We start from the raw sequence: 144179 nt of genomic DNA on the forward strand, positions 1-144179 counted from the left end.
ACCTTGAGCCAAAGCGTCTGGAGAGAATCTGATCTTGGCATTGCTATAAATATCGCTATATCCATGTAACTCTTATGAAAAACGGGAGGATATGAAATGAATCTCTTGACTTAAATGCCCTTAAATGTATCTGACTCGTGGTAGCAGCCAGTAGCCACTCATAATATATAATACTGTAATAGTTTTGGTAAAAACTGCAAATTTGGGTTATTGAAAGGTACTATTTCTACCATAAAATACTTTCACATACCAAGTCAACCAAAACTGATCTTTTACTTTTTCACTATGAATGCTGACTATGAGTTTATTTGGAGAGTGTATTATGAATTGATATTTTTATGTATGACAAAAATAGAGATGCCACCTGTGTGAAAATCCCTTGCGATAAGATGTACCTAAAATTGTGCTTAGAAAGAGTGCTGTCAAATGATTAATCGCAATTAATCGCAATTAATCGCATCCAAAGTAAACGTTTCTGTGTAGCTAATATATGTGTACTGTGTATATGTATTTTGTATATAATAAATACAAACACATTCTGTATATAATTTTTTTTTATATTTACATGTATTGACATGTTTATATTTATATTCATATAATTTATATTATATATAAAAATATGTATGTATTGTATGCATTTTTCCGAAATATATACATGCATGTATATATATATATATATATATATATATATATATATATATATATATATATATATATATGCACAGTACACATACCTATATTATGTAAACAAAAAACTTACATTTTGGATGTGATTAATCACGATTAATCATTTGACAGCACTAATTATTACGTAATTAATATACGTAATATTATAATAATAATATACTTGAGAACTACATTAATGTTTTGGATGCTTAATTGCATGTTATTTGCCTTGCAATGCAATAAAAAAAGATTATAAAAAGTTTAATTTTACAATTTAAAAGGCACTTTGAAGTAAAAGCACACTTTTTTTTAATTAAGTCTGTCAAGAAAGAAACACAGTTGTGAAAGTGTCTCTCTTTAAGTCACTTAGGTGGTCTTTTATTTCATTAATGTTATCACCTGCAGGTACAGTTTTAAATATAGCTTTAAGATCTGAATTACACTACAAGTGCACATTCAGTACAATTAAGCACAATTCTTTTTCAGAAGGAAGATCCATGTCAATTATTCACCTTTCAGAGACTGTGCACGTGCACACGCTCACACACATCCCAATAACTGTAGTGTTTTAAAAATAAATGAACTGCTAGTATCAGTTTCACATGGATCTGGCTTTCAGACACACACATGCACACGTCTGCACGCTGATAATGTGTGTGTGTGTGGGTGTGGATGTGAAAGGAGCAGTGGGCGGCAAAAACCACACACACCTTTAAGTGTGCCTCAGGTGCAAGAGGAGATAAAACAGGAGGGTATGACATCATGAATGACGTCATGAAGGAAGCATGTAGGATGCATCGCTAGCCAGAAATATGTGAGTGGCCTTTTCTTCCATTATCCTGTAAATAAGTGACTAAAATGTTCACAAACATGATTTTAAAAGGGAAATTAAACCAAACAGATGATCTGAAATGGTTTGTGTGTGATTATATGACATAAATATTTTATTTTGTTATGTACTGTAGATATGTCTTTAATGTCACAGTCTCATATCTGCCACCTGTTCTCTGTTTGGAAGTATAAAGGTTGACCTGGCTTTGGTTCAAGAATGTGTTTTATACCTCTGAATTTAAAAACAAAGGCATCAGCCGGTCACGTCCACTGCTGCATGACTCCAATGACCACTCTGACCTCTGTATATAGGGCTCTATGATTCCTTTCATGCTATTGTGACATTTCACAATGTACATGATTTCAGTTCATAAGTTCATACTATTATAAAAAAAAAAAAAAAAAAAAAAAAAAAAAACATAATACAGAAATTAATTAATGCAATTTTGTTAAACCTCTAATGCTGTTTCATTTGATGACTTGATGCTTTTCTGATTACAATACTTCAATCCAACTACTGAAACATAATCCTGAGAGGTTAAAAATTTAAATCACTGAATTCTGGAATAATAATAATAATAATAATAATAATAATAATAATAATAATAATGATTTTACTGGACCATAAAAAAGTTACTAGTTATAAAAAAAAAAAAAGTTATAATCCTGAAAAAAGAAAGCATCTACAAAAACAACTCATAAGGCCCAATACATATAAAGACTTCTAAATAATGACACTGATACATCAACACTTAAAGTATATTTGGACTGAGCACGTTCTTTATAAATAATGTACAGCATGGCCATATAAATACTGTATGTTTAAACACATTCTTTCTATAGAGTTTGTAGATAAAGCTATGTAAATGACTGTCATTTTCCACATTCCCAGCTGCGGGATTGTTTAGTCTTGTTGTTGAGTTTCGCCGCTGTGATAAGGAGCAGGGTAAACACGGCGGTTGGGACCCGAGCGGGGTGCGCTCACACTGGGCTGATGGCCGGCCGACAACGCAGGCTGTGGCCCTCTCAACAAACACAGGCAGGTCAGGAAACATCTGGGTGACTGAAAGCAACAGATGCTGTAGCCCGATAAGGGAAGCACTCTCCACCCCACTGAACCGGCCTCTCACACCTCCAGGTGGGTCCTAACCTTGGCTGAGACTCTCTGAAGGACTAAATAATCATATCAAGTCTTTCTTTTCAACAGAAGGGACAAACACCTGGCCAGACTGAGTGATTATGACTTGCAGCTATTGTTTGGTTATTATTGTTCTCTGGCGGGTTTGATCCATTGTCTGATGGGGGTCCCTGGAGGAACCATCTAAAACCGATTAAACCACTCCATGTCTCTGTCTGCGTCATCTCCTGTTTCGCATGGAATAGTTTGAAGTTACAAGAAGTCCAAATTATGAATCAATGGCTAGTCATTTATGCATGTCTCCGGTTGAGGGCGATCGGTTTTGAACTGATTGAATTCACATCAGGCCTTCTTGATTACTCGGTGTGAAGTGCTTCAAGGAAAGGTTCACGCAACTGTTTTTGTCTGTACAATGAAGGTCAATGGGTTCAAATCGACTGCACTCCACTGACTTTCCATTAAATTGACTATTCAATTCAATCCTAAATTATTCTATTTAGGAATTTCATATTTTAAGGGAACTTGAAACTGTGTCTTTAAAGTTGTCATGAAACACTGCATGAGTGAAATGGTTTATTGAGAAAATAAATAAAAAATGTTGGGCATGACCAGATTTTGCTCTTTGGGAAATGACTGGAACATTTAATCTTTGTCGTTTGATGTTGCTGTTGTTTCATGTGTTGACAGGTTGCAGGAGGGAAGAGATAGTAATAAAACAATAATTCAAATAAAAAAAGAAACTTCATTTAAATGTTAATTAATTTTCTTGATAAAAAAAAAAGAAAAAAAAAAAAGAAAAAAAAAAAAAAAGTTTGCTGTGCTTGTTTTTAGGGCTATACAATTTGACCAAAACTGTGTTCATATAAATTAAAATATATATAAATAAATATAAATAAATAAAATATATATATAAATAATAATAAAATATAGACAAAACAGCGCGGCAGCCCCTCGCGGATGACTGCCGCGCACAAACAAAAAACAAATACAACTAAAATCCAGGCCTGGTCCTCTCTCGTCCTTCACTGTCGTCGCTCCTCTTTTATATCCTTCCGATCTCATCTGTGGGACTCAAGACCGGTGGGTGAAGCAGGTGTCGCTAATTTCTCAATCACTCCACCGGCCTCGTTCCATTTCCACGGCTCTCAGCCCAGCCCCACTCATCATAATACTACTACTACTACTAATAATAATAATAATAGAAGAATCAAGAAGAATCAGAATCAGTTTCCTGTGGTCTTGTCCTGGTGGTCGTCTGAGACGAGGTCTTTACAGGGGATCTGTATCTGGGGCTCTAGTTGTCCTGGTCTCCGATGTCTGCCTCCCAAACAATGTTAGGTAGGTTATTCCTGAGTTCAGGCGACAAATAGGAAAAGGATCTGCCACCCGCAGTTGATTTGGACACTCTAGGCACTATCGAAATTGCTTTCATTTTTGAGAGCTCAGCGAATGTGGAGGATTATAATGTAACAGGAGCTCATTCAAATACTGAGGTGCTAAACCATGCAGGGCCTTATAAATAATAAGCAATATTTTAAAATCTATACGATGTTTGATAGGGAGCCAGTGCAGTGTTGACAGGACCAAGCTAATATGGTCATACTTCCTGGTTCTAGTAAAAAACTCTTGCTGCTGCATTTTGGACTAGCTGTAGTTTGTTTACTAAGCGTGCAGAACAACCACCCAATAAAGCATTACAATAATCTAACCTTGAGGTCATAAATGCATGGATTAACATTTCTGCATTTGACATTGAGAGCATAGGCCATATTTGAGATGTATTTTTGAGATGGAAAAATGCAGTTTTACAAATGCTAGAAATGTGGCTTTCTAAGAAAAGATTGCGATCAAGAAGCACACCTAGGTTCCTAACTGATGACGAAGAATTGACAGAGCATCCATCAAGTCTTAGACAATGTTATATGTTAATACATGCAGAATTTTAAGGTCCTATAATTAACACCTCTGTTTTTTCAGAATTTAGCAGTAAGAAATTACTCGTCATCCAGTTTTTATATCGACTATGCATTCCATTAGTTTTTTTTTTTTTAAATTGGTGTGTTTCACCGGGCCACAAAGAAATGTAGAGCTGAGTATCATCAGCATAACAGTGAAAGCTAACACCGTGTTTCCTGATGATATCTCCCAAGGGTAACATGTAAAGCGTGAAAAGTAGCGGCCCTAGTACTGAGCCTTGAGGTACTCCATACTGCACTTGTGATCGATATGATACATCTTCATTTACTTCTATGAACTGATGCCGGTCATATGAGTACGATTTAAACCATGCAAATACACTTACATTAATGTCAACAAAGTGTTCAAGTCTATGCAAAAGAATGTTGTGGTCAATTGTGTCAAATGCAGCACTAAGATCCAATAAAACTAATAGAGAGATACACCCACGATCAGATGATGAGAGCAGATCATTTGTAACTCTAAGGAGAGCAGTCTCAGTACTATGATACGGTCTAAATCCTGACTGGAAATCCTCACATATACCATTTTTCTCTTAAAAGGGATATAATTGTGAGGATACTACCTTTTTTAGTATCTTGGAAGGAAAAGGGAGATTCGAGACTGGTCTATAATTAACTAGTTATTTGGGGTCAAGTTGTAGTTTTTTGATGAGAAGCATGATAACAGCCAGTTTGAAGGTTTTGGGGGGACATATCCTGATGACAATGAATAATTGATAATAGTCAGAAGAGGATCTATGAATTCTGGAAGCACCTCTTTTAGGAGCTAGGGTCTAACATACATGTTGTTGGTATAGATGATTTAACAATTTATACAATTCTTCCTCTCTTATAGTAGAGAATGATTGGAACTGTTCCTCAGGGGGTCTATAGTGCACTGTCTGATGCAAAACTGTAGCTGACGGCTGAATGGTTACAATTTTATGTCTAATAGCATCTATTTTATAAGTAAAGTAGTTCTTAAGTTGATAAGCACTTCTTCTTTCAAGTATGGTAATATGTTTCTGTACGTGTTGCTTTCCAAAATGTATGTTAAAGCGACTCAAACTCAGAGCAGATTCAGAGATGGAGTTTATGTGGAGCAGCATTTACAGAGAATCAAGCCGCTCTGAGATGCTGAGAACACAGGATCATCAGCTTCTCAAGTGTAAAAGGACACAGTGCTGTGCTTTACTCTGAAACACACAGAGCATATATTTATTTCATCAAATCACAGCCTTTTCACGGTGACTTCAGACCATGTAAGCTATTTCAAACTAGTGTGTTAAAGTGGATGAACGAAAGTAGCACATCTGTCAGCCGTGACCAGTGTTAAAACAATACTGAAGAAAATAGACAACATTTGCTATGAGTTTCGGAAACTTTGTTGTGCTCTCAGACATCGCTGGTCTCATGGGACCAACTGCATCTGTTCCTCCTCGGCTCTAAGAAAACCCTCATGGGATCCAGTCATCAAACACATTTCTCTTCTCGGCCTGTTATTCCTTTTCAAATCATACATGAAGTCTTTCGATGAGAGAAGTTCTGTTTAGCTTCTATGTTTTTGCAAATGAGAAACAACCATAAAATGAAAATTTTCCACTTCAGTTTTAGCATCTTACGCCAAGTGTGACTGATAAACGAGGAGGTGGATATGGACTGGGATTTGAAATAGCTTCAAAAATTAAACTAGAAAATTTTGATGAACAACCTAAACAAACTCTCCTGACCATATTATTTGCCGACTCACATAATCTGCCTCCATCCTCATCACTATCTGCTGTAACTAGCCACATGAGCATCCACACGACTCCCGGAGGGGTGCAGGGTCTGTGCTGGGTGGGACGTCTCACAAACAGGAAGTGGAGGAAACAGCAGTGAATGTAAGAGGAAATGAGGACGTAGGGAGAGGTGTATGGCCACAATGCTGATGGAGGAAAAGGACGATTATAAATAGCCGAATGGCCTTCCCCACGCTGAGTGCCGGGTCACGGCTGAAACCTCAGACAATAGAGAAACCGTCCTTGAGGTCAGGGCTGAGAGTGGGGCTGGGAAAGGTTTGGCTCTGTAAGCCAGTGACTAGAACATGTACATGATTGACTGACTCATTAGCTTTAGTTTTAGTTACATTCCTAGTCAACCTCAAAATATCAGCAAGTATGAGATTTTTGAACTAGCAGAAGAGAGGAAAACAGTGAGCGAGGAATACGAGTTACTGTATGTAGATGAAACAATTCATGTTTCTGTGTAATTTTATGAGCTATCACACAAAATATTATGGTATTATGATGGTGTCAAACAAAACAATCAAGCTCGCTAATAGATAGAAATATTTAACTTGTACTCATTGGAAAAAAATGTGCCTGTGGTGACATTTCTGCAAAATAATTTTATGAGGCAGTGGAATTTCCAGGTGAAATATATTAATGTTTATCACACTGGTTGTCATTCCTATTACAAAAGAAATGTCCAGTGAGTGCTCTAATGGGCTTGAAAAGAAAATACTGCCTATACTTTACTTAACCGATAATATCAACAAACGCAAGAGTGAGGTAAAAATGCATTTGCTGAAGCGACTGTGCCATTTTAGCTTGCTCAAACAAGTCTTTGATCTCAGGGGGGGTGAAATGCTATTTCATGCATACTGAGTTTTTTACACTGTTGAAGAGTTGGATTCCCATGCTAAACATGGACAAAGTTTAAAAAATTAAGTTGCACGTTTGAAGGAGTATTTTTGATCCAAAAATACTCCTTCCGGTTTGTCACAAGTTTCGGAAAGTTTTTTCCGAGTATGGCTCTGTGTGACGTTAGATGGAGTGGAATTTCCTTATATGGGTCCTAAGGCACTTCTGCCGGAAGAGCACGCGCTCCCATATAGCACAGCACTGAGAGCACAACAGACTTCACTGATCAGAGCGAGAGCGTCGCGAAATGTCACAAAAGAAGTGTGTTTTTGGTAGCCAGGGCAAGACAACCCTGCACAGATTACCAAAAGAGAAACAGCATTAAGGGACCAGTGGATGGAGTTTATTTTTTACAGAGAATCAACGGAGTTGCAAGTGTTTGTGTTTGTTCCCTGCATTTCGAAGATGCTTGTTTTACAAACAAGGCCCAGTTTGACGCCGGATTTGCGTATCATTTATTTCTTAAGGATAATGCAGTCCCAACGAAAAAGGGTCACGATCGTGTGTTGGAAACACAGGCGGTGAGTAAAACTGCTTCAAATATCTCTGTGTTGTTAACTGAGCTATCGGCGCGTAAGCACATCAAGTAAACAACATGCGACGTTGTCATCAAACTGCACTTTCTACATGTACACCTTAAAAAAAAAAAAAAAAAGACAACATAAAGTGTAACTTAGTCATTTTTCAAAACCGCTAAGCAAATATATACAGTTTCAGTACATACCACAAAGAAACGTCGTTGTTGATGCTGCTCTTGTTAAATTTCAGCCTCTGGATCTGATTCTGGATCTTAAATATACGCTGAATCTGACTGTAAGCCATGGTTTGTTTTGGATGATGGTTTTTGTCCTCATGGTAATGTCACAGCTTCCAAACGCTCTCAACGCAAAAGCCTACTCGCGCTCGTGATTCTTTAGCTCCGCCCACACGTCACGCCTCCAGCCGGTCAAGTTTTTCCGGGAAAAATCGGTACAGACTATCTTTCTCTTATGAATATAATTAAACTAAAGACTTTTTGGAGTTATGAAGGATGCAGTACTACTCTATAGGTACTCAAGATTAACAGGATATTGAGTGAAAACGAGCATTTCACCCCCCCTTTGATCTCTTTTATGATGTATCCAAGTTCTCAGAGTAATGCTGTACCGGGTGTGCTACTGAGCAAGCCTACTATGTCAAAAGCCATATATACGGAGCTTATTAAGTGATGCAAGCATCAACATATATTAATTAACAAGTCATGCACTATGGTAAATTTACTGCATCTAGTGTTAATTTCATTTGGAAACTGTAATTAATTGTATGTATAGGTCCAAAGATTTTCATCCACACAAAACCAATTGATAAAATACTGAAGACTCATTTTGCACTACACATACTTTTGTCCAATTAAATGCTCTTAAGAACAACAAGGTCCCTTCCCTTGAAACCAATTGAATTTGACTAATAATAGAAGAGTTATTAATAAAGTTTCATGTATGTGATAAAACTATTGCCTACTGGTGATTGTGAAAGAGGCAAGCCCTTAGCTATCATGCCATTTTTACAGGAAATAAATCTCTCAGGTAATAATACTGCACTTTTTATCTTATTTTTTTCACAGTCTTTTAAGAGTTTGTAAGAAAAGATGAACTGAAAATACTATGGCATATCACATACAAAAATAGTACCAAAATATACCAATGTAATACCACATCTGCTTCTGAAAGCACGCACTTAATAAAATAAAGTTTACATGCAAACAAACAAAGACAGTGCAGGATTTATAATAACCAATTTCTCAGAAAATGCTAGTAGATTTCACTAATTATTACAAATAAACAACAAGTAAAAACCAAAACAAAATTTGAAATAGAATGACTGAAATAGTTTTGTAAAGCATAATTACTTGTTTTATTTACATTTTTAAATAATTTAGGTTAAGAACATATCAACTGTTAATATAAAAAGTTATTTAATGCTTTCATGTGTGCATAAACAACAACAACAACAAATAACAGACATGCTATATCTGCCATGTTGGCACTGTCATGTGACCTTCAACCTCTCATGGTTCCCTGCCATTTAGGAATATGATGTCACCTCACTCAAGGCCTCATGGGATAGTGAATGTCCGGATACATCAGAGTGGAAGCAGTAGGTCATCCACATATTTTTTTGCAACCTTTGGAATCTGTTGTGCTACCGTATAAAGTCACAGATTTAATATAGTACCATGGTATATTTATCAGAGCATCACTTGTACCGTGATACCGCAACAATATGCTATAAAGGTGTACAAACCACACACCTGATTTGAATATACGATGGCTAATTTGGGCAAGTCAGAACTAAAAGTTATTCATTTCAGTATCTACATCCTCTTTAGTGAAGGAAGTGAATCCTGCTAGATTGACTATGCAAAAATCTGCAATGTGTCTTGTTCTTCTCGAGGGATTTCAGCAGAGACTGTCACATGATGCATAGAGAGGCTGTGGGAACTTCAATGGGGGCCTTTGTTACTTACACAATAAAAACATAAAGCTTTCAATCACGTTTAAAGAAGTGTGAAGGCCTGAAGTCAGTTCACCCAATGGTCACCCAGTGAACCCACAACAGCCAAAGGCTTCCGCCACTTCCTTCTGTGGTGAAATTATTAAATTTCTTGTTTCGAAGGACTGTGAACTGTGTCTTGAGAGCCGTAACTACATGCGATGTTCCCAGAGCAATTTCAGTCCGTTCTATCAAGTGGCGGTTTCACAGATGCATTTTGACAGGTGTGATTCTCGCAGGGTCTCAGAGTCGGTCTCAAATCAGCCGTCAATTATTGTCTCTCTATTGTCTCTGACAAGTGGAGGCTGAGGACAGGAGCATGTTTGGCAGATCGTGTACCTTTCTCTATGAGTGGCGTGTATCTTCACACTGTCACTTTGATGAATGGCCAGGTCATATTATATGTTGATCTTGGATTAGAAGTGCAAGCAACTTCCACAAAGACTGTCACAGTATGAAATGCTTCCAGAATTGTTTACCTTCTAACCTTGATTTTATTAAGCTAATACAGTGAGTTTTATGACATTGTCTTATAGGAGGATCCATGCCGGAGCGAAATACTCATTGGAAATTCTTATTTATTTATAAGTTCAGAAATTAGCATTACTACATAAAGTGAATTGAAGAGATTCTACCTGAATAAACTTGACTCACTGGACAGCTCTTTTTTCACTATTTAAACATGTATACATTTGACACTAGACACTTTTAGGACCATTTACACCTTACAATGCATTCAAGGAATACATAACAGATTTGATCCCATGCATCTGGCATTGCTACCACAATATCATTGAATGACCTTAAAATGCAGATAATAACACTATTGTTTTAGTATCAGTACAGTAACGTTCATTTAATTTATTTTGCCAATGCTTTTGACATTTTGTTGTACATATATATGTATTTTTTTATGTATCTATATAGTTTTATTGATTTTCTGTTCATTTATTATTAAGAATTTATTTTGTTTCAGTTAATGTTTATTTGATGTTAAGTAACTTTATTTATTTATTATGGTTTAAAGTGTTAACCCTTCATAACAGTACCATGCTGTAGTTCACAAAGTACATTTAAATAAATAATCATCCCTAATCTGAGTGTTGGGGTTTGTGGTAAACATTATCTCATATATAATGTTTCCCCCCACCAGCCCAAACCTTTATCATGCAGCTTTTTCTTCTTCTTCTTCTTCTTCTTTTTTTTTAGCACTCTTGCAGTGTGATTATTAAAGTAGCTAAACAAATGTTCAGCTGAGGAAGAAATGCAGAAGTCTGTCAATTTCCAACATCCCCAACTGATTCTATGCCATCTGGCCTGAAATCTCATCTCATTATTTTCCAGAAAAAGCAGGACCAGGCCTCCAGCTTATCGAGATTTGGGAAAAAAATTACAAGAAAGAGTGGACAGTCTTAGCCTAGTAGCTCTTTACAGCCAAGGTCGTGATCCCTGGGCCTGTTAAAGACCCCCTTGGGGTTGAGGCTGCAACCGGATATTTAAAATAACAGTGTGAGGGTCCTGGTGGAGCCCCGTGCTGCGTGAGGAGGGAGCAGGAGAGGTTAGAGGTCAAGACACTGGCCAGCATACATCAACCAGTGCCAGCGCAGAGCCAACGACTCTATCAGTGATAAACAAAGAGAAGAAATCCAGAACAAATTAGTGCAAGAACAATAAAACAAGCTGTTTAAAATACAACTAGAGTCCAGATTTGGAAAGAGTGTGTGCTGTGCCCTTCTCCATTCACTCTCCTCCTCCTCCTCCTCCATACACAGACCTGACACCCAGACTCTAACTCATGTGTGCAGCTTGGGGCTCATACTCCCCGAGCGAGAAACAGGGGTGACGGGGAGTTACTATCCACCTTAAGGTGAAAGCCATATGTGCTGATCTGAACAATCTGAGGTCATCTCTCACAGGGCAGTAAGTTACAGTTACCCTCATGTAACTCGGGAAGCACTTGGGAAGACACTACTGCACCGCTGCAAAGATGCAGTGATAAACCTGATCAGGATTTCCACATCAGTATTATTATTTTTTTGTTTAAACGTGATCATGTTTACATTTAAATGTTGCCAATTCATCCACATTGTAAATTTGTGTGTCTAGCTGAACTAAAAAAAAAAAAAATACATATTAATACCCACATAGCAATGATATGTAGCCAGGCCACTCACACAACCAAAAGGATCATAACACTTCTGGCCAAAATATGAATCCATGATTCTCCAGTGGAAATGTTGTCTCATCTGAATCAGGAGAGAAATCTGCACGGAAAAAGCACCATTTACGTGGCAAAATAGTCCAGAACAGCTCTAAACAAATATTTTGACGTGAGAGACAACAGGAAATTGACTTTTTCCTTGGACAAAGTGTGATAATCTTTATTTCTATTAAATCTAAACATAAGAATGGATTTGATTTATTAACAAGCGTGCATCTTTTCTGTTCTCCAGATGTTACCTGATGGACTGGAGTGCTGTGGATTATTGTGATGTTTTCATCAGATGTTTAGACTCTCATTCTGACGGCACCCATTCACTGCAGAGCATCTATTAATGAGACATTGATATATTGCTACATAAAAAAATATCACCTGAGAGTGATTACATTTTCATTTTTGGTTAAACTTTTCCTTTAAGCTTTTTCTTTATATATATATATATATATATATATATATATATATATATATATATATATATATATATATATATATATATATATATATATATATATATATGACATATATTTATGTACAGAGGTTATATACATAATAAATCTGTCTGACCAAGCTAGGAGACTTTTTTTTTTTTTTTAAGTCAAAAGGTTTTAAGTTCATAAGAAACACAAAGTTAATTGAGTCTAAGTGTTTGACTTTGCACCTCAGCAAAGGTAGTCTTTAACCTTTAATCTTACGTGTTATGTAATATTCTCTTTCATACGATTTGAGCTCTTCAACATCTCGAAAACTAGATTGATCTGAGGCCAATAGTGGTTAGTGCAAAACAGCCTGTATGTGCTGTCTGCAGTGGAAACTAAAAGGTCAGGACGGGCGGCAGTTTGCTGACTGCTCGCGATTCGAAAACAGACAATGTGTGGAAACGAACGTCGAGAGGAGAGACCGCGTTAAGCAGGGAGGTACAAGTGTGACTATACGCATGTGTTATCAATGTTTGTGATGAATAAAATGTGCACGAGTGAGACACGGCAAAGACGAGGTTGAAGGAAAATGACATTTTTTGTGGAAGATCAGAAAGAAGAACAATGTAAGCTCACACCTTCACAGAAAGTGATAAACAAATCCACAGATCCCCAGGGTGTGTGAAGCAAGGGGAACCGCACGGTCCTCATGTTCTCCCTCTGCACATTAGCATATTTATAGACCCTTTGAAAACCCAAAGGCACCAAAAGCACCACATCAGTGGCCTACAGCACACATGCGCATATTCACACCACACACACGCACACGCATACGCAGAGACATGCAAACATACACACACAAAAGAAAGAAAAGGCACCTGTTGTGCAAACCACAATGTTTACTGAAGGCCAAATTAGAGCGTCTCTGTGGCAACAACAGCAGATTGAATCACCACCCACGGCTCTGGCCTAGAAAAAAAAATTACCTGCTTAAAAAAATAGATAAAAAAAATTGTGGGCATGAAAGGTGAACAAACCAAAATCCCAGATCAGTAGATAAACACCGCAGTGCATTGTTACAATGCAGACTAAAACAATGGGTGCACTGTAATCCCATATGGATTTATGACATTCTGCAGTTTCTACACGATCTAAGACAAGTGCAATCGACTTTTATAGTCATGCTAAATTAAGTTTGACAATGCATACTAAAAGGCTGAACCAGGCTATATTTGCTTTACTTAATTTAGCAACAAAGCTCACAAGAGCCCCTTTCCTGAAGTCTGCATCTGTTCTGACTGTGTTCATGTGTGAAGAGCTCCTCTAGTGGTGCTTTGTGAAATTACACCATGCACACGGTGCATGACGTTACTGACTTGTCAGGCATCTGAGTGCATCATAAGTATAATGGTATGCAATTTTCTCAGTTACAAATCAAACTAGCATGCATAGTACAAGCACATTGGCTTTTTATTAGTACTTACAGTATAAAGCACATATTAATGCTTTATTCTGCATAAGCATAACTACTTAACAACTATCTTAATAATGAATAATAAGCAGCTAAATAGAAGGGTTATTGAGGAAAAAGTCGTAGTTAATGGTTAGTTAACAGTGAGAATTAGTTTGACCTAAATTGTATGTTTGCTATTATTTTAATAAAGCCCTAGAACTATCTACTTTTATTTTTTTATTTTATGCTTATTATTCAGTACCTGGATCCAAATCGTTACTTCTTAATTTCTAACGTTGTATTTATTAAGTGCTGTGTGTGTATGGAGAGTTTTGGGACCCTCTGTTCTTCTGTAATGAAACTATGATTGGAAGCATATGTGTGTGTGTGTGTGTGTGTGTGTGTGCCATGCTGGGGGTGGAGAAATACTCGCATTGTGAATGAGTGTAAGACTTATGAGAAAAAGAGACAAAAAGGGGTAAAGAGTTTGTTTTTCATGCACTGTGTGTGTGTGTGTGTGTGTGTGTTGGGGCATGAGAACATAAACCCCCACATAAACAATCAGATTGTGAAAGAGCCGGGAAGCTGGGAACCATCGTGGGGGTGTTAGACAACATGGGAGTGGGGTTGCGTTTTTAGCCCAAGGCTGAGAAAATAAAAGGTCTGGTTGCATCATGCATTATTAATATTTTATAAACATATTAAACTTTTATACTACCTATTTATTCACAGCTGGATCTGCGATGACCCTGTACTGTTCCCTCATCTACTGTCCATCATTTCATGTCATCTCTACACTATCAAATCAATAGTATCAAACCTTACCTACCACTTCATAAACTTTGACTGGCTTTCATTACATAATGACTTTTCATTTTAATATTCTCCTCCCAAAAACGTTGCGTCTGAATGGGAAATATTCAACAAGGTCAGGCACTAAAATAACTGTCCATGCCTTTTCAGTGCTAATTCTTCCCTGCACATCTCTTGTAAATCCTGACCGTACTATTTAAACACCAAAAGAGGTTTTGTGTTGGTGCAAACTGTTAATATACATCTGGCCCATAAACTCATACAGTTGCACAGTTCTGAGAAAAAAATTAAAATAAAAAATAAAAATGACTTTCTTACAATTGCAAGATAGAAAGTTGGAATTATGATGAATATCTTAATTCTGACTTAGCGTGTTTATATCTCACACTTCTGGCTTTAAAACTGGCAATTGTGAGTTTATATAACTTAATTCTGAGAAAAAAAAGAAAAATGTAATTACATCAAAAGTACTAAGAGTAAAATTAAGAGTAATCCCCTACTTTTTCAAGGGGAAAGTAATTAAATGATAGAAATTGATTAGATTTGAGCACTGTGTACATTATTGAAAGAACGTTTTTGTTGGTTTGTTTCTTTATTTCAAAAAAACAAAACAAAATGACTGCTCATTCAAACATAGAAATAGAGGTCAAAGGTCACTACTGTGTCTTTTCTATGTCTCTCTCCTGTCCTCACGCTCTAATTTGTTCTGTCTCTATCCACGCTGATTTACAGAGTTTCATAAACCGGCCCAAACTGTTTAGAGAAGCCAAATCTCCTATTTTCATCACTGGCTCAGTGCCAGGAAAGTAATGCTTACAGCTCTAGGAAAAGAAAGAGCAGCTTTCATTTATGGGGATAAATTACAACAGGAGAGAGAGGTAGTGAATGAAGAAAAAGTAGCGCAATAAAAGACGTGAGCGATATAAATAGTGAGGGTAGGCAGAGGGAAAATGAGACGGGGTTTACACCCTCCCCTGCACCTTCACTTTACTCACACGCACCTGAACCCTGCGTCTCATCAGCGCTACCTGGCAGGGCTTAAGCTCCGGCCGAGCTCTGGCTCGTATCACACACACGATGGCTCAGTAATGGAGAACAGCTGCGGGAACGCAGAGACAGCCTCATTCATAACCCACAAAGCCTTCATCCTAATGAAGGCAGGGAGAGAGAAACATCTAGAAAAGGAGGAATTAAACTTGGTACATCCTCTGAAATTATTAGAGCGTATCAACCTGTTCGCTGGAGAGGAACGGGAATTTGTTGTGTCTCCTGTTGAACTCCTTTGGGTCTGTTTGGCATTCGAGTCAAAAAAAAAAAAAAGAGCTGGTTAAACAAACAGACGGGTTTTAGGCTCGAGACCCACATTTTCACACTCGGTTTGCACGTTTGGGATGAACTCAAGTCTGATTGCTAAGTTTGGATTCATTTCGTATTTTACTTTAATTAATTTACCACCGAAACTTTATACACACACAGAATGACACAATTGTATTACCCTTTACAAAAAAAAAAAAAGTTATAAAAATAATAATAATTAAAAGAAAAGAAGTGTGCTTAATTGTATTGAATGTGCACTTGTATTGCACTCCAAATGTAAAAAGTTTTTTTTTTTTTTTTTTTTTTTTTTACTTGCAGGTTATGCAATATTAATGAAATCAGATGACTTAAGAGTACTTAAACGAATAGTTTCTCCTAAAAATTTAAATTTGCACAAAATAGGCTATCAGAGATGTAAGTACATCCCTTGCTCACAAACGGATGCTCTGCAGTGAATGGGTGCCGTCAGAATGAGAGTCCAAACAGCTGATGAAAACAACATAATAATCCACACCTCTCCAGTCCATCAGTGAACATCTGGAGAAGAAAACAGAACTTTAAACCATAACTTTTGGCCAAAAGTGACCATAATCCATAATATTGCTTCCTCCTGTGAAAAAAAAAAAAGTAGTTTAATCTGAATCAGGAGAGAAATATTCACAGATTAAGGAGTGTTTACAAGCCAAAACAAGTCTAAACAAATAAGTAATTACTCTCAATAAAATATTCTCATTCTGAACAACCATTGGTGAGCAAGCGATGCAAGTGAAACTTATTATTTTTAAAAGTATGCTAATGCACAATTATTTTTTTCACAAGGGTAGACTCACGTGAGTTTGGCAAACCACAAAACACTGACCACAAATGGGCTAGATCTGCACCAGAAGCTTTGAAAGCACCCTCAGACTGACCTCACAGTTCATCATGACATTTAAACACACCGTTTTTAATGGCTGGACTCATATTCTTTCTGCTTATATCTGAAGAACACATCCTAGCTTCAATCAGCCTAATAAAATCAGTTTCTACAGTTGTTCTGCAGAATCTGCCGCTTGTCTGGAAATGATTACAGTAGAACAACCAATGAGGTTTAGTTGTTGTTCAGTCTGAACACAGATCATTCCAGCCAGATCTGTTTGTGTGGCTTCAGGTCCTCTATCATCTATCAGCTATCACCTTCATCAGCCAGCAAAATGACAAAAAGTTTAATGACGTCATGTAGAGAGATGGTAATAGATGCCATGTGGTTGTAAATGATGCTCAGATATGAACACAATTAAAAGTTTCCATAACTTTTCACTGTTTTCAATATTATTAATGATAATATAGTATTAATAATAATAATGATGATGATAAACGTTTACTGAGTGGAAACTCAGCTTATTAGTTTCATAGTCACTTCACATTGAACATGTCACGAAAAGTACATGTGTTTCGCGAAGGATCATGTGAGACTGGAAATCCACCTTTGATCACCGCTAGAAATGACATTTTACAATGCATCCACATAGAAAGCAGTTCTTTAAAATAGTAATAATATTTCTAAATATTGCTGATTTTACTGTATTTGTAATCAAATGAATGCAGGCGTGTTGAGCATAAAGTTTTCTTTTTAAATTCAAAAATATTTTTAGCCAGTAGTGTATAAACATTATGCTAAATCCTAATCTTGTGGCTGTAATGACTGACAGCCAGTAGTCAGTTTGAACCCTCGTATCTGCTGAATCTGACCGCCTGTTAGACAGGAACTGGCCAGTGTTTCTGCTTCACTGTGCACCCATCAGCTCCTGCCGTGTCCGTCTTTATTTTTGGAAGGAGGGATCACGTTACGGCCATGAGAAGACCCCTCTGACAGGAAGTGTCCCGGCGGGACACCCTCGGGGTGAATCATATACACAGAGATGCTGTGGAAACACTGGTTAAACTCCAGCTGAACTTCACATCAGTATCCTCACGGCCTCGCCATGCTAATAAGAGCAGCGCTCTGCTTGTGGTCAGTTCTCATGGGCAGCTGTGGGTATGTTAAACATCACCACATGAACACGTACTGATTTCAGAACGCTGTCACAGATGGCTTTTCAGATTTCAGATGGGAATTTAATGCTGTGTGACATCACAGGTATCTAACGCCTGAAACAGAAGTGATGCCTTTCTGTTACTTATGACAACACTTACAGTAAGGTTTCATTTGTTAACATAACATGAACTAACAAAGAAAACACATATTTTATAAAGCATTTATTATGTATGCTATTTAGATGTTTCATGTTAATTTCAACATTAAGAATTACACAATTTAAATCAAAAGATGTACTGTCCCTGTCGGTATCATTTAATGGGCCTGAGCTAACATTTCATAATGTATATCATTGCAATTTGAAATAACTGTTTTCAGTGTGAATATATATTTTTTTGATCTTTCTATTCATCAAATAATCCTGAAAAAGAAAGGATTATTAATAACTGAGCACCTATGATAATTCATAATAATTCCGCTCCAAATCGGCATATTAAAATGATTTCTGAAGGATTGTGTGATACCGAAGATTGGAGTAATGATGCAAAAAAAAAAAAAAATCAGCTTCGATCACAGGCTTAATTAACATTTTAGTATGTAATCTACTCAAAAAAATAAATAAAATAATATAAATAAATAAGTAATATATATATATATATATATATATATATATATATATATATATATATATATATATCAATTTTACAGTGATTAAATGAATGCAGCCCTGGTGAGCATAAGTAGTGTGTTAAAAAAAATACCCAACAAAATCCATTATTCCGGACACTACTGGTAGTGTATATGAATGCACTGTAAATATGAAAACTTTTTTTCCATGAATATTTTGGCAGAGCTCATGAGGACGTCACAAGCGAGGTTTTTGAGTGCTGTTTTATTTTTAGGGACAATTGCTCAAATCATTGTTCCACAAATGTACTGGGCCAAAATCAAATGCTCGATTAAATTCTGTGTTGCAGCTCAGTTTTCTTCTGATCCTTCAGTAGAAATGCAATCAATGTGCAATGTATAAGATGAAGTTACAAGAACAGCATAATTACAGTTCACATCTGGACAGCAGAGCCTTCAGCACAACAAACCTTAGTAGTCTTCTTCATATTATCATGCATGCTCTTACTCGACCAAACTCCATTTGGACTAAATCTTACCCTCTCGTCCAACGCAATTTATCACACGCGCCTCGAGGCGATCATTACCAAAGACACTCTTTCATCAATCTCTCCGGCTTTGATAAAGAAATGAAATCTGGTTCTCAGAAGAGGTTCGAGAGGCTGTGTTCGGAAGGGTGTGGTAGATTCACTGTTTGAATGATAAGCCGTGTTTCAAATCTAAGGCTTTTAATAGGGTGGGTGTTTCCATCGTCCCCCGTCTGGTCAAGCAGAGAGGCATATTTGTGCAGGATGGCCGTTGTTGTTTTAGGGCCGTGGAGCTACACAGATTACAGCCGCTGTTCCGGGTCATTGAGGAGTCAGACGAGTGTGGACACTTTTTTTCCCATGGCTCTTAAAACCACTGAACAAAGATACCAAGAAGGTGGAGCACTAAAACTGATAGAGGCCATCAGATGTGATGTGATTTCAGACCGGAAACTAACGAGGATGAGAAAGCGAAACAAAGAAGTGTTAAAGAGACAGTGACCCAAAAATCCAGACTTGTGTTCATCTTCAAGACAAGATGACAAAATGTTTGTCTCGTCAATGTGTGTCAGTGAGATTTGTTCTTGCATGCCAACTAAGTCTAATGTGTGTACATTGATTAATATTTACAGCATAGGCAATACAAATTGAATTTAACTGCTCCATCCATATGGATTACATTCACACCGCCTTCAGTTAGAAGTTTGAACACTGATAATTACCACGAGTTACAATGGGAGATAAAACATAAATAAATGGCTGAATATCTTCATTTGTGTCTCAAAGATGAACGGAAGTCTTATTTGGGCTGACATGAGCAACTGATGACCAGCTGCACACTGCGCTATTTTCTGTATAAATGTATTTTAGCGATGCACATGAATCCTGGAAATATTTGGTGAAAACAGCAAAACGATTAAATCATTAATTAATTTTAATAACTTAAATAATTTGAAATAAAAGTTAATTTAAATGCAATTTCAAAAAGTGTATACACAAGTTTTTTTTTTTTTTTTTGAGAGTTGGTAATTAAATAAATTTCATTAAGTAAATTACTTTTTTGTATAAATGAAAAAAAAAAATACATTTTGGATTTACTGTTAATGCATTTTTATTTATTTATTTTATTTATTTATTTTTAATGGTGCATATATCTATCTATCTTTTTTTTCTGGCTCTATAGGCAGAACCCAGGTTACTCTGGAGTCACAGACATGGATCTTAATAAAAATCACAGAGAGATACTCAGCATCAAACAAGATCAGTGACATTAATGGTAATCATTTCCTCCACTTTTAATTACGATTTGTCCACATTCAAATCTAAATTTCCTCTTATGAGGACTGTCACCATCGGCAGGTTCAGAGTAAATGAAAACAATCTAAAATGTTGATTTCAAACCTAAATTCAAGAGAGATCAACATCTGACTTCTCTAATCAGTTTGTTTGCACATCCCGACCAGCCAAATGCAACACCACCGAACCTTTTTCACCAATGGCCAAACAAAGTACCATTTAGTTACTAACATGTGCACTTTATCTACTAATGTGCACCTTTAAGGAACTAAAATGCACTCTCTACGGGGAAGTGAGGTACAAAGATGCAGCTTTTTCAAAGGTAGCACCCCAGGTTTTGTACCTTTCTTTCTGAGAGCGTACTGTATTGCCCACTTCTCAGTATATGTCTCATTAAACCTTCAGGAGTTACTATTCACCGTTACTCTATGTGCTGTAAATAAATGTGAAAACAAGCAACAACATGTCACCCTTAAACCCAGTGAAGTTCACTCTGCTTTCATAACGGGAAAGAACATTCTATCATGTCAGGAGCATCTTGAGCGCAAACTTTTATTGCTCAGTGAACGCTTCATTCTGAAGTGACAAATAGCTCTACTCCGGGAAGAGAAGCGTCTGAAAGCGGCTGGCAGAGACTCAGAAATGTGCAGACACGCAGCAGGGAGAACGTGTGTGGTTTGGGTTTTTTGTTGTGAAGTGCTCTCATGTTCTCAGAATCTGAAAGCGCTACATGGAAGACACAAAGGGAAAGTGTGAAGCGTCTAGCCGCCGACCGAGAGCACCGATCACGGCTCACTATCGCCTCCACCCGACCGAACGCAGCACTGCCGGCTGAATTAACCATTTACACTCTCTAGAACCTATATTCGACTTTACAAGACAAACCATCAATTTTCAGAGCATTTACGCAGACTTAGTCGTAACCTCAGGCATTCCAGCGTTCAGCACAAAAATACGGTCGCAGTGAGTGCCGGAGGAATAACACTTTACCCTCTTCGCTCTCACCAGCTCACATAAAACAAACGAAAATCAGTTTACAACCGCAGCTATGCACACGGCAGCTCCAGCAGCCGCAGCTCCAGAACTGCAGTGTCCGTCTGACTAATGACATTGATTTCCATCTGGAGTTTTGTCACTCCAAGTCTGTGTTTTTTTTTTTGCTTCTCTGCGCGAGCTGGTTGCTTTCCATGGGCACAAGTGCAGACGCTGCAGTTCTGGGGTACAATGTGCCTTTCATTTGGCCTGTTACTCCCAAACTCGGAGCACATGTAGTCCAAATATGCAGCTAACAGCTCCAACACAAACATGCTGCTCTCCATCCAGTCTGCTGCTGCCCGAGCACACGTCTTTCTCTCTCTCTCTCTCTTTCTATTTCTTGCCTTGTAGTGTGTCTGACACATACACACACACATGCACACTTTCACATAAGCCACCCACAAAGCTACATCTAAAAGACACATCTCTCTCTTTCATGCACGGAAATGATGCAGAATTACATTCAAAAGTCACATTATTTAAGATAAAATTAGACATGTTTAGGGAAACAGATTACTACAAAATTATCATGATACAGTTGAGTCAGCATTCTTCTGTTACTCAATTTTTTTTTTTTTTTCTTTTTTTTTTTTACAGAACATAAAAAAAAGAAAAACGATTAAAACATCCACAGTTTCATATTTAGCTTCCAGATGTCCGTACACACTTAACATGACTTTTTCACAAAAATGAAATAAGAATAATCAAGTGAACCAAAGTTGTGTCAGTCCAGTAGGCTTTACTAACAATATCAGATATTACTAACAGTATTAAAATTATCCTTATGTTTACTTTTCACAGCAAAAAAAATAAAAAATAAATAAAGAAAAAAAGAAAAAAAAGGCACGTGCATCACAAACTACTTTCAATTATACTAAAATGCTTTACTTGCTAAAAAAGATATTAACTATTTATCAAATGACAGAAGGCATGTAGTACATTGTGCATAACAGATTTGTCTGAAACTTCTGAAAAAAAAAACCCTTTGTTTTAAGGAAAGTAATAAAAAACAGTCTATTTTTTTTTTTTTTTTTAAGACGGCATGTGCAACCTAATTTATGTGCCAATGGCATCACAAAACAGAACTGCAAAAATAAAGGTCAGTTATCTTTAAAAACATGTTTCTTGAACAACCCAACTTCCATGAGTTGGACAAACACAATGTCCTGTTCAAAACTCACGTCACTGCTGGAGCCAAGTTTGTGGAAGAAAGCATTTTCATTTCAAAACAACACACACACACCGCCTTTAAAACGTGTTTTTAATGAAATAGGAAGCTCAAACTAGACAATAGCGTGTCACGTATGCAGGAACGGAGTGCACTGCAACATCTCTGGCCAGTTACTGTGAAAAGACTTGGATCTGTTTCCTAAATGTGCTGCCATGTTCAAACCTCCACATTCAGCCACCGTGCAAAGGCCACATGATTGTGATGAATTAGTGACATAAAGCAGCCCTGAAAATAGCTGTCTCTTTAAAATAATCCTTTCCAACTGGGACTAAAGTATATCTGAAATACAACTCAACACAAAACCCATTTATCACACTTTGAATGCTTGAAAAATAGGAGCAAATCAATATATCTATATATATATATAAAAAAGCAGATAACTAGAGTTTTTGGTGACTGTGTAACTAAACTCTCATATTATGTAAGAAAATTGTGTTATAACTGTATAATTATCCTGTAATAACATTGTTATGGCATACACATTCATTATGCTTGCTGCACACGTCAACATAATGCTCAACACAAACAAACATCCCCAGTTTTTTTTTAGTTTTGGAGATTGACAGTGTACTATTAAAGAAAATAAGCATCACTGAATGCACTTTTGGCAGGAGTTATTTCTGATTTGGCCATAGCCACTGTCTGTAATGACTCAAAAAAAAAAAAAAAAAAAGTCTTTAAACAACAATTGCTCTGGCCAGATTACTCCCAGACCTTCTGATTGTAAGCCAAGCCATAAAACTTCCACTCCACGTTCATTGAAAAGTAGCCTTTTTCAGGTTCATGAGAGTGGGCTGAAAGACTGTGGGAGAATAACAGATCGAGAGCGAGAGAAATAGGTAAAGAGGGAAAGAAAGAGACAGACAGACTGTTTCCAAGAGCGGGTGGGACGGCAGCCAGCGGAGCTCACAGCGGCCAGCTGCTTGACAGAAACAATCACATTTCATATCATTCTATAAATACTCCAACCAGATGGTTTTCATACATATCAGAGCGTTATTAAGCTGTGCCACAGATTATGCCCTGCTTATCAACCGGTTGGCAATGAATAACCTTTCAGGGGACAGGCCAGGCATTAGAAACAGAAGATCGAGGCTGGGAGAGTCCAGCGCTAACGTATGTTCAGCTTTAGTGTCTGTGACGCTCTGAGCTATTTCATTGCTCTGACTGAAGAGCTCCTCGGGGGAAACTGCTGTTTTTCTTTGGTGAACTTGTCTATTGGAGGTATGTGTGCAGACTCACGCACGCATGATCGACATTAGCTGTAAAGGTTCTCCAAGCTCTGTAAGCCGTGAGAGACTGAGGTCATGAGCGTTGGGTTACAGAGTAAAACCTAAAACTCTCCATGGTTTTTGTCCTCCTAAATCAAGAGCTCTGACCATCAATATGTTGTCAGGGCTGCACAGTTAATCACAATTATTTTGCTCAAAAATCGAATCACGATTATTAATTCTTTTAACATTTATTCTGAATGATTGCACTTTCACATCAGCCCAAATCAAATCAACTCGTATGGTTTGCTCGCAGATTTAGCCGTTTAGCACACAACACATACGAACATACGAAAGAAAACACTTTTATTATTAGTGGAATATCTTTATAGACGTCACTGACCTCTCACTGAAAATTTCCATGGGTGCTGGTGTTTCTGACTCATCAGTGTTTTCAGAATGTAGACAGAGGTCACATGGTTGCCAGGTTGGGAAGTTAACGTAAACCATTGGGCAGAAAGTGTATCGATTTGAGAGGAAACCTTGATTTAAGGTGAAAAAAACTGCAATTTCAGATGATTATGCTAAATTAAAATAAACAAATAAATAAATAAATAATATTGTAGTCATATATATATATATATATATATATATATATATATATATATATATATATATATATAATCCATTTCCATTTTCCATCAAATGTTTATTCTTCCAAAAGAAAATAATAATAATAATAAAAATAATAAAATACAACTTTTTAAAGGTGAAACATTAATTAATTTTGATGCATAAAAAACAACTAAATGCTTATTCAAAAAGATGCAGTTAAATATGAATTGTACTTTTTTATTATATATAAATTTTTATTGTAAATTAATATATATAAATGTATAAACTTATAAATAAACGCATACATATATACATACATACTACGTCATTGTACCAGATCACAGTTTCAGTGTTATTAATTCTCTAAAACTAAAAATAGCTTATGTATATTTATCTGGGTTGTTTTGAGTTGATCCTGCATTGTGCTTAGCAACAAAAAGCCTTGGCCTTCTTTCCATAGTGAGAGAATTTACCCAAACTGTCACAGCATCCTCTCTCTCTCTCTCTCTCTCTCTCTCAGTCCAGCTGTTTCCTGAAGCAGTAGCGGCTGCATCCCAGACCTGTCTAACATTCCCCGTTCAACATGCTACTGGTCACCTCACAGCACTTCCTGTTGTGTTTAGTCATTTCCTGTTCGCTCCTTGCAGGGGAGTCTGTTGGTTTTAGCAAAATCCTTGGTGAGGCTTGAGAACAGAGGGAAAAAACCCCACATGTTTCCTCTCTTGCTGTCTCTCTCTCTCTTACACAATACTGTCTGGGATCTGTAAGCGCACAGCACTGTTACTGTACATGCTCTGGAGAAAGCACATGTTGCTTCATTCATGAAACTCCAGAACTCACCAAACACCGCATGAAGCTCTCATAAACCCGAGGCGCTGATTTAATGAACGGGAGAAATCAGAGCTAATTATAGAACACGACTGGTTTACACCACTTGTTTTTTTTTTTTTTTTTTTTTTTTAATGTTTTTTTATTATTATTATTATTATTATCTTGTTTCATAAAGCCAGCTGCACAAGAATGCAATGAGGACAACGACTCACTTTGGCAGCAAATCAATGTATAACTTGCTAAATAATAGGAATTGTTAATCTATAAATGGGAACTCTGCCATTATTATTATTATAATTATTATTATTATTATTATTTTTATTTTTTTTTCAAAGGCCAGAGATTTTCTGGAGAATCTTGTAGCTCTTTTCCATAGAACAGTTTGGAAAAAAAATTCTGTTCAACTAAAATAAAATAAAATAAAATAAAATAAAATAAAATAAAATAAAATAAAATAAAATAAAATAAAATAAAATAAAATAAAATAAAATAAAATAAAACAGAATATGGTTTCGTAAACAGTGTTTAAACAACATTATAAAAGTCTTGACTGGAACTTTAGATCAGTTTGATGAATTAATGATCGCTCCATCCAGGGATGACAAACCAGCAAACAATTCCAACGAAGCCTTGGTCCTCGGACCTCCAAATACAACTTGTTCTACATTATCTCCAGACTGTAAGAATAACTGTTTATACTGAGGCTGGCAGAGACTTCAAAGTGCCTTAAATGAGATGGTTATAAACAGATCGGCCCTGAAGTACGCACTACACAGGCCGGGACGCAGGGGGTGGGCCAGAGTAAACCCGTCTGTCAAACGGAGCATGTTTGCAACGATTAGGCCGATGCCAGATAGCGCACTATCACTGCTCCACATCAAGCTCTCGATTTATCTTTAATTGCAATTTGGAAAGAACTTTGGTACAATTAGATTTGGGAGTGGCTCTACATACCCAGCCCTAAACAAGAGCGCTGTGTTTGGCCATCTTTGCACGATGAAGGACCTTTTCAGAGAGAGATAGTGCCACTTTTTCAACACACACACACACACACACACTTTGAAAATCACAATAAAAAAAAATAAAAAATCTGATAACAACAGTTTTAGAGTCAAGGTTCACATTTATTGCAAGTATTAGGTTTACATTTCATCTTTTGGTACATGATTTTGAAAAAGTTCAACTCAATAAACACCCTTAATGAAAAATTTTATATTTTCTCTTATAGCCTTATATATATATATATATATATGTATATATATATATATATATATATATATATATATATATATATATATATATATATATATATATATATATATATATATATATATATAAAATGATGTAAAATACACTTCACAGAAATTGTTACACATTTCTTAAATAATGGCAAAGGTTCTTTAGTAATTTAAATTTATATTTATTTATTTATTTATTTTCTTTTTAAATTTGTGCAACGTACTCAGATAATATTAATTTTAATTTCAGCTCCATTATAATACATTTTTTTTTATAGTGTATTTTCTGTTATAGTTTTTTTTTTTTGTTAAAAAAATTGTCTTTCCAAAAATGAATTTACGCTGGGGCCAAATTGACCTAAAAAAGAAAAAAACAAAAAAAAAACAATGGACAAGTCAATTTTTGGTCAATATTTTGCTAAATAGTATCTGATATATCTACATGCGTAGTTTCCCCACAACACATACCTTTGTGAAAGTAACATTATTTTGAAATTTTTGCCATTTGAGTCTCCGAGACCCCAAATCCAGTCAGTCTCAGCAGAGCATGAGGGTTCAGAGAATCAGCAGAACAAACTGAACTACGGGACTAAACTCAGATATTCCACCCACTCACAGCAGGAGCATCAGGAGAAAAGCAGGTGTCTTGTGTGAGCTGCTGATGTGATTAAAAGCCCCACGAGGGGTCATCAACCCAAAAGGCCTTATCCGATCACACTAGAGGAGAATCTGTGGCCAGAAACAAATGCCAATCGGTCTTTTATTTGTCCGTGAGAGGGATTTGCAGATAGCTCACACAGAAACACATCTGGTAGAATCATTGGCGGCCGGTGCATTTAAGATATTCCTGCTGTGGGGGTTCATCTATTAAATCCACACTGGGTGAACCCAGGTCATCTCGAGAACTTTAGTGAACTTCTGAAGAAACGACACTGACGGAACAGTAAAGCCTAATTCCTGATAACCATTATTCAGACTGGGGTTAAGTGCCACGCAGTGTCTGGACAGAAGAAGAAGAACAACACTGGATGTTTGAGAGAGCTTTGGCTGCCATCTGCTGGCCATTATATGAAAATACAGTATGTTACCACATGGGGACAATATCATCATTACAATAATATATATCATATTAAAAAAAACATAAAATTATATATAAAGTTATATCATATAATAATATATAAAATAATATAAATTAATATGAATAACCATTTTATATATATATATATATATATATATATATAATAATAATAATAATAATAATAATAATAATAATAATAAAAAGGAAATTCTATGTATTTGTATATATATATATATATATATATATATATATATATATATATATATATATATATATATATATATACAAATACATAGAATTTACTTTTTATTATTATTATTATTATTATTATTATTATTATTATTATTATTATTATTGTTTTTAAGCAAAAGGTTGACTAACTTTGCTTTAAGATGGCATGTGTAATTTTTATTTTCATTTTTATTTTTTCAGTAAAATGCATTGATATGATATTCAAAAGGAGGCCCGACTTGGGAATAGTTTTGCATTTCCATAAACCTCTTCAGCTTGCCTGCACCCAGATCTTTTGGATCCAGAAATAGCATGTGGAAGGACGCTTTCCTGTACACATAGTCAAGCGAAGGAAGAGAGATGAAAAGAGAGAGAAAGTGAAGAGGAGGAGGAGGAGGAGGAGGAGGAGGAGGAGAGGCAGGGGGAGAAACTAAGAAAGCAAAGGAGATGCTGGCAAGCCTTGGTGCTTTTAATTGATTCCAAGTGTCCCAGATTTTCTGGCATTGGAGAGCTCCTCTGGTCCTCCTCCCTGCAGCTCCTCTCCTCCGTTTGCCCCTGGATTCTTTATTGCTATCAGGACATTTCCCGGGGCCCTTCTGGACGACAGTACGGTGCAGGTAATGGATCAGATTTAGCGGTGACCCCGCTGATGAGGTGGGCCAGACCCTCAAACTCTAAAACACCCACACAACAGCTGCCGCTCACGTCACTTACACTGTTGCTCGCAATAATTCAGGAAAGTCATGAAAATAAAGCACCAAATGTACTGATAACAATGCTTTGAATGAAACGTTCAGCTTCTCTATAAATGGGGTTATCACAAACACTGTCGGATTAAATATGAGGCGGTATGCATAATATACACCCAAGGAAAAAAATAAACCTTCAGTTAAAATAGTAAGTTAGTTTTTTTTTTTTTTCAGTCTCATTTCAGGGCTTACCTTGTACAGTGAGACTCCTGATTGATCTATTTGTAAGAAATCATTGTTATTATTATTTTTTTTTGTCTGTTTGTTCGCTGTACAAAGTGTTTTTCTTTTCTTTTGTGCATATAATCATCAAATGTGTTTGTCAGAGTCATTGTGTTCACTGACACTAAATCTCCTCATGGACAGCCTGCATTTGTCATCCAGCTTTAAAGCTCAAGAACTCAGAGAGCTGCAAATCTCCACAACCTTTATACTTCTCCTGCCAAGCGTCTTCAAGACTGAATCTTCCCCGAAGCCTAGAAGTGAGATCCCTCCGTCATTAAGATCCATCCATCATGGATACAGGAGTTAGAAGAACTCAGTCAGATACAGAAGACCCGATATACACCTGTCAGCTGATAAAGTCAATTCAAAGTTTAAGCCGCAAAGACTGAATACTTGGCAACTTTTTAAAATTCTAGTAACACGTTTTTAGAATTATACTTTTTTTTTTTTATGACTTTAGACTACTTTAAAGATTTTTTTTATTATTATTTTTTTTTTGTAATAAAATAAATAAATAAATAATAAATAAATTTTATTTTTTATTTTATTTATTTTTTATATACATGAAAAATGTCATATAGTGTGACCATTAAGTAAAAAAAATAAAATAAAACACATTCAACATAAAAAAATTATAATATTTATGAATGTTAAAAAAATAAGACTTTTTAAAAAAACTGCTAACTGTTAATTATTAAATGCATTACATACTGTACATAACATAACATTTCACAACCTGAACTGAGCTTGTCGTTTCATGAGAAGGTCAAATTAACTAAAATCTTGAGAGACTTTCTATTTTATCACTTCATTACTTTCTGTAAGTTATGTTTGGACCACATGACTTTAATTTTGAGGAAAACAATTACTTTATAAAATATTAATTAATTATGTATAACCATAAATACATATCTAAAAATACATACAATATATAACATTTACATCTAATAAAACTGAATTCAGAAATTAAAAGCAAACATCATAAGAAAAGTGTATTAAAGTCATTGTGTAAACTGCATTTTTAAGGTAATTTTGAATAAATCTTTAGAGATAAAGCTCAGATTCCCTTTAAAAGTGATCTGACTTGTTTTTCTAAAGCTGAAACTGCAGTTTAAAGACAGGTGCACTGTTAATGTTGAGCTTAAAGCTGAGAAAACAAGCACACAGTCACTGGAAAACCTTGTTATCACAGCCTGACCGCTCACTTTGCTCTCAGGAGTTGTTTTGGCTGGCTCATAATGGAGCGACACAGAGAGAATCCAACAACTAAACAAACCAAACCCAACATCAGTCCCCAGGATTGTCTCATTCATCACCGCGAGGGGCCAGACCTGTGAAAGCACATTCAGAGACCCCCAAACCTCCTGCTGAGAGCGAGCAGACCACCATGCACAAGCCTCCACGTCTCTGGATCTCCACCCATCCTGTTTCCCAACTGCCTGGCCCTGATAAGTCGTCTTGCTCGGGAGGAACAGCGATGGCCTTTGCCTGAGTCAACGGAAGTGGAGGAAACAGAATTCCTTACGCGACAACGAAACACACAATGGAGACAGGAAACAATGATATGGAGAGGACGAGAAAGAATGAGACAAGAACAGATAGAGAGAGGAGCCGTTTGTCTATAATTACATTTCTCCAAGTCTTGAGTGGGGAAGTCAACTCTTTCAGTCCAGCTGTTCTCAGATCAGGTGTTGCTTCAGAATCAGGTTTTACATTGAACATCAAGTAGCAACATAAAACAGTACTTCTTCTTCTTCTTCTTTTAAATCTAAACATTTTATTAAATACAATTACTATTTAAGATTTTAGAATGATATGACATTGTACTTAACTGAAATATCATCAATTATCAAAAACCAGTGAACAGCTATGTGTTAAACGTGTTAAACCCAACCCTAAACCCAACTGATAGTGTTAACAAAAGCCAAAAAATATATATATATATATATAAATAAATAAATAATCAAATAAATAAAAGGAGCAATTTAGCTTGTTTCTGCAAGATTCGAAGCTCTTTTTTCGTCGTTAGTGACACGTATGGAGCACGTTGCATCTTAAGTGCAATGCTGTACCAGGTGTGTTAACAAGCAAGTTTACTACATCAGCAAAGCCAAACATATAGAGCTGGTTATATGACACAAACAGCAAAATATATTAAATCATGCGCTATGGTGAATGTGTTTCGAGGTAATATTGTGCAAAAATAAGTCTTTATTAATTGATAATCTGCCCAGTAATCAAAATTTGGGTAAAACATAAATAAAAGTAGTTAATTTCAGCTGGAATTGATAATTTATATGTATAGGGAAGTGTTTTATTTATTTATTTTTTATTATTTTATATATATATTTTTTGGTAGCACTTTATTTTACAGTCCTGTTCCCCATGTACATACCATGTACTTATTATAGTAATTACAATAACTATGTAATAACTAGGTACTAACCCTGAACCTACCCCTAAACCTAATCCTACCCCATATAGTTACCTTGTGTTACCAGAACTTTCTTAGATAAATACACTGTAAGTACAGTATAAGTACATGTAAGTACACGTACTGTAAAATAAAGTGTAACCAATTTTTTTTTTTTTTTTTCAGTAAACTTGTGTTGTTATTAGCAAGCAATTCTGCTTCAGGTGTCACTTATATAAATAAGCCATTAAAATATCCTAGCTAAAACGTTCTGAGCGCTGAAAGCTTGTACAGTATATCTGTGAGGAACAGGGGTTTTGTACGTGTGGCCATGGAAGAAATCCTCACTGACTGATATTGTACTAAAGTTGTATATGAGCTACACATTTTCTCTGTCTCACAGGGAGCTGCCTGTGGATGCCATCAGAAACCAGGAAACTACTAAAGCCTTAGACGGTTAACACTTGTGCAGTGGAAGCCGAAGAGGGAACATGAATGTGTGTGTGCATGCGTGTGTGTGGCAGTTAGCCTCAGTACCATCTGGTTCTGTGTGAGCTGTACAGCTGCAGTGACTGTGCTGCCACCACTTGGTTCTTTCGTTCCGTTCGCTCTCTGATTTACTGTCTGGATTTTTATCAGCCGGCCGCATGCCGGGGCCTGCGGTACACCTCGCCTCCACCGCGCGGACAGACAGTTAGGCCTCCCCTGAACGCTCAGCCAAACCTCCTCTCACTCCCACACACACTGTGCAGCCATCAGCCCCGCTGCACTACTGCATGCTGGGTATTCAGCCGTTTAGAAAGAGAAATGAATCGCTGTGTGTGCTTTCATGACATCATGACAGCATTTCAGCAGCACAATAATCAAAAATGACCATTTTAAGACAGAACAAATTAAAGCGACAAATAATTCAAGTGTTTACGTTAATTCCAAAACACATTTGCAAATACCTATATGTTTAAATACATAACAATGTACACTTACCCCTCCCCCAGACCTGATTGGTCCATTGTTTTAAAACTCAAAGTGATTTGCAGCGCTTTATATGACAGAAAAAATAACATTTAATAGGGCTGGTTGTAACAGTATTCAGCCGTCGCTCAAGATCTGATTCACAAGCTGCAAATAGATTTGATTCAACTCATAACATTGAATTGTTTCAGCAATCATGCTACATTCATCCCACTGAATAAGAGTAATTTGCACAGGAAGCATGGTATTATTCACGCTGTATGCACATCTATTTATTGCAACATATTTAATAGACTACAAACCTTCAATATAAAAAATAGCAATGGCAGGGAAAATTATTATCATTATGTAAAATGAGTGACAAGACCGCCCCCAAAAAAAGACGATTAAATGAGTAATGGATCATGGAGAAAAATATTTGTTTGATCTGATCAGTTATTTGAAAAATTTATGATTATTGTCTTGATATGGCTTGTTAAAAATGTGGAGTGCATGATGTCAAATGCTTATAAATCATAACGGTTTGTGGTCGGCTAGCTTGTGAAAGTATAACATTTTGCTATACTTCTATTGGATTTTCAGTCGTGTTGATGCGGTGATGCATTCTTTTTGCTCTTTACTGCCCTTCAGCCTAATTTCAGTCTTTTTCTAACTACAGCCTTAAATCTGAATGTCAGAAAGAACATAATGCGTCTACGCCTCTATATTGTGTGATATTTTAAAATAAATGCACCATATGCCTTTGCTGTTCGTGAAAAATGTCACTCACATATAGTTCCGCAATGATAACTATGTGTGTTTGACCTTCCAACCCTGCCAGCTATCAGATTGCTGTGGGATATTATTGCCTCCACCTCCATCTCTTTCACTTGTTCTCTCTCTCTCTCTCTCTCTCTGTCTCTCTCTCTCTCTCTCTTTCTCTGGCTACTCGTGTTCATGAGGTAATGTCTGAATTTGTAATCTGTCTCTGTGTGTCTTTGAGACAGAAATCGTTATTCTCAAAGCATGTCTAAAAACCTAACACCAGACTTTCCTTCAAAATCAACACAGAAAGCCAGCCTTCGAAGCAGAAACTGGATCCTTTATGCATATAACATGCACCAGAAACACAGCTCACATGGAAGTGGATTGGTATTGAGCAAAGACATAAATAACAATTTCAAAGCAAACAAATGACAGAATAGCGTTTTTATAGTGGTCTCTAATCCTGAGTAGAAAAAAAGACCACAGCAATTGTCCTGGTCAGTGCTGTCAGAAAGGAAAGTGAGCCACTAATTTGAGGTTGGTTCGAGAACCACAACATGTAAACACATCATAACTCCTGATTTACTAACCACACCACCAACCGGACAGCCTTGGAAATGTGTTCTGTCTATTTATCAAGTGTTTATTTAAGACAGATGATACACAAGGCCATATAAATGACATATTCATATTTTATAATATAGTATAACTAAGCAAAATGAAATAACTAAGAGAGCTTACACTCCAAATATGGAGCAGGTAATGATAGTGATGATGTTTAACATCCAACAGCACGATTGAGACTTGGCTTTCATGCAACTGTTCAATAAATGAGAAGTTAATGTTGAATAACTCACACGTTAGACACAGTTTTGCCAGGTATTGTGTGCATCCGCCAACAGAAATAGATCCAAACTGAGTCGAGGGACAATCAATCGCTGGCATAAACTCTTGAGGAAAGTGAAATGCTTTTGTTAAATGATGAATTTTTATTCTTGTGTCACATTCGAAAGCAAACAGTGTCTGTTTGGAAGGGAGACAAGTATATTCAGAAATATCACAGCAGAAATATTTCGCTTATGTTTGAAATCTGTTGGTCTCAATGCAGCATCTGTGAAGATCTCAAAAGGTGCTTCCGGCTGAAGTAAGACAAATAGGAAGTTACACTGATTAAAAGTGTGGCTTTGGATGGCTCGTGTCCCAACAAGCATCATCCCACCGCTTCGCTGGGATGCTTTTAACATCAACATATATTTTCCCAAACACTAATGGTGTAATTGCTGAGCATAAGGTGTTTTTTAGTTATTTATTTAAGTATTTTTCCCTCCATCTGTTTGAAGCTGAGATATGTGAAGATGAGATAGATGCTCATATGGACCACTTATAACTGTCTATAAGAAGACCTGAACTCCTGAACTGAAAAACAGATGGGAGTCTATCAAAATTCTTTCAAACAAGCGTTCGTGAATAAACGCGACGCCTTCCACGTCTCAGTATTCTGTCAACAACAGCTTGGTTTGCAGACTTTCTTGTTCAATCTGAACGTTTCAGAACATTTGGAGGTTGAGAGGTGGAGTCATAATCAGCAGAAAACCGTGTAGACAGTGATTCAGACGAACACCTCGCGTCAGTTTCCAAAGTAGAAGTTGAGCATTTAGCCAACAAAGCAAGGGCGAAAGGTTCAGAGATTTCACTGATGGGAAACGCATATTGAATCATTGCTGACGCCTACTGTAAATATTCCTAAAACATGATGACCGTGACTCCTGAAAAATTACTTGACATGAAAATAAAAACTTTGCAAATCAACACCCACACATCCGTCAAAAACAGGTCGTCCAGAACTTATGCAATTTTCCAAACAATCACCCCAGCAGAACTGGATGTACCAAGCGAAACATGACTTTAACCCAAAGAGAATCATTTCCTCATTAATTGCGGATGATAAAGGTAAACATTTTAGTATTTTTTTCCATGCACTGATACTCACTTTACTAGGGTCTGCCAATAAAGTGGTCATTTTGGGGGATTGCTCAAGGCTTTGTTTTCTACCGGCGGTGGCGTGGGAATGTTGTACGGTTGGCAGACTGGATTGATGAGGTCTTCCCTAACTGGCCTCCAGCGAAGTGCCCTGTGCCTGATCTCTGTTGGCTGATGGTCCCTCTTCCTACCAAATAAGTCCTTACAATCCTAAATTTGTCATTATGAGCCATGAAATTATGTAGATGTTCTGAGCCACATATTTAAAATACGATTTTCAAGCTTTTCCCCAATGGGTACACTGGAAAACAGTACACTTAACATACACACAATTTTTTCTTCATAGAACACTTATTACAGAAATAACAAACTTTAAAATAATATACTTAAGTGTGAACCGAATATCTGACACATGATTGTATGTAAATTACAATTAAATGAAAATCTATTATAGTTTAGTTAAAATGTATATGAAATGCAGTTAGTTAAATGTATTACTCAAATATACTGACAAACATATATGGTAAACTAAAATATGCATGGTCATTTTGAAACCATGTATTAAAATATTTTAACTTTAAATGTAATATCAAATATCAGTTAAAATTATATTCAAGTAATTTAAATGTGCTTTAGTATGTATATATATATATATTTTTTTTAATGTACTTTAAAGTAACTTAATTGTAACTTTTTAAAATATTACTTAAGTGTGTTAGAAAGCAATAATGCAAGTTTATCTCCTTTAATGCACTTAAGTGGCAATTTATTTTATTAATTTTATATTACCTGAAATAACACTTTTTGATTTTTTTTTTAAGTATTTATTCATACATTTATCCATCCATACATACATCCATACACACACACACACACACACACACACACACACACACACACACACAGACACACATGTGATGCACTAAAAGTGCACATTAAGTATTATAAGTACACTTCTTTCCACAATGGTATGCACAAAGTTCCAAGCTGTCATAATATGTATATAATGCTAAATATATGTTTAATTAAAGTTGCTTTTTGCACTGCATTGAAATTATCCAGTGTGTTTTTCTGAGTGTGGTGGTACACAACAGGCCCTTGACTCTCTCACTTTTTCTTTCAGGCAAGAGAAACCCTAGCTGACTGTTACAACCACAGCCACTTCATTTGACATCTTTGCACATATTGGAACGGTTAGTAGAGGCCTAACCCCGTGACCTTGTGACCTCTCCTCCTCTAACACATACACACAGTCTGTCTTAGACAGCCTCCAGGGAGCTCATGGAGTAGGCAGGAGCACACTATACAGCATTCCCCCACTCACTGAGCTCAAATCTGGGGTTACGCTCTCTTCTTCCACACCACTGCATGGGTTGCACCTTGGCACTCAAAGCACATAGGGACAGAAGGATACAGTTGTGCATAGCCTTCAGAGGGACTTCAGTGTTAGATAGTGTGTTCGGTTGCATGACTGTGTGTTTATGAGATTCTGGCCACTTTTTGTTTTCCAAGCAGCTTGGAGAAAGATCAGCTTCACTCTCTCTGAGCCAGTGCACACACACACACACACACACACACACACACACACACACACACGCACACACACACACACACACGAAAAAAGCAAAAACAAACATTGAGAGACAGAATTGGAGACTCTGCAATGACTTTGCAAAATAGTGAATTTAAAGGCATAATACATTATATTTTAAATATACATTAAAATAGAAAATATATTTGTAAATAATTTGAATTTTTAAAGTGTAATATTTCACTATATTACCATTTAACTGTATGTGTGATAAAATAAATGAGAGTTAACACAAGTAAAAATAAATAAATTCATAAAATGTAAACCTTGTTAGCTTCACTCCCCATTCCTTGTAATAGCATTAAAAAAGAAAGTCAAGCACTTTCTTTGGAACAATGACCAATTTTTTTCAGTTTTGGGTGACCTGTCCCTTTAAACGTCTTTTTAAACGTATTTATCTTTGTTTTCTCACTCCCTCTTTGCTCCAGTAAGAGCACAATCTCTCTCCTAGCTCCCGCAGTCTAGTCTTTCGTACCTGAGGTTATAATACTTAGACTGTGAAATCATCTAGTCACCGCCGCTCCCCAGCTCCCCAAACCTTGCAGCACTCTCGTATAGCAGATCTTTAATATTTATGGTTGTAGAGGCGAGGGAGCGGAAGGGGGCTGAGGGCTGGGGGTCCACACTGCTGGGGTGGCAGTTTAGCAGCCAGAGCCCAGGCATGAGCCTCCATGTTGAAATGATTAGGACACAGGAAGCTGAACCTGACACTGCTGACACCAGGCCTCACCGCCACATCCTGCCCACAAGACCCTCACTGTGCCGGAGCACCCCTCTCATGACAGCCAGACGCTGATTTACAGCTTCTGATAAGAGGAACTTGGACACTGAGACGGTGGGCGTGGAATATTAAACGCTAGCACAGTCTTCATGTCCATTCGGGACCATTTTGAATGCGAGAAAATGTATCTTTGATCAATAATACATTGCAAATTTATTCAATTGTTGTAGGTAAAAATGGATTTATTAATCAAATGTATAAAATGAAAACTGTGTGCATCTTATATTTAAATAAAAATAAGTTATTTCTAATGTTGGTCATATCTTATTTCTCATCAAGCAAATCTCACAAGCTTCAAAAATTATATGATATTAAGAAAAATTTAACACAAAAAGATTAAATAAAATAAAATCTAAAAACACAACACTAGATTGTTTCATGATTCCTGCTGAATCATGCAAGTGAATATAATACACACATAAACAGTCCACATATTTAATATCCAACCCATTTCTCTTCAGCACACTCATACTTTTCTGCCCTTGGAAAATTTGGGTAAAAAAATAAATAATAATAATAATAATTAAAAAAAATAAATAAATAAAATAAATAAATAATAAAAAAAAAAAAAAAAAAAAAAATATATATATATATATATATATATATATATATATATATATATATATATATATATATATATATATATATATATATATATATATATATTCTTGCCTCCACATTTTCTGATGGTATTTTTTGTAGTGCAGATGTCTAGTGCCACCTTCTGGTGTGGGTGTGTGTAACGGACATTATAAATGTTTTAAAACATTTTTTTTCTTTGCAAATGCTTTGAGAAAAGTGTAGATGGGCTGATGTGATGTTTCCATGACAGCGATCACAAGGACGATGTGAGTGATGCTTGTTTTCTTTAATAACTCCCTGCTTCTGTTGCCATCACGATGGTCGTTGGTTACAGACAGAGCTTTACAGAACCACTACCTCATTAACATTTTTAACAGGCCTGTTTGTTTGTCTTTCCTACCCTCTGGTCATAATTATAGCAGTCAATTAACCCTCAGAAAAAGGGCACAACAGCGAGGGAGCCAAACTATTAAACCCTGATTCACTAACTTTAGTCATGTTCACCTCATCCTGTCTAGATGGGAATTACTGCCGGATAATTTGACCACAACTCTGGAGGATACGATCAATTTACTTCAGAGACTTGTTTTCATAGATTGCATTTTTTTTTTTTTTTTTTTTTAATTATCATTATTTTTATGCATCTTATGCCATGCATGTTAGTACTCAGATACATTTATCTTATTTCAATGATTTTCAGAGATTTTACTTAGATAGATAGATAGATCTAAACACACACACACACACACACATGTTATATGCCTGCTTTTATTTACACAGATAAGTAGAATGTGAATGTGTTTTTTTTTTTTCATACACACTTTGCATTATTCAATCAGTCTGCTCTCATTCTTTGTCCATCCAGTAGTTAGATTTTTATCTTGTGTCATATCTCATGTACATTTCCACTATATTCATACATAAAGTAAAGCTTTTTCTCTCCTAGAACAAATCCCTCAGCCCACAACACACACACACACGCACACACACACACACACACACTGGAAACATTCACGATCCGCTTCGTGGCTTAATTAGCATATTTCTGCATCAAGAGCTTTTCCATCTAACTAATACAAAGGTAAAACCATCTCAACTTTAAGAAAAAACACACACACACACGCCTGCCAACACACCAGAGACCAGGAGAGACATTAAAAGACGACGTGGAGTCTGTATTGCAAACAAACTCAAGTTGGGAAGAGAAAGGAGGACAACCAGTGAAGATGTGTGTGAGAGCGGTGCGACTCTTCTTCTGTTCTCTTCACGTTACACTGAATAAAGTCACTTCTGGCTTTCACACAGGGATCTCATTTAATCTTGCTAACTACGGTAACTACTGCTAAGTCAACGTGCACATTCGACTCTTCAAAATAAAGCTTTTTCTTCTGAGATGAGATGAGATGCAGGTTTAGTAGGAAAGGCAGCTGAGCTTGTTGCTCTGACGGCACTTGAGTAGCTTGAGGAAGGTCTCCATCTTGTGGGCGTCCTTCTTGAAGCAGATGAGCAGGTTGTAGTCCCTGAGGACGGACTCTGGGATCTCTGGGGACGGTTCATCGTCTGGGGTCAGCGAGTGCTCGAAGATGGACGGCATCAGGATCCCTTCATCCAGCATCTGTGGAGACACCGGAGTGAACCGCTGCTCGACTCGGCTGCAGACTCAGACGCTGTTGTTATTGATTTACCTTGCGGATGAGGACCACCACCCCCTGCTCCAGGCTGAGCAGTTTATCAGACACCCACTTGGTCTTGTTGAGCAGAGCGTCCGGGGCGTCATCGTAACGATTAAGAGTGGTTTGCAGATAGACGAGGGGTTCCATCCATGACTGCACCAGCATCAGGACCGAGTGAAGCAGCCATTTATCCTGCATTAAACACACCGGAGACGTGAAAGGGCTCATGGTGCGAGAAATACAACGTGCATTGATTTCTATTCTTTTCTTTCAAAGAAAAGAGTTTGATATACTGGGACAACATACTGTAACTTTCCGAACTTTTTCTCCAGTCTAAAAGGGGCATTTATCACTAAGCTGCAAAACCCATTTGCTTGAACTTTCTGACTTGAGAAACATGAATGCATTAACACATGATCGCCCACATTTACACATCGATGAAGAACCATTGGTGTTCAGAAACCATGCCACCCAGTCACCAAGAGGAGCCGTAATTCCACCAGAAAACTAGATTCATAACTAACACAAGCTGATTATATAAGCCTGAACTTAAAAGTTGTGATGCACGGTGAAGCAGACCGTTATTTGTTAATAACAACTAAAACCATAAAATAACAAACAAACAAACAAACAAACAAACAAACAAACAAACAAACAAACAAATAAATAAATAAATAAATAAATAATATAATATATTTTAGATAATATAATAATACATTTAATAGAACATTTACAGAATATAGAAATATTATAGAATTTAAATGAAATTAAATACAATTTCTCATTTTCATTTAGGTCAACATAACGTACTGAAACAGATAAAACAAACAAACAACAACAAAAAATTATAATATTAAAATAATAACACAATTAATATTTTATATATATATATATATATATATATATATATATATATATATATATATATATATATATATATATATATATATATATATATACATACATACATACATACACACACACACACACATACACACACACACACACACACACACACACACATATACATACATACATATATACATATAATATAATACTAATTATGTTATTATATTATTTCACATGCGAAAATTCATTTAGAAGTAAAGTCACAATTTTTTTTTTTTTTTTTACATTTAATGCTAAAGGTCGTAGCGGATGTTATAAAAAATGAATTATATAATATAATATGCATGATTTAAATGAATCTCAACTATAAACAATTAAACAATTTATCAAATAAATAAATAAACCCTGACTTCATTACAGACTTCGAACTCTAACCGGACTAAACCCTGTGAATACAGCAGCCAAGTCTGCCTCCTTCAGAAATCAGCAAAGCACTCGCTGAAGGAGAGGTAACAGGAGGAAATCCAGTTTCAGTGTTTCTGCTCAACTTTTTTTATGTACAGTAGCTGCAGACGAATGTTCAGAGACTGTGAAATGTCTTAATCAAATGGAAAGACGTGTCTACTTTGGCTGCGTACACTGGTGGCATGTCGAGACTCATTAACAAGTAAGATAATAAAGCACTTTGCAGTGTATATTCAAATCTATTTCAGCAGGCGGAAAATATAATATATATATGGAAAAGAAAACAGCCTTTTGGAGATAGAGGTAATTTAGTTCTAAAGAAAGGTTAGTCTCTCAGTTGAAGAGCGCTGTCACACACTAGTGCGTTAGATGAACAACACTAAAGCTGTTACACAGAGCTCATTTGTTCAGAGCTGGAAACCTCACCTGTACTGAGATGCATGGATGGATGTGAATTACATTGAACTTTAACCTCAATATTTTCATTTACCTGAAGAAACCATCTTTTGCATGCATGTAAAAATAGTATTATTAAATGATGAATTAATTTAACAGCTAACCCATTTAATTAACTTATTCTAAGCAAAATTGTACAAGATATACTGAATCAAGTTTATTTTCGTCATCCAATTGGTTTTAATTAATTGTTTGTTAAAGAAAAATGATTATGTCTTGCTATAAAATGTACACTTCCATACATTTTGTTAAATTTATGCCTAAAAAATTTAATAACAACAACAATAAACAACAACAACAACAACAACAGCAACAATAATAATAATAATAATAATAATAATAATAATAATTTAAGATGTAATCAAATCCAAAAATAAATATTATATAAAACCTAAATTTAATTAAATTTAATACATTTTTTAAACAAGGAAACAATACAGATTAAGACATTATTATTTTATTTATTTTTATTTTTATTTTTTATTTTCGGCAACCCAAAAATTAAAAATAACTTGCAAAATTACGAACTGGCTTTGATTCTTGTCCAACAAGCTAAACCTGCAGTGTGAGGATGAAACCTCTAAAGTTGCTATGCTAGTTTGTATCTTCAATCTAAAATCAATGGAACATCTCCTCACCGAAATCTGCTGAATCTCAGTCTTGGAGCCTGGGATGGGGAAGGGTTTGGTGTGACACATGGTTCCTCCCTGATTCCTCAAAGCATACAGAGGGTACGGGACAAACATATCCTCCTGTACGACACATGAAGATGAAGACCTTTAACAGGAGCCTTGGCTCTTCCTTTATGTGTTGAAGATGATGTCAATCTCTTGACTCTTGACTCATTTAAGGTTTTCAGTGCAGTGCCAGCAGTTCACATGAAATATTACCCACATACGTCTCTTCAGACAACAGAAGAGCCTTCCTTATAAATGTGTGAACGGAGATTAGAAGTGAGGAATTAAATTATACCATCATTCTCTGCATGTTTTCCAACTGCGAGGAGACTATCTACCTAAGAATGGAGAAATAATCTAACAAGACTGATAGGCATCTCACAGTGTTTATAATGAGTCTGATTATTCATTAAGATTAAAAATCTCATTAATTCAAAGTCATGCACACAGCCGGCAATAATGAAGCAAGGTTGATTAAATGAAACAGAATAATGACATTAAATGAAAGAAAACTTGCTATCAGTCTGGCTACTAATAACTCAGCTGATGAGATGAAATTAAATCTGTTATCTGATTCTGTGTTTAATATTTCTTTATAGAAAAAAAAATGCAGAGATTTAGCAAGAGTTTATTTATACAACTTCATATGATGTAATAAATTATTTCACAGCAACAAAGTGATGTTCTTCCTCTGTATTTTTGCCTTGCTTTCCAGTATAAATGTCTAAACATTATTAAATATATTAAATCAAAATACATTTACTTGACATGTAAAATGTAACATATTTTTTTATGAAACATTTATAAAATTAGATAACACATAACCAATAAAAAATATATGTAATTGAAAAATAGTCTTGTTTTCTTTTAATTAATTACCCTATTTTTTTTCTTTTTTTTTTTTATATGACAACACAGTTCAAAAAAAAAAAAAAAAAATGAATAAAAAAAAAAATAAACTTCATTTTGTTGCTTTTTGTTATATCCAGTATGCTGTAGTGATACAGAGTAAAAATGTAAGACACTTCAAAAATACTTTTATTAGTTTGTATTTTTGTCTTATTTTCAAGTACAAATATCAAGAAACATTTTTTTGAAAAGCTAAATCACCTGAAATATTAAAACAAACAAACAATCAAAAAAAATAAAAAAAATAATAATATATATATATATATATATATATATATATATATATATATATATATATATATATATATATATATATATATATACATATATATATATATATAGCAATTAAGTGGGTTTATAGTTAAAACAAAAAAGAAAGAAAGAAAAAAAAACTGCAATAACACTTGTCTTATATTTATTTATTTATTTGAGGATAATGGTTATTGTTATTATTATTATGACTATTATTATTTTCTTCTTGTTTAAGGCTTAAAGTCACATTTTCCATTTTTTATGTGGCGTGAGAAAAAAAAAAAAAGTTTTTCCTTTTAATTAAATTCATTTTCCTTGTCAGGTTCAGATATGTTTTTCTTGTTTTTAGTATTAACTCACTTCACTTTGATGCATGTGTCAGAAAACTAGACTGTCACACTGCTTCTCAAGTAAATGTATCTATATTTAAGACTGTTTAGATATCTGTACTGGAAGACAAGACAGAAATACCGAGTAAGAAAATGATCTCGCAGCTAATAGTGAAGATCAGACAGAGATGGTTCACTCACAAACAGAGTACAGGACTCTTCAGAGACGCGGTAGATGAGCTCTGCGTGTTGGATGACGCGATCTAGAAGTTTCTCTTGAGAGATTGAAGTGCATTGGATGAGGGATCCGGTCTCGTCTTTGCAGTCCAGAGGAACGGCGTGAGAAAGCCAGCACGGCCACAGAGACACACACCACAGCCAGGCCTGCAGAACTGAGGACACACACACACACACACACACACACACACATGACCAGAGAAACACACCATAACTGAGAGACTCACTTCAGAGATTCACTTTAGCCAAGAAAGAAGCTGAACTGTTAAACTTATATCCTTAGAAATATTCTTGCTCTATGTAGAGATCACGTATTTATTAAACGAGTGCTGTTTTCAGTGCATTTCTCCTAGACTTTAGCTCTAGGCTGATCCATAGATTCAAATCTGGAGTCCATGTACCTTTAACCCTGTTCATTTTGCACAGATTTGTGTATGATCAGTTGTCTGCATTCGAGACGAACGCACTGGCTTTATATAGCAGTGTTTGGTGAATATTCTCAGAGATCCATAGATTCATGAACTCACCTGCTGGAGAGTAAGAAGAGCCGTGGCCTTCTCCTCAGACTCCTGCATATGCAGCTCTTTAACCTGAGACGCCGTGACAGATACCTCGGAGAATACCAGAATGAGTACAGTTAATAATAATGCCACCAAAAATAATTCAGGTTTTATTAATGAATGGGAAGTTGCTAAAAATAAAGCAGCTGAAGATGGAAGAAACGTATTTATAGTTGAGCTACAATCAAGATGCCCAGTCAGTACAGTCAGTTTCTCTCTCTCTCTCTGGCTTTACCGTCACAGAAATAAACAAAACAAGTGATATTTAAAAATATATTAAAATAGAAAATATATTTTTAATCAATTTGAAATTGTAAAGTGTTCACATTATTACCATTTAACTTGCATGTATGTTAAAATAAATGAGTGTTAACACTAATGACATAAAAAAATACAATAAAATGGCTTGTTATACAAAAGCTATTATACTTATACTACTTCTAAAATATCTATATTGTAAATATGTCATGCATGTTTGGTTTTTATATATACCATTTATTTGTTTGTTTGATATAACAAAAAAGCAATAAAATCCATTTTAAATATATTAAAATAAAATATATCAAATTTAACTTATAAGTGTAAAATATAATTTTCCAGCATTTTACAATGCCCAAATAAATAAGCGCAAGTGAGGATAAGAAACATAAAAAAAAAAAACATAAAAAGTTACCATACATGTAATATGTGTTATGTTTTTATACAGTATTCTTTTTTTTATTCAATATGTACACACAAAATAACTTTATCTGTATATTGATGAACAGCAGCTGCAATAAACTAAATATTATTGCATCAACTACAAAATGAACAAAATGTTACTGTAAATACTGTATTTCTAAAGAAAGAGAGTTATAGTGTAGCTGTTTTTACTGTATCGCCAAAACTCGTTTCTATATGATGATACTTCAGCATCCCTTCGTGTGTGTGTGTGTGTGTGTGTGTGTGTGTGTGTGTATTTTGAATCGGTCTCTTATTCATTTATTAGATTTTCTGTTGTATAAACTAGTAGTTCTTTTGCATCCTATTATCTTTCGTGCTTTATTTGATTTATTTATTGGACATTTTCTATAATTAAGACTTCTTGCAAGCGTGTTTTCTCTTGCCGTAGGGAGGAAGCTGTCTGTGTTGATGAGATGAGGTGATTTGTCTCCGAGATCTCTGTGTAGAAGCTATAGGCTGTCAGCCAAAGCAATCTCTCTCCGAGCGTAATCCACATCAGGATACTGAAATAATGCCTTCGCAGGTGGGCGGCGGACTTCATTAAGTCCTGAATATTGCAATTCTCTTCACATTATGATGTGTCCTACATATTTGAGTCCCCGAACCACACAAATGTGGCTTAATCCAATTTGAACATTAAAGCGATGGATTGGGTCTGTAAATTTCAGAATTAAGCCCACTTTGTTCGGCTGATTCACATTACGGTGCATACCAACAGACATTGTATTACAGCTCTATTGCCGTGCCTCGTCTATTTATGTAAAGCACAGCGCCCACTCTTTAATAAGTTTGCAATATGCTGCATTTCAGGGAATAGTCAGAATGTTCCAGAAACCTCAAAAAGAGAAACAAATGTTTATATGTTACTATTTGCTAAACTTGTGCAGGGAATCACTAAATGCCCCATATAACCCCAATATATATACTTATATAGAGCAATATAGGAAATATATTTGATTTCTGTATGGGCTCCATTGACAATCTGTCTTGTCCTTTCTTTGTCCTTTGTGATGAGGTGATTTTTAGGGGTCATTTGAGTTTTAAAGGGCCTGTCTCAGTGCCAATGAGAGCGAGGGGCTGAGAAACTGTAGCTGTTCTTGGACTCAAACTTACGCAGGTCAGACGTCAGAGAGCCATTCCTTATTCACACATCTTCATCAGGACACCTGCAGCTCAAGGTCCGCCCGGCCGCCACACACCCAAAACATCCCAACACCCTGATCTCTTAATCTCAGTCCTAATCTCACTTCACGTGTCTGCTTTCATTGCATTCAAACGCAGCCTTCTGAGTCCAGAAAGAGGAAACGGTGATGTTTCTCATGAAAAAATATACAGCAATCACATACACTCTTTACATATGCATTTAAAAAGAAGGATAATTAATCAATTTACAGCAAATACATATTATAGATTAATAAATACTGTAGTTTTTGGTCTTTTTTTGTAATTTGACAAATATTGTTTTTGTCAGGCAGTGAAGGAAGTCAATTTCTAGGTCACAAAATATGCAATAATTCATAGATCAACGTGTTTTATTGATAGCCAGTTGCTGTTCATTTATTTGACCATCTGCCTTGTTGTTTTCGTTTAGAAAATAATCATATTCATAAAATCAGTTCATGCTGTGATCAAGTTTTGCCACATATTTATTTTTCCTGTAAGACCTCTTTGGAAATTAATATTTATATATAAAATAGGATGCAAATCAGTAAATACTAATGCAATCAAGTGGAACAAATTGTGCAATTATTTCATTAGCATCAGCAAAAAAAAAAAAAAAAAAAAAAATCAACAAAATATACTTCAATATTCACAAGGTCAAAGTGACCTGCATTGACTATATTCAAAGAAAGAGTTGAAGGAAGAGAGAAGTGGATCTTCAAGACCCCTGGGTGAGCTTATCTGCATCACCTCAAACAATACACTCTCACTCCCAACTCGTCACAAACCGAAGCTTGGTCAGGACCCTTTGGTGTCTCTTTTTGATGCTCAGGATACCTTTAATTAAGAAACCTTTGGCACCAATATGCTGAGACAAAAGGTGCTGGGAATTTTATCATTGTGATTAAATTATATATTTGGTAATAATATTGCCCATACATGTAGGGGTGTGATTCTTCAGTGTAAACAGTCACAACGGTTTTAAATTACACTATTTACACATTTATGAGCACGTAAACCAACCCTGCCCCTAAACCTACCATTTTTCAATAACACACACAATATCACAGGCAGATACAACTACAGTTATAGTTTACTGAAAAAGTAGAAGCTGAAGTTACCTTGGCAAAAGACCACAATGCTGTTTATATCGCAAAACACAGACTTTTAACTTGGTAACTTCAGCCTAAAATACTGTATGTTTACCAAGGATTGCTGATCACATTAATCCTCAAATATTAGCCGATTTTATCTATTAAAAGCAAACGCATATATAACTACATATACATGCTACATATATGTGTCGATGTATTTTTTAAATATTGTAAGTAAATACATTTTTTGTCTACTAATTACCAAAAATCACAATTATGTCTCTATGACTCAATGTATTACAATTTCCCACTATATGAACTTCCTGGAACTATTAGATGTCTATGTACATGAATTACTTGATGATCGAGCGTTTCGAACTTCTGTTGGCAGCTCTCTCTCTCTCTGCAGCTCTGTCTTGTTAAAAAGCAACACCAAGGGGTCCTGACCAGGCATCAGAGTGAAAACTTGTTGCCCCAAGACTGCCAGTGTGAAAGTGTTACACTTGAGTGGGTGAGAAGGAGGTTATCAAATCAGCCTTTTTAAGCACTCCCAACAGATGAAGTCTGGCCCAGGCTAATTCATATTAAGGAATGGGCAACATGCCCTCTCCAGATGTGAAGGGGGCAACGAAACTCAAGTGCGGAGCCACTTTAACCCAAAAGAGAGCCGCAATTTCAGAACACACATGAATATTTATTATTCCCCGAGGTTGATGGCCAATTACCGCACAGCTTCCTCCTTTTTCCTTTCTATGTTTGATTGACACGCTGACTAATCAATCTGAGTGCTATCAACTTTATAATTAAGCTTCATTGGGGGTTGAATGTGGTGTTGTAAATGAGTGTGTGTGTGTTGATAGTAATTTACATTAATTCAGGCTAGCACATTTTAAGCACAGCCCTCCAAAAAAAAAAAAAAAAAAAAATATATATATATATATATATATATATATATATATATATATGTATAAAAAGACAAGACATTTAAAGGAATATTGCAATAGTCTCACAAGAGTCAAACGTGGGATAAACAAACATAATATAACATTTCAAAGCATTTTCTTATTTCAAATGATGCAAAAATAAATAAATAAATACAAACAAACAAATAAATAAATAAACAAACTAAGCAGTTTTCCACCTAAAATAATGTCACTTTGCTGAGGTTTGAAGTGAGGAAACACTCCGGCTCGGGCTTACAGTCAAACTTGTTTCTGTATTTTACGGTTGTCTCAGCTCGGAGTCATATGGAGCGTAAATCTTGACAAATGTTCTCGGTGCAATGGCGCTTTCTCTTCCTTTATATATAATGACTTCTTGCGTCCACTTGCTCCAAGCTCAGTTATTGTGAAATGCGGTGTCCTGATTTATGATAATTGTTATCACTTAAAGCTCACTTAAGCAAACTTAATAAATGTCTGTGTGTGTGTAGGAGGACAGCTTTAGTGCGGTGAAGCCTGCAATGCTCAGTACATCAGCTCACTGGAGATTGTGACAAATACATTAGCTGAAAGCAGCCAATGCATTGTTTTCTAATGAGGATTTGCTGATACAAAGGGACAATGTGTGTGTTTTACAATGTACTATCAATTATCCTTGGACGAATACAAGAATGAAGGGTGAGAAGGAAATTATGTATCTTTATGACGGCCGCAATTAGGTCATTCTACTTCCATCTTCTTGTCTGCCAACAGAACAAAATGTGGATAAAATAAATTCTTAATGTATTGGAGAAGTGGGTTGTTTTGATATATATATATATATATATATATATATATATATATATATATATATATATATATAGCTTTCTAATGCTCTAATTAGCATTAGTGCCTTAAGAAGCTTAGCAACTCAACTCGAATTAATTATTGACATGCCTTAAAAATGTCTATTTTGCTCAAAGCCCCATTTTAATTAAAATGTAGCATGAATATATTGAGTTACTGAGGATGTGTTTTTTTTTTTTCCAATGTCCAATATTCTAGTTTAGTGCACAAATGAATCCTATAATGCACATGCAACACAAATTCCATTTGAACAAAGAAGACTGAAGCTCAGTTGTTGCTGGTTCGGTCTGTTTATTGACTTTCCAAATGATGACAAGGTTTTGAACAAACCTCCTATTTGTCAGTATCTCCTTCAGTTTGCTTTCACTTTTCTAAGCAATCAGTTTTACAATTTTCCCAATAAAAATCCTTTATACTTACACTGATCGAGGGACTGAAACTGCATCTTGAAACCAAACTGTTTCGACTGTGAAGAGTAAGAAACCACATATAACCGACCCAGAACATCTGTGTTTTGGTTGAGAATAAAAAAAAAAAAATCAGGTCTTCGTCAGTATTTGACGCCTATTTGACTTAAAGCTGAATTTTGGTTACACAACCTAAAACAACATCAGGTGACATCGATATTGGACATCAAATTAACATGGATATGACCTGATACAGAATTTTGGTCACCCAATGCTGCAACTATCATTTAACCAAATATCAACTTCTTATGACGTTGCATGTCTGCTGGGAGATGTCAATTTACTTTTATGATAACTAAAAAAATATATATATATATAATAATTGAAATGTTGAATTCAGAACAACCCATTTAATTGCATGAACACTGTCTGTATTTCATCTCGGCAAACAAGGAAATCATGGGGATTCAGACTAATTTTACGGTAGGACATTGGTGCTCATGTAAACAGACCCATCGAGTACATTAAGGCACTGTAAAATACAAAAATACAGCCAACAGGCAATTATTCAGACCCGAGGCTCACAGTTAAGGTCTAAATGATGAAGTTCTAGGCAGCAACATCTGGCTGAGCGTGTGCGCATGCAAGCGTCCAAACAACAAAGCCATCAATCAATCAACCAACCAGCACACAACGCGGTGCTATGAATAAATATGGAACTGGAGCGCTCTGTTGCATGAGCTGTTATGTGTGTGGTGTGTGAGGGGTGGGGTTATGGAGAGATTAGGTAGATGACAGTTCTGGGCTAAAGATGCATTACCGCTTCGCTCCGAGCGTAATTAGGCCCTCTATGTTAAAACCAACCACCTACTCCTCGTCTCGCAACTTCCATCTCGCCCTTGTCCTCCTGTCACCCTCCGGCTAAACTCCTGAATCCTAATCTGCAATATTTTCCTCTCCAAAGGTAGATGTAGCCCACACTGCAATACAGAAGCGATGATCTGAAGAAAAAGGCTGTAAATAAGATCAGTCACACCGATATCCTTTCCATATGCTGCAAAGATATGCAGCCACACAACCAGGACGAACCAATCAGGTTTGGAGCCAGAGCGCAGCTGGAGACGCGTAAACGCCGTTCGTTTAGTGCTGCTCACTTTTCCCTGTACCTCCTTTCATCCACACAAAGTACATCTGAGTCTCAGCCTGACGCTTGGAAGTCGCCGAGCCCAGATTATATTTTCTTCAAAGCAGGACCTGAGAAAGTGGCACAAATAAAACACGCCGTCTGCCTTCCAGGACTTCGGTTCTTCAGAGACTCGTAAATCTAAGGTGTTTTGTCTGTGAGGATAAAACTAAGTTGGTTTCTTTCATTTTTTAAGCCACTGGCTATGCCTCTCTCATGTCCGCCCATCCTCGCGGGTTATCGGAGGATCAAACGTAGCATGAGTCGGGTCTCGCTGTCAAACACGACGTCTCAGAAAGGAGCGGGAGGACAGATGGCTGTTAAGAGATGTCTTGTGCATAAGCAGGGCACCTCTTCGCCCTTTTTTCTTGTTTTCAAAGTGCATGCTATCTTTGAGCTCTGAATGTTTCTCCGCTGTCCGACGCTCGTCTCCATCCGTTTGACCTTTTCGCTCGGCAAGGCCGCTGCCAGATTTTCCAGTCGCTGAGGGTTTTAGTGTGGTTATCAGATCAGTTGACTTCCGTATCTTTTTCAGCTTTCTATCTCTGTAGCTGTTGCCTGTGTGCGTCAGAGTTACTTTGAACTATGGTAGTCTAGAGATTCACTTACTGTTGTTGAGGCAATAACTCAATGCAGTTGAAGCTTGAAGGTTAAGTGGTCATAAGGGGTCATTTATTGTTGTATATATATATATATATATATATATATATATATATATATATATATATATATATATATATATATATATATATATATACATATTTATTTATTTATTTTTTTTTTTCTATTTCAGTTCATACAGCTACAGTATATTTAAGCCATTTTGAAGGTTGATTAATGAATAAATCGAACAAGATTGCTTACAAACTATATACAGCATTTAATGGCATAAGTTTGGGGCAGGGCTAAGGTTGTTTTTTGTTTTGTTTTGTTTTTTTGCCACTTGCAGATTATTTCAGGAAAGAAGAAGAAGAAGAAGAAGAAGAAGAAGAAGAAGAAGAAGAAGAAGAAGAAGAAGAAGAAGAAGAAGAAGACTCAGTGACTTTAGTCATTTATCACTTTAATTTATCTTTCTCATAGGCTTCCTTCCAGTAAAAATATTGAATATCTGGACACCGTTAAAACATATACACCTCGCAAATTTATAATTTATATTTCTAAATTCATTTTCTGAAAATAACAGAAACATTTTGCACTTTGAAAAGTTTTTATTTTGACTTTTTAATTTATTTGTTTTTTTTTATTTTAAGCTATTTATTATTATTATTATTATTATTATTCTTTTTCTCATTACATTTGTTTATCCTTTTTATTATAAGATTTTAATTAGTTTAATTAGAGAGCTAATTAAACTTAATCATTTATCAATAATTTATCAAAATATTTTTTTTTATATATTTATATATTTATATTAAAATTTTAAATGTGTTCTATTGAAATTAGGGGAAAAAGTCCCCTAATTTAGACATACATAATAATAATAATAATAATAATAATAATAATGATAATAATAATAATAATAATAATAATAATAATAATAATAATAATAATAATAATAATAATGATGATGATTATTATTAGATAGATAGATAGATAGATAGATAGATAGATGTACATAGATAGATAGATAGATAGATAGATAGATAGATAGATAGATAGATAGATAGATAGATAGATAGATAGATAGATAGATAGATAGATAGATAGATAGATACACGTACATATGTAACAAATCTATCAACAAATCTTATTTGTATCCTACTTTTTATTTGCATTTTCATTAAATGGTATTATTATTATTATTATTATTATTATTATTATTATTATTAGATGCAGTAGTGTCACACTGGAAGAAGAGCTGTGCTTTGTCAAATGCAAATCTGCTTCTTCAAAGTTGAGGGTAAGGTTTAAAAACTATGCATATCGACTAATTAGAAACATTCCACTGCGAGAGGGTGAGAGGGGTGAATGCATATTCGGCATAATCAAATCGAAAGGTTTTTTTTTTTTTTTTGAAGTACAGCCTACTTCATATTCGAAAGCTATGAGAATAACAGAAGTGTTTTGATAATTAATGCAGTAAGGGTTAGGGGTCGATCCTGACACTTCCAGCCAAGCTCTCCTCCAAAACAACATATCTCCTGCCCCGTCTGTTTTATTGTCTGTCGTTCCGGGTGCAGTGTGTGCCAGTGATTGCCAGCTAACCTTCTGAAAACCCCTTTCCTTTGTATTTACCATGCTGAGTCTTCACCCTCTCCCACAAACACCCTCATTGGGATTCGGGGCACAGACAAATTGCTCACTACGTCCCATATGAAATGAGATTTAACTGAAAAAAAAAGAAGAAGAAAAAAGCAGAATACTTGCTAAGACTCTGCATAAATCATACAAAGATAGAGGGAGTATGGAAACAAGGCATAATTAGTTCTCTTCAGATATTTAAAGGAATATTTTGCATGATATGTTCATGGTGGTCCTCATCATGGAAGCTTCCCTGAAGGTCTTGGCACAGTATGCTCATCTTTTTTGTGCACTTAATGTCAACTGTGTTTGCGAGGTCACTCGCCAAAACCAAGTCAAAAATGAGGTCATTTTGACAGAAGTTTGTATGCACTATTTCACAGAGAGCTGCTTCACAGAGATCACGCCAGTGCTGACATAACTTCTCTTTTGCTTGATTGCAATACTAACCAAAGGGATGCCAGAAAAAAAAAGATGCTGCATTAATTTCGACAGCTCTAGCTAATAAACAGATTTGTTTTCAGCTTGTCGCAGGCACGTCTTACTTTCCCTTTAGAAGGGAACATCACTGACATCTCCTACGTCCAGCTGTCAGTCTGTGAGTGTAATGCGATGTGACACAGACGGATGCAGTCGTAAGACATGAGGAATGGCTCTGGGATGTAGCAGTGAGTAAGTCAGCCTCCCAAACAGCGGCGCAGAGGAGGAACAAAGACCTGCTGCACTACAACACGAGGCAGTCCCTACTGGCTCTGACCTTCTGAATCCTTCCGTTCGCTGACATGCTTGAGAAAGAGTTGAGGGAATGCTGGGGCCAGAGGCGACTGACAGAAAAGAGAAAAGAGAGATGTGTTATCCTCAGACTCAGCGTTCTACCAAACCAAACCAAAGCAACAGTGGAGATAGAGACCTGACTTATTAAACAGGTCAGACATGCATTATTGCAAAATAAACCCCAGTGGAGTAATCAGAACCTTAATGCATATTTCCTAAACTGGTTTATTTTGAATGTGAATAGATATATTCAAGAGTCCATTGCAGGGTTATGTGTATTGTATAAAAATATTAGACCAGGCAATCAGAATAAAGAATTAGTATTTTCGTTTTTAATGATCATGGTCTCAAAAGGATGTTGTTTACTGTCAATATTCGGTTTGGTGCAAACAGGTCAAAGATGTGATTTAGAGCTCGACGAATTACGGGATCATCTTGTCTGAAATTCTTAAATAAAAGATCAAAGGGTGGTCTTCTTAAAAGCATTGAAACACGAAGAACAAGGTTTACTCATAAACCATTAACTTCAAGTTCAAGTGAAGCTGAGCGAGCTACATTAAAAGAATAGTTCACCAAAAAATGCAATTGCAAAGAGCAATGTCCCTGGTTTGCATGCAGCACTCCCGTTAAGTCACCAAGACAAAAATGTGTTTATATTTACATTTAGGAAAATGTAGCTTATTTTTCCATATAAAGATCTTCAAAATCACCTTATAGTCCATTTGACTGGTCCAGTGGACACTTCATATGTGGAGCAGACCAACATTGAAAATTCCCTGATAATCTTCAAACTTCAGCTGTCAAAGATACAAAATGTCATTCTCAATTTTTGAACTGAGAGCCAATGGTGTTTGATGTCAGTCCTGGCACTGCACACCATTATTAATACTGAAAACAGCAGATTTTGTTCATCATGATAATCATCACAAATTAACACAACTTAATTAATTTTGAAGACGATACAGGCGACACAAGTAAAAATGTGACATAGTAACATGACTTCAGTGTCATGATTATGCTTTGATAACTCTTTCGGTTAAAAAAAAAAAAAAATGTTTACACGTTCGTTTAAAGTAAATGACAGTATTACTGATGTAGACAGCACATTTCAATTTGTTAACTTCTAAATGTCTTGCACATTGCCTTCGATAAATCTAGTTAAAGTAACTTAGTATATTCAAACTTTCAAGCTTTGAAGATTTAATGTCATAGAATGTAACTTTACAAATATTTTGAGCTTGTGTTCACCACAGACCTTATTTCAGGGATTTTAACTAAAATCTGTTAAAAAACAATTGTATTAATAAATAAATAAATAAAAACATTGACTTGGTAATGGAAGCAGAAGTCTCAATGTTTTGGCCTACAAAAATATCTTCCTTGGTACAGTCCATTTTTCCAACTTCATTTTTTTTTTTTTTTTTTTTTTTGCAGGACATTTTCAGTAAAAATAAATAAATAAATAAATAAAAAATTAATTAAAAAAAATTAAAACACTAAGCTATCACACACTTGTGTAATTGTTGACCCTTTTTGAAGCCTGACAAATATTACTATGATCAAGTACTGCATGAATGCTTCTTTTCCAGCACCATGAGTTTGCAATGACATAATGACAGTAAATAATTTTAGAATTGCCAGTTTTGGTTGAATTATTGGTTTAACAGCAATGGCTGGGAGGGATTTCACTGAAACAAAAGTAAAAGTCAGAAATTTAGATTTTTTTCCCTCTTGGTCATAGATTGAAGTCTTGCAGTAGTTTGCAAATCGTGTCATAGGAAATTACTGACCATGTCATGTTACCTGTAGAACTGCATCTGCGATCTACAGGCCTCTAATCCAGAGTTTGTCACTGAGAATGACACGCTTCCACCGAGAGAGAAAAGGGGAAGAGGACGGAAAATATAAGACAGCATGACTACAGCCGAATCATCGCATGCTCTTTAATCTCTCTCCCTCCTCGTGCTCCTCTCTCCTTTATCCTCTCTGCTCAAATCTAGGACACTTTTTGTTTTATTTTCATCTCGGTTCTCAGGAGTCTTAGAGGCGAGAAACAATCCAAAGCTCCAGAAGCATTCACTGTGCATCGGAGTTCTCTGCAAAGACACTTTTCCAAGTGTAAAAATATCTGTGTGCATGTGAATCACGCGTGAGTATGTGTACGTGTATGCATAAGGGTTCTGTCACTGATGGAACATGTTGTGAATGTGTGCAATCTAGATTCGTGGGCCAACAAAGGGAGTTTACCCAACGGACCGCTGTTTGCGAAGCAGCCACACACAACAATCAGATAAGACGTCAGCGAACAGCAGGCAGAGGCGCGTGCCGCAGTAACACAAAGGCGGCCGTGTCATTAAATGAATACTCAAAGGTGCAGATTTCTCCATCTTACAAAGTAGGGAATTCTCCAGGCGTGAAAAGGGAAGCGTTGCGATAACGCTGGACGAGAACGCACATGAGGGGCGGGATTTCATTTGTGTTGCAGCACAAAGAAAATGGTAAACATCCTAATGAACGAATGCTTTTGAGAGAACAAGAATCAGTAGTTCACATTTCAATGAATGGATCAAGGCCGAGAGATGAATGTCTGGGCAAAACGAATGCTTGTAGTTCATCATAGCAAGCCTGAAATGTCAGACACAGGCCTTTGTCTGTGCAAAAATTACACATCACATCTGTCTTTGTGACGGATTCAAAATTGACTTCAGTCAAAAGACGTGACGAATGGAAAGAGGAAAACCTATACCAGTGTATGAAATGTGAACATGCGGAGAAGCATAAAATCATTGAATAAACCTTGAAAATAACAAAAAAAGCTTTGATTATAAAGTATGAATGCTTCACAAGTGTCCACCAGGTGGCGCTCTAATACTGCATGCACTGACGGCTTCCACTTGCTTGTGGAAAGGTGAACAAATGAAGGCAGAGGGGAGACTAATGGTCAGGAATGTAAATGTGGCTTCCAGAATCCTCCAACAATAAATGAAGGAAAGGTGATGCATTGTTTAGAAGTTTTTCAAAAGTTTTGCACCCAAATCATCTCAGTTCTGCCAGCCTTCCTCCCACTCACCAACCCTCGCTCGCCTTACGGATGGACATCTCGCCATCATCGTAAACACTGCATTCTGTTCATGCATCTATTTATCAGATGCATCATGTAATATTTATTCGCCCAGATTTTACAAGCTTGCCTTGCATGCAGGAGGTTTCTAATGCACTTCTGCGACAGCTATTAAGAAGCTGCAAATAATGCTGCTTTAGCATTCATGCATGCAGTAACATTATGAACCTGAGAGGGAAGGTCCATATGTTATTCTACGCTTTTGGAGGTACTGGATGTATAGCCAAATGTATATGGACAGCCAAACATGCACCACATCCATATGTATAAAAGCCTGTTTCTGACTCAGAGTAAAAGAAGTAAACATCGTGAGATAAAGTTTCAAATAAGAAAAAAAGAGACATAGTGAGACATAAAGGCTCACATCTGCAAGATAAAATAATGTTGCAAACATAAAAAAGTCATAATTAGGACAATAAAAGTCACTATTGTGATGTACAGTCACATTGTGAGGAAAATGCAAAAACAAAGTTGCAATTGGGAGATATGAGACACTTTGTAAGAAAGTCACAACTGCAAGCTAAAAAGTCACAATTATGACAATTAAAGCCACAATTGTGATATAGTAATATTGCGAGATACTGTAAATCACAATTCTGAGAAACAGTCACAGCTGTTAGATTCAGTCGCATTTTAAGACAGAGTTACAAATTGGAGATAAAAAGTTAGAATTATGATTAAAGTCACATTTTGAGGTATTATGTCACAAATACGAGAAAAAAAAAAAAAAAAAAAAAAACAACTAAAAGCCACAATATAGTAAAACTTTGAAATATAAAGTCACAAATGTAGAAAAAAAATGCATCTAGAATTGTGAGATGTATTGTCACTATTACCTTTTCATTGTACTATTTTCAGCATAAACAGGGTTCGGTACACATGTGCTTGTTGAGTATTTAATTCCAAAAGCATTGATGTTAATAAGGAATCGGTCCTCTTTAACAACCTCCGATATTCTAGCAAGGTTTTTCACTATAGGTTGCAATACCTGATGAGTTTTGCACAGGCCAGTCAAGTTCTTTCTCATCAGCAAATACTCTCTTTACAGATTTTACAGGCTTTCTGCATATTTTCATGCGTAACATTGAGATTTGCCTTCTCTGGACCAATGTGCTCAGTCAAATCTATTACTTCGTAGAGGATCTTCACATACTTTTGCATACATGCAGGGTTAAAGTGTGTTTAGATCAGACAGAGGCTGTGCTCCAGTCTAAAGCACACAGGCATATGATCGCTGGCAGAAAAATTAATTAGTGAGCGGGACAAGGTTACAGCCACGTAATAGAAGTTATTGGGCATGTCAGTTCATCACAGCCTCAGTCCCCCTATTACTTTCAATCAGGCCAGCCGGCCGTGAAATAGAGCTCCATGTGAGGCTGGAGCTGGAAGTGGCGTATCAGAGGGCCGTCCCCAGTGGCTTTTCACATGGGCGATCAGGGTACTTACTCTAATATGCGCGCAGCGTGATGATGCCGGGACTGTCACACTCACAGGCCTGCCCCTCATTTTAAATTGCCACAGCAAAGTGGATACACTCCTCCTCTGCTCCATCTGTCTCCCTCTCCCTCTCAGTCTGACCAGAGGAGGTGCGGCTCACCCAGGATGACCCAGCCGAGAGAAACGGATGAGGGGAGACGGACGCGTCCGGGAAGAGGGCGCTGGTGTGAAACCGTTGCAGCACCAGTCAATTAACCTGCAGTGAACGCCGATGAGAGAGGATGCTGACAGCTGCTTTGTCTGAGAAGACGTCATGTTGGTTCTCACGCTCGCAGCAGAAACGGACGGGGCCTCATCAGTATCAATACCAGAGCAGACACACCGCATGCACAGCGTCAGCTAGCTGTCTGAACTCCAGACACAACGAGAGTAGTTCACAAACTTTAAGCAGGGATTGTACAGTCGCAATCAAGGCCTCTGGACAATATATATATATATATATATATATATATATATATATATATATATATATATATATATATATATATATATATATATATATATATATATATATATATATATATATATATATTATTAGATTAGCAATACATACATAATGAGTATGTTAATATTAAAACAGAAATATATTTAATATTAAAAAAAGAAAGACTAATGAGCAATAAAAAAACAGAAACAGGGACACTTTATGTAGTTCAACACTGTCAGATAATATTATTTCTTGTTTAAGGCAACAAAGTATTCACCAACTCCAATATAAAATGTAACTATGTCAACAAAAGTTTTTATATAATTTTTGTAACAACATACAATACTGTTCAAAAGTTTGGGGTGAGTACTTTTATTCAGCAAGGATGTGATACCGTTATAAAAAAACAATGATAGGAAAAAATTAAATACTTAGAAAATACTATATTTTGAATGAAACGCTTTTCTTTTTATTGTTAATTCATCATCGTTTCAAACACTGATAATAAATCAGCATATTAGAATGAGCTGCTGAAAGCTGAAGTAATGATGCTTAAAAATTCAGCTTGCATTACAGGAACAAGCCATTGTTTTAAATGGCAATAATATTTCACAAAGCATTGCTTTTCTTCCAAATAAAGTTTTTGACCAAATAAACAAAGCCTAAATAATTAAATCAGCCAAAGCATACTGGCCAAGATCTTTGTTATGTATTTAATATATATATATATATATATATATATATATATATATATATATATATATATATATATATATATATATATATATATATATATATATATATATATACATATTTATTTTTATTTTTATTTTATTTTTTATCGTCTTTCTGCATTCTGAAATCAAGGACACCCATCAGCTCACACCTAGGCACCTGAATCAATGGTTCAATGACCGCTGCCGACTCGGCTGCTCAGACAGCTGTACACTAATACAAATCAGGCTTCAGAAACTCTTGGCATGGAAGAAATCATTGACAGTCATCCCATAAACCTGGCTTTGATTTGGAAAAGTCCTCTCTCTGGCCTCCTCCTCTGCTTCTCAGGCCTTTTCCACGTTGGAAGTCGATTAGAGACGAGGCTGAGAATAGCACAGATCTGCATTTTCTGCTGAAAAATTGAAGGGTGTTTTATTTAACAGCAGCAGAAAGTTTTGCCGCTAGCTATGCTGTTTATTGATAGTAAATCTGTGAGAGCTTAATTGATTGTTCTCTCAGATCAGTGGCATAATCTCAGAGCCTTGGGAATTACAACACTAGACAGCGAACTGAACAATCAACTGGAACTACAAGAATATGTGCAGGCATTGAAAAGGGATAGATGGAACAAAAAAAATTACATTTCTATGAACACACTCAGCCCATTTAGTTTTAAACCCATGCAACACAACAAGGAGAGATTCTGAAAACTGTGCTGGTTATTCTTGTCCATGCAATTACAATAAACAAGGATTTAAGAATACAAAGAAAAGAAAAAAAAGCAACTCAAAAGTCCCCTAAAATTATACAACTTGTCACTAAAGCCATAAACTGAAGCTTTGTGTGACAAACTTGAGAGTCAGTGAGTTCCAAATCATGAATCATTGGGAATCAATGACATAATATTCAACATATCTCTGTTTTCCACAGAAGAATGTAAGTTTGACAATTCTGGAACATCATAATGATTAAATGACAATACAGCATTTTAATCTTTTTTTTTTTTTTTTTTTTTTTTTTTGGAGAACAATTCCCTTTAATTTGTATCTATTTCTCACAAAAATCTGCATGGCTTCATAAAACTAGGGATACAGTACAGCACGTAACTTATATAATACATTTACGGCGCTTAATGGTTATGAATGACATGAATGTGTGTAAATAATGAAATTATTACTTAATTACTTACAACAAATGATTGCAATTACTGTTGCATCATTTAAGACAGCCCTCTCAACACTCATTTCAATCAGAGAAACTGATTATATATTTATCACCTTCCACTTGTTCTGGTTTCTTCCCAAGTCCTTGTTTTCATCCCTGGAGACCGCTGAGGATTTGCTCTCTGTCCGTCTGGCTGGCTTTCTCTTTTTTTTTTTTTCTGCTCTCACCACCGTTGTTTCTCACTGTCAGCTCCTCTGTAGTCTCGGCCTTTGGTGTAGACCCCTCCAGCGAGCCTGCTGTTCTCCCACGCTCCCTGTGTCTCTCATTAGACACCTCCACATGGACCGATACCCCACTACCAGGTTTGCTGCAAAAAGAGATGGAGAAAGAAAGCGGGGAAGGCTCTCCAGCCCCACATCCAAAGAAACAAAAGTGAAAACACGGCCAACTTCCCACTGTCCCTCTGGCAAACATAGATGTCTGATCAAGAGAGGAGGCAAGGGAGGAACAACTCAGAAGCCCAGACTTTAAAGTCTCTATGCAAAGATGTCACACAGGGAAGGCAGTCGTCTGGATCTCAGCACCCTGCCTTTAGTCGGCCGAAAGAGGGAACAGCAGGGAATCGTGGACCAGCGTTCCCATCCTCATACCTCGTGTAAAGTGCTGCTGGAGCTTTGTAGCGCCACTACGGAGTCCTGTGGTGAAAGTAACGAGGCTTTTAAAAAGTGCACGATATACAAAATGAAAGCATCCGACTTGCAAAGTGTAAGGCCTGAGTGAAACCCATTTTGTTTCGCTTGTTACAAAACTTAAAAAAAAAAATAAAATAGTGACCAAAATAGAGGAGTAAAATCAAAGTGATGTTTTGGACTTCTGTACTATTTGTTCTTGGCTTGCTGAAATAATTACCGATAGGTTCACCATCGCTGGGTTGTCAGAAATCTTATCATGGAGCATCCCTCGAAGCTGTGCATGCAAAGCAGTGTTGGAAACCTCGCCTGAAGACTGCGAGCATATACTGCCACATCTTGCAATAACTAAACGTAGCCTTTACCTAAACTTTGCCTAAGGCTTCTCGTCTTAGTCAATCGATAAGCAACTTTTCACAGCATGTATGGAGAGTTCGCTTCAAACGCGCCGGCTCCGGAGGAACCTAAGGCAGTGGACACACGGGATCCATATCAAGCAGGTCCGGATCGCACACAAAGATCGGACCTGGGCAGGGGGCAGACCTTTCCTGGTGAAGAATTAGAGATGAGACCAGCCTCTCGCAGGGCAAGAGGTGGATCAAACCGCAAGGCAGAAGACAGATTAAATTTTCAGCCAACAAAGTGCAAACTAACTCCATCGCTTGGAAACATTGCTCATACTGGCCCTAGATGCCTGCCTTAGGAGAACTAATCCAAAGAGAACTGTTAGCAGAACTTGTTTCAACCATGTATGAAGTGAGAATGATGCAAAAGCAGTGAAATAAATACATTTGAAATACTTATATGCTGTAACGCAGCTGCATTTTAAAAACGAGCACATGGCCTCCTATTTTCAGATGGTATCTGTTCATATTGTCCTCCCGCATTTTTGTTTCTTTCTGCCTTTCTTGTCTTCTGTTTCTTTAGCGCTCGCATTAAGGTTGACTTGCCCCAAGGAAATGCAGAGGTACTCAATATACTCTTATTCCATTAGGAGGTATACCGTCTGCTTCACTGCACACAAGAAAGACTGCTCTGTTTTCCTGGTGTGACAAACCAGAGCTAATACAATAACAAATGCTGTGACATCAATAATGAATTTTGGTGCTGTTCTTTAGAGATGCAGAGGAGTGGAAGTGTTTGTAAGACTCTGGAAAGTCAGTACGGAGACGGGGGACGCATTTTGTGAAAAACTTTATCAGCGTGGCTCTGCAAAATTCTCTAAACAATTCATTAAAGCGCATTGGAGGTGGCTTCCCAAAGTCCTCCTTTGTAAATCCCGATAAAGCAGGGGACTTAATTAAAAACTCATTATGTTAGAGATGTTTTGCAGTGTCTTTTGAGAAAGCGTGTCGCACATCTCTGTCATGTGCTGCATGGGCTGCGATGGAGAGATGCACACGCACACATAAAGATGCTAAGATATTCTCGCACCCACTGAAGTAAGAGCTAAAGATGTTGCTGTGATTTCCATGGTCAAAGAATTGTATCGTCAAGACATGATACATTAGAGTATACCTTTTTCATTATGACATATATTGGGGTATGATTTATTTAGTGATAGACCATTTAGTCCATTTTGAGCATCCAACCTGACCCCCACCCTTAAACCTAACCATCTGTCAATAAAAAATATAAAAGACGATACAAAACACACATGCAAGTATAATCACAGTTTATTAAAATATACAGATATTCCAGGTCTTCTGAGGCTAAATGATTGCTTTGTGTTACGAACAGACCCCAAAGCGATCAATGTTTCCATTCGCTCCAAATCCTGAAGAATCGTTACATCAGCTTTGATTGTGAAATGTTATTGGTTATTGCGTGTCAGATTTATCTTTTGAATGAGATGTGACTGCCTTCGCAGAGCGGGATCGTTTTCAGCGATGCAGTTTCACTCTCTTTCTCACATTATTATATGGCTTCAGAAGACTTGAAATTCAACACAATGCATTTGCAATACGTTTATACTGTGTTTTGGACACTTTTTACAATAAATTGCTATCACTGTACATTACCTGCTATGTGTGATACATTGCTTATACTGTACCTGGTAAATGCATGGAAACATTATACTTTTTTTGCATTTTTTAATGAAGTCTCTTCTACTCACCATGTGCTCAAAAATACACAAAGAAAGAGAGAGAGAGAGAGAGAGAGAGAGATAGAGCAATAATACTGTCAAATAGTAATACAATTTAAAAGAGCTGTTGTTTATTGTAAAATATTGTAAGATGTAATTTATTCCTGTGAATTGAGCTCAATTTTCAGCATCATTGATCCAGTCTTCAGTGTCACATGATCCTCCAGAAATCATTCAAATATACCGATTTACTGCTCAATAAATATTTCAGATTATTGTAAATGCAGAAACCATGATATACTACCATTCAAATGATTGGTGCATGTGTGTATGTGTGACAAGTGACACTGAATACCATGCCCATATAGCTATTCCTAGGATTACATTTAGCATCTTAAAGTTTTGTGCAAGACATTTGACCATGCTTTAATTTTTAACACCTTTGGAGTGAGACTTTTTTATTTTTTATTTTATTTTGTATTGATTCTTTGCTGCATGGAGGTTATTTTTTGCATGCACGCATTCATGCATGATGGTGAGGTGCTCATGAAAGGTGCCTGTGGTACTGATGAAGCTTTGCCACCATTGGCCGTGTTGTCGCTATAACCGGCTCTGTCATGTTCCCTCTCTTTCATCCTGCTCTCATGTTCCTCTTCTCTCCCACCTTTGTGATTAGAGTACTTCCTCATGTTTTACAGAGCGTGTGTGCTTTCCACTGAAGGCGTATTTATCATTCTTGCCCTCTATCTTCCTCACCCCCTTCAAGGCAGTGTAACCCATTTGAATATCAAGGCTACTGTTGACAATGGAGAGACACTTGAGAGCACAAAAAAGCTTCAAGGCTTCAAGGGCCAAGGAGGAGAAGAGGGGTCTGACAGCAGTAAGGAGCTCTCACCGTACATGCAGCTAAACAAAGCAACAGTCAGGGGAGGCAGAGCACTCGCACACAAACACACAAAGACCGCCGGGGGAATACACACCTGGGAATGGTGGGAGGAAAAGAGGAAAACATACTCTATCATCCGTTACATCAGAGAGAAGGAAACCTGTGCTTCGGATGCAAGGCTCCACCTAGGCTTTCATAGAACTGTAACAGGAAAAAAAATATTGATTTATATATCAATATTATTTTACATATTTAGATATATAACCCAATGTAAAGACAGCATGTTTTGGGTCAGTTTCTTACAGTATTAATAGTGTAAATAGACACTCTGATTGATATTTGTGATGTTTACATGGGACAACAATAGTATAGTTTCCAAAAACTTGAAACCCCTTTTCAAGTTTGTGTTTTCAGGCCCTCACAACACAAATAAATAAATAAATAAAAATGTAACTTTTTATCAAATTAATATGTCCTTGTATTAAAAGTAATAGTATTAAAAATAAATAAATACATAAATAAGCGTACAGACCCAAACTTAAAAACATTCAATTCTGATAGTGTGCGCTAAAACTACCAAATACACAATTATTTAAAGTTAGTTTAACCCCTTTTCTAAATGAATGTGAAACGTATAGACAACTAATCTGTTATAACCATATTATAGTACACTATTAATACAGATTATAGTTTTCACTGGTTGGATCAATACTGATAATACATCATCTTCTTTTGAAAATTCCCTCACAGACGATTAACAGAGCAAAACTGAACATAAAGAAGAGCAAAGAGCAGCGTTTCTGTTTGCCTAAGAGCTGCTGTTGGCCACAGCCACTTTTTGCTGTTTATATGAACTAGGATTGTAACAGGTCAGGTACTAGGGACATTTTATGCCATCTTTTACTTTTATCCCATCCTAGGTTTGTTTTGAACAAGGCTTCTGAATAGTCGCTGATTCCCTCACAGCTGTGGTTAAGTGTATGTGAGATGTATTGCTCCCCGCAGTCCATTGTACTGGTATTTAGCTGAAAGGATTTCAGACGAACTGAGAGGATATTCGTGAGAGACAACCTCGATGGAGAATTGCACCCTTGGTGTTGAGAGGAGGGGATTGAAGCGGGGCTTTGTAACCCGCTGATCACCGGTTTTGCCAGCGCCTGCTGTTTCCTTTGTGAGAGGTAGAGAGTGAGCAAGAGAGATGCTTAATAGATTGCAAAGCTGAAAACATCCTCTCTCCGGCTGTGATGCTGAGGATTACCAACATGTACAGTGAACACACACAACATCTTTCTCTCTCGTTCTTATCGAAAGCTTCTTTAAATCCCAAATTGCTTGTCAAAGGGATAAAATTAGAAAGCAAAACACAGGGACCGACAAACCCGATTGCATGCTGTTTGCACCTGGATGGAGCAATTAAAGCTCTGATGACAGAAGAGGATGTGTTCTAATGTGGCCTATCAGCGCTTTCACACATAGATTAGTCTCTTCTGTCTGTGTGTCACTTGTGATCTGTCTGCCATTCCATTACAGGCATTTGATGCTCGTGATCTGAAGCTCTGGATGCACATCAATACGGCAGACGAACCTTACAGACAGCCTGGCAGACTGCAAATGTGTGGCAGAGGAATCGGCATCTCTGGAGGTACACATGAGGTGCCATATGCCCCGCGACACATGCTACTGTACACACATGGATAGATGCATAACCACATGCACAACTGCACACGCTCTCATTTAAATGGGCTGAAGGTGAAATGGCACAAATTTATTCAGAGCCAATTCACATTACTCGTTAAATGTGGATATTATTGCTTCTTTCTTACCCATAATGCTTTAAAGGGACACTGAGTAGGAATTACTCCCATCTAGTGGTGAAATTGTATTTTGCATTCAAACTAATTTTGCTCTCCAGCGCCTCGCTTTTTCAAATGCGCATTGCATCTACGGTAGGCGATATGTACCAAAAAGCTTTGACAGGATGTATTCTAATAGCACTTCGTCGAGTTTTCCTTCAGGTGAACAGGTGTGTTATTTCAAACAAACTGCAACATGACAACTAACAAACGAATGTTACAGTATGAATTACTGACTGTGGAAAACATGAAATATTGTAATTAGTAGTTATGTCTAATTTATTCGTTTTTTTTTTTAAATTGTTAGATATATAAAAAATATTATAATATAGACTGTAACACTGACTTACCTGTCGAGAAGAAAACTGGCCACTTCAGCATCTCTTTTGAAATCTTTATCAAGCATTAGCTCTTTCCACCTAGAAAAAGCTTCCCCGACATTAACTCTTGTTTTCTGTAATCTACGGTCAGGTTTCCTTTTACGTTCTATTTTTTACTGTTTTGGCGACGATGTTTTCTTCTCCTGTGGCGCGGCATATGTATGGTCCATAATAAGAATGCAATCCAGACTTTTAAACTTGCCGGTGCAGTTTCAAGCGCCTCTCACTGCTCTGCACCTGTGTTTCTGGCTCTGACCGAAAACGCGCTGTGGAAACGCGTTTGGCTTAGTACTTTTTGTCCCTCTCTGCTATTATAGTTTTGCAAGATGGCGGAACTACATGGAAGCCTCCGTCGACCTTTACAAGGATTAGTTTAAACATTGGCATATGTATTTGTACACCATTGAGGGCATATTTATGAATAAAAATATTGATTTTAGATAATAAAATACCTAAAAAGTTACTTATTGTCCCTTTAAAGAGACAGCTCACTTAAAAAATAAAATAAAATAAATAATCACCCAATTAAATGGTTCGAAACCTGCATGGCTTGCTTTCACATACTAAACAAAATAAATGATAAATACATTTTGAAGAATGTTGGTAACCACATACTGAGACATTCAATTCTCAAAAAATATGTTTTCACAGAAGAAAGTACGTTTTGGAGCAACACCAGATTGAGTAATTTAATTTAAAATTAATTTAAAATTGCTTTAAATGTTTTAAAATGATCAACAGTTGACAACTGATTTATGAGATTTTAAGAAAATAAACAAAGTTACACCACTTATTTTAATTCCAAACTAACCTTCACAACATGGGTTACATATGATTCAGTCATATTTATATATAATCAATCGTAACACTTTCGTAATACATAATGCTATATAGCAGCTTGCAGCTTTACAGAAAAAAATAGAACATTTCACCATAGAACATTTATTTTACATGAATCTATCCACCCCTCATCTATTTCCAAATAGATTTCCAAAAGACTGGAATAGATGCTGCTCTTTTCCATACAGTGAAAGTATTTGGTGACCATAGCTGTGAAGCAAGATTAACAATATGTATTTAAAATATTGTTCTGTTCAGTATACAAAGTTATCAGATTCCTTGAAATGACTTGGAATCTGCTGCATTAATTGTATTGAGCACTTTTACCATGCTTTTATTTTAAATTGATCCCCATCCACTCTCATTGCATGCAGAAATTATTGAAAATTATTTAAATGAGAGCGTGAAAATAGTCATAAGGTTGTTTATTTATTTTGGGTGAACTATCCCTTTAATAGCCCCAGTAAGCAACCAACGGCAACAATGGCAAGGAGAAAGAATGAATTTGAGTTTGTCTTGACCTCAGGGGTAATAATAGTGATAAAAAATGTCCGGTGCGACCTCTTTAATAAGTGCTGTGCAAGTGTATTGTTGTAGCTCATCTATTCTGTGTACTCGGAGCGCTCAGGGAGAGTCCGAATCATCTCACCGCTCTGGGGAATTTCCTCCTAAACAGCCCATTTGAGTGACACTAGAAAGGCAAACAAAATTGTTTAAACCCTTTATTTGCATTTGCACCCTTACTTGCCCTCTTTTTTATTTTATTTTATTTTATTTTTATTAAGACCAGGATTCTCACTAAACTGAGAAGCATCATTACTGCACAAGTTTGCTTAGAGCAGTGAATTATAAAGCCTGTATTTCTCCTGCATTAGTATGCTGCTCAGTACGGAGGCGCTATTTGTTCTCTCCGTTGCAAAGGAAACACATTTGCCTCCATTAAAATGTGCAAGGTGTCAGTAATGAACCTCCTTTGCCGTCTGTCTACATCTATAAGTTTAGTTACCATGCGCAGGAAATAATGCAGCCATGTGATCCCCTGTCAGTCGTGCTTGTAAATTATTGTTTTATGTCTTTTAAACCTTTAAATGTTCTGGAAGAGGCAGCCAAAGCCAAGCTTTTAACATAAAAAATATGTCCGTTAGGGATACATTGCTTTACTAAACTTTCCAAAAATACAATTAAGCCTGCATATTTTAATTTTGGCTGGAGATCACAGAGTCCCATTTCAGAAATTGAATTATAGATGGGATGTTAATTAGTAATAAACAATAAAAAAGAACTTGAAAGAATGGAGAAAATTAAATCTCACCCGTTCGCAGGCCTCAGGGTGAGACGTCTCAGCAGTCCCAACGAATCTTGGCTGTCAAATTACAGATTTCTGCAGCACGAGCTCAGGAGAAGAAGCCTGCCGCCTCTGCTTGGCGCTTTTATGCGGTCCTGAGTCGGGCCCGCTGGTTCTGAGCGATCGAGCATCATTCCAGATCCAGTCGTGCCATCTGAGAGAGGAGCAGAGGATAGTTAGAGTGAGCTTGGCAAATGTTTATTCCACAAGCCGGGAGTTGTGGATAACTACTCCAGCGCTGTCAATCAGATGTCATAAAAATCAAATTAATGAGAAAGAAATTATAGCATGCAGGCTTATACATCACTATCCCACATTGTGTTCAGTTTACTCTATTCAGTTAAAGGAACAGTTCGCCAAAAAAAAAAAAAAGAGAAACTTTTGCCATCATTTACTCACAAACTTTCTCCCCATATGAAGGCATGCAGATATCTTTGAGACCTACAGAATTTCCAGGTTCCACCTCATGTATTTCAACACCAAAACGTGATCTTTGTTCTTCTTTGGGACACAAACGATGATGGATTGCAGAATGTCCAAACTTCTCCTTTTTAATGAACGTGAAATGCAATTACAGTTGTCCAAAACAATATTCAACAAATAATGATTTCAATTTCCATCTCTTCCTAACACAGTGACTTTAAAAGACTAGGATTAAAGCATTAGTAGCAATGTTTCAAACAAAGAAATAAATGAAAGGACACTTTTTATTTACAGTAGCAAGGATACATTACATTTATCCAGATAAGAATCCTGAAATGAATACATTTACGCATACTTAATATATATCATTATATGATACCATTATATCATTCTTCTTTCATGGAATGAAAAAAAAAAAGTCTACAATATGGGTTTAGATAGACATCAGAGTAAGTACTAATGACGAAATTTAATTTTGTGACACTCACTGGTATTACATTTTAACACTGAAGAGGTCAAGAAAAAAAAAAAAAAAAACATTTCTAGTGATCCAACAACTCTAATTCCAGAGTTGTGGAACAGTTCAACAGAAGCTCTTTCCAGTATTTTAAATACATACTGTATAGAGTGAAAGTTAGAGAAAAAGAAGCAATCAGGGCAAGCAGACCTACCGAATGCATAACTCCCATACAGTACCTTTCCGTCAGTACAGTCATCTGTCAGTGCAGCTCAACACCTCTCGGACAGATAGCAGCGCGGTGACATTCTGAGCACTGACACACACTTTTATAATGGAAAGTGTGACTGAAAACTCCAGTGAAACAGTGTATATTCCAAACTCATTTCATATGCACCTCTCCATTCTGCATGTGGGGGCTGGAAAAGAGCGCTGTAGAGCGTCCAAGAACAGTCGTGTCTAAATTTTGATTTCTGACATTTTTGACATCACCAGGTTGTTTATTGCCCACCTCCCAGCCTCTTGTGTCTTTAATATCTTTTGATGGCACTTCACGAGGAAAGATAAGGCAGGCAGGATTCCGTACCGCATCGACCAAGAACAGCTCGGAAATATTAAGACGCTACGAAAATAGAAGCAATCCACTTTTCACCTGAAGGGAATTATCTCGCTTTGCCATAATTGGCAGGAGAAAAACAGAAAATAAAATCAATATTTAGATATCAAAGCTCGCCGGATTCATCAACATATTTTTGCATAACCTCCCTTTCGAGCGATGGCTGCCCTGCTCGGGTGTAATGGGGTCTGGGTTAAGACGAGGAGGAGGCAGCGTATGGATTGTTCTCTTCTTCTCATCTTTCATGATGTATTCATTTGGCTCACTACATAAAAGACTAACAATGGCCAGAGCTGATTTGTAAGAAAGTCTTTGAGAGCTAAATATACATATGGAAAAATTAGCAGTAGAAATATGTAAGACAATATCACCTCTATAATATCTGTTTGGTCAGAAATAGTCAAATCATATTTTAGATTCTCATTACGGTGAGTTGATGCTATGAGTACTGCTTTAATATTTAATGCGTTTCTAAATTATTGAGTATGTTTGTAATGATCCTGTATACAAACTGGCACTGGTATGTATGCATGCAAATATATGTAACAGTGAATGTGCATGGAAATAACATGCATGTGCTTCTCTGTCTGACGTGCTATTAATGATACATAGGTAACTCAGCCTAATGTATGCGTGTTTTTTTTTTTGTTTTTTTTACCATTGCATCATTCAATATGTGGTATGATATGGCCACTATAAAATAAATAAGTGGAAATTTGCTTGCAGTGAGATTTCTCATGATTCATGCCCTATGTGTTAACCTATCAAAGCATATGCAAAGTAAACATAATTATAAATCATTTTAAAGTCATTGCACTTAAGAGAAATAAATGCATCTAATAAAGTTTACCCTCTTTTTTATGCAAAAAACACAAACAGTGCTCATTAGTGGATTAATAATTATTCTCCCATCTTTGACCAGTTTCATCAGAGACTACTGGAACCTATTTTACACTAATTAACTCTAAAGACATGAAGCTTTTAGAATGTTTAAGTGATTAGCTGAGAGTACAGCAAAGCTTTTGAGTGGAGTGATCCTCAGAGCACAATCAAACAGTTCAAGATCACGGTGAATAAGAACAGCTGTGGTATATATGACATGCTCTATACCAAATGCATTTGCAATAAAACAACTTCTAATGAGGCATCAACATTCAGCTTCTATCCTAAAGAAAAACGTTCTCCTTTTAAACAGCCATAAACAGCTGCCTTTATAGTCTGTAGCTCCTCCCCCAGGAATAAACCATGGATATAAACTAATTAAAGGAGGCAAAGCAATTACGCTGCGAATAAACAGAAGCAATGGCATACATTATTTATGGAGACATTCACTGGCAAAACATATTGATAAAGTAAGGCTTCTAAACAACAAAAACAAGAAAAATCACACTCCTGCTGTTCCTGCTGCAACAATACCTAGTGCCGTGGATATATGTTGAATTGTTTTCCGCTATTGGCTAAAGGAAATTAAAAACTGGCAGAACATTCGTTAATTTAGTTAGTTGTATAGAATGTTAATGTAATGAGTGTAAAAATACTGTGTCAGTATGAAGTGAAAATACATCCTGTATGAATCAGTGTAATAAAAACTTAGTGTATATGGCAACACTGCTTGCCAGCATATGTGTTAATTTGTTCTTTATCATATATCACTCACTCGTTCAGATTTTAGAAAGGTTTGTTAAGTCATTCACTGTAAATACTGCTTACATTCAAAGTATGCTTCCTTTCAATTGTGCAGTATTTTGTGTAATGGCTCTATGTAGTATATGTAGTTAAAAGACTAATTGTTTTTAAGAGAAAATTTAGTCATATTATTTTTTTAGTTAAATTATATATATATATATATATATATATATATATATATATATATATATATATATATATATATATATATATATTTTTTTTTTTTTTTTTTTTTTTTTTTTTTTTTTTTTTTTTCAGTTTCAAATGAACTAATATATCAACATGCAAACCCAAATCCAAAAAAAGTTGGAACACTGTACAAATTGTGAATAAAAACATAATGCAATGATGTGGAAGTTTAAAATGTTAATATTTTATTTAGAATACAACATACAGTAGATTACATATTCAATGTTTAAAATGAGAAAATGTATAATGTATAATTTTAAGGGACAGATAAGTTGATTTTAAATTTCATGGCATCAACACATCTCAAAAAAGTTGGGACAAGGCCATGTTTACCACTGTGTGGCATTCCCTCTTCTTTTTATAACAGTCTGCAAACGTCTGGGGACTGAGGAGACAAGTTGCTCAAGTTTAGGAATTGGAATGTTGTCCCATTCTTGTCTAATACAGGCTTCTAGTTGCTCACCTGTCTTAGATTTTCTTTGTCACATCTTCCTCTTTATGATGCACCAAATGTTTTCGATGGGTGAAATATCTGGACTGCAGCTGGCCATTTCAGTATCCGGATCCTTCTTCTACGCAGCCATGATGTTGTAATTGATGCAGTATTTGGTCTGGCATTGTCATGTTGGAAAATGCAAGGTCTTCCCTGAAAGAGACGACATCTCTTGGATATACCTTTCAGCATTGATGGTGTCTTTCCAGATGTGTAAGCTGTCCATGCCACACACACTCAGGCAACCTCTTACCATCAGAGATGCAGACTTCTGAACTGAGAGCTGATAACAACTTGGGTTGTCATTGTCCTCTTTAGTCCGGATGACATGGCGTTCCATTTTTAAAAAAGGACTTCACATTTTGATTCGTCTGACCACAGAACAGTTTTCCACTCCCAAAAGTTTACCACAGTCCATTTTTTTCAAAAGGAGCCCCATCCCATCCAAGTATTTAGTGCATAATTAAACCTGCTTTGGAGATCTTGAACATTTCTATATTGTAAATAATTTTTTGATTGATCTTTGAGAAAATGTGTAATTTTTTTTGAAATACTGAATTTTTAATTTACTTAAGTTGTAAGTCATAACTGTCAGAATAATAATAAAAAAAAAATATATATATATAAAAAAAATAACCTCTTGAAATATTTCATTTGGTGTGCAATGAATCTAGAATATAAGAAAGTTTTCTTTTTTTTCTTTTTTTTTATTAGATTAGAACAAATAAATAACTTGTCCATGATATAGTTTTTTTTAGATGCACCTGTAAGGTTGAGAAGGTATTGAGAAAGCTTTTTGCTTTTACACATAATGAAATGTTTCTCGTATGAGACGCTGGTCTTGAAACACCTTTTTATAGGCGATCCATTGAGACTGAACCAACTAATATTAATTCCCACTGTAATTACTGATAGATTTCAGCTGGTGTCTTATACCTTTGTCCATACCTTTTTGCACGTCCCATTCTTTGTGTGTTCAAAACTTCTTCCCTGTATCATTCGACTTTATTACACATAGCTTAATTTCTCATTTGTTTAGCTTTCTTTGTATGTATGGATTACTAGGATTGTTACCGACATCTGGTGAAAATTTCATGTCAACAGCCCCTTTAGAAATATATTTACTGATAAAAATTGTGATGTGTTCAACACTTATTTTAACCATTGTTTATATATATATATATATATATATATATATATATATATATATATATATATATATATATATATATATATATATATATATATATATTCAGCTCAGTAAACTATTGGTTATTTACTTGACGTAAAAATGTTATTTCTTAGAATACTGACCATATTCTTCTGCATTTTTAGTCTTATTTTTGTTATCCCACCTGGATAATTTTGAGTTTAAATTAAAATTTACTTCAACAATAAATTAATGCAAGCTTTTCTAATGGCCAGTCAGCTCCATTTCCTCTTAACGACATCGCTGTCACTTTTTTATTACCTCTGAGACTTCATAATGTTAATGTATTTTTTTTTTTTTTTTTTACATTAAAAGTGGAGGAGAAAAAAAAAATATATAAAGAAGAATGAAGAAGAATAAAGAAAAGACTGAGGAAGTGAAATGAGAAGAAAAGCGAGTGGAGGAGAGACTTCGGGCGCCTGGTTGTCCTCAGCTATGAAGCCTGTTCTCTCTTGGGCTCTGAGAAGAGCTTTTTTGCAGCTTGCTCTTTCCTTCTTTCTCTCCTTCGGTGCACCCTGATCTCTACACTTTGACAACACATTCCTGGAAACAGTGCCTACCCACTTATTACTTAATTCCCCTTATTTTTTTCTGATCTAATTTAAAGCAACTCTGCAAGTTTTATAATATATAAGCTGTAGCTCGGATATGTGTGCAGTCTTGTAGGAAGTTACTTTCTGCACTGGACCTTAGTTTATTAATGCAAGAGAAAAATAGCAGATAAAGCATTGCTTCATTGGGGAATGATATTAGCTCCAGCATCAGAATGAGAGAGGGACCCATTAAAGGAATCATATCTGGGGAAACGCTTAAAGGAAAATCAAATACTGTAGGTTTGTAACAGCTTGAGGGTGAGACAGGATTTTCATATTTAGCTGAGCTATTACATTAAGGTCACAAGGTCACTACTGACTAAGTCTATTTCTTGATGTAAACGTCCATTGATGTACACTTGATAGCAGTTACTAAACAGTGATGAATAATGCATCCACCCAGGCACGTGCACAGGTAGGGCTCAACCTGTGCAGAGCACATGCCCTTTTTGCCCTTACACTCCGAAGTGCCCTTTTTTTGGTAGTGTTTTTTTTTTTTTTTTTTTTTTGCTATCAATGCTATCAATGCTATTGGTCACCCTTTACGTCTGTCTGTCTGTTTTACAAATATTTAGCAAATGAAAGTTCTTAAAACGAGCTTGTGTAAATCTTATTCGATCCTCAAGCTGTCAGTAAGCTGATAACTCCGCCCCCTCTATATTCATTGAATCAACTGAAGTTCCACAGCAGCCTGCCAGCCGCACAGTAGACAACAGCGGAGCTGAACAAAGTTTTGCGAAGGGTAAATAAATATCTTGTTGTTTGAATAAGTACTACTAAACACTATGTCTATAAAGGCTCATATTTTATTTATTTGATGTCTGACTGACTCACTGACTGAGACATGTGGGACGTCGCCTGAGAGAGAGAGAGAGAGAGAGAGAGAGAGAGAGAGAGAGAGAGAGAGAGAGAGAGAGAGAGAGAGGGCTAGCATTTTGCCATCTAGTCATAGCCATAGCCAACATTTAAATAGCCTGTGCAGATAGTAGCATTTCATTTTTTATAAAATGCGATTTAGGCCAAATGCATTTTACCACAGGAAAAACTGAGCGCTCCGTCTATATAGCTAACGTTACAAAAACTAGTTTGTAACCTGTAGATGAAAATGTAATGTGATGCCGGTGTTCTGTCGATTTGTCATACGCTGTCAGATTTTCGTTGTAGTAGCAGTCGATTCTGTTCCCCTCGGAATGTCTGTTCCCCTTAACGCAAACATACTACAATTGTTGCGTAGTTGCCGAGTTACTATACGTACGATCAGAACTAGCGTGCGCAAGAAGCGTGACTGGATGTACGGCAAGTCAAATAGTTCAAAATACCGTCCTAAATCTTAAACTTGAAAATAAATTTAGGACGAGAGGTTTTTCAACTTGAAATGTAAAAATATAAGACAAAAATAACGGAACAACTGCAAGATGAATAATAATAAAAAAGAACATAAACGGGAGTGTGAGAATCATTTTACTATTCTGCAGTGTAGCAAGAAATTTGTCCTTTTTTGCATTCCTTAAATCCAGGTGTGTTTGGTGTATTTGCATGTGAGAATGTTGCCAAATCCGCGGAATTTAGGCTACTTTGGGAAAATGTTTGATTAACTATTTGGTTGGGTTTATTACACGGACCTGGCAACCCGAGGGGAAACAGACATTCCGAGGGGAACAGAATCGACTGCTGCAGCGGCAGGCGCCGTCGCCGTTTTAATGACGGGCAAAAAAAAATCACATTTGCACACATTCACTGGTCAAAAACTATATATTGATAAGTAATACAACACCATATAATTTGTTTTTTACTATCGAAAAATCATAACAGGTGCGCCCCCGCGCTGTTTCGTACCTCGTCACCTTGATAACATATATTTCTAAGAAATTTTCTTCTTTGATTTATGATTGCTGATACACTTAATTTATTAACATTTAGGCTAATCATGTTATGGTATACTCTCCGCTCGTCCTGACATGTATAAAATGTAGTAAAACATGGTTTACGACAGTAATGTAGTAGTAACTAAAAAAAAATTACAGAAGATCTCTGTGAAATCTTTATATTTTAGCATGCAGAATGTAATTCATGATTAATTCCAAAGCTTCATTTATTTGATCCAAAATACAGCAAAAACAGTAATATTGTGTAATATTTTTTACAATTTTAAATAACTGTTTTCTATTTGAATATTTTTAAAATGTAATTTATTTTTCTGATCAAAGCTGAATTTTCAGCATGATTACTCCAGTTCAGTACTCTTCAGTGTCACGTGATCCTTCAGAAATGTTTTTCACTGCAACTGTACTTTTCACACTATTTTTATTTATTTTTTCATTGCTGACTTATTTTAGGGAAAGTGTAGTTAATAAGAGACCTTCAAGAGACCAACATCCCTGGTCCACCAAAGTATCAAATTTTTGCCAGGTAGGCTGATACATGTTGGATATGTTATAGTAACGGTATGGCTATAGTTTCTTATAATCTGGAATTGAGTTGTACCGTAGTGTTGGACATAATTACTTAAATTATATTTCAAAAAAGTTTGTCAAAAATACTTGACTCATTGCTCACCTTCCCCTCTTCTCAATGTCATTCATAATCATGTTAAACAAATAATACAAATTAGCTTATAAAACCAAACAGAATAGCTAAAAAAGAGAATATATATATAATTGATATAAAAAAAGGGAGGGTGTGCCCTTTTTCGGTTTCAGCACATGCCCCTCAAAAGGTCTGTGCACGGCCCTGCATCCACCTATGGTACATTTCAACTAGTAAAAAATAAAAAGAAATACATGTCCTGTTCAAGAAGATATAATACAGACACTTAAACTGTAATTATAAATTCAGGGCCTGATACAAATTCAACAATATTGTGAAAACGGTAACCATCTTAATCCTACAAGAATGCTCAACAACTGCAAAGAAAAAAATAAATATAAAATGGTAGTGAATGGCACCCATCAGCATGAGAATCCAAACAGCTGACAAAAACATCACAATAATCCACAGCACTCCAGTCCATCAGTTCACATTACATATTGTGAAAAGCTGCATGTTTGTAAGAAACAAATCCATTGAGTATTTCTTTTTATTATTTATTTATATACTTTAAACCATTGTATCTGGCTAAAATACGAAGCCATAATCAGTTGGAACTCACTTAGAATTCCTCCAGTGAAAAACACTATCATCAAAATACACCACAATATTTGTTTAGACTGTTTTGGACTCCAAATGGTGTTTGATCCATGCATATTTCTCTCCTGCTTAATGGCTCTTTTTCACTGGAGAAAGCGATATTACATATTATAGCTTCATCTTTTAGCCAGAGGTGACTGTTTACTATTAAAAATGTATGGATTTATTTCTTGCAAACATCTCAAAGCTTTTCATTTCAAAATACATTAATCGATGTACTGGAGTGCTGTGGATTACTTTTGGATTATTGTGATGTTTTTCTCAGCTGTTTGGATTCTCATTCTGATGGCTCCCATTCACTGCAGAGCATCTATTGGTGAGAAAGGGATGGAATGCTACGTTTTGCTCCTAAATCTTGGCTTGAGGCTGAGCACATTTTCAGAAATTTCATTCATGGGTGAACTACAGTATTTCTTTGAATATGCAAAGAACAATGAGATAATTTTCAATACAACTTCTTGGACAGTAAGACATATTTGTTATACTTATTTTACTATACTGTATTTTCTCATTCATCCACTAGGCGGTGAGGCAAGAAAGTAATTTTGGATTCTGTGTGTGACTGTTTAAATATTTCAGCATCTTTTATTGACCATGACAAGTGCATGGTTCTTTCAATGTTTTAAACTCTTCCAGCTCTCCCAGCTTCTTTATCGCTGAATTCACAATCTGAATTCAAAATCACTCAGTCTTTTCCCTCAAATTTTGACTTCAAGTGTATGTCTGAGTGTTTGTTCATTCTGAATGGACTCTCATGGTGTACCCATACAGTATGTGTCTCCAGCAGTTTAACTGGAGGGTGTCCTGTGAGTCTGCTTCCCTGACGATCACCATGTCGGAGCGATTTACCAGTGCTTTGATCCATAGCTTGACACTGACGGGCAACAAATTAAGTAAATTATCTGTGCCACCCACTAGCCTAGAGCGGGAGCCTATCGCTGGCGCTGGTGGACAAGCATCGCATCGCCAGTGCAACCCATGCTGGAGCGTAGGCAGTTAATGAAATAAACAAATAGTAAATAGAGCTCAAGATAAAGCATGGTGACCCAAAATCTCTGAGTGGGCTGCACATCAGCACCAAGCGCTTTTCAATAACACAGTCCTCTGAAGACAATGGTTGAAGACCAAAGGTTGGTGAACATATCTGATGATGTGAAGTATCTTCCCAACCTTATCCTGACCAGATCAGTGAAGCATGCTAAAGAGATACAGTAGCACATTGTTCCCGTTAGAAGCAAATTAGCATTATTTTCTCCACCCATCCATTTTGGATGCAAACCAATTGCCTTGTTCTGTACTGACAGCATGTAAAAGGGAAGGAATAAGAAAATCCATAGAATTACATTTGACTCCTGCATGCTCCTAAACACGGGCCAGCTGCATTTTAACAGTGTCAATGCACTTAAACAAATTTCTAAGGACTCCTACGTATTTATCAACATGTTCAAAACAATTTTTTTTTTTTTTTTTTTAATACACAAATCAACCACAAGCCTTATGTCACCTGATTGATAGTTAATACTTTTTAGCAAGTAAAATGCCTTTTGGGGGCCATTTACAAGACTTCTGATGTTTATTTACTCTACAACAGTGTTTGGGGGGCTGAAAACAGAACGCAGATTTTGTAAACATGGGCCCGTTCTTAGCTAACTCATTTAGGTGGATTAGATTGTTGATGATTTGGCATGATCTTGGAATGGTTGGTTCTTCTAAGTTCATCCCGGAGTTGCTTCATAGCAACAGGTCCACATCACATGCAGTTCATCTGAGTATCAATACATCTGCCCTTTTTAGGCAACACAGGAATATGCACTATTCTTAGCCAACTTAATCCAGAAATTTTTTATCAAACATACAAATTAATTTGAAGAATTAAATGAAACAGAGATCAGTTATCACAATTACTAGATCTGGAATCTTTAAAATCATCTCAGATTTTAAGTGAGGTACGAGGAATGTACCCCAGGTTTCATAGTGCATAATACAGGTTTTTTTTTTTTTTTTTTTTTTTTACATTGTTGTCTTGTATTTATATATATATATATATATATATATATATATATATATATATATATATATATATGTATATAAAGTAAACATATGATAATATATTGTTCGTAATATTTCAATACTGGACTCAAGCAAATTAAGTTTACTTGACTATCCATTTATTTATTTTTTGTATTTTTGTAAACCTTTTTAAAATATGAATATCAAATATGAACATCAGGCATTTCAGGAACATTTATTTGTGGGCCTACATCTTTCAGTTGTCATTGTATTGCATCACATTACATGTTTAGAAACTGCAGCATTAAGCATTTAAGCATTTTTAATATCATCTTACAGTACTTAAACATATTATTGGAGATATACAGAGATGACTGATGTTTATATCATTTTATTTATGTTTGTTGTACTGGTATTTTTTTATTGATCTCTGATTTACACTGCAAGCATCAGAATTTTATCTTGCTTTTTGACCATATATATATCAGCATCTGCACTAAACTGAATATGTTTTGCTCATTTTGGGTCTCCAATTTTTTTTTCTCCTCAAGTATGAGTTCTTTATTCTCACTTTTTTTTATACAATATGAGCCATAAAAGCCTGATGCATCAAAACATAAACAACCTATATTATAGATTCAAATTAGACCACTTCGCTGAAAAGCTATGACCAGAGAAAAAAAGAAAAAAGAAAAGACCAACTTTATGCGACCAGCAGAGCTCAGAAATACTGCATTAGTTTATGTTGTGTGTGCTGCATACTAGCTCAATGAATAAACCAGCAGTGGTGACAGCTCCTGGCGAGGTCTGTACGACTTTCAAATTTATACATGGTTATCTCAAGCAAGTCTTTTCCATATCCGACTGCTTTGCAAGTAAATATGGTAAGTATTATGCAGGCCACACTCTCCGTATGGTAGAATACTTCCTGTGGTGGCCACGGTCTGCATTATCTCTGAGCACTAGACTAAAATAATGAAATTAGAGGAAAGACCAGCCCCTGTCTCTATCTCAGCCTCAGTCACATCTCACTGGGCAACATGTCAATCAGGTACTGACGTCTTCACTCGATGCTACCTGCCCCGGGTCCACCCCTCTCCCACCTTAGCAGGTGATGTGATGTTCACTGAGCCGTTAGCGTAGGCAGTAATGACATGAAGAGGCAACACATTTCATTTACTTTGTCTTTTTTTCCTAGAATCTTCTTACTCCCTCTCAGATCACTCATTTTCTTTTGTCTCTATATAATCTCCTAGGAAGGAAAATGCACATATCAGTACAGATCTACACTGAATCCCCTTGACAGCAATGAGATTAAAAGGAATACAAATGCAAATTTGGAGAAATCTGAGATAAAGCTGAGATAAAGATAAAAATCTGAGATTTCAATCTTAAATTTCCTGGAATTTCAGAATGGATTTGTATGATGTCTCAGACTGTGCTCATACACTGACATTTCAATGACTCTTAGCAAACGTAAGTTTTCATAATGAACTTGAAAAATGTTTCACCCATTTCTTCCAAGACTAAATAATCTGGACATGGCGATCCTTGAAGAACTAACTAAATGTCACGGGGTGCTACTGTGAGGAGTAGACACAAACAATTTATAATAAATAGGGTAGATATTGATTGGACACACCTGGCAACAATACAAACTAATTTTTCAAGGACACCTAAGTCGTAGTATTGTTGGCCCGAGACTTGAACCCACAACCCTAGAGTTAGGAGTCAAACTATGTAACCACTAGGCCACAGCTTTCCCAAACAATCACAACTGGTGACAAATTCACATGACGAGGACAGGAACGGGAAGGACCAAATAAAGACAACAGAAACATAGCTGTGACACTAAGCAGGTGTATCCACAAAAAAACATAAAAAAATAAAAATAAATAATAATTCATTTTTACATTTTTTACAATTTACATTTATTGTACGTATTTCAGGTTGCCAAGGCACCAAGTTTTCCCTCTCATTTAGCTTAATTTGAAGTAATAAAATAACTTCTACTACTACTATAACTCCTAATATTGTATACTTTAAGTGAAATAAGCATTAATTATAATAATAATACTAATAATACTACTACTACTAATAATAATACTTCTACTACTAATAATAATACTTCTACTACTAATAATAATACTTCTACTACTAATAATAATAATAAAAAAATAAAAAAATAAATACATAAATGATAACTTACATTTACTGTATTTCAACAGTTGCCAATGCAGCATTTTTTAAAATAATTTGTATTATTATTTTTCTCATTTAGTTTAATTTGATGTGATACAATAACTTTTAAATAAACAAACTTAAAAATGAATGATAAAGAACTACATACTGTAGACAGTTAAAGAAACACAAAATTTAATTATTACAACTTTATACTACAATAATAATATTTTACAAAAACAGCAACAATACTACTACTAATACTACTGCTGCTAAAACACTATAATTATAACTGAATAACACTCAACACTGTTCCATAGTGTTGGCCAATTCATTAATCATTAATATATTTTCTTATGTTCACAAATGGTCTGCGAATCTGTATTACTGGGTCAAACCGGTTGAAATGTACAGACTAATTACATATAACTCACATCTGAATCAAAATGAACTTGAAACTTGAAGTCATCTGTGTGCCAGATTTAGAGAGCATTCAGCGTGGCTAAATTAAATCTGTACCTCTCTGCGTTTAACATTTAAAAAAGGATCTGTTGACTAATGGTCTTAAAAGGTGAATATTAATAACTGCAGCTGAACAAACAACTGTCTGCATAAAATATGCTCTTGCTGTATTATCATAGTTATTGCATTTTAACCGATTAAAAAAGTTAAATAATGCATAAACTTGTTGAAACATTGATGTGCCTTGGTTTAAACAAATTACTTGTTAATATATACAGAAATATTAACGGAAGGTAAGTTAAATGTAAGTAAGTTAAGTTAAATCAGCACACATCTATTTGAACTTTCTGGAACATGAATTTGTCCTCAATTCAGAACACACCAATGATCCTAAATTTTTAATTTGTGTCCCTTTTCATTTCTCTCAAAGGACTTCTAAGACAAAGTTGATATTTAAATGCATCATAACCAGGAACTCCATGAAGTCTCTGAGCAATCATTTCTGGCTCCTCCGTCCTCGTCATTTCTTTCTGTCCCTCTGGTTTAAGTTAGATAAGGCTCCCTCTCGTCCGTGGTGTCCTCTGCACGCTCCTCTGGTCTTTCTGTGGAAGCGGAGGCCATCTCTGCGTAATGTAATTTCACAGTTCATTAAGAGCAGGCCTCGCATGACCCAGTGCAGGCTTGAGTAATGACACAACACAGATTAGCCATTATTGCCCTCGCAGAGACCGCCACTCTTAACAAATACCTCCAGCCTCCTTCTTAAGCCATACACTGAGTCTCATTAACTGGACATTAAAGACCTTACCGAGGAACATTCTCTGCTTCTTACGTGTAATTCATGTTGCACAGAAGATCCGGTCACCTTGTGCCACTCCATTCCTAGATGATGGAAAAAAATAATAATATTTGATTGGTTAGAATTGGTTTGCATTAGCTAGCTACAATAGGATGCATTAACACGGACCAAGTACTAAATATCAGGCTCTCAGCAATGGTTATTAATATGTGTTATACCCACAATTCCCTGTGTCCTCCCGGCTCCACTTTGGTTTGCTATTTCACTTGATATCCTCATTTAACATCTAGCCCCATTAGCTGATCGATCTTGAAGCATCAATACTAGTGATTTTATTATTTATTAAGCATGACGCTTAAAATTTAAGAGAAAAACATGAACTGTGTTAGTATATAGTTGTATTAGAGAGGATATATTTCTCACTCAGCCCAAAAAAATAAATTAAGTAAATCAAATCAAATAAATAAATAAATAAATAAAAATCAGAGACAGAGCAGCCTTTAGCAGAGGCCAGGACAAAGACATATAATCTGTAGTCATTTCACACTAACTAATGATAATTGTAAGGGTTAATATTGAAGTTTATTTAAATGGAAACTTGTTAAAGATTGACCATGTTCTATAATGTTTTGTTAATAAAAGATAAAAAAAGAACAGAAAATTTACAGTTTAGTCCAAAGAATAGCATTCAGATATATTGTTAAATGCTTCAAATTACCCATTTCATTATTAGAAATATCAATTTAAACATGGCATCAGTATTGTCAAGGCTTGATGTTAACCCTTGCATTAGATCAAAACAGAAATAAGTGCTAAGTGGTATGTTGATCATATCTGCCTTTAATTTTTTTGCATTTCGCAGAAGCTTTCAATACAAATAGATACAAAATATAAAATTAAATAAAAACTGAAAAGAACATCTGAAAATTACAACAAAAAAAAAAAAAATACAAATTGAAATCTAAATTAGCACTTAACAAAGGTCAAGGCAAAGAAACACCATCTGTAGCTATTTCACATTGAATTATGCTAATTACATGGGTTGAAGTCTACGCAAATGAAAACTTGCTAAAAGATTGACCATGTTCTATAATTGTTGTTAATAAAATATAAACATAAGCAGAAGTCTGAAAATTTAGACTCAAGAATAGCATTCAGATGCACTGTTAAATTGCCAAAATTACCCATTTCAAATATCCATTTAAGAGCAATATTAGTATTGGTATGACTTTTGATATTAACCTTGATATCAGATTGAAACAAAACTAGTTGGTAAGTGCTATGCTGATGATATCTATTTTTAATACATTTCAATAAATCAATAGAAATAGATAAAAAAAAAAAAAAAAAAAAAAAAAAAAAAACATTGTTTCATTGTAACTCACATTTTAAAGATTCAAGTGTACTTACTTTGCAGGGGTGTTTCTTCACCCCAGAGATCAGAAGCAAATATGTACAGATCTTGAACAACAAATTTGAGTTAATGAAAATGAGTGTTAATGAAGCTTTTACGAAGCACATCATTAGCATGTGAGCTGCTCACAGCGGATAATGAATGCAGCTCTGCAGGTGTGTACTGAACAGACTTAAAATAACCATCATTATCTGCAAAAACATAATAATCATCATTTAATACTTACACAATGATCATATTCATCAAAGACAACATCATAAATACCCTTAAATGGTGCTTTATAATGTCTGAGACAATCTTACTTTGCACTCGTACGGAGAGTGTATGCTGAACGATTGTGTGTGGGAAACGAGGGTGGACAACTTTTCGTGCCTAGAAAATGTCATTTCGCTGCCCCGCTGTTTTAGGATTGCAGATAATTCTCAGAGGGTCGTGGGATCAACCGAGCTAATCCAGGATACTCGCAATCCATTTGTGCTTCTGCATTAGCCTGTGACCTGCTGGTATTTACTACGCTCAAATGTCCCTTAGGGCTTCAACCCCTTATCTGGGTTTGCATCCATGCACCTTTGTAGAGATGAAGATACAGGCTTTTACTGACTTCATCACAGAGATCCTTCAGCCACCCTACACTCTTGATTTTAGTCCTCCGACCACCTGGAGTCCTCGACCACAAGCTCCAACCAACTCTATTTCTGGACCTTGAAAGAAACAGATCTCCATTATGCTTGGGTTTATGAGGCGCCGGTGTATTTAAATGTGACATGATGAGAGTCTCTAGAACTCTCACTTGATAAAATATCCTATTGACCTCTTTCTGTGGAGAGCATCTATTGTGTTTTTATCCAGCTGGCTCGAGGGCAATTGCTTTATTATGTGTGTAACTGTAAACGGAGATACGCCGGTATACAATCCTTGGACAACCAAGGAGCTTTTAATTCATGGTGACAAAGTCTGTCGATGACGGCTTTCTGATGAATTCCTCTCCTTCCAATGCACATGAAAGAAGAGCATCCTCTGAATTAGTCATAAGGTTTCTGATTGATCTATGTAGCGCTTCACAGCTAGCATGAAAAAGTAACAGAACACCTTATAGCGCAGATGATGTCTATTTTATTCATATGCGGTGAGCACTCAGTTCTGGAACTTCAAAGGCCAGTGCACTGAGAGCAGTGTAACAATGGATATTGTAATTCAGCAGTTTGTTGGTTTGCTTTTCAGGACTTTTCACAGAATTATGATTGTTTTCATGGAATATTAATTGATTTTATGAATCAGTCAAATTATAAATGAAAAAAAAAAAAAAAAAAAAAAAAAAAAACGCTTAAAAATAATCATTAATATACACAAACACACACACACACATAGGTTGCACTATATAAATGTTCTATACCGGATTATTATTACTTTCTAAATTATTATAGGGATGCACTATATAAAGGTGCCATATGGGGTGATTTTATTTTAAATGTTATTGAATTTTATAATAATGCATCAAAAAATCAATGCTACCAGTTATTTGCTATTTGTTTGCAACAAGCTCGTAATCATGACTTTATAAGTTGGAAATAGGACGTTTCTGATAGCATGTGAAGATAGTAGAGAAGCACTTTTGCTCGCCACAGTGGAGTCCATTGTCTTGTTAACTTTGTGGTTTAATATTTTGAGTCATATGAACAGTCAATAACTGAACATGTGTGTAATAAGTAAAAGGAACACTGCTGTAAAATGCACCTTATTTGTTTAAAGTGTTTGCATCACAAATGTTATTACGCTTTTGTTCACATAGCATTAGGCCTACTTTTAAATTAAAAAAAAAAAGTACATAATAAACTACTTTTGAATACATTTTTAGTTTTGTGCATAATACATAATAATGCAATTAACTGCGATTAGTCACAGATAATATTGCGATTAATTGCTATAAAAAATGTAACAGTTGCCCAGCACTAATATATATATATATATATACAGCCTTTAGCAAATTGTATATTTATTTTTCATATTGTAATTTGTAATATTGTGAAGCTGAAATTGAATAGGCAATTGCAATTGCAATTCAAAATTTAAAATTGTTAATTTGAGTTTTTACTGTTTATTGTTTTTTCTTTTTTTTTTATTCAGATAAAATTATATAATAATAATAATAATAATAATAATAATAATAATAATAATAATAATAATGTCAGTCATTCTTCAGTCTTAAGCCACAACATGAAAATTATTTTTATGTGTAATACATAAGTATAGATTTGTCCTTTTTCTCATACTGTATGTTACATTCAGAGTCCAGGTCATGTAAATGTACTTTTACAGTGTTCAGCTTGGGGCATTATTTCAACATCCACTCTAATTTAGGCTTGATACTGTATCACCAACCAACAGCAGTACCAAACGCACATTAAGAGCATTATGAAGAAACAAAATCAATACAAAATGCATAATATAAAGTTCTTCAGCCCTTTGATATGGGGCATTAAAGCCATGATGCATGCATCTATGATGAATCAATTTCAATGGCTTTCATTTGTTTAGCTCCAAGACAATTAGAGTCTTTTTTACCTCCACCACTAAGAGCCGTACATACATATGAGACTTGGCAAGGTAGTAATTATATGGGCCTGCAAATGCATTTTTAAATATGAAAAAAAGGCCCATTCATTCCTCTTAAGGTAAATGAAATAAGCATGCCCTCCAGTGGCTTCAGGGACTTTTGATGTCAATCTCTGAGAGAGCTGCATTGATTTCACCCTGCGAATGCTTTTCAAAACAGCACAGCCAGGTTTGTGGGCTTGAGGATATGGATGACGAAGAAGATTATATCTTTGAAGTTCAAGCTAAAAAGCTTGTTTTATCCGTCTCTCTCAAGTGATACATCAGTTCACTTTTTTTTTCTTGTTTCTGTATATTCACCCCCATTCCATCCACCCACTTACAGATATAAAGGAAACTTGCAAAGGTCACAGAAGTATTAAGTAAAGTTGGCCCCAGTTCATCGGTAACCTTCTCTGAATACATTAGTGTTTCAAAATAGCTCGATTTGCGGCTGAGTTTTTGTACAGCTCAATCCAGAGAGAGTTACACTGCAGTTCAAGTAATATTACATATTATACAGATTCATTGAGCTGATGTTGTTATTCAGTTCAACTTACAGAGCAGCCCATATACAGGTCCAATATACATACATTAACTGCTTCAATGAATGTATTCTTTCTTAGTGTAAAGAAGATTTTAATAATCTTATTTTACGTTACTTTTTTTTTTTACAGTAAAATCCATCTGTGCAACTGAAATCTTGAATAATAATATGTATTTATGAAGCTATGCAAAAAAGGTAGCTTTATTAAGCAATTTTAAAATGAATGAACGTCCTCTTTAATAAATGTTGCACACACATGCACACACACAAAGAAAAATATATATTTTAAAATATATAAAAAAATGTTTTATTTTATGTTCCACAAAAGAAATAAACTCAAACAAGTTTGGAAAAACTAAATTGAAGGTCAATAAAAGGGGACATAATTTTCATTTTGGTGCAAACTATCCCTTTAACCACCACACCTACTTTAAGACATTTAGCCCAACCTCAATCATATTTAAAATACATTTAAGCAACAGTCCACAAAAAAAAGAAAACATGTTAATAAATAAAATCTATTCATATGGATGCCTGTTTCCACCACCAAAACTAAAGACATTTTTTTATTGTTCATTAGTAATTTGTAAAATCACATTTTTAACGTTGTTCAAAATGTCTTCATTGAAGACTTACAGTAAGATTTCCAAATTATTGTCACGTCCCTCAATAGCCTGAAATATCAATGGCAGAATCAGATAATGCATAATGATGTATGACTGTTGACACACACAGTGGGTTTTAATTGGTCCATCCAGACTAATATGATGTAGCTCTTGAAGGGAGACGGACTCACAGTTGACGTTTGAACATGGAAATGTGACATTACACGGTGAAAAGGTGGCATTTAGACAGGCCTTACCCTGACTATAAAATCACTTCATTATAGGAGACATAAAGAGCAGAGCCATGATAGACAGCATTCAGAAAGATGAAACACCAATCCATCCACCATCCATCTATCCATCTATATATCTATCTATCCATCCATCCATCCAATGTTTCTTAGCACTTGCTCCAATAAAGCACTGAGCTCTCAGAATGATGACTGGAATAAAGTACTGTGGCGTAGGACTCCAAAGCATCCTTGAATGAGGTTACCTGAAATAAATCTGTAGTTGTAGTAGTAGTAACTCTATTTATCCTCTTGGGGAAATTTTGTTTCAGGGTCTTGTTTCACTATGCGGTTCTCACAAAAGACAATACAACATTAATTTCACAGTATGACAATACACATTTCACATCAATTAATCAAGAAATACTAATCACACTGAAGCATCGAGCTACTGTGATATAACTGAACCAAACCAGACCAGACCAGCGATACTCCTGGTTCCAACGCTTGTCTTTTAATTAACAATAATAAAGAAATTGAGGATCAAGTAGCTACACCTGATTGCGTGTAGATGTTGTGTACGGACCTTGGAAAGAGGGCTAGCAAACTAGCACACACAGATCAGCATACTCATTAATGAAATTGTTTTGGAAATAGGCTCTTGTTCACTGATCGTTTTAATACTCATATCCAAGGCAGCGTCTGAATGTGAGCCAAAGCGCTGCCAAGCGTCAGCTTCACTGCATATTTCATCTCAAGGTGACATTCAGTCATCTGTCAATACCAGCATCTACCGAGAATCAGAGAGTCTCACAAAACTGATAACTGAGCTCCATGTCTGTGAGACTGTTTATTATTTGGAGGAATCTGTGCTTGAGGATAGATAAATGTGCTTTTCTCCACAAGGTGGTGCAGCTACAGCTCAGGGTCACCAACCCTCAACCACCTTCACCCTCACAGACGTCTTTTCTTTTCTTTTCTTTTCTTTTCTTTTCTTTTCTTTTCTTTTCTTTTCTTTTCTTTTCTTTTCTTTAGTCATCAAGTCATTAAAAGGAAGAAATATTTGTACATTACATATACAATGATTATAAAGTAATCCAATCTTACCATGCTAACTTTATACAATATTTGTATGTACTGTACATTTGTGTTCTTTAAAATAGAAAATTAGCTAAATAAATAATAATAATAATAATAATAATAATAATAATAATAATAATAATAATAATAATAATAATTTGTGGACCCACAGCCGTAGCATCACTACCAAGGTCCCCAACAGTAAATGTTTAAAATATATTAATTAATTATTGTCTACCCTTGTTGAAGATCCCTAAATTTAGAAAAAAAGGATACAATGTTTGAATAAAACTTCTTAAACTGTTAACTTATTATTGCATTATTTTTAACTGCACATTTGCATGTTTTAATATTGCATTTTTTGTATTACTACAAAAAAATAAATAAAATAAAAATAAAAGGCTATTATAATACACTATACTTAAAACATAATAATAATAATAATAATAATAATAATAATAATAATAATAATAATAATAATAATAATAATAATAAATTGACTGACTAAAAAAATAAATAATGGTCATACAAATCATTTGTTAATGAGTGCATTTCAAACAGTCATTGCACATTCAGCCTGTGCGGGTTCTATTTCCAATTAAAGAGTTCTGTGGGGAGTTCTTCAACAGAACCCCTCTAAAACCTGACATATTTTATTTTAACTTCAACATGTGCTCTTAAATATCCTCTTATATCCCCAGTCTGGGCAGAAGGCCCTCTCCTGTGAACCATTCAGCCTAAATGAGTCAACGAGAGCTAGGTTGAGCTGGGTAAAACAAACCATTACAGAACAAAGACAAAGTGAGCGCAATCCTGTTATGGGACTTCATACAGTACAGTCAGAAGAGCGGCTAGCGTTTCATTCTCTCCATTACCCAGAGGTCTTAATTAGTTTAGGTTAATCATGCACTGTCGTAATTGACTGCTGTTGTGTCTCCGTTTCATCTATAATTTCAGTGCCTGGATCCAGCCTGTAAAGAGAAGCCTCTCATTTCCTTCTTTCTCTCTCAGTCGTCTCCACTTTTACGCACCATGTTGCATTATATCTTGGCATCACAGACTTGATTAACTAAAAATATCCCATTGCTTTAATTTACATTGTCCGTTGACATCACAGCATTTAATTCATCATCCATAAAGCTACAGTATATGAAAAAAAACAATATTTACTGGATAGTTCACGAAAAAATGAAAATTTGCTGTTCATTTATTCACCCTCAGGTCTTTCGAAATGTAGGTGAGATTGTTCTTTAGTAGAACAGTAAAGAAGGTATTAAGTTGACACCGTGGACATCGGTGATTCATAAAATGCAAAACATCAGCAACCCATTTTTGAGAATAAAAAAACATATCAGACAACACAAAATTAAAACATTGGCTGCTGATGATAAACTGAGGTCTTATGAAGCAAAACAACTGGTTTGTGCAAGAAACAAAACATTATTTACAGCATCATTACTGTAATCCAGATACTCTTTATTATTATTATTATTATTATTATTATTATTATTATTATTACTATTATTATTATTATTATTATTTATTATTATTTTATTTTTTTTATAAACTGGTTCAATTTGCTAGTTTGTTTACATAATCATGCAATGAATAAATGTATATGCAATTAAATTATTAAAGCATCCAGCAGTGATGTGAAATGTGCATGGACTAGATTTCATCATCTCACCTTCACAATGAGAAACCATAAACACTTTCATTTCCGCCTCTTATTTCAAGAGCTTGGTTCACTCATGCACATATTAGCGGCCTATTGGTCTCCGAGCCGAAATGTTTCCTCAGTTCAGTTACAGCTGGAGGTACTGGAGCGCTGAAACAGTTAATTCATCCGAGGATCAGATTTGCCGCTGTTTTGGCTCATTTTGATCCAGTGACTGTCTGGCCACTGAAACAGAGTTTTGAGTGAGGATCTTTGCTGCTTGAGCCACAAACTGTTTCAGGCGGTTCAATCTGATTTTGTGAACGTATTCAACTATTTCATTAAAAAGAACTGGACATCACTCCATGTACTGTTATACTAATGCTGTTAATAATGTTACATTTCTTGCACAGACTGATCGTTTCGCTTCATAAGATCTCAACATATGATCAGAAGACACAGGAATTAATTTTGTGTTTCATGATATATATATTTTAATCCCCAAAACAGGCACCCACTGATTGGAATTTTATATATCACTAAGGACTATGGTTTCGACTAAAAATCATGTTTTATGGTCCGAGGGATAGCAAGTTAATTTGGACATTTTCATTTTTGGTGAACTATCCCTTTAAATTTATGTTTCTTGTCCCAGTATTTGCACACTGAAGTGGCAGATAGTTATACAGGGAAATAATGAAATGTAACAGAAGGTTTGCTCTGCTTGGTTAGTGGCTTTAGCTCTGTGTGAATACCAACACAAAAGCCCGCCGGCGTTCTTGATCACTAGATGTGTCTAGAAAATATATCCCCAATTGTTAATTACATTCTGTTGTCTTGTTTGCTTTATTTCTTTCTTTAATGGAGAAAGTTACTAACTGCAGCCTCAGGCGATTCAGATTCCATCGCGTGGATAGAGTTTTTCTCTTCTGCCTATCATATTTATCACGTTTCTAATTAAGATGCCTGTGAAGCCAAGGTGAAAAGCTTTAGCTGTATCTGCATGCTTGCGGATGAGCAGAACCGCCACTCCACCAAAGACCTTGTTATGTTCAGAACGATCACGGATGTTTGAGATTCTTCAGTGGATATACTCTCTCAAACGGGAACTTCTGCTCTCCTCTAATTATCATTCCTTCTTTTTTTCTCTCTTCCATCTATTTAATTCATTATTAATGACACTTTTAGCTCCAAAACCGATGCTATCCATCACATGTGACACGAGAAGGAACAAGTAAAAGGTTTGGTTTTCTGGCTGCTGTTTAGTGAGTGAAATTAACAGTCCGCATTGCTTTATCACGTCAAAGTCAGTCTGAAAGGCTCCTCAGACGCCACATGTGTTTCTGTAGCTATAAACACTTTGAGTGGCCCAGTTGTGCTCAATGTGCATACCAGCCAAAACAGGGAAAACTAACTACACAAAATGCGGAAAAGCAGATACATAGGTACAATGATACAATGTTGAGATTCTGACGTGTTACAAGCAGTTGGCACAGCATTGCTAAAAAGTTGCTGAAGTGTTGTTAGTGATTTACTGTGTGGTTACTTGGGTGTTTCCCTGTGATAAATGTGTCACCATCATCGCCGTTCATTCTGGGTGGTTGCCAGGCCATTGTTGTGTGGTTGTTAAGTGGTTGTATCAACTATGAGGTTTCTAATATTTGGTTGTGTTGCTATGCATTTGCTGACTAACAAACCTCGATGATATTCTGGTTACACTTTCATTGTATAGATTTATATATATATATATATATATATATATATATATATATATATATATATATATATATATATATATATATATATATATATATATAATTTTAAATACTTCCTGAATGAATAAGTGAGTGAATGAGTGATTAAATGCATGAATGAATCCCAAACCATAAATATCACCAAAACCAATAGCGATGCTTCGCAAACACCACAAATTAAGATTACAAACACTGTACATTTCTTATGAGAGAAACCATCAATTACTTGTAAACAAAAGCATCTGGGAGCTTCCAGGCTTTGTTCCACAGACACACCGACGCTCCTTCAGCCGAGCAAGAGATGGACGGATGACTTTCAACATTTTCACACCAGCTGTGCAAAGCAAATTTGTTTATGTGTTGTTTTGTCACATTTTAATAGAGCAGCTCCCCTTGATGGGAGTCCTGCTGGGGTCATTTGGAGTTTGTGATTACAGCCGTACGCTGGCCACTGTTAGGAGAGCACTCAGCTCCATAGGTGTCATGTGCCAGAAGCCTCTAGTATGCTGTTTGATTCCTGCTCATTTCAGTTTAGCTGCTGTATTCCTATATCTGCCGTGATGGACTCGGTGACTTTGTCTCTCTTACTCTTTGATTTATTTTCTCTTTCTGTGGATCAGCAGTGGCCTGTGTAAGCTGTGAGGACATGAGAGATACTCTGAGGATCCACTGATGCCAAGCCATCTGCTCATCCGGACAGTCCAGAGACGGAGATTGAGAGCAGCCATCAGCGTCTAGTTATAAAATGAGAGACAGAGAGACAAACAAAATGAGATGGACTGTTGCAATGACATCACAACTGTAATTTTGGAGCAAAAATCTGCCTATAAAGTTAAAATAAATGAAAATGTGAGATCTACTTTGATAATAATTGAAATCAACTGATATCATACACACACACACACATATATATATATATATATATATATATATATATATATATATATATATATATATATATATATATATATATATATATATATATATATATATAATTTTTTTTTTTTTTTTTGGGCCATATCACCCAGCCCTAAGTAATAGTAAATAGTCTTCTGCAGTCTTAAGTGCAACGTCCTTCTATATATGTTATTGTGTTTTTTTTGTTTCACTAAGCACTATTTCTAGAACACATTATTCATCTGGTTGTCATTTATAACAATTTAATTGCATTAATTAATATCTGATTGTTGTGTTGTGATAAATTGACATTTTTAATTAATATATAAAGCAGATGGTTATGTTTATTCACATGCTGTTATGCAATGCAGATATACGAGTGCCTTAAATATCTAGCACATTGTGTTTATTCTTCTCAGAAATCTTACATACAGTATGTTCACAATTAATGTTATAGTGAATAATTGTTGGAAGTTCAACATCAACTGCGTGACTTTCAATATCAGGAACCAATTATGAATATACCAGCAACTAAATTAAGAATAAATGAAAAAGCTCTACGATTGGCATATTATTGGATAAATTGTGTATGACAGAGAACTCTCTCAAAATACACTAAAAAAAGTATAGAAACAGCTCAGAAATTGCTAGTAAATTTCAAATTTTATCACAAAGTAACTGCAAGACACATCTTTTTGATTAAATTAAAATGTATTAATTTATTTATGTATTTATTATTATTATTATTATTATTATTATTATTATTTTGTAAAATCACTCATAAATTCAAATCAAGTTTTTTTGTATAGCGATTTTAATGATACAAATCATTGTGATCAGTTTATGTGTATATGATAGGAATTTTAAGAAAAATAATACAAGCCGTAGTGAACCAGACGATGAACACTATTTACAACAAGTATTATGTGATTGCATAGTAAGTAGCAATATTTGTCAGTTCTGTATGTTGTTTCAGGGTTAGCATCATCTCTTCTCAGGTGTTCTGGATCCAGACTGGAGCTTGTGTAAATCCTAGTTGCATCCTGTGGAAAAACAAAGAAACAATTAGAGACATAACTAGCATAGCTGCTGTTCAAACAACGTATAATTAATTAGTTTAACCCAAACTAAAGAATAAGAATGCACATTCGATCAGATACATCCTAGGAACTACCAAAAGTCCAGCATTTTGTGACCAGGGAGTGTGATGGTTTGTTACGTGGTATAAGGCTAGTTAGGTATGCAGGAGCTAAACAATTTAGGGCCTTATAATAATAACAAACACTGTTAACTTAGATAATTTAGAAGCTTCACCTGGTCTCGTTGAGATATATAGTTGAGTATCATCAGCATAACAGTGGAAACTAATCCCATATTTTCTAAAAATATAACCAAGAGGCAACATGTATATTGAAAATAGAACAGGACCTAGAACAGATCCTTGTGGCACTCCATATTTTACAGGTGATAAATGAGATGACTCCCCATTTAAATAAACAATATGGTAGCGATCGGACAGGTAGGATCTAAACCATCTTAGAGCCTACCCTTGAATACCTGTATAGTTTTGTAATCGTTCTATGAGTATTTCATGATCTATGGTGTCGAACGCAGCACTAAGATCAAGTAAAACTAGCAATGAGATGTAGCCTTGATCTGATGCAAGAAGCAAGTCATTTTTTCATTTTATCAAGTGCAGTTTCTTTGCTATGGTGGGGCCTGAAACCTGACTGAAATAATTCATACAGATTATTTTGTTTGCAGAAAGAAGCTCAATTGAGCAGACAAAACATTTTCTAGAATTTTAGACATAAATTGAAGATTTGAAATGGGCCTATAATTTGCCAGTTCACTAGGATCTAGTTGTGGTTTCTAATTAAGAGGTTTTGGGACGTGACCTAAAGATAACGACGAGTTAATAATATTGAGAAGCCATTCTTCTGCTACAGCTAACAACTCTTTCAGTAATTTAGTGGGTACAGGATCTAATAAACATGTTGTTGTTTTAGATACAGTGATACGTTTATTTAGCTCTTCCTGTCCTATAGTTGTAAAGCACTGCAGTTTATATTTGGGTGCGATGGATGAAACTGAAGTGTTAGACGCTGTAGAATCTACATTTGTTCATGTACAGTATTTTAGATGTTATCTATTTTATCAGCGCAGATATTCATTTCAAGTCATTACTATCAAACGTTGATGTAATATTTGAATCTGGTGGTGTCTGGTTATTTTTTTATTTAGCCACTGTGCTAAATAAAAACCTTGGATTGTTTTGATATGTTCAATGATTTCGTGGATATGCTCTGCCCTAGCAGTTTTTAGGGCTTGTCTATAGCTGGACTTACTGTTTTTCCACGCAATTCTAAAAAAACTTCCAAGTTAGTTTTTCTCCATTTGCGTTCAAGAGTTTCTTTCTTGAGAGAGTAAGTATTAATGTTATACCGTGGCACAGTACATTTTTCTCTAATCCTTTTCAATTTGATGGAGGCGACAGCTTCTAATGTATTAGAGAGAAAATTGTGCCCATGTTGCCAGTAATTTTGTCTAGTTTATGTGTATTTTTGGGTTCACAAAACAGTTGAGATAACTGCTAATTATTTTAGGAATATGCATAACTGACAGTGTTACATTAAGCAGAAGTATTTCAAATGAGTTAAACCTGTATCCTGTGTTCTGGGTAACATTTAAATTATCTCTATATATTGTTGCAACACTTCCCCCATGACCAGTCTGACGGGGCTCATGCTTATAACAGTAGTTTGGTAGAGTAGACTCATTTAAACCAATATAATCATTTGGTTTTAGCCAGGAATCAGTCAAGCAGAGTACATCACAACTATTAACGGTGATCATTTCATTTACAATTACTGCTTTGGGTGTGAGTGATCTAATGTTTATGAGCCCAAACTAAAAAAATAAGTTAAAAAAATGTGTTCATTTATTTTACATTTTTCTGGTTTAATCACGATAAGATTTTTTCTAGATCCTACACTAAATTTATATTTTTACCCCACTATTTGGGGATTTTACAGCACAAGTACTTCTATAATTTAAGTGGGTAGAACAAAAGTCATCATAATAGTTATTTGAGAATTGGCTTACTAGTCAAATGGAGCGAAGTGTCCTGGAGATGTTGTCCGTCTCTGCTGGGGTGTTGCTCCGTCTCTGCTGGGGTGCAGGCCATCAGTGCGAAACAGCCTAGGACGCTCCCAGCTTCTTTACACCATGAAAATAACGATTAATTGAAAGCAAAAAGTCTACTGAACCTTTCGTGTCCTAGTCGATGCATGGGGAGTGGTCCTGACACGATGATCGACACCGTGGACGTATTGCTGAGCACGTCTCGATCAGGCTCCTGAAGTCCCTCTTCAGCATCTCCATCTGCCGCAGCGGGGTGTCGTTAACCCCGACGTGAAGCATGACCGTTCTGGGTCTCATCGGCATTCAGGATCGCAGGTATCTGTGCAGAAACATTGAGAACATGAGCACCAGGGAAACAGTGAGTGTGCACTTTACCTTCGGCTAACATAGCACTGATGTGTCGGACGATGGAGTCTCCGATGATCACAGCATCACGTTCCGTCTCGCAGAGGGGAACGAAGTGATTCCGGGTGTAGATCTAAGACCGGAGGAGGAGAAGTCATCGCATGGGGCCTGGCTTACGTCCTCCGCTGTGGATGCACCCGGGGTCCGTAGTGTCCCGGCGCCGGAATGAACAGCATGTGGGAAGATCAGGTCAGCAGCATGTTGTATACTTACCCTGGACTTGTGAGCATCAGCCCAGGAGGTTTCCAGCTCTCCACTCTCTCAGCTCCAGGTCGCGAATCTACTTCTCCACGGCCACCGAATGCAGCTCGAATGTTTCCTCACCTGCAGTCAAAGGTAGACATACATCCGCCATTAAAGCAAGTAACAGTTAGTAAAGTAATGGTAATGTGTGTTAATAGAGTATTAGCCATGAAAGCGGTATTAGCGGCTACCACACTGGCAATGCCAACGGGCTATAAGCTAAATGGCAGACCCGGGAAATCAAAATAAAACTAGTGATAACAAGGCACTCTGATTGTTTTTGTTGTAGAATAAAATAGAGGATATATCCACAAGTTATAAATAAGAAAATTATGGTGTATAAAATAGATTTTTAAGATAAAATTGTCGATAAAAAATACTGTGACGAAGCTCAAACGCAATGCACACAGTGGTAACAAACAGGACATACATCAAAACATAAATAAGACACTTATGTGATTTGTGATAAATGCATCAAAAGGCTATACTAATCTTTTAATCAATAAGATGTACTAAATATAATCCTGGATCTAAAACAATTTAGCTAAAGGCTTGGATAGTCCAGCCTCATTATTGCAGATGCAGGAAAAATAATGAAACTTTTTGGATGACATTTAAGTTCACTTGCACCGCTGAGGTTCATTTTATAACAAATTTCCAAAACCTTTAAAGTGGGTAAAGGTAATTACCAGCTGTGAATAAACTCCACAGCTTGTTTTGGGCTGTGACACTGACTCACTAATTGGAATAAAGCAGGTTTTGGGGTCTGCTGCTCACTGTAGATGAAATAAAGGGTTATATCTGCCATGCACACACAGACGCACACAGTAAGACGTGAACTCAAGAACACTCGCTTCATCACGACTTGCTAATGGAACACTGATTTCCTTCTATTCCTCTAAAGATCTTAAAGCCAGAGCTGCTGGCATACATCAGTTGCATGTATCAGGGCATCAATTATTTCCCCGTGCTCTTCTCCTCTCCAACCGAACAAACGCAGCTTCACAGATGAGTGCACCTTGGGTTCAATGACGGTGACAGTGACAGGCAATAATACACAAAACATGGCAACAACAGCATGCGCTTTACAGCTGAAGAAGAAAAAGGCTGATACAGACACTCTCTATATCTGCTTCTTTCTCACTCCGGTATGCATTTTGTGCTCTCTCTACCTTCTACTGAGTTTTTCTTTGTTAAATATAATCATCCTCTTTTCTTTAGGGTGAGCACTGAAAGAATACCGCTGGGAGTTCATTTGTGGGGAAACTTGCATGGTAAATTTAGCCTGTTCTTATTTTATTCACTGGCTTGTTATGTTGTGTCGCCGATACAATCATTGGCTTGATTTTTAGCTGGACCTGTTTTCACACTTTAATGTATGATTACCTGCAGTCTTTTTTCATCTGCACATGACCCCTATTATCATAAGTAAGGTTAATGATAACTTGCATCAGATCTGGCCTAAATAACTGTAAATAACTGAAACAGGACAAGGGAATAATCACTAGTATTATTGTTCATAAGTACAGTTAGCAATACTGTATCATTTACAGTATCTAAAGTATTTAAAGTAAATTTCCAAGCTCTTAGACAATACAGTTTGGTTAATGGCAAAGCAAAATTATTTCATTCTTAAACCTGGAAACCTTATACAACATGCCAGCATTGTGGTGGAAAATTATGGGTGAGTAAATCACATTTTCTACAGGAAATGCAAAAATCTAGTGTTTATTGCTAACACTTCATACAGGAAATCAATGACAAATAAAAATCTTTTTGAATCTCTTTTATCTCCTTTAGCAATTTTATTTTACTTTTTTTATTTTTTTGCATGGATCCTGCTTTAAAGAGTACTTAAAATTGGTGTTTGAGTTTGATAATACAGTACGTGTCTACACATCCCACAGCCTGGCTTCTTTATTGTCATTGTCTTCTTTTCTGTACAATAATGTGTGAACCTGCCCTGATTACGCCATATGTAATTAACGTAACGTCAGCAGCACCAATAAGCACATCTGACAGATACATGACTGTTCGCCTTGCATAATTTCCACACTTTTGTATGTTTCATGACAGTGTGTAATTCTGGGCTATGCCATGTTCTATTCTAAAATTACAGCATAGACAGGATGAGGAAGAGACAGAACACAAAAGGAAATCTGGAGATGAAAGACTTGGTATTAGGCAAAAATGACACACACAATCTTTGTATGTTTGACAAGAAGTGGGAGTGGACGGTAAGGACGCTATTTTGGAGCTCCTTCACAACTCAATTGGTTCATGCGTTAGAACATTTATAACAGAACTATCCTAAAGAGAGAAAGACTGAAATGTCACGCATCAAGAGTGCGTGTTGAAAGAAACATGATAGGACATTATAACAAATCTCTGGATAAATGAAAAAAAAAAAATCTGCTGGAAGGAGGCGAGCTCAGAAACTATAAAGTGGAGGCTCACATGCAGATCTTTCCTCAAAGGAGGTCTGATGTGTTTGATTGACTTCAGACTAAAATGTCAAGCAGCACGACAGCTTTACCACGGTCTTAATATTTATGAGTGTTCTTTCGTTACTCTCACAAAAGTGCTTTTAAAAAGCATGGTTGTTAAAATTGAGCATTTCATGGAAGAGGAGATCGCCGGGAGCGCTTACACGGCAACAGCTCTCAACAGCAAAACACGGTTAGCATTCTGCTGCAGCCAAAAACCTTTTAAAAAGCTCTCTTTGCTTTCATATCTCAGACTGAATGTTGACATTAGCTATCACTAGTCACCATCCAGATGAACAGTGTCTACTATCTGTGGTGTTGAAATACAAAAAATTACAAAAAACATAAGTGGTCGAATTGTGTGGTCAGCCCTTAACAAATTTAAAACAAATACAAATAAATTCAAAACACCGTCATGACCACAAATTAACCATGTTTTTGATACACTAACCATAGTTTAACCATGGCATTTATAATGAAACTGTGGTCATGGAAATGGTAATCGCCAAAACACCATGTATACAGCAATTTTACTTTAATAAAACCATAGTTATTTTTCATAAAATAAATTACAAAATTATTTGTTTTTAATTTCAACGGAAAGAAAAAAAAATCTGTAAAAATAGACACAAATATACCTTATTAAGTGTGTAATATTATCTACACTAAACTGGCCAATTATCAAATCTGGAATATATTTAATGTGTCAAAATGTAAGTATATAAGTAAGTTGTTAAGTTGTCATCTTGTAAATATTGACTGGAACTGTTTAAATAAACTGGATTATTATTATTATTATTATTATTATTATTATTATTATTATTATTATTATTATCATTTGTTTAAATAAATTAAATAATAATAATAATAATTCTAACAACATCAAAATACAGTCAATATAGTATTATTGTGGCTGTTTTTTATTTTTAGTTTACTTGAAATTTAAGGTTAAGTAGAGCACTTTGCACTTTGCATGGTGAGATACACATCCTACAGTATGCAGGCTCAATTTTATATTTTGCACACAAACATCCAAAATATTATACAGCAAATTATTATACAAGAAAGGCATAGTTTGCAAATGCATACTTAGAAACAGTGAATGTGGTATGCAACTGAAATATTCTGAACGTAGGCACTGAATTCACTTTTAATGTTTACAAATGAGTTCAAATTTCGATATTCTTTTTTTTTTTTAAACTTGTACATCTTAAGCACCTTGAATTACAAATAATTGCGTATCAGAGCTTGTAATGATTATGCTAGTAAAATGAAATTGTATGAGTTAATACAGCAGGCAAAGGTCACTGAAGTGGGTCAAGTATTTTCAATGGCAGCTTCGGGCATGCTATCATGGGATCAGGTTTCATGAGAAAGAGGAGGAGTGCGAGGTATCAGCACAGTGACCCGTGCACTTCCAGCCAGTTCACGAGACACAGGAGGACGGTGTGGGCAGAATATGGGATCTGTAGATACAGAGCTTTAGCTTAATTAAAGCAATCTTCAGTGGAAATCACTCTGACGAGAGGGCACACAGGGCTCAGAGTGAGCACACGCGCACACACACACGTCATCAAATAAATAATGAATGAGACTGATTATCCCCATCAAACAGCCCCATGATAGCAAAATGGCAGGAAATCAAGGTTGGAATTATTATAGTTTGACTGGTCCTTGAGGTGGAAATGAGACAGTCGAGGTGAGATGTGACGTGAGAGGGAGAGGAGATGAAAGAAATCACACCAAGAACATTTCTGTCCCTGGCCGCCCAGCTTTACCAGCAGTTAGCCGCTGTCGTTTTCAGAGTCAGGTCACATCTTCTCATTAAGAGAGTCAGCACAGATTGTCAGACACATTTATCGATTCAAAAGTATCGATACCTTGATTGAGTGATGGACTGATAGATCACAATTAAATGAAAGAATGTTTGATTGCATGTTTTAACAACTGAGTGAACGTTTGACAGACTGATTGATTCACTGACTCACAACCTAACATCAATTCATTCATTCATCGATTACATACAATGTTTGATAAGAGTCCAATTTATTCAGTGTTGTAGAAATTGCACTTGAAAACACATACAGTAGCTAGTGAATAGAAAAGCATTTAATCTCCGTTTCTTTAGGACAGTAGTAGGTGAGCCTATTGATACATTTCTATCTACTTTTATTCCCTATACCTCGATGCGTTGGGCAAGAAAGTACAACTACAACTACAATATGACTACAATATGAAATCCCAGTTAGCAAAGCAATAGCGCTTCATCAAATCACGTGAGTATGATAGTGAGGAGGAACCTCACCTTTAAAACTGAACACTTATCTTTGTCCCACTTGCAAGAAGATGAAGACAAAACATGCAAAGCTAGTGGAAAGAAGCACAGAGTTTAAGTCTTTCTCTGTGGACCGTACAAATTTGATTTACACTTGTTTTAATGCTCCCTCTTTTGCACTGGATAACGCTATTATTACACTATATGAGTGCTGTCATCACTGTGGCCCAGTTTTCACAAAGCACCTACACCCACACAACCTACACCAGATAGATCAATTGTAGCCTCGTTTTGGTTTGAGCACATGAAGATACTCAAATGCACGATATAAAATGTATCCGAAATCTTTAAGGCTGTGTGGGCTTACACAAATGAGTCCTTCCTCCCACGACCAGTGGAGAGAAAAAGAAATCAAGCTGACTCAAAGAGTGCCGACTTCCGAGGGGAAGAGGGAATCACCCCGTCCCCCCATCGTTATCATGCAATGTGAGATTACTGTTGGGACCCTGGGGCCACACATATTCTCTCTCCATGAAAAGGCCATGGGTTTTGCATGCACAAATGTAAAAGTGCACCAATGTTAATGCCCGCATTCTCCACCAGTTTCTCGCTCCAGACTATATGTCATCCACTTCTACTTGTTGCTCTGACACTTTCATCAGTAAGATGTTGGATATAGATATGGGCCTACAGGAACGAGAATGTTCACAGGAGCCAGTTTCATCCCCTGCACCCCCTGCCCGCATGAATCAGTCCCTGAACAAGAGGGAAATAAATTGAAAGCTTTTTGCGGCAGTAAGAATGACAGGCAGGCGTTTTGGGAAGGGTGCAGCTTGTGATGGAGATATCTTTTAATCCACTTTTTATCATTTGTTTGATTTTGGTATGGGAGCAGATAATCAGAGTGGCTGAGCATTGAGGACAGGGAGAAATCATTAGATGGGGGGAAAATGGTATCAATATCCATTTAAGGTGATCAAAATTTTACTTCATTTTTTACTTTAGCTGTTGTTTTGTTTTTAGTACAGTTTGATTGATGAAGTGTGATATATCCCTGTGATTTTTTTTTTCTTCCCCAAACCAGCTAATCACAAACCTCATCCCACAGCTGAATTTGAATATGTCATTGCTCACATCAATCACTGTTCTGATCTCCTACACTGAAACAAATACTAACCTTATACCTTCACCGTAGTATTTCAATTGAACAAATACAGTTTTGTGGCTCTTTAATGTGTCACAACAGATTGTTGTAGCGCTTCAGTTCAAGCGGCATGTGATCTGATCATCTCTTCCTCTTTAGTAATTTTAGCATGAAATAAACATGAATCAACACCAGAGGGTCATCGATGCAGTCCGTTTTTCTCAGGTTCAAGTCCACTGACATTAATCTACTCTCCTGTCTGGTTTGTTTGTCAGGCAAATTGAAAGATTCAGTGTTATGATTGCTCAGATCGCCTGTCAGTCAAACTGCCGGCAAAGGGTCATTTGACCAATGACAAAGATGGACAAAGATGATGTATTTGGGACCTTAGGTAGCCGTGCCGATTTTCAGTGCTGTACTCATTGAGCCTTATTTATCAATCAAATGTAGAAACGAGCACAGATCTGTGATTCATTTAATATTATATTTTTCATATTCAAGTTAATTTGTATAGCACTTTTTACGATACAAATCACTGCAAAGCAACTTTACAGAAAATTTTGTTTCTACAATATTTAGTAGTGGCTAATCAGTATGGCAGAATATGGCAGAAATGTATGGAAAAAAAATCTATTAAAGACATAATCTAACAGACGATGAACATTATTAACAGCAATTATTCTATGATGCAATCAAACTTATAGCAAGATTTGGTAATTCTGTATGTTGTTTCAGGGTTGATATCATCTGAGGTCCTCTGAGGGGGTGACATCATCTCTGGATCCAGACTGGAGCTGATGTAAATCCTGTGGCAAAACAGAGAAATAAATAGAGACTTAATTAACATAGCTGCTGTTTCAACCAAGTAAAATTAATTAGTTTAACCCAAGCTAAAAAATAATAATGTGCAGATATAACTGCAGTCGAAAATTATGAGATCCATAAGTCCAGTCTAGAGGTCATGAATTAGCTTCTCTGCATCAGAAACAGATACCATGTTTCATAGCTTGGCAATGTTTCTAAGATGGAAGAATGCTGTTTTTGTAACATGGGAAATGTGTTTTTCAAAGGACAAGTTGCTGTCTAATATAACAGATTTTTAATGTAGAGGCAGTAACAGAACATACATTTACAAATTGCAATCTGCGAGAATCGAGATTATTTTTTATTTATTTATTTATTTTTGTCCCAATAAGTAATATATCCAAATTGAATAGGAGAAAATGATTGGTCAGCCTATCTTTTACATTTTTAACACACTCTGTTAGCTTAAATAATTTAGAAGTTTAATCTAGTCTCATTGATATATATATATATATATATATATATATATATATATATATATATATATATATATATATATATATATATATATATATATATATATATATATATATATATATATATATATATATATATTAGGACTGCCACGCACAGGCCATATTGATTGCAAACACAGAAACAAGATGAGTAAAGGAAATGTGGTACTTATTAAAATAATCAACCTTAACTTAAATATATGAATACAGAAAACCCCTGTTAAAAGGTTAATATAACATTTCCCATTCTATGACTAGTAAAATAATGGCAAGCGCTGCTTCTTTTTCTAGTGTGACAGGTGTGAGCGTTAAGGCACAATACTGCCACCTAGGAGCTCAACCAGGTACTGGTGCTGGAGAATTTACATGTGGTGTTATCAAGTTATCATAATACAGGTGCTTCTCGATGAATTAGAATGTCCTAAAATAGTTCATTTATTTCAGTAATTCAACTCAAATTGTGAAACTTTTGTATTAAATAAATTAAATGCACACAGACAGAAGTAGTTTAAGTATTTGGTTCTTTTCATTTTGATGATTTTGGTTCTCGTTTAACAAAAACCCACCAAATCACAACCTCAACAAATTAGAATACTAAAAAAAAAAAAAAAAAAAAAAAAAGGTTTGCCCTTCTGGAAAGTACATTTACTATACATGTCACTCAATACTTGGTAAGGGCTCCTTTTGCTTTAATACTGCCTCAATTCGGCGTGGCATGGAGGTGATCAGTTTGTGACAATGCTGAGGTGGTCTAGAAACCCAGGTTTCTTTTACAGTGGCCTTCAGCTCATCTGCATCGTTTGGTCTCTTGTTTCTCATTTCCCACTAGACAATACCCCATAGATTATCTCAAAGGTTCAGGTCCTGTGAGTTTGCTGGCCAGTCAAGCAAAGCAACACCATGGTCATTTAATCAATTTTTGGTGCTTTTGGAGGTGTGGGCAGGTGCCAAATCCTGCTGGAAAATGAAAACAGCATCTTCAAAAAGCTGGTCAGCTGAGAGAAGCATGAAGTGCTCCAAATTTCTACTCAGCACCTTCCACTCAACTTTCTGTTAACATGCTTGGATACAGCACTCAGTGAACAGCCAGCTTCTTTGGCAGTGAATGTTTGTATCTAATCCTCCTTGTGAAGGGTGTCAATGATTGTCTTCTGGACAACTGTCAGATCAGCAGTCTTCCCCATGATTGTGTAGCCCAGTGAACCAAACTGAGAGACCATTTTGAAGGCTCAGGAAACCTTTGCAGGTGTTTTGAGTTGATTAGCTGATTGACATGTCACCATATTCTAATTTGTTGATTTGGTGGGTTTTTGTTAAATGTTAGCCAAAATCATCACAATTAAAATGACCATAGACTTAAACTAATTCAGTCTCCCTACTTCAATATAAATTCAATGGAGAGTGTTAGACCCCCAACAAATCCCCCCACCCCCTCCCCATGTGTGGGGATCGCTTCAGATTATGATGATTTGTCTCTATAGGAACAAACGAGAGCGTAGCCTAGACATGGTGACTCATCACAAAGAGCATGTGACTCTGAACGCTTGTGCTTTTCACAGTGCAAATGCATTATATGCCAAGTGTAAGAGTATGCCAAGTTTAAGAATCCAAACACTGAGGCACAGATTCCCTCAGTGCTATACATGGGATCGATAACCCAAAAGAGCATCTTAACCCTGCAAGTCCCATGATCCGAGTCTTAGCCGTGCCTCAGCAGCAGCAGGACCCATAACGCAGGACACAAACGCTTGTCAATTATCTTTAAAAAAAAAGGAACAAATGCAAATGGAGCTTCTTATTGGAGATATTCACAATGAGCATGTTTAGGGTCCTAGAGCACTGAATGTGCAAGCTCCTAACTAAGACACATAACGCATTGATCGTGTGTGTCATCAAGTGTCAGAAACCCCGGGCACAGAGGCACACACTTCCCCCAACACTCAACCGTGCTGGTCTATCACATGTACTTCAAACAAATGGCTCCTGAAGACTGCCAAAAGGATGAAGTATTCAGCAGGTGCACTTTTATATTTCCAGGCACCCCGCCTATGATGTCAGGGGCCAGGTGGACCAATAGATTGGCATCGCTTCACACGTGCTTTAGACACTGGTCATGCAGGCTTCATTCCCCAATGTATGGAGTTCCCTAGAAGGGGAACTACCTTGACCTTATTACGTAAAGCTATTATAACAAGCAATGCCCTCTTTTATCACAAAATAAACACCACACGACTGCAGGTCTGCTGTGTGTCCTTTCTTGTTACATTACACTTAACCTTACAGGCCATTTTGAATGCACAAAAATGCAAAAATACCCTGGGACATTTGGTAGATAGACCAACAAAAAGGGGTTGTTTCCCTGGATTAAGGTCACTGTACATCTGTTTTGTTTCTGATGTGAAGGGCAGCTTAGCCCTCCCCATTCCCAAGCTCTTTCTTTCCCCTTTCCACTTTTTCATGTTCTCTGTCTCTTTCTGATTCATTCAACTTTTTGCCAATTCCATCACTCCGTGTGAGTGTGTGGCGTGTGTGAATGTGTGCTTGTCTGCTTGCTTTTGATTAAATCCAGGGCAAATGTTGCTGCACACACAAAAGCATGGCAACTGCAAGGAAATCTTTCAATCTGTCGCCATGGCATGATAATAAAAAGCCATCCATCAGCCCGATATTGGCAGGAACAAATTGGGTTGGGGAAACAAAGGCAGCTTGGCTCTGCCCATTCCCATTGGTGCGCGTGTGTTTGTGAGCGCGTGTATTTATGTGGATGCTCCCATTTTGGAATGGTGCGCGGAGATGGGAGCGGTGAAAAAAAGCTCTCCTGTCAGAGCTGGAAAGGCGATGGCGAATTGAGCTTAGCACAGAGAATGCAAAGCGGTCACGGCAGCTTAGCCATTAGCGGAGGTGAGCCCCGTGCATGAAAGTGGAACATTAAGATTTCTCCAGCGTTAGGACTGAGACATCTCTAACACAGATGGGTAGTGTGTGTGTGTGTGTGTGCTTGTGCGTGTGCTTGTGAGGGATGAAATGAGCAGTGACGCATGGTTATTTTTATAAAGGTCACACTTGAGCATTCAGAGGTAAGGAATTTGACAATACCCCTATATTTAGTGGACAGTTCTTAAGCATTGCTGTGAAAAGCACTCATCCAACATGTTTGACAAAAACTTTTTTGAAAGCCTGGCTATCGCTGATATGTTCTAATACGTCACTGTGTACGAATGTGAGGACTCACAGATTCCAAAGTCTCGCATTAATTCGCTTTGAATGTGAAAACAAAATTAAAGTTGCTTAAGAAGTCTTGAGTAAAAGGATTCAAGCTCTAATCCTCTTTTTGCTTTTCTTTATTTCTAAGAACCATTATTTTGGCTGTATTTCCATAAAGCTTCGCTTTGGCTGTACGCTGTACCTCTAATCTGAGTGTAATTCCTGCCGCATGTCAAACAAGCAACATCTCCTCTGCCCTGTAAGCTCTGAACATTTTCCCTGTCTGTAATCCTTCTAAGCTCACCACTCAACCATGTGGTCATCTGGCTGCCTGCACATTTGCCCATTTTATCATCTCCTACCACAGGCACAGCTGGGTATGTGCCACCGGAGTCCTGCCAGTTTGTCTGCACGAATATCCTGTGTGCTGCAATGCCCTCCTGCCCTGGCCCAGCTTTCAAATCCAGTCCTGCGCTCCTAATAGAGTCCCATGCTTTAGGAGTGCAGGAATGAAAACCTTTTTTTTCTTTTTTTACCCAAACTCAAGGCTAACCCCTACTTGCGCTTTCCTTAGGTATCGTGGTGGTACCATATAAGTCACACTGTAAAATAGAACTGCACTTGATTGTAGGTGTTTTTTTTTTTTTTTTTTTTTTTTTTTATAATGTCAAGTTCCAAAAGACAAACTGAAACAAAAGCTATAAATACACAGTAAGTCTACGGTAAATATGGATAAAAACTAAATTAATTCATACAAAATAAATTAATATGTAAATGTAGCCCAATTTAGTCAGGGTGATTCAGTTTTACTAACTTTTTGATTTTATCACATTATGCACATTTGCCTGAGAGGAAAGTAAAAAATAAATAAATAAATAAAAAGAAAGAAAGAAAGAAAGAAAGAAAGAAAGAAAGAAACTGATTAATAATTCAATAGATAGATAGATAAAAACTTTTATTTTGGATATTATTAATTGCGATAAATCATTGTCCAGCGCTTAATAAAATATATAAATATCTTGTGATACTATAATGTGATGTTATAACTGTTTTGATATCTCTGTTTCTATTTCATACCTGTAGTCGGTGTTGAAGTAAGAAAATAACATGTAATTTAAGTGTTTGTAAAACAATCCAAATACACCTCCTTTAGCTGGAAAGAAAATTGTCATTTTATGGTTTTCAGTGCAGCCTCGAATAGTGGATGGTTTCCATTTCACAGGCAGGTGGGCATCCTCAGCACAGGCCAGGAGAGGGCAGAGAGCAGCAGGGTGAAATGGTGGAGGGTCAGGTGGAATGCAGTGGGACGGTTCACGCAAATCACCTTCACACCCTCTCAGGGCAGAAGAAAACAGGCATGTTTGTGTGCCAGAAACAGAAACAGCTCAGCGCAGTGCTCCCATCTACTCAGGAGTGTTATGCAGTCGCGTAATAAATGCTATGAATGATGTCATTTCATGAGTCAGTTGTTGTGTGCACTGTGGGATGAGCAGTTGAGGTGTGATTATATTCTGTCCTGATGGTGTGTTATGAGTGCAGGCAGATTAGACACGATTTGATGATGTCATGTGGTACATGTCATTACAATAATGGATTCATGTTTATATCCATCATGAACCATCTGTAAAGATTTTTCTATCAGTATTATTTATCTCTTTATTTCTGTAGACTGGTATGTTGATATGTGATTAATTATGGGATTTTATGTGTCTCTGAGGCTTTTTATTTATGTTTTTTTTTTGTGCCTATTTATATCATTTTAGCTTATAAGACATAATAAGCATTTTGTGGAAGCATATTTCTGCCTCAGAGTGAAATAAAAAATTTAAAGAATTAATTTCTTGTTTTTGCAATATGTCTCACAACTATACAATAACTATTACAATAACTGTGAATGTATACTGTACAAAGGCACACACATCCAACAGGCCAAATTAAATTTCACAATTTCTGAGTGAATTGTGTATGTATATATATATATATATATATATATATATATATATATATATATATATATATATATATATATATATATATATATATATAATTCACTCATAAATTGTCATCATTATCATCATAATACATCCAACCCATCAGAACATTCCATAAATGTGACATGCCAGACATTTAATTCTGCAGTGGAGCCCCATGACCCTCAAAATGACAGAGAACAGGAAATGGAATTCAGCAAACTATGTGAGATTGAAAATCATTGAAAGCTCCAGCTTTTTGGCAGATCTCCTAGGATTGCTTGGATTCGTATCCTGTTGTCGTCGCTTAATTAGCCGAATTCCCTAGCCGAGAGCCACCTGTGCGCAACACCTAAAAACAGACATGTATTGTGGCGTCCCTCCCTCTGCGGTCCGCGCTCGACACAGACTAATGCCTGCTCAGCTGGGATTGACTGGCATTTACACAGAGAAGGGCAAAAACAACAGCAGCCGTGTAAACACCCCCACCCACACACACACAAACAGATACATGCCTCTGACAAGTGCAAACACATTTACATACACATACACTCAGACGTCCCCTCGTGCCATGTGGAAAAAGACATCCCAATAGCAAACAAATCAAACTAATTCCTCATTGGGCTCTTAAACACAATTAATTAAGAGCGACAATCATTCACTAAAATGAAACCTTAATCAGTTTTATGGTGTTTTTTGCACAGATTATACATTTCAAGGGATTACATGTTACTGACATAAAAGAACAGCTTGTCATCCTGCATAACAGCGGTAAAGTAAAGCTGCTGATATCATTTGGTACTTGGAAGAAGCAGCTATACTCTAATTTCAGGAGATTGCCACCTGCTTATTTGATTTTCCTTGTTCAATCCTGGTTTGGCTTGCACAGATTAAAGAGCATCTAAGTCTAAACTGCATATCAGAGACTGCATTAGCAGCTAGCAAAAAGCTAAAGATTAATTTGAGGTACATTAGGATCCATGACAACGTTTGATGATTACAACTGGTTACAGTCTCTTTATGCTAATCCCCTAGGCCACACGAGTACACTTATTAACATTTAAAATGACGGTTCACCTGAAAAACAATCTTTACCAGCATAGGCTTAACCCACTTTGTTGTTGTTGCAAAACATGCTTATACATGCAATGCACTGCATTATTGACAAAAATAAATAACATTTTATTGTTTCATTTATTTTTTTCACACACATTACAACTACAGAAGTACTGTAGACTATCAATTAAGAAATATTTATTTTTAAACAGTTCTTATCACAATACTATTTCACAACCACAAAACATTTTTACCACAGTGCATGACTTGTATATTAATGCATTTTGTCATGTGCATCACATAAGCAGCTTCATTTTATTGACTTTTCCAATGCAGTAAACTTGCTCTGTGGTGCACCCGGTACATCATTACTCTTGTGATACGGACCGCAGGGTACAAGTTCTGTGAAACACTAGTCACTATAAAAGAGCTCAAATATTCGTAAACAAGATAGAATGACGTTGTTGCTTCAGCAATTCTGTTTAATCTCCCATTTGCTTTTGGTAACACTATTAGCTATAGGTTTAGTATAGGTGGAGCCCTATTTTCTAACGTATTAGCCTTTTAACGCCATGAACAAGACATTTAATTTCTGAACTGCCGTCATATAAGCAGCATCCACTGAAATTAAATGTTGCCAGATTCATGTTCATCTCTTTCATTCAGAACTGAATGCACTTTAATGGACACTCACTGGACATTTTAGTTTAAAAGTGTTGCAAAATGTGTAAGAAGATGTGATGTTTATGAAAATGGACAGTACAGCAATTTTTATCCAACTAACCTGGATTGTCATTTACTCATCTTCATGTAACTGCAAATCTTTACGACACACTGACTTCTGTGAAAACACAAATCAATATATTTTGAAGAATGTGCCAGTTGCTTCAAAAAGTATTGTACAAAAAGTACAGTAATTCACATGACTCATGCACTTCATTCAACGTCATGCAGCAGCTTTATATGAGGAACAACCAAACTAATTCAGCAAAATGAGAATAGGCCAGTTTAATTTGCCAACAATATGGTTTTGAGTTGGATCCTTTCAGTTAATTAGTTGAACTCCAATTGAAATTATTCAGCTCAGGTCCAGATCCAATGAAAGGTTCGGTGCAGTAGACGATTATTAGTGAATAATGACTTATTCTGGAATAAATTAAGCAAATCTGACCACTTTTAATATATATTTATGTCTTTTTGCATTCTTGAAATTTTCAGTTTCTTTATCTGTAATGTTATGGAATGCAAAAGCTGCTTATTATTGAAAATTTATCCTGTTTGTGCCTCATGCAAGAAAGTCTGTCAAAGGTTTGAAATGACATGAGGCCAAATTAAAGACAGAAATCCATTTTAACTTTGTTTAGATAATATTTATTGCAGTTTATTTTACTTTTCCAAGCAAATAGCAAAAAGATTCCTGCCTGCTCTGTCTGGCTCGTCATCTGTCTGTTCTCTTCTTGACTCCATATTCAAACTTATTTACTAGTGACTCACTGTAGAGAATGGCAGTATTTTAGCAGCTTCACACAAATAACAGCTAAATATAACTCCGCTTAATCTGTTGCAATTTGCGAAAGCGAGCACAGGATCGAACCCTCCGCTCCATATGTAACGCATCACAAGTTTGATGGGCATTGGCATGTGTTAGGACGCAGATGGTCAAAATCACATTTTTAAACGTGAGAACAGATAAATGTTCTCTGGGAAGAATTGTTGCTAGGCTGGTTGTACTTCAAGTTAGTGTGACTTAAGGCAAAAAACTAACAAAAAAAACTTGTTTTTTTGGGTACCTTTCAGGGTGTTACAGGATATATGTATATTTCCACTACGCTTCTTTTCCTGAAAAACACATATCTTGGAGTTCTTTTCAGGTGTTGTATGAAGAAAGTCATTTGTTTATTTTGTCAGGTAATCAATGTGCCCACAGCTACCAATACAGTGACCCACAAAGAGGTCACACGCACCTTTATAGTCTGATGAAATCAATATACGGCTCATACCCCTCAAATCATATACATATCCTCCGTTTTCTCTCTCTTTTGAACACTAAAACAGTCCTGCAGTCTCCTAGGCTTGTATGTAGGAATCATTATTTTGAGTTGGATATTTTTGAATTTGTCAGTTATTCTGAAAATTAGTCTGACAGATTTGATTTTGAAATTGAACTGACTTGATCAATGATTCAGACACACACACAGGTTCTTGAGGTAACCGCTCAGTAATAGCAGATGATTACTAGTGAATAATGACTTATTCCGTAATACACAGAGCAAATTTGACCAATTTGAAAACATTTCCCATGCATACATGTCCATTTGTCAATATTTTTTTTTCATATACAAGCCCCCCCCCCTGTTTGCTGCTGGTTTCCTTAATTTTTGTGAAGGAATCGTTATTTTGAATTTGATCTTTCAAATATTAGTTATGTAGACAATCATTCTCACAGATGATATTCAACTCACTGAATAAATGATCTTGACAGTCACAAAGGTGCTTGAGTGGTAAGGATGGCTAACAGCAGATAATGACTTATTCCTGAATATTTAGAGCCAAACTGACCATTTGTTACATGCAGTATAGCTTTATGGCATGATGCAATTACATTTACATTATATTTATTCATTTAGCTGACACATTTATCCAAAGCGAATTACAACTGCTATATATGTCACAGGTCGCATGCCTCTGGAGCAACTAGGGGTTTAGTATCTTGCTCAGGGACACATTGGTGTCACACAGTGGATTCGAACCCAGGTCTCTCACACCAAAGGCATGTGTCTTATCCACTGCGCCAACAACCCCCCTGTTGTTGCACTGTTGACTAATTCAAGTTAATTATTGTGTAATGTTAATTAATAACAAAGAACAATCGTAGGCTACAGTGCATTCATAGATGGGCCATCCTACACTGTATAAAATTGCAGTTCATGTTTTATATACATTTTATTTTATACGGTCTGTGATATTCAACTTCTGTGATTAAGTCAGTTAAGCTGTAATAACAAGTTGATAATACTTAAAATTAAGGCAGCAACTAATTTTTAGGTGGGAATAGGTGATTTTCTTTGTTTTTTTAATTTTATTTTAATTTTATTGTTTATTATTTCAAAGTGAATATAATGCATAAAAACTACCAATCCCATACTATTAACTAAATAGCAACACCTGGCAGATAAATTGCATGTGTTGTTAATGTTGTTGTTCTTTTAGCAGCAATTTGCTTCATACATTCAGTTCAACAGCTTTAGGTTAAAGGTGGTAAACTTGATCACGCAACTGCATTATATACACTGAAGTGTACTTGAGGTCCAAGCAATAAATGCAACTCTGTCCATTAACCACTTAGACAATATTAATGGTGTGACTCCTTTTAGGGGTGACCAAAATAATAATTTCTTCTCAGGCAGAACTACAGAAATGCATCTTCATATTTACAGTAGAAGTAAAGCTTATTTCTGACCCCTCTTCACCTAGTTTTGACATCCTTTCTTTAGGAGGGTCAGATATAATTCCCACCCTGCTTCATGGTCACATGCAGCTTTACAGTCTAGTGAAATCATTATACAGCTCTCCACCCAAACACAAGCACACACACATGCAGTCTCCTCCCTTTATCTCTCTCTTTCACACCTGCGCTTGCTTGCGTTCTCCTTCGCTTTTGTGACGTGACCTTGCTCATGAGGGACTCTATCTGTGGGAGCATCTCTATTCACCTGGAGGTGAAATAGTGCACGTGTCAGATTATTTGCTGTATACTCCAAAAGTAATAAAAACAAAACACACATAATATGTTTTATGAAACACCAAAGCATCATTGCCGGCATCCATCTTAAAAGCTTATACTCTGACAGGATAAACATGCCATTGGGTTTGACAGCAATAAATTCTCTGAGCATATATATATTTTCCTGCATGAACACATATGAAATTGATCCAGTTGGAATCAGGTACTAATGCCATCTCAGCGCTCCGGCTCTGCCGTGTTAATCCCCTGAAATACAGTGGATTTGAGTGTGGAAAGCTAATTTCCCTCGTCGTAATAGATGAAAGAATTTGAGCGGCACAAGTGTCTCAGGCTGCATGATGGAGTGTTCTCGTCCCAGTGTGACCAGATATCAATCACCCGTCTGACGTCCAGGGCGCACGCCTTCAACCAACAATGAGACTGCACAAATTCAGGGAGGCCTGTTTTTCTGTAGCTACTTTTCAGTAGTTTGAAATGCTTTTCTTACAGTATTAAAAATAAAGGTTTCAAAAGGGTGTTTTGATGGAATTTCATCAAAGAAACATGTTTGGCTCCCCAAAGAACCTTCAGTCAACCATTTATTTATTTATTTATGTGAAAAAAAATAAAATAAAAATTAAAAAACCCAAAGAACTGAGTTTTATAATGATATTAAAGGGATAGTTGACACAAAAATGTAAATTATGTCATCATTTACTCACCACCAAGTTGCTCTAAATATGCATCATTTCTTTCTTCTGTTAAACACAACATAAAAAAGGTAACCAACCAGTATAGCCATTGACTCTCTTTCTTTCAGACTTTCTGGTTGCATTTTATTTTACTGTATGTGTACTTACATGTACTTATAGTGTCCTTGCAGTGTATTTCTCTAAGAAAGTTCTGGTAATACAAAGTAACTACATGGGGTAGGGTTAGGTTTAGGTGTAGGTTCAGGGTTAGTACCTAGTTATTACATAGTTACTGTAATTACTATAATAAGCACATAGTATGTACATGGGGAACAGGACTGTAAAATAAAGTGCTACCGACTTGCTTTCTTTCAAACTTTCTTTCTTTCGAACTTCGAACTTCTAATCTGAATCCCAAGCTAATGTTTGGTAACCTACATTCTTCAAAATATCTTTTGAATTCAACAGAAGGGCTGGAGTAACACGAGGGTAATTAAATTATGATACATTATTCCATTTTAGGCTTTATTATTTATTTAGCTCTGCAACAGTGTTATTGAATCAATAAATATTGTGAAAAGTGCTTTACAAAAATATAATATAATATAATATAATATAATATAATATAATATAATATAATATAATATAATATAATATAATATAATATAATATAATTTTCCGCTACCTTCCCCCCCGCCACACTTTTTTTTTTAGCACTGCAACAAAAACAGGTGTGATTTCTCACAAGGCCTTTTTTCTGTGACAGATACCAGGAAAATGATATGCATGCTGTAAAAAAAGTTTGAATGTTATCATCTGTTCTTTTATTGCCTGAGCAGTGTGTCATGAATAATTAATTATGATATTATTGCACGTTTGAACGGAAGATCATCACTTTCAATTACGGAGTCCCTATAAATACCTCCTCCACCCTCGGCAGAGCAGACGCACATATTGGCAGTTAAGCTATGCAAACAGTTGACTGGATAGGGAGAATGAAGTACAAAGAGCAAATCCGCTCATTTTATTCTCTCTCCTCCAGTCTCTCTTCACTGTCTGTTTGTCAGCACGGCAATTAGGACCTGAGGTAACAAGAGCGAGAGCGAGCGTGATGGTGTGACTCTTTGAGGCGACGCACTAATGGACGTCCCACTGGGCCAAAGTGGTTCGGTGCCGTGAGGAGAAGGTGCCTGAGTAATCGGCCCCGTCACGGCCCCGCCGAGAGCCTGGGGAGTGAATCAGCACAGCTGGGAAGCAGACATCAGTCTCACCAGGCCTTCGGGACGGGCCACTCCTCCTTCTCCAGGGAACTGTTCCCTCCTTTTTCAAAAGAGAGATTGAGAGAGAGAAGGGGTTTCAGCCAGAACATGAACACTTCCTTAATTTGCTTGCTTAGTCCTTAATAATTCTTGTTTTCGAAGTAGCCGAGTTCTTTAATGTATTTTTCTCAATGCTAAATTCGTCTTCGGTTTGCAAAAATAAATAAATAAAGCGCTTCCTGAAAGTGATGTAAAGGATGTGGTTTACGTACTAATATCTTCATAATTGCGTTATTTTTGCACTAATACCAAACTGATTTCCCTCTCGTCCCAGTAACAAAGGAAAATTACTCCCCTTAGGATTCCCATTTGTTAAAAATAACACCTTCAGCTCCTACAGATTCAGGTAGTTCACAATAATTTCTTATTATACTTCCCACAGTAAGTGACCTGACAATTTGATTGTTAAAAAAAAAAAAAAAAAAAAAAAAAAAACTGTCTTGAGTTATACATTATTTTGGACCATGAAACAAGAAGTATCTGATCCTGTAAGATCTGATGTTGTAAACATGTTGTATTTTTTTTTTTTTTTTTTACACAGTACAGTAATACACTATTTCATCAATTATTCAATGCTTTTTACTTTTGCATTTACTGTATATATTAAATTAGCCAAACATTTAAACTTCTTTTCTTACATTTTCACAAACTAAATTTCACTAAATTGAATCTTACCATTGACAGACACCGTCAGCTCTATCTGTTCTTTTGCATTTACATTTTATTACAAGCAATCCTGCGGTTCATAAAGAACTTTAATTAAGAACTTTAAGAACTTTCAAATTATTGCCTTGTTTATTTACAAGTGCTCTTTTCCTTTAAACCTAGCCAAAAAGCCATAGCCTGTGTGTTGGCTGTATGCATTTATGGCGTAATTACAAAATTTTTTGTGTCAATGCATGTTCATATATTTACCGCAAACAAGGTGCTTTTACTTGCTTTTACGTGCAGCGCAGCAGAAAAAAAATAGAATCGGTGTAGAAACTATCCCAAACGCAATGTCAAACCGCAACCGTGTGCAGGAATTTTTGGTTAATGAAAGTAAATAAACAAACAGACAAACAAAGGAAATGCAATGCTTTTTCATGTGTATTGCAGTAACATGGCTGTTTATTTATTTAAATTAGAGGCACACAATTACCAGCCTTTAAGGATTTTTTCACAAGCATGTCATCATATTTAGGGGTCTGTGTCGTCAGAAAGTTTGAAAACCCATTCTCCAAGAACGAGAGAGGAGGAGGAGGGAGAGAAAAAGAAAGATGACAATGTGACGGGACACGGACAGGTACAAATCTGACAGTAATCTGCCTCTTCTCTTGGGTGTGAGAGATGAAGGCTGAGGTTTGGAGATGGACAGCTCTGTGCAGTGATGTTAGCTAATGCTCTCTCATTGTGTGGCTTTAACTGATGAGAGAGCGCCGGCACTCTGATGATTAACACAGCCCTGTTTAAAACTTCCTCATCTAGAAGAATAGATTTGCCCCAGTCTGTCACCTCTTTAGAGAGCTGTATAAACTCTGAAGATTTACTGGCTCACTTCACACTATATTTGTCATAAGACACGTAAGCTGTAAAAAGCTGTGAACTGACGTTATTGTAAAACTCAACAGCCGCTGGAGGATTCTGACACCATCAACCCTATTTTCAACCCAAGTTCTTCTGCCTGTTGAAAGTGCGGTTTCATCACATTAGCATCCTTTAAACAGAGAGTTCAGACTCTGAATTGTAATTGGAAGAGCAGTATAAAATACAGATGAACTTGCGCGTGACCTCACAGTTTATTTTAATACAGCAGCAGGATACGTCTCTTGGCAACCATAAACAGGCTAATGAATATATTTTAATAACTTAACGATAACTATTTATATGGACAAAATTCTGAATTTAATTATCAGTTCCCTTTTTCCTTTAAGAAGTAGATTTATATGTGAGTAATTGTTGTATTACATCTTTATAATCTCTGTGTTTGTGTGTATGTGTGTAGGCTGCAAAGTTCCCTACGACATTTGTTCCTTTTTTACTAATGACTTTTTTCCTGATTTTTTTGTACCGAAAAAACCTCTCATCTGTGCATATTCCGACTCTAACAACAGGTTCTATTTCCCAAACACCCAGGCTAACAAGCTCATTAAACAGAAAGTATGTGTTGCAGACTAAAGGCAAAGTGATATTTTTATAACTACATATGCAGAGCAGCTTTACTCAGCCCGTATTAAAAGACATAGGCTTTCTATTTAGGCTTCACATATAAACACAATCTCCCTTCATATGTATTTTTACTTCTTTTTTTCCAGAAAGATTGCTAGTTATGATGACATGCATGCTGGTTTGTTTGATGGAACACTTCCTGCTGATGCGAGCTTGTAACTTTATAATCAAATCAGGGTTACAACTGTCACACATGCCTGTATGGATGTAAAAACTACACAGGTGTAGATGCTGGATTAGATGTCATCTCTTGTGCTAACTGGGTTTAATTTTATTTTTTAATGTATGTATCAAAACGATCACCTTTGTTATAGTTATTATAAAGCATGTCTGCTTTATTGTAAAACATTGAAATTGATGGGGAAATTCTGATCATTTTGAAATCTCTATTTTTAAAGCTTTTTAGATAATGTCAATGAACACTGAGGGTTAAATCAAGTCATCATTTAATTTGACAAATTATGATTGATTTGTTCCAAACTGCTACTTTTGTCAGGGTTAAGTTGTTATGTAAATAGTTGATAAATAAAGCTTCCCTTGCACAATATTTCTGAGATGATGAAAAATGCTTTTTAGAAAATGCAGCCAAAGCTACAGAGTTTCAGAACTCTCAAATTAATCTTGATTAGTGTTGATAAATTAAGATTCACAATTTCATCAAATTTACTTTAAATAAACATTCTTTGTTTATTTTATTATTATTTATTAATTTAGTTATTTTTTTATTTTTTATGAAAATGCTAAATTTAAACCTCATTAGACTAAAATGTAGTGACTTAATGCAAAAATATTAAAAATGTTAATCCAAGGTTTATTTTATTTTATTTATTTATTTATTTATTTATTTTGTGTGTGTTCCTGGTCAAAAATTACCAGCATAAAAGACAAAAAATAAAAATAAAAATAAAAATAATAATAATAATAAAAAAATAAATAAAATAAAAAATAATTCTTAATTTTTCCTTGGATTATTATCACTAAACTTTTTATCAGCTTGTTTACTGTGAATTAGCACTTGAGTTAACTGCCAAAATTATCAATTTTTTTTTTATTTTTAATCAGAAATTGAAAGAAAACGATAAGATTTGGTAATAATATCACATAATGAGATATTCATAAGCAATATTTATATGACTGGTCATTTCTGACTACATTTTCAGCACACCACAAATGTTAACAATACTTGACATGCATTTCTCAGTCCTGAGAACACTTTTCCAAAACACACTTTTCTTTGCCAGCATCCAACTTGACACAGTAGTTAATGTTACCTCTAAAGCCATCAAAAAAAACATTGGCTTTATATTTAGCAGGCTGTTATCAAAATACACTTACAGTGAACTCCCTGGGAACCGAACCTGTGATGCTGTCAGAAGCATCCTCTATGAAGCATACTGAGTCCCACCAATATACGTCATTCACATCCCAAATACATGCATGAAGTGTGAAAAAAGCCATTCTCACCCATCCAAACACTACATCAGCCATTACACACTGACCTTGAAGTAAACTACACAACAGTAGCAGATATATACTCCTGTACATTTATGTCCTAGAATCAACAGTACCACTGTAAAACAAAAGCAAATACCTTGACATATCCATATTCAACACATATTTCTGTAATACAAATGACAGAACTAGAAAAAGCTGTGCATGCTTTTCTTTTGGACACCAACTTTTCAGGGTACATCACATTATGTATCCTTCTGTGGTGATACACTTAGAGATACACTATTCAGTTTGACTGATGTTCATGGACATATTGCCTAATGTTTATGGGATGCATATGAATGCATGGGAATAGCTTTTGGATAGGAAAATATGCATTCAGGTAAAAGTAAAAGCATAATCTATTAGATTTTTCCTTTTCTTTTTTCACCTTAATTTGCTTATTGATCATTATCCTTTCATAATTCTGAATGTTTATTGGACTGGTATACATGTGCACTGCATTCAAGCTGTACATTTTATCATTGCATGCATTCCTTCAGAATCAAAATCATGACCTCGCCATTATATTTGTATTACAGGAATGTTACATGGTGAGAAAACCGGCATTCTGGGCATTGAGTGTTCCTTAAAGTTGTGTTAAAGAATTCAGAAGGACGTGCACATTGATATATCATAACAGTTTTGAAAATTATGTGCATTCAGAAAGATTCATGCAAACTTCATATCTCACATTGATATACCGAATAATGCAAATCAAATCAAAAAGCCTAGATGCAGTACAGCAGCACAATGATTATACGTGATTGTTGTGAGAGACATGGAAGCAAACAGTCAATTTCTATTTTATTTTGTTTTCTAAATACATCATAATATTTTCTAATATATCTCAGTTGCCACCGTAGCACCACCACAATGTGCTGCAATCGTAAGGCAGAGAAAAGGAAAAAGAAAGGGAGTAAAATAGAAGATTTAAGAAGGATTTACTCTGAGAGAAATAAACTGTAAAGCCATATCTGTCTTATCTCATGGCCTCCACACTTGGGAGATGAATGAAGCAGCTGTCACATTTGAAACATACAAAAGCCGAAATCCTGAAGTAAACAGACAGCAGTGTTTCAGGACTCTGGGAGGAATGATTTGGACGGCTAACAGAGGGTCTCAGAGGGAGAGCTGGGAAGACGAGAGCCCTGGGGGATGCTGGCAGAGGGTGAGCTCTGTGAGTGGGCTGAGATACGGCGCAAAGTCACGTCTTCACGTCCCGATGTGTCAATTGGGGGGGCCCGACAGCGAGGGGCCTCTTGATGTGAAGAGTTAACCTCCCAGAATCTGCAGATATGCTCGGTTTCTTTCACAGAACATAGTGGAAAGGCATTTGGATAATGTCGAAGGAGAAAAAGATATCGAGGGCTGGCTGGGAGGGCTTTATTTTGGCCCCCTGTGAGCCTGTGTGTGGGTGCCCATGGGAAAGGGTGCCCATTTGGAGACGATATGAGGAGTCTGTACTCCTGATGGATCTGGCAACCTCTGGAGCAGCCCGGGAGCCAAAAAAAAAAAAAACATGTCTGCATTCGCTGCGAAATGAATCACGCCGCTGTTTGCATTCACTTGCTAATGATTCCAGTGAATCATCAGAAAGCAAAATACCGGTTTGTGCAAGGACTGTCACCATGCGAATTAATCATAAAAGATGCAGTGAAAACGCTGGAGAAGTTTGTTCAAGAGGCTTGCGTCAATTTCACCAGCTGATTCATTTTTCACTCCATCAGATGGCTCACAAGTGACCTTAAGAAATGAGCAGAAGTGAAATGAACTGCGGAGGAGGTGAAATGAACTGTGATGAAAGGGCAGTCGGTTTTCATCTGCAAACAGGCACAGCAGAAACACTGCACAGATTGAACTTTTACAGTGGTAGAGAAAGGCAACAACTAAAAAATTAACTTATTTTATTATGACAATGATTGAAATGTGGTTGAAGGCCATGGCTTTATTTGAGACGCGAACTTAACTTTCACTCTCAAAGTTAATTTAGGAATTAAGTTCTGCCGTTTTAAAAGTATTGCTTTATATTTCAAAACTTTTTTCAAAAGACTTTTTTATTTATATGTTTTTATTATAATTCACTTTGATTTAGCAAGGACACATTAAATCAATAGTTAAGCAACAGTAAATGCATTTGTAATGTTACAAAATATTTCTATTTCAAATGAATGCTGCGTTTAATACATTTCTATTCAAAGAATTCAAAAAAAAAAAAAAAAAAAAAAGATGAATTCCTATGACACTGAAGACAGGAGTAATGAGCCTGAAAATTCTACTTTCCATTGCAGCAATAAATGATATTATAATATATATAATTGAAACTGGAAGTGTGTTAACAATTCCAAGTGAACTGTATTTATAAACTGCACACACACACACACACGCGCACACACACACACACACACACACACACACACACTCACACACACAAACAAACACAAACCCACATCTACACATACTTTCAGTTCCAACCAAACTTGAGTTGATCCAAATACAGATACAGACCTTTTATTAGTATAATGGACAGCGGTTGTTCTTTTCTTTAATTTTTTTAGTCATTTTAAAGCTTGACAGTGGTGTTGTGCCAAAATGATGACAGAAGTTTAATATTTAACTATCCCATAAATTTGGTAAGGAAGTCGTCCTTCGTGTCATTAGAAAGGTTTGTGCTATAATCAGCACGATTTTCTACCCACACAATCTCGAGCACATTTCAAGAGTCTGGAGGGGATAAAAAGGTAAGCGATCTGGACAAACGCTGGTTTAGTAAGGCTATGTAGCTCAGCAGCTAGTCCTGGGACGATACCCAGCAGAAGAACAAGGGCTGGACAGCACTGGCACCGTCTATCTATCTATCTATCTTTCCTTCACTCCTTCCTCTAATCCCAGCCTCATATTTCCTTCAGCAGTATTACTGACTCTCCTCTCTTCACTGTTGTCCAATATGAACATATATGGCCCAAACGAGAGCCCCTAGCTGCGTGATAATTCCTCACGCCGCAACATGTCTGCTTTGCCACTGTGGAACTGAGCCTTAATTACATTATACGTCATCTTTGGCACCAAACTGCCACCCTCGGCTGGCGCTGTTGGCTGGCACCCTCATTTTGCTCCGAGGCTGGAGCCGAAGGGCTAAAAGAAGATGAAAATGAGCGAAACGGAGAGAATCAAAGACGTATTACAACTAGCACTGTCAATTTAACACGTTGATTTAGATAACTATATAAAATAACTGAATTAGTAGTTTCTCCTGATCCATGCATTAGTTCTATATCAAAGGATTGTCTTTCCGTTTGTGCAGTTCAGACTTGATGTAGGCTAAATGCAAAGTGTGTTTTTGTGACAAACTAGATCACAAAATGAGTGTGGACTATAAAGCAGTGATAGGCTTATGAGCAAAGATAAAGACATAAACAGCACAATGACTTGTAAAGACACGTTTACTGTACCTAATGATTAATCAGTCATGTAATAAATAAACTCAAATGTTTGATAGATTGACATTCCTAATTATGACATCTTTTAACTTTAATGATAAAGAAGTAAAACTGACAAAAAAAAAAATATTGACTTTTACAGCCACATTTGGACATTAATATATATATATATATATATATATATATATATATATATATATATATATATATATATATATATGCTACTTGATTTTACACTCAAGTACTATATTTTATAATCCTGTTATGCATGTATTTATTTTAATTAGTGAGTACAATAACTAGATAATAACTAGGTACTAATCCTGAACCTATCCCGAAACCAAACACGTTATATTTCCAGTACTTTCGTACACTGAAAATATACAAAAGTGCACATACTGTAAAATAAAGTGCAGCCCAGTTTGTTAATGCAGTGAATAAATGGTTCAGTTACACATAGCATGACTAAAATCTGTGGACGCTGTGAATCAGATTGCAGGCAAAAGCGTCCCACAGGTACCTGACAAGAGACAAGATTACCAAGATTTTGAAAGCAACCTGTAGAAGTGACCACATTAGTGCAAGAGAACAGACCTTTACTTTGCTAATGTAAAGTCCCTTCAATGCATTTCCATATGACCTGAACCATTATATAAATAAAAGCTAGTAATCCTGAAGCAAATGTTGATGTTCTTACTGATATACATGCTCATTGATATTTAGTTACATTAAATTTGCACTTCTTGAATTTAGCTTGCATACTCTGAGTACCTCACAACATCATTTTACCACATTTTTTTAAATAAAAAAATATGTAACTATCCAAACATAATATACAAAAAAAAAAAAAAAAAAAAAGAGGAAGAAGAATATGATGATTACTATTAGTGCATATTAGTACGCATTTGTATGATTTATCTATCAACAGCCCTAACTGTGACAAACCAGCTGTCTGTTTTATTCCCAAAAGTTGAGAGCCGCATCACAACACCAGGATATAAAACATTTAACAGACAGACTCTCAGCCTCATTAATGAATTGGGCCAAACAGAACAAACGAGAAAAGAGATTCAATCCATCCCATGAATCCCTCTGGTACTGTTCTAAAATTCTAGAAGAACAGTGCATTAACAGAGATAGACAGACTGATAGACTGACCTATTGATGTAATAACTGATAGACCATCAGAGAAATCGATTGATAGACCGATCGACAGAACAACTAATAGATTGATTGATATAATGATGGTTGATATACGATACCTAGAATGATTGATCGAATGATGGAGAGGTTGATTAAACAACATAGAAACTGATTTATTGACCGACTGATCAATTGATAGAATGACTGATAGAACAACTGATAGAACGACAGATATAATGATTAATAGACCAATGAATAAAATAATTGATAGAACAACAGAATGTCAAATGATAGCTCAATTGATAAAATTAATGTTAATGTAAATTAATGTAATTAATTATATCTCCCTCAGTCTCCATAGTAAAATATTTAAAATTTTTGCCAAACACAGCTATTGTACAGGGAGTCTTGGCCAAAATCCCAGCAAAGCCAGTAATAGTCTGTCATCTGATGGAGTTGCCCCCACAGACAAGGGCTCTTAATCCAGACAGATCAATAGCACACTTAGGCAGGGCTCCCTGCTCCCTCTGTGCCCACGTCTGTTCACTGTCAGCTGGGCTACACGAGTGCCGTCGCCTACAGGCTTAAATGCCTGGATGTCCCCAAGGGCGTCAGGAGGTTAATGATTGTGATGAACAAGGCCCGCAGGGGTCAGCGTCTGACTTGGAGATGTAAGAGGGTCTGGAGAATGTGTTGCATCCGGACCAAACGAGTGCAAAAGTCTAATAGCGCTTTCATGGATACAGACGAGCCAATTATCTGCCGGGGCCTTGATCGCACGACTGCCTGTGCTGTCGGACACAGCCTGTCAAAACACATGGAGCATGCTCTTCCTCTGCATGTAAGCGTGTGTGCAAGAGTAAGGAAGATGATTTTTTTCTCCCTTTCTGTGGTTCATAGGCCACTTACTGACAATTAGACTAGAAGCAGAAGTTTTAGCAGTTTCATATGTGGGTCAAACCTCTCCAGTTGTTATTTAATGAAATCCTTATTACATCCCTGTAAAGTGTAAGATGTGATAATAAAGGTAAACTTGTCCACTAGATTCTTTTAGACACATAAATCCATTTTAACCCCGTGACCCTCATTTGGGAGTCACATTTCTAATCTTCATGGTCAAAAATGACCGGACACCTAAAATGTATCTATAGACCATAGCCTATTGATTCTTATATAACACTATATAAAAGGCCTTTAAATTCTATAATTGTTTTTTAGACATAAATACTTATTTTTATGAAGTTGTGGGATTAGGCATATATTTAGACTTTCTCAAGGTTAACATTTTGTAAAGATTAGCACTTGTTTGTTTATATTATTATTATTATTATTATTATTATTATTATTATTATTATTATTATTATATATTCTTTTTTTTTTATTTGAAGCATCAGTTTTTTAATTATTATTACTTCAGTCAAACTTGAGCACAGAGAAAGTATTTTGTTGCACAATACATTAAAATTCTATAAAAATTTTTTTTAAAAGAATTAAGCGTAATGTTTTATTAGAGCCTAATTCTTCTGTGTCTGATTGGATTTCAGTTTCCTGACTCGTTTTGGCTAAATGGGTATAGCCACACCAGTTAATTTGAGTGTGTATAATTGTGTGTGTGTGTGTGTGCTCATGTTTTTGTGACATATCAGGACACAACTCTGTATAATGACATGGGTATGACACAGGTATTACAAGGAGAGGGTGACTTATGAGGACATAACCCTTTTGAGGACATTTTCAAAACACTTATAAATCATACAGAATGAGTTTATTTTTTTTTGAGAAAGTAAAAATGCACAGTTTCCTGTGAGGTTTAGGGTTAGGTGTAGGGCCATATAATATACAGTTTGTACAGTATAAAAACCATCACGCCTATGGGATGAACACACTTTTCACAAAAAAAAAAAAAAAAAAAAAAAAAAAAAAACATAACGTGTGTAATTTGATTTGTTGGTTTTGCACTTGTGATGTTTTGTTTTAGAATTTCAACCCATCGTTGCCATGTCTTTTTTTTCTGTATTGTGGCAGATTTGTAGATTGTACACACAAAAATTATCTTAATTTTTGGATTTTTGTCGATTTCCCATTCATTTCCTAAGGTCGACCATCTTTGACCGGAGACCACAAGTGTGAATTTTTTTTTTTTTACAACCACTGAGCCTGCTCGAATTATACCCTCAGTTTTATGTGTGTTCACATTCCAAATGCCATGAAAGTCAGCAAGTGTCGCACCATTCTGATGAAGCAGTGATAAAAATAAAAATAAAATAAACTTTATTTATTTATTTTTATTTTTATTTTTTTTATCAAAAGTGATCGAAAAGCACCAGACAACTTTCAAAACTTGTATCTTTGAAAACAAAGCTGCAGGTTTTCTAACAATAATTTGTTTAAATGTGTTTCTTTCAGTCCAACCTTCGGCAGATTGTTTGATGTAAAATGTCATTTATTTCATTTTCTTGCCATCATGTCACTCCAAACTCATGACTTTTTTCCTGTGGAACACAAAATGAGTTATTCAAAATGTCAGCGCTGCAGATTTAAAACAGCTTTGGAAATACATGTAAATCGCCGGCTGTCAAGATTTCTTGGTTTATTAAACTTTAGAGTAGCATTTGTTCCTAGATCACCTTTCATGTTATACCAAAACTGAACCATTAGACAATCCTATCTTTAACGACCCACCAAGACATGTAGTCTACAAGACCACTGGAGATGTTCAGTGGTATCTTGCTCTAAGACGTGAGTTCCGGATTCTTCAAGTCCTGTAGGCTGCAATGTAAAGCCACCAAGGATTAAACTTGTTAGTCGATCACTTCCCACAGATGTTCAGTTAGACTGAGATCTGGGAGAATTCGGTGGCCAGGGCAACACTTTGAACTCTAAATAATGTTCCTCAAACCATCACTGAACAACGTGGGCTGTGTGGTAGGATGCATTATTGTGCTAAAAGAGGTTACCAGGGAACACTACTGTTCTGAAGGGATGTGCAAAATTTAAGTCCCGATGAATGGCTGAACACAGGGTTTCTTAGCAGAACATTCCTTGAACTGGCTTTTTGTTGTGTCAAAATGTATCCTGGTGCCATCACTACCCCAGGTAAATGATGCACATGTACACAGCCGCATGTGATGAAAAAAAGAAAAAAAATTTACTCATTGGATCAGGCAATCTTCTTCCAAGGTCTAGTTCTGACATTCATGTGCCCAATGTAGGTGCTTTTGACAGAGGACAGGGATTATTTTAGGCACTCTGAGCTATGCATCCCCAAATACAGCACATCATCATTAATTGTGTGTGCACTGTGCCACAGTAAACCCTTCACACACTAGATAGCCTTCATTGCACTTATGCATTGATGAGCTTCGGTCCCCAACACCTTGTGTCTGGTTTGTCCCTCCTCTGACCACTGTTGGTAAACTCTACCCATTTCTCCTTCATCCAACACATTGATTAGGAGAGCTGATTGTTTGCTTACCATCTAATCTACCTAGATTTTAGTATGTGACCAAGTTAGGAGATGATCAGTGATACTTTCTTTTGTGTCTGGTTTCTGGTAAATTTTTGCTCATCAGTTTTTATAAAACAATTTTAGAAGTCATCAGTGTGTTGATGCTGTCCGTTTACTGTAAGTGTCTTTGCTAACAAACAAACAAAAATATATGCATGCAAGAACGAATAGTTCATGGAATGCATTCCAATGAATACTAATGAGATCATGTTGGAGAGACAGGGTAAGCTGATTTTCAAAGCATCCTAAGACAATGGTAGATTCAGACATTCTCATCAGTGTGAGAGCAGACACACTGCCACGTGCCTAAGAAGGACAGGGTGAAGTGATCTGGAACAGCTTCCACACACCAATGGGATCATGTCTGTGAGTCTGTGTGTGTGTGTGTGTGTGTGTCGGGGGGGGGGGGGTGTTTATGTTTTAATTGTCAGAATGGCTAGCAATTGTTTAAATGTCAAAAGGTGAAATGCTGTCTGAAAGTATTCTGCATGGATTTCTCTCAGTCAAAGCAGTGCATTGTTTTGCAATATTCTCCCGAAAGAGCTGCCTTTGTTTTTGCAAATTTGTGTTTGAATTTTTTTTATTTTTTTTTTTGCCTGCATCCCTGGACTAGTTGTTTATATCTACCTTTTCTCTACCACATTGCTAGTTTCTAGCTGAAATGAACACTAGAATCAATACAACACAACAACTTTTACCAACAACTCTAATTATGATTATAGGATCCGTTTGTTAAATACTTTTTTTGTGCATCTCCTTGCAAAATACTATGCTAGGACCTATAAATAGTTTTACCATAGTGCATGATTTGTAGTCTAACTTCATATCACTGGTTTTTCTGATGTAGTAAACTTGCTCATTAGTACAATTGGAACTGCTTCCACTTGTGATGCAAAGAGGTTGTGTATGAGCTCCGTAAAACACAAGTCCCAATACAATAGCTCAAAGACTTGTAAAAGCAAGCTAAAAGAATTATAGCAGGATTCCAAAGTACCTTTCAGTTAAAGTTCTTGAACACTTTTTCCCCATCTATGCGAATAAATAACTTTCATTTTAAGTCGAAGACTGCATCCTGAAAACATAACATAAATAAATAATGGATAGAACAATGCATTTTGCATCAATGCTTATTAGTATTGAATTAAATAAAAGATTATTTGGAGTCATTACGTCTCTCGCTTTGTCCGCTCATTGAGATTCCCCTGTTGGAAGTGCAGTTGTCAGTGAGATTAGCACACAACCATGTTTTACTTGCCAGAACAGATCATTTGTCTACCCTACTCTTCCTCCTCCCATCTGTCCTTTCATCTGTTTTTACTCTCAACTTGCCTCCTTCACCAATCCCCTCTTTCATTTCAACAATAGATGCAGTCCTCTTCCCTCGTTCCTCTCCTCCCTAACCTTGGCCCTTCTCTGTAATAATGTGAGTAGGAGGTTTGTGTTGAGTACTGTATTTACCAGCGACAGGCTGCCATTGCTAGCCAGCTAGCGAGGCTGCACAGGGCACTTCATCTGTTCCCTGTAATTAGTTGTGATGTATGTTGTGTTCTGTTTGGGGTCACAGCAAACCCCTAAAAATACAGCTAACTACAAAACTGAGCTAAAATGGCTGCTTTTGGTAGCATGAGTGTGGCAGAGAGGTTTTTTGTTTGTGAGGGAACTTTATTGTTCTGTGTTCTAAGTGGATTTGATTTTGTCACACAGGGATTAGGGTTAGATTCGATTCCTCTCATAGTTAATGCAGTTTTTTTGTTTCTATTTTCTTGTGAAAAAATCAAGCTTCTTTTAAAAAACAAACCTCTCTGTTGCAACCGTGGACTAATGAATTTTGTGAAAGGAAAATGTCATGGTTACGTATTTAACCCTCATTCCCTGAAGGAGTGAACAGAGACATTATGTTAGTAACTGACAAATTTAGATCTTGCTTCGAGAGACCATTCTATTTAAAGTGTAAATTTAAATGAGCTAATGCACACTGGCATGCAATTATTGCATCCAGCTGACACTGATCACAGCGTGAGCATAAAGGCAGCAGGTGCAATGCATACCATGTTTTTGCTGAGGAGCCTATGACCCTCCCGTTCAGGGTTGGTACAGCAGCCGTGGCGAAAGGATGTGACCGACGAATAAGTATCCTCTACCAAAGCACCATGGATGCTGTCCCTTCCAGTGCTCTGTGCAGGTTGCCTGCGCCCCTTTTTGGTGTGGACTGGGGCTTGCAACAAGATCACTCACCATTGTCGTAGCACTACCCACTCAGTGAGATTGGATAACACTGGGAAAATGTACCCGTTCCACTTGGAACAGGGATGCTGAGGAAAACCCATCCTTTCTGAAGGAGATCTCATGTGCTAAATACACATATGAACATCCGTTTAGGTGCGTATGGAAATGTAATTGTAGCCCTCTTGAAAATGGCAGAAGTCTGTCGGGGACACACAGGCTCTGAGGATATACTGTACCGTTGAATTTACACATGGAGGAACTCGACAGGGTCTACAGAATTGACACTCTGGAGTAGTTTCAGCAAGCCATCACTAACCCGGGCTTCTCAGTGCCATCTACCCATTTGTGGTTAGAACACAGGAAGATACTGGCTTCAAACAAAGGCTATCGAATCTAGCGAACATGTTGGGGGTCACCCAGCCAGCAGCTCTATAAATATCTGTCACTGAGGTGCCACGATCCAGCGCCCAGGAGGATGCAACACTCCTAGAAGAGTGAGCTACCAACTTGAATAGGCAGGGTACACCCTGTTCCTGGTGGGCAAGGTGATGTCGTCCACAATACAGTGGGCCATCCTCTGCTTAGAAATGGCCTTCCCCTTCTGCCAACCTCAGAGACACAGAGCTGGTCTGAGGTCCTAAAGCTGAAAGTGGGAACCCTTGACACATAGCCTCAGGCATTGCTTCAGGATTACCTGGGAGTCAGCCGGCCCAAACTCTAGACATGAATTGTTGTCTAAAAATGTGTGCAGCAGGTCCCCTACTCTTTTGATGGAGGCAAGTCCAGGCAGGAGCAGAGTTTTCAATGAAAGACAATTTAAATGGACTGAGTGTAAAGGCTCAAATGGGAACTGCTGTGCTGTTTTAAGCACTAGAGAGAGGTCCCAAGAGGATACCTGCATCCTCAACACCCCTCAACTCGCATGTGTCAGTGTATACGAATAGATTAAGTGAAACGGGACACATTTAATCTTGAAAAACTATATATCATCATAAATATCTGAGCCTCAAGCATCGACGACAGATCACTGTTTTCAATAGAAAGCTCATAAAGACTGTATTTGCTATATTTGTGTAAGCAGTACACATCAAAACATGAAAAATTAAAATGCAGTACACACCAGATTTGTCATAATAATGAGTCATAAACACATCCACAGCTGTAAATCCCGGTTTAGTTAGGAAGGTAAGGGTCCACTGAATGACATCTCATTGAGCATGTTTAGTCCAAAGAAGCAATAACATTGTAATATGTTGATAATTCCTTTGTTTACGTTTCAGTTCTCTGTGGACAGAACTGTTTGTGTCCATTATGGAATAACTCGCGCTAAGAAACTGCATCTTGGTAGTAAAAAAACGGCATGGTTTTGCAGCATACAGTGTCACAAACAGAATGAGACGATTTTATTTAACAGTTTTTATATACTGTATGTGTTTGTGTGTTTTATGTTGAATGTGAATGTATCTGCATGATTACCATCTGTTTGAGTGCAAATCAGCTCGCTATCAAAGTGTATATGAATAGAGAAGTGGATTTTTTACTTCAGAATCAGAATCAGAATCAGAAAGAGCTTTATTGCCAAGTATGCTTACGCATACAAGGAATTTGTTTTAGTGACATAAGCTTCCAGTACACAGAGACAACAACACACAAAAAAGAAAAAAAAAAAGAGATTTACAAATTGGCAAATAAATAAGTGTATAAACAATTGTGCTATAAATGATAATGGAATAGGATTGAGTGAAATGCAGGAATGTTCTAGGATGGAGGGTTAATAAATAAATATAAGGATATTGCACGTTTATAAGCATAAGTAGGGAACATTTAACTGTTCATGAGGTAGATTGCCTGGGGGAAGAAACTGCTCTTGTGCCTTGCTGTTCTGGTGTTTGCGGCTCTGAGGCGCCGGCCAGATGGCAAAAGTTCAAAGATGGGGTGACTTGGATGTGAGGGATCCAGAGTGATTTTCTGAGCCCTTTTCCTCACTCTTGATGTATACATTTCTTGAAGGGTGGGCAGGGGAGCACCAATAATCCTTTCAGCAGTCCGAACAGTTCTCTGTAGTCTTCTGATGTCTGATTTTGTTGCTGAACCAAACCAGACAGTTATTGAAGTACAGAGGACAGACTTAATGACGGCCGAGTAGAACTGTTTTAGCAGCTCCTGTGGCAGGTTAAACTTCCTCAGCTGGCGAAGGAAATACAACCTTTGCTGGGCCTTTTTAACAATGGAGTCAATGTGATTCTCCCACTTAAGGTCCTGAGAGATGGTGGTTCCCAGGAATCTGAATGACTCCACTGCAGTCACAGTGCTGTTCATGATGGTGAGTGGGGAAAGTGCAGGTGGGTTTCTCCTAAAGTCCACGATCATCTCCACTGTTTTGAGCGTGTTCAGCTCCAGGTTGTTAAGACTGCACCAGACAGCCAGCTGCTCAACCTCTTGTCTGTAAGCAGACTCATCACCGTCCTGGATGAGGCCGATGACTGTAGTGTCGTCTGCAAACTTTAGGAGCTTGACAGAGGGGTCTTTAGAGGTGCAGTCGTTGGTGTACAGGGAGAAGAGCAGAGGGGAGAGAACACCCCCCCAAGGGGCACCAGTGTGTTTGATGTGAATTTCCCCAGTCTCACTAACTGTTGCCTATCTGTCAGAAAGCTGGTGATCCACTGACAGATAGAGCTAGGAACAGAGAGCTGGGTCAGTTTGGTCTGAAGGGCTGTTGGGATGATGGTGTTGAATGCCGAACTAAAGTCCACAAATAGGATCCTCACATAAGTCCCTGTTTTGTCCAGATGTTGCAGGATGAAGTGCAATCCCATGTTGATTGCATCATCCACGGACCTGTTTGCTCGGTAAGCAAACTGCAGGGGGTCCAGTAAGGGTCCAGTGATGTCCTTCAGATAAGCCAGAACCAGTTTTTCAAACGACTTCATGACGACAGACGTTAGAGCCACAGGTCTGTAGTCGTTAAGTTCTGCTATCTTGGGTTTCTTTGGGATGGGGATGATGGTGGAGCGTTTGAAGCATACTTTGTGGTGCATTTGTGTTATTTCCATCTGTATAAGTGGCCATCAGCACATCAGCAATTATTTTGCATTGTAATTCATTGTATATGCTGTATTTCTAGCAATATCAGGATTTTCTGTAATTGGGATACAAAGTTATATATATATATATATATATATATATATATATATATATATATATATATATATATATATATATATATATATATATATATATATATATATATATATATTCCTTATAACTCTTATTTTTCTTTCTCAAATTATTCTTATTGTATTTTTTCTAGTGCTCAAATAAATCACTAATATGATGATTAAGTTACTGTCTAGTGTTTTATAAATGAAAAAAAAAAAAATATATATATATATATATATATATATATATATATATATATATATGCAGTGGTATGTTTAATGACTAAACTGTTTGTAGAAGCCTTCAATACAGTTGGTAATAATACAGTTGGTAAATTATATGTGTGTGTGTGTGTATATATATATAGGGAAGGATGGAACGTGAGATTGACAGATGGATCGGTGCAGCTTCTGCAGTAATGCGGTCGCTGTCGTGGTGAAGAAGGAGCTGAGCTGTAAGGCAAAGCTCTCGATTTACCGGTCAATCTACGTTCCTACTGTCACCTATGGTCATGAGCTGTGGATCATGACCGAAAGGACAAGATCCTGGATACAGGCGGCGGAAATGAGCTTTCTCCGTCGGGTGGCTGGGCACTCCCTTAGAGATAGGGTGAGAAGCTCGGTCACTCGGGAGGAGCTCAGAGTAGAGTCGTTGCTCCTCCACATCGAGAGGAGCCAGCTGAGGTGGCTCGGGCATCTATTTCGGATGCCTCCTGGACGCCTTCCCTATGTATCCCGGCTGGCTCTGGGAACGCCTCGGGGTCCCCCCGGAAGAGCTGGAAGAAGTGGCTAGGGAGAGGGAAGTCTGGGCGTCTCTGCTTAGACTGTTGTTAGACTGACGTCTTATGCTCAACATGAAGTATAGATATTGTTGTCGTGAAGACAAGATCCTGGTCTGTCAGCGGCCTTTCTCTATGTCACCTACAGCAGCAGCAGCGTGCCGGCGCCGCGTCAGGCACAATTTCTGGTGTGTAAAGACACAGAGAACGCCACGCTCATGCCACACAGCCAGTGTGTCACCGGCCTTTTTAGAATCAGCTACAGGGTGGGATTTGCGCTGAATGCGGAGACTTCCACCATTTAATATGTTCGTTTGGAAACACGAAAATGTACCTATGTTCCTCAAACAAAATATTGCTTTCGTTCATTCGGTACACACGTGCACCGTACCGAAAGCCCTGTACCGAAACGGTCCGGTACGAATACACATACCGTTACACCCCTAATATTTATTTATTTATTTACTTATTTATTTATTTATTTATTTTTTATATATATATATATATTTTTTTTTTGGGGGGGGGGGGGTGACTAGACATAACATTTTGCAGGACTCTATTTTTTCTGGATATCTTATTCAGATTTGAAATAGAATCTCATGAGACGTGACTTTCAACCCATTTCTTTTCCAGATTGTTCCAGGACTGATTTCATGTATTTAAAAAAATAATAATAATAAATTCAAAGGAACTTCAGTGGCTATAACTTTTAATATTTTTGGGCATTATCAAATCTGGTTGATAAAAAGTAAAGCCCAAAGGGTCTTCTTGCCAAAGACACTAAAATTATGTTTGTAACACACTGAAGTAAGGAACTGTTACAATTTTAATTAGGTATAGCACTTTCAGCTGTGAGTCCCATAATGGGGGGTGCTGGCAAACAGGTTAACCTTTTTGCCCCCCTAAGGAACCTGATGACCAGGTCATGCTTACCTACCAACCTCCCATCCACTGGCATGGTTAGTAGTGATCGCAGCGTCACAGACATTAATGGTGAAGGATGACAGCCTTCACTCCAGGCCTTGCTGCAAACATGAAAGAAAGGGCAGTCATGGCCTAACGGTTGGAGTGTTGGACTTGCAGGAATTGTAGGTGGGGGAGTGAATGTACAGTGCTCTCTCCACCTTCAATACCACAACTTAGGTGCCCTTGAGCAAGGCACCGGACCCCCAACTGCTCCCCGGGCACTGCAGCATAAATGGCTGCCCACTGCTCCGGGTGTGTGTGTTCACACTGTGTGTGTGTGCACTGTGGATGGGTTAAAAGCAGAGCACAAATTCAGAGTATGGGTCACCATGCTTTGCTGTGTGTCACATCACTTTTTCACTTTCAAAACCCTGATTTGTCATCTCCGGGGTTCTTCTCGATGAGAAAAACACCACTCACTGAACAGGTTCCAATTCAAAGTGTAAATGGGTCTCATAGATAGTGCTCAGGGAGTAAAACAACTGACAGTGAGAGGTCTCCAAAGAGGCAAACATGTCTACCTGAGCAGCCCCGAAACATATCCAACTCAGCTGGACCGTCCGTGGATGGAGTTGCCACTATCCCGGTGTCATATCTCGAGACAGCTCGTCGACCATATGGTTGAGCAGGCCCCTGAATGTGAATGGCATGAAGTGACCTCAGAACCTTCTGACTCCAAGAGAGGAGGTGGCGGGTGAGTTGCGACGTGACAAGAGAGCAAAGAACCTTGTCGTTTGATGTGCACAACTGTCACAGTGTTGTCCATTCAGAACAACACATGCTTGCCTTGTAAGCACCCTTTGAGGTGATTTAAGTCTAGGCACACTGCTAACAACTCATTGATCCAAAATTGGTCTTAAACCTGTCCTCCTATTGGCTGGGCGGACCAGGTCTATCACATCCTTTGCTAGTAGGGCTGCAATCTCCACATGCAAGACAAGAGCATTGGCTGCATTCACTGTAGTGAAGCAGATGCTGCTGAAATTGGGAGGACACTGTGCGAACTGATTCGCATAGGCGAGGCTGATGTTCTGCAAAAAACAGCGAGATGGGCTGGAAAGCGCTAGCCATTCATCCAGAAACCATGCAAGTGGGACCAATGGACTAAACTCGGATGGCTTGTGAGCAAACCGGAGAGGTATCTGAGGGTGGGGTGCGTCGCCTACCTGGTTCCACAGGCTGGCAGAAGGTGCGTGAGTAGGGCCTGTGTTGAGACTCTCGAACCAGCGACTCCTGCCAGCTGGTGAAGGAGGAGGGTGAATGAGGTCCAGTGTTGAGACGTCCTCAACTCTCCGTGCCCTCCTGGGACCCAGAGAAAGAAAACTCCTCTTTTGTCAAGGCCAACAGCGGTGTAAAGCGAAACAAAAGATTATCCACCCGGCCCTCCTCTGGGGGAAGGAGTGGTGGATTCACCATCTCCTGAAGAGCAGATACCTCCATCTCTGGGTCGCCTGTCTCAGGACCACTTTCACTTCCGCTTGCCTCCAGGTTTAATGGGGGACTGGACAGGTGGGCTGGTCAGTCTACACCCAGCTCCATGATATTACATGGCTGGAGGCTACTGCACAGGAGCGGGGGCAGACGCAGGGGCCCGCCCTCGGTGCCAAGAAGACTGGGCACTGTGGCCTGTAGACAGGTGATAGGCAGCAGCTGCCTGCCAGTGCAGAGATGGCATTCCTAGATATCAGATCAGATGAATGTGTAATATGACACATTTGCTTTTAACTATTTTTATTGTAATATCAGTTTGATTATTTTGATGGTATCCTTTAGACAGCTGTTAAGTAACTCTGCAACTACATCAACTCGGGGTCATCAGAGTATTAATATGTCTGCTACTGTAAATATATATATATATATATATATATATATATATATATATATATATATATATATATATATATATATATATATATCAACTTATTCTACCATACTAGATTCTGCCATTCTTGAGCATACTACTATTCCAATGAGAGTTAGTTTGTATGTAGTTGCAAAGTTGCTTATAGTCGACTGATTAAGGGAACCATCAAAATAAAATGTAACCATATAAAACATTTCAGTTGAAGTATTAAGCTCACATCAATAAATTAACATTAGCTCTTCAGGAAAGTCTCAAATAACACTCAACATCTAACCACTCACAGCCTGTAGTAAGATACTGTGCAGATCCTAATGTCAAGATATGATACAGACAATTATACTGTAATTTAAATAGATTAAATATGGTGTTAACTGTGTGTTATAAATAATCATCCTCTTAATAACCAGATAAAAGTATTGATGTATTATAATTGTTGTTAATATTATTATTTATTAGTTGATATAACATATTATAAGGTTTTTTATAATGCATTATGCATTCATTATAATGCCTTAAGAATACCCTTATAATATACTATAAATACGGGCTTCATAGAAAGTTTTACAGAATCTCTTTGGATTTGAGACTTTAGTCTCTGCAACTTTATTGATGTTCTTTATGCACCAAGAGCTTGTAATGCTCCAAAGATAAAGGAAAAACAGAAATTTCATCATATGACGCCTTTAAGAGGATACACATAAGTGTCCAGTAAAATCTTGATCATAACATGCATCTCACATGGGCGGTTTTGCTACAAAGTATTCTAGAATGTGTACAAACACATCTGAAAATGTGTTGAGATGTGAATTTTTGATTTTTTTGCTCTAGGCAAAAGGGTTTCTTATGCAAGCGTGTATGCTGATCATTTTTGAATAATCACTTCATTACAAGTCCATGCCTCCAAGGCCTACCACATTTCCTCCAAGTAAACATATTTTCTTAGGGCACTATTTTTACATAAAATGAAATATGAAACTTCAACCTGCTTTGACAACAACAACAATGTCTGGCATGAAAAAACTATAAAATACATACATTATCTACTAGAAGTACGTCCAAAATTATATTTTGAAGAAAAAGAAAAAAGAAAACACCTATATATATATATATATATATATATATATATATATATATATATATATATATATATATATATATATATATATGCGTTCATCTTCCTCAAATCATCTTGCTTCTACAAGTTGTTCCACTCTTGTATCATATATATATATATATATATATATATATATATATATATATATATGTATGTATAAACAATGTTTATAAATTAATAATGTTAAATATTCCAAATAATGAAATAAATGTAAACAATACATCATATATTACAGCTTCTCTCTTGCAGCAATAATGGATCTGTTCGACAGAAAATGAGATTTACAGTGTTTGACCGTGCTTATTAACACATGACTTTAATAATAACTGAGTCCTGTAGGGTTGCATCTCTCCATGGGGAATATGAGTAGATGTTCTTCTGTATTATGTATTATGTCTAATATAGCAGAATGTAAATACTGAATAATGCATTTTTCATTTGTTTGCATGTCGCTGATAGGCGATGTGGAAATTGTATGTGCAAACCATCTCTACATTCAACAAAACATTCAGCCTGTGGAGTTCTGACTCTAAACCCAGTCTGACGTTTGACAGTGCTGAGAGAGAGATCCTAGACCTCAGACAATACATCACTGGTGACAAAAGTGATATGTAAATACAGTTGGTTTCTATTTGTGCTTGAAAGAATGAATGTGTTCAGAGACAAAGGTACTGAATAGTCATTGCAAACAAACAAGTAATGATTGCGTAATCATGAAAAGTGACCTCAAAGTTTTACTTGCAACTTTTTTTTTTTTTTTTACCTCAAACCAGACTCATTGGGAAAATGAGCCTGTGGAAACTTCTTTCTTTTTTTTCTTTTTTTAAATGATATAACTTTTAGCATTCTCCTGACTTTCAAAGTGAAAAAAACAAAAACAAACAAAAAATAAATAAATAATAATAATAATTAAAAAAAAAAAAAAAGGTGAGCATGTTCTGTTTTTTTTTATTCAGAACAGATGAATGTGAATCTTGAAACACTTAATTATATTTATTGTTGTATGTATTGAGGAAGCATGGGTTAACAAAAGCAAACGTGAGATAAAAGTAAGTTTGTTGAAGCAACCATGTCAATTCATCTTGTTGTACCAAGAGTAATGCTGTACTGGGGTGCTAATGATCAAGTTTATTGTCCGGAATAAATAAATCTAAAAAAAATTTAATCAACATAGAATTTCATTAAATACAATATAATTTATTCAGTAATGAAACAATGTTGTGTTTATTCAGAAAGCCACAGCAGTTGTTTGGAACTTATTTTGTTGTTGATGTTGGTTTAATTGAACAAAAACAGACACTGACAATATTGTGTCTTAAATTTAACCCAATAGTAACTTCTTGTTTACTGAATTGTTGTCAACAACACCCTCAATTATGAATCTTCAAATTCAAGTTTTCAAATTCCTCTTTCAGATGTGAAATCTTGAACTTGCACACAACTGAATGTTTTCAGCTCTCTGCCTTGTAAATGACTGCTAATTAATGTTATTAACATATGCAAGATCGACAGTCATCGTCTAAATCTTTGAATTTAGAACAGCAAGCTGTAAGAAGTGCTTCTATTTCCAAACACCTGCAGTGCTCCAAGAAAAAATGTGTACATCTGCTAAGACCTTGAAGTGACGCTACGCAGTTTTCCATGTCAACCACGGCAGTTTTAAAAAAAAATATGAGCGTTGGCACTGATTTAAGCATACGCACATTCTAAGATCAAATCTGTGCTTATGTACACTTTGTGAATGAGGCCACATATGCAATCATGCAGATATTTGGGGAAAAACAGATCTCTTGAACATGTGATATTACTATTAAAAATAAGACAAAAATTCAAACCCGGGGCATGGTATCTTATAATTAAGGGCAATTATCTCCATTCTAATAGGTTGCATCATGCAGTCAGTCATTGTCCTGCATCATGTTCATCAGCAACTGCATGCAACGTAAGGTGACATCTTGACGGGTCGGGTGCATTAAATGCATTCACTTTAGCGCATAATTTTTTTTTTTTTATGATTAATTGCACCAAATCAACATGTTAAATCAACAGGCCTAATACATATAATATAGCTTGTTCTGATTGGGACAAATCAGATTGGAAGGAATCGGAGATAGAGAGGGAGAGAGAGAGACAGAGAGAGAGAGAGAAAGAGAGAGAAAGGGAAGGCTCTTGGCAGGGAATGAACTGACAGGTTATTACGAGCTTTGTGGAGGATTAGTCCATAAAAACCCCCTCAGCCCTGTGGCCAGGCTGGCCAAAACCACAGAAATAAAATAATCTCTGTATAATGGATTAGAGAAGAACGACCCACACCAAACACACATGCTCACAATGAACAGCCCTCAAAAAAAAAAAAAAACTCTGTCCTGATTTCTGTTATTTTGGTTGTTTGGTTTTCTTTTTTTCTGTCAGGGAGAGAATTCTGCCTGAGGACACAGCAATTGGAATGAGCTTAAACTCCCACAATACTGAGATGAAAAACAGAATGGAAAATATTGAAAATGCTTAAAGCTGCTGTTTAAAGCCATGCCGTCCCTCACGGTTCAACAGATGGACATCTGACAAAGAATGAGGCAGAGAAGATATTCATATCTCTTTCTCTCCCTCTGTTAACTTTTCATTTAATTGTATTTTATTGTTAATTAATTATATTTGCCATTGTTGGAAGAATGCATCAAAGTAATTATTGCTACATTGACTACATTGCAGCCACATTAATTACATATTACTTCAGATATAGGCTTGCGTTTTCTTGTTTTGACTTTTTGATTCAAGCAATGTATGTGTAAAATAATAATAATAATAATAATAATAATAATAATAATAATAATAATAATAATAATAATAATAATAATAATAATAATAATAAGTTGATGAATAAAGAGGCTAGCAAATGAGCAAACATATTATTGTACTTGCTGGAATTGCTTTAAAAATATCAGACTTAAGATAACTTATTGACAAATGATGAAATTCTAGTTTCTCAAAGATATCAAATTTTTCACCCACAAAGTGCTCAGAGAAACAAGAGCATAGAAAGTTAATCATGAGAAGTTGCTTGACAGTTTTGATTAAAGTCTTCTGAAGTTAGCTGTTTATTTGCATTGGAGTTGACCCAAAACTATAAGCTGTGCACAGAGAGCCAAGGTCATGGGAAGAAATGCACACCTCAGATGCACTCGCTTTGGATAAAAGTGTCTGCTGAATGCATAAAATGCAAAAAAGCTTTTTGATGACAGTACACAAAATAATCTGCCTTTTGGCATTGAGGGTTTCAAAGATTTAGTTAAGCAAACTACTCTTTAAATTAGGCATAAGCAGTGTGTAAATGACACTGCAGAGGAACTTCAACAGCAGGATCACATTGTGCTTTCACACCACAACATTTCCATCCCACAACAGAGCAGCAGCTGTTGAGAACTAAAACAAATGCAAGACATTCCTGAAATCTAATTTAATTACATACACTAATGTCCAAAGTATCGAGGTTGGCAGAATTGATTTAATGTTTTTGAAAGAAGTAGTGTTTTGCTCACCAAGGCTGCATTTATTTGATCAAAATATATTCAAGATATATAAATAACTAAAGTCATATTGGCAATTGTTACAATCTAAAATAATTATTGCCTATTGCAATAAAGTTAAAAATGTGATTACCGTAGATATTTCTTTGAATTTTCAGCAACCATCACTAGAACCTTCAGAGTCACACTATCATTCAAGTATCAAATAACAAAACATACAAACTAAAACTGACTCAATAAATAACTCATTTGAACTGATCTTGACTTTGGGAATACATATGCAATTGAAGGCTTTACCATTCATGGTAGATAACAGCATCTGAACAGATTTTCGTAGCACTGGTTATTGTTGCTCGTTACACTATGACAACCTGCTCTACACTCCAACAAAAAAACTGTCAGTTTCCTCAAGGTTTAAGTGTTGCCTTCATCCCATAGATGCTTCAAGACCTCGACAGGTTTTCAGCGGGATTTATGTCAAGGCTCTTTGACAGGCAATTCCAAGCCATCTGCCATTTGTTGTTCAATCATTCAGTGCACTCTTCTGCATGTATAGAACATTTTCTGTAAGATGATGTTTTATATGGAGGACAATGAGAAAAATAATAATAATAATGCTTGTTAAAACTTTGACGGTTTGCAGATTCATGTTGCCCTGGACACATTTAAGTCCTGTAATAATGTCTCTAAAACTGTCTCCGCACCCCACGACTGCTCTCATATTTAACTGTGAATAAAGCAGGCTTTACTGTTAACACCCCATTTAAGCGTCAATTAAATATGAACAGTAAGACAAGAAATCCTGCCAGAATTTGCATAAACTTATGCACATAATAAAGATACTGGGTGTCTGGGAGAGAGTGGTGTTCTGTACACAGCAATACATCTTTAGTTTCCGCCTCAGATGAAACAACCATGGATCCATCAGAGGATTGTCGATGGATATATCCCACAAAAATGCCAAGAACTTTCCAAAATCTCCTAGGGAAGCCTAAGATATGGGATAGGCCAGAAGGTTTGCACAGTTTGCAGCTCATTTACCTGTGAATTGTGGTTAGTTTAACAGATGGTCCCTTCCTTTCCAATTGGGTGGTTTCGTTTGGGAAATAAGGTGTGAATCAAATAATGAAATACTCTACAAGATTAATAAGAACCTCTTATTTAACCAGTAAATGTAATTTTATTGTCAACAATGTCAAAGTGCAGCTTATATCCCAGTGTCAGTTAGTTAGGTTTGGAACCAAAAATGTTGGGGAATCGCTTAATGTCACGTATACAGAGCAATATGTCCAGAATATGCTAATCAAATATGCAAAATTGCATTTTATTCATGTATGTCTGAAAAGTTGTTTTGCAGCACTGCCAAACTGTAACAAAAACACAACACTGTGAATTGTCAAATCATTGTGTTCTCGCTGGGCAGTTTGTTTATGTGCTATGACAATATTATTTACCATCCCAAATCCTGATATTTTATCTATGTTTGTGACTTTGTAAAATTCCATATGCTGTGTGATAAATTAAGTCTAATATGAAGTTAAACACATTTAGCAAGTTTTGCAACCCACAATGTCTCTATAGTAAATGCAATGGCAGACATGTCAGGAAACACGCTCAACACATTACAAGCCTGCTCCTTCTCAGGCTGTCATGGGCTATGTAAACTAAAACCTACTAGAACCTTCATAAGTATAACTGATGAATTATTCCCATGATTCTATTTTAATGAAAAGGCTTTTTGTAACATGCAGTCTCAATCTCAGATTATCTCCTCTCAATATAACCCAAAGCAGAGTTAGTGAGTGGCTCATTACTCCACGCTTATCGGAAGAGATCCTCCTCTCAAACGGACTCCTTTCCTCTTCAAATTGACTGACGTGAGGACATATTAAAATGAAACGCTTTCTATTT

At 36.3% G+C, this 144179-nt stretch overlaps 1 protein-coding gene across 1 annotated transcript; it reads right to left on the reverse strand.

Annotated features, from left to right (window-relative positions):
- Positions 1–38853: 38853 nt before the first annotated feature.
- Positions 38854–97289, reverse strand: LOC127977105 (somatolactin-like). Its single transcript, XM_052581785.1, has 8 exons — positions 97210–97289; positions 60950–61073; positions 53764–53830; positions 53001–53094; positions 43815–44064; positions 42085–42198; positions 39689–39868; positions 38854–39618 (listed from the first exon to the last, which is right to left on the reverse strand). The coding sequence occupies exons 1-8, from the start codon at positions 97287–97289 to the stop codon at positions 39415–39417; spliced, it is 1113 nt and encodes a 370-aa protein (XP_052437745.1). The 3' UTR covers positions 38854–39414.
- Between the last annotated feature and the right edge of the window lie 46890 nt (positions 97290–144179).

The sequence above is a fragment of the Carassius gibelio genome, chromosome B18, assembly GCF_023724105.1.
Source record: "Carassius gibelio isolate Cgi1373 ecotype wild population from Czech Republic chromosome B18, carGib1.2-hapl.c, whole genome shotgun sequence".
NCBI lineage: Eukaryota > Metazoa > Chordata > Actinopteri > Cypriniformes > Cyprinidae > Carassius > Carassius gibelio.

Excerpts from the sequence above, each read along its gene's own strand:
- LOC127977105 (XM_052581785.1), bottom strand. The coding sequence starts at position 97,289 with ATGCTTCACGTCGGGGTTAACGACACCCCGCTGCGGCAGATGGAGATG. Across the intron at positions 53,095-53,763 it reads CGAACGGAAGGATTCAGAAG|TTAAATCTCATTTCATATGG; the intron begins GTCAGAGCCAGT and ends TTTTTTTTTCAG. Across the intron at positions 42,199-43,814 it reads AAGAGTCCTGTACTCTGTTT|GAGGATATGTTTGTCCCGTA; the intron begins GTGAGTGAACCA and ends TGTGTCGTACAG.